This window comes from Neofelis nebulosa, chromosome 13, assembly GCF_028018385.1.
Source record: "Neofelis nebulosa isolate mNeoNeb1 chromosome 13, mNeoNeb1.pri, whole genome shotgun sequence".
Classification (NCBI taxonomy): Eukaryota; Metazoa; Chordata; class Mammalia; order Carnivora; family Felidae; genus Neofelis; species Neofelis nebulosa.
Window position 1 is genome coordinate 82,209,439 of NC_080794.1, and position 143,545 is coordinate 82,352,983.

The window sequence follows — 143,545 nt, forward strand, 5'->3', positions numbered from 1 at the left end:
ACCCTTGGCTCCACCAAATGTCAAAGCACCTGCCTCATGGGAGCTAAGTTAAACACTCCACCAGAGCCTCCCTTTGCACAAACTCTGATAGCGTTTCACCTTCCAGGACACACACTGCTCCGCGTTCATCGCGTGGAGCTGGACCCAGCAGCCATGGCTCCGGGTCATACTCTGCGTCCCTTCCTGCCTGCGAGGGTGGGGGAGGCGGGGTGGTCAGGAGAGGTCAGAACGCGGTTCTGGTGGACTGCTGGGGAGAAGGGCTTGCAAAGGAAACCGCTCGGGCTAGCGAGAACTCTCGGTAGTGGGGGGCAGGGTGGGGTGGCTTGGGGAGCTTGTGACCCTCCCGATCTCCAACCCCTCAAAGGCAGCAAAAACAACAGAGCCACTGGATTTGCATAAAAGCAGCACGCTTGCTACGCACAAGTGGCTCCGAATCACTTCCCCGAGTCCCCAGACCCCCTCCCGTGCCAACTCTAGACCCTCAACTCATCCAATGAAGAAATTCTGGAGCCACCCCGGCCAGCCCCTTCTTTTTTAATAGCTCGTGTTCTCTCCTGTAGGTGCGGAGCTGCCCCAAAGTCTTGAAGATGCCCTTGAGTCATGTTGGAGATCTTAAATAACCAGGGGGAATTCTGAGTGTTTTTATTGTCCTGAAAAGCCCTGAAAGCCTGGTCTACCACGGTGCATGTGCGCACATTCAACCACACATACCCGCCCGGCCGCTGCCCGGGGGCCCCTTCTCGGGTTTTCCTTGGGTCTACGGGTGCCATGTAAATCAGGCCAGGCCAACAAGGTGTACCTTTCAAGGGACCACACTTACACCCTTGCATTCTCCCTCACACTCGCCCCAGTCTTTGAAAAGGGTCTAGGCTTTCATCCTGGGGATCTGCCAGAGGCTCAGCTTGCCCAAAGCAGCGAGGTACGCCTGCACTTGACTAAGCTCACCCGCTTTGGGGTCAGAAAAATAAGGGCTTAGTGTTTGAGTCGCTTTCACCTTCATTCGGAAGACAAGGGGAAAGCTGAAACCAGATCTATGCATTGTTACTACCAGTGTCCGTTACCTGTACGCATTTATTGCATAGGTAGATTTTTTCGCCCAGATTTTTCACGTGGGGGAGTTGTGTGCTGATGTTCGGGGCAAGTGACCCTGTCACGTCAAGTCTTCAGCCATCTGACCTTCCGGTTCTTGGGAAGCAGAAGTCATAATTATGTGTGCAGGTGAGCCAAGGCAGACCCAACAGGGTCTGTCCTGGGATTGCCTTTGTGTGCAGAGAGGAGTTTGGACGAGGATGTGTGCCCACCAGCTCTCCCATGAAAATCTGAATGCACACAAGAACCCCAGAGTGATGGCTAATAAGGCCTTCTCACAGGATTGTAAAGAGGGCCATCCTGCCCCCTCAAACCGGTCCTGCCGAGGCACAGAGGTGCTCCTTGGCTGGAAGAGATCAGATTTACTTCCCGCCAAACAAGCCTCATTCAAATCCGAATGTCAACCTCTCACCTTCCCTCCTTCTGGAAGAGCCACGCTATTTAGCCTTCGGTCTGCGGATCTCTGTGGCAACACTGGGCATGTTGCTACATGGAGCTCCTGGGAAGAAGGGCGCCAGGAAGGCTCGTTTAGACACATCACGTTGGCCACTCACTGTCTCCAAAGGATCTTAAAACACCCTGCTTCGCCAAAGGGTGTTTTTCATGACTTTCATTCCCACCCCTGGGCCTCTTTCAAGTGGACCCTATTCTCACATGCATCACCCAATTTCAGGACCTTGTTACCTGCTACTGTCCTTGCCCACAAGCCTTGCTGGGCCGTGGGGTTTTTGTCGAAACGATCCAACTGCTGTTACAGAGCTACAGAGTGGCGGCTGTCCACGATGCCTAAATGAACGTGCGTGTCTGTGTTCCAATAAAACTTTATTTATGGCCTGAAATTTGAGTTTTATATAATTTTCACACGTCACGAGATACGTCTTTTTTATTTTCTCTCAACCATTTAAAAACATAAAACTCTCCCTTACAGCTCACAAGTGATACAAAAGCAGGTGGTAGGCCCGATTTGGTCTGTGGGCCACAGTTTGTCCCCCCCGCCCCCCACCGGATCCACTCAAGAGCAGGAAAGCTCTCCCACTAACCACACCTGCAGCCCCAGTGACACCGCTGCCCTTTTGCGATTTAGTGTTTTGCCTTTGCCTTCTTCCTTCACAGCTCTGGCAGCTACTGGGTGATGGCCAGCAATAAACCAGGAGCGTCTGCATTTTGGTCAGATCTAAATCCAATACAAAGCAACCAAAGGGCTAGTCTCATGGGGAGTAAGGATGATGCCAGGAAGGAAACTAGGTTCTTTCTTCCTCTCCCGCTGGGTTAGTGTATGCAAAGATACACTCAGCCTTTTTCCAGAAGAGGCGGCCGATCAAGTCACAGCATAACTAAAGGGCGGCTCTCGGTCTGCAGAGCAAACTATCCGGCCGTCCTCTCTCATTTCCATTCTCCCAGTACGCGCTGTAGGAAGGAGATATGTTGGAGTCAACCAGAACTCTTAATGAAGTTCCCCCATGGAACAGTGCGTATTTCAATCTCTCCAAACCTGTTGGGTAACAATGTTAATTTCATAATTCCCGTAGATTTAGGGGGACAGCCCCTAAATGATACAATCCCAACCCCGGTAGAACACGCATCAGGCCTTCTCTGTTTTGTCCACAGGATATTTCCTTTTGTCACAGGACCCATTTTGATTTGCTTGTAACAACATCACATACAAGGCTAGGAAGGAGCTTCCCTTGCAAAAACCCTCCCAAACTTTTACTTCTGGTCTTTCAGACCGTGGTACTTAAACCATTCACCAGCTTGGTCCCTACAGTTCTTAACACGTTGACTCGTCCCTTAAAGCTCATACAGGGCATTGCCTGGCAAGGTTTAGAGAGCAAATTCTTGTTTAAAAAGGGGAGCATAGGGGCACCTGGGTGGCTCAGTCGGTTAAGCGTCCAACTTCGGCTCAGGTCATGATCTCACAGTTAGTGAGTTCGAGCCCTGCATCGGGCTCTGTGCTGAAGGCTCAGAGCCTGGAGCCTGCTTGGGATTCTGTGTCTCCCTCTCTCTCTGCCCCTCCCCCGCCCTCTCTGTCTGAAAAATAAATAAAACTTAAAAAAAAAAAAATCAAACTAAAAAGGGGACCATAACAGGTTGAGTGTTGTAAGCATAATTTCATTTTTAGAATTTTTGGTCATTTTTACAAACGGAAAAGTTAAATGATGTTTGTTCAGGGAAGTGGGGGGAGACCTCATGAAATTCACAACTGTCTAGCAGTTTCATGAATCAGTTTCTTCAGTAGTAATTGTAAATACATATACATATTTATACTTTTCTGACCTTGTATCTACATCTATGTGTATGTTTACATCTGTATCTGTAGAAAGATGATAAATATAAGCATAAACTGCTGCTAATATTTGAAGGCCACACAGCAGGCACTGTGTTCAGTGCTTCCCAGGTAAAGTCATTTAATTCAACAATCATTTGAGAGAGATCACTTATCATCCCTTTCCGGAAGAAGAATACGTTTCCTCCTCTATTCTTAATTTATAAATCCATCGAGGTTCTCTGTCCCTTTCCAAATACATCGTGCTACAGACTTTGACTTGAAAGGGATACAGGCAGGATTCGGTTAAATGACCCCAACTAAGGAATTAAAAAGAGAGAAAGAAACTAAAAAGACACAGCCCGGAAGGAGGCAGTGTTCTGAGCCATAGGAGGAAAGATCACTCACCTGCATACGTATTTTAAACCCAATTCTGCCACTCAACTGCTACATACTCTAGGATTCAGATTTGCAAATTAGAAGAAACCCACTGCCTTTTATTTCAAAGGTCCTGAGCTAATGGGAGATAGTGGCAAGGTGGTCAACGCGGATCGTTGTCCTATCCACTGTCTTCTTTCCACAGCACCTCGTGTGACCTCTGAGCCAGGACTGAGAGGCGATTTGGAGCAGCCCATCAAAACCCCCTGAACCCTGAGGCAAAAAGGACACAAGAAGGGCCCCATTCCAGAACGTCACTTAAGACGTGGAAGGGCTCCTGCAGTTCGTGCCCGGCCAAGTCATTTCAAGGCTTCCTGGGGATGAAATGTGAGAGAAGATAAACTTTGCTTTCATCTTTAAAAACATCAAAAAATAAATAACATCAAAACGCTGGCTGGATAAGGAGGGCTCCCATGCGCATACATAAGTAATGGTGCATGAATCAGTCCCAATGGATCGCTCAAGTCCCCCAGACTTCGTTTGGTGTAAAACTGGGGACGTGAGACGCGCTCAAGGATTCCGGCCAGGAAGCGGGTCTCTCCTTCTGCAGCCCGTGGCCGAGCTTCCTTCCTTTCTCGGCCAAGAGGAAAAAGAGAAGGATCGATTTCTCAGCACCCTCTGCTCCATGAGCCTCCGCTGAAGCCCTCTCACCGATCTTGGCCATTTTAGAAGTGCAAAAGCCAGGCCAATTATTTTGTTCTAGAGAACCCAGTAAGATCATGAGTATCTTTCACTCATGATCTGAGGGGGATCTCCTCGGCTATTACATTCTTAGGAAGACACTTGGCACCCACTAGGATGGCTATAATAAAAAATACGGACAATAAAAATGTTGGCAAGGATATACAGAAACGAGAACCTTCATACATTGCTGGCGAGCATGTAAAATAGTGCAACCACTGTGGAAACACTCTGACAGTTCCTCGAAAGGTTAAACACAGAGTTACCGTGTGACCCAGGGATCCCACTGCTAGGTATACACCCAAGAGAAATGCAAACTCATGTCCACACAAACACTTGTACGTTAATGTTCATAGCGGCACTTTCCCTGATAGGCAAACAGTGGAAACGAAAGGTCCATCAACCAACGGACGGATAAACGAAATGTGTATATATCCACACAGTGGAATAGGATTTGGTAATAAAAAGGAATTACTGATAGATGCTACAAAAAGGGTGAATCTTGAAAATACCACGCTAAGTGAAGGAAGGCAAACACAAAAGACCACGTATTGGACTACGATCCCGTTTCTGTGAAATGGTTAGGATAGGCAAATCCATAGACAGGAAGCAGATCGAGGGTTGCAGGGCTCAGGGGAAAAGGGAAATGGGAAATGGCTGCTCATTGGGGCAGGGCTTCCTTTTGAAGTGATGAAAACGTTCTGGAATTAGGGGGTGATGGTTGCACAACCTTGTGAATACACTAGGAAAAAAAAAAATCACAAAGGTACAAAAACAAATTCTTAGAAGGACACTATTTATTGAGGTTGGCATGCCGGAGCTGAGCTAAGTTCCTCTAGGTAGCCCTCACTGCGGGACCGCGAGGCTGGTGGTTAACTAGTCCTACGGTCGAGGAAATCAAAGTCCCCGTAGAATCCAAGACCTGCCCAACATCACCCGGCTTTAAGAAATAAATGAATCCATTCTGTCTCAGTCTATCACCGTCTCTCTCCAGTACCGTGCAAGGCTGCAGCCTTATTTAGACCATTCCCAGCCATGCCACACTCAGGAACCTCCAGTTCCTAATCTGTAATTGTGGGGACCTCTGTATGCCACCCTTCCGGAGGCTTAACTGTACGGTTCAAGCTAGTGGACCAACTTCCTGTTTCCAGAATGGTGGCTGGGTCCTCAATGCATGGCTGTGCAAGTTTGCCAGAGGTTTGTAACTGCGTGTTTTAGGTTCCTGTGTGGAGGGAAGCTCCCTGAGGTAAAGGATTGAGAGGCTTAACAGGGCAGAAGGGTACCCAGTCCCAAGGGAATCCACAGAACCCTCCGGAAGGCCCCATCTCTCCGCCCCACTCTATCCTCCCCACCCTGCCTGACCCCACCACCAGCTACTTTCCGAGGCAGCCTCTTGACCACACCCTTCCCAGTTGGAGATGGCAGGCAGGCCCAGGGACGACCCACCTCTCACGGAGGTGTCCGAGACTTTTGTTTCTTTGTAAATGAACTGATCTCACATCATGATGGCAATCACACTGTGGTTCAACTAATTTCCATTGCTTTCCTTGGGTCTGGTGGGGGGCGGCGGTGGGGGGGGGCGGGGAGGACCAGAAGCTCCAGGATTGCTGTCATACCCTGCTTCCATCTGTTTATTTGGGGCAGGGCTCAAAAAAAGAAGTATTTCTCATCCTTCTCATGGACCATTCTGCCATCTTTCCCTCGATGACAAATCTCTCGAAATAATTCAAAAATCAAAATGGCCAATAGCCAGTATGGGATTCGAATCTCCACTGTCGACTAAAAAGCCATAAACTGCCCCTTTAGTCCCAAAGGCATAAAATGCACACCATCGATCTTCACAGAGAAGGACTCTTACGGATGCAGCACCCAGCTTCAAACACGCGTGCCGCACCAGTAAGTCAGCCCTCAGCCCGGGCCAAGGGGGTCCCCCCACTCCCGTGACAATGCCCAGTGGGCTGCAGAATAATCCTCCTGTACACACGTAATTAAAAGCTGCTTCCAATTAGTTTCTGAAGTCCCGTTCTCTTGGGTGGGATTACAACTCTGCTCTGCTGATGACCGATGGTGGGGAGCACGGGAGATTGGCAAACGCAGAACCAGGCCGGTAGGCCACCCTCCAGATAGCCGGTAAGACCCTCGGTCCACTAATGGCCTCAAACACAATGAAGGCCCCAAACATGGCACTTTTCAACCATAAGGCTCCGAGAGCATGGCTGAAGTTTGGGAGAAGTCAGGCTAGTTTTGTCTCCCTTTCCTGCTACGGAGCCTGGCAGGCAGGTATAATGAGAGCTTGAGTCATAGAATTTGCACGTTATTAGCAGGAAGAACACCATTTCCCTCTTCAGATTCTTGGTGGCATGGAAATAGGTCAAATCATTTTAAAATTTGTTCAGGCTATCTTTTTGAAATGCTGAAGCAAACTCTCCTCTCCGTACATCATGGGGAAGCCAGCCTAAGAGGTTTCAAGGTCCCTCCCCAGTGTCCCTACCTTCTGAATACGTTTTTCAGCACCTGGCATCCTTACAACACCACGTCCCTGTTTGCAAAGCTCTCACCTGTGCCATCCCCCGTTTGCTCTTCTGGGAGAAACGAGGGCCCACAAAGCTACAAGGACATCTTTGGGGCCCTAAGAAGCAACAGAGCCAGAACATAAACCAACTTCCCCTGACTTTCCACTGGATCCACCGGTCTCAGGGTCCCAGGTTCTGCTGGTTTCAGCCAACCCCTCTGACAATTCATCACCGGTTTGTAGCCAACAACGAGCCTTCCCGGCTCTGGCTTTCGTGCAATCCCACCGAACAGCACCGAGTCGACACCCCTCCAAGCACAGGAAACCATTTGGTGAGACAAGAGTATTAAAAAAATAAGCTGCGTGACATTTATTTTGTCTTGTTAACATTAATATCTGTAGAAACATTTTTATTGTCAGTATAAAAATTAACAGGCTTTATTAAATACTTTCTCCAATTCCATAACAAATAGAATCAGTGTAATCTGCATTCATGTTGCATGGTTATAGCAAAGTGAGTAGGTGTTTCCAAAGCAAAACACGATACTTGAATACGGAACCAACAACACGGCGACATCGTGTCTGACACGGGTATCAGGCTGGATCTTTCCGCGAGGTCCTGCCAGAACTAGACGGAAGCAATCCCTTAAAAAGATGGAAGTATCCCCCAAACTATCAGCAGAACAACTCAACGTTCAATTTCTACGATGAGATGTTAAGACTCTAAGAGGCTGCTCTAACGCCAATGAATCTGGAAGCCATTATCAAAATTCACCGAAGAGAATACAGGCTAATCTGATTAACGTGCGACTCAGGCAGAAGTCCAGCTGCCGGAGAGAAGTACATTCTGCTATCAGCTCAACTAAGGTCCATCCTTGAGGAATGGATTAAGGCATCTTTTTAAGAGAGCGCTGGTACCATTTGTCTTGGGAAGTCCAGTTACATGATCCATGGGCCCAGTGACAGGGCTGCACAGCAAAACAAAATACTTTCTTATTAATGGGGTTCGCTTACTATCGGCATTTTGGTGGTTTCAAGAACAATCATCTGACAGCAGAGTTTAAACAAATAAATCAAAACTTCATTTTCCCCAAATTAGTCATATTCGGTAAATATTTCTCTTGTCAGAGAATCTGATAACTAGTTAAGTCCAAGCAAGAGATTAACTAGTCCGATGCACTGCCTGCATAGAAATGCCACTTAAATTACGAAAAAACAAAAACACAAGACTATAAATGATTAATTGTTTTGTATATTACCAATTCATTAATAAATTAATGTTATACCATTTTCCCTGAAAGCAAAAGTATCCTTCCACCTCTGCTCGGTGAAAATTAAGAAATTCTGTGTAAGAACAGCATTTATTTAGCAAATAGCTATTAAAAAGAGACCAATTTTTCTAGGTGCATTGGGACATCCATTTAAAATCAATACAAAAAATAATTCCTTGTAAATATATAATATATATTTATACATAATTTGAATATATTTACATACACCCAGCACCTATATACTGCAATTGTGCTCTGTAAGTGTGTGCTGACATATATTTTCTCCAATTATTACAAAATTCACAAGGAAGGCAGAACATACGTTTGCCTTGAGTCCAACTGGTCCACAGCCAGTACCCACAGTGGGTCATGGGTGCGTGGTGGCCCATGGACAAGTCGATTGCCCCAGAAACATTCTTCTTCTCCTGGTGAAGGTTACAAGTTTCCAACTGTATACACTCTTTACACGTGTGCGGATTACTTTTCTAATTATTTACTCCTCTGATCCATATATACAAGCGGAGACAGCAAGCTCCCGGGGGCGTGGCCTCCCTGCTCAGTGTGGCTAGGTTCTCGGTGCCGTCCTGTCTGGGGACAGAAGGACAAGCCCGTTCATGTTTTAACACTGCCGTTTACATGTGGATACTGAGGAAGGCATGGTTCGTAAGGCATGGGGTCCGGAGAGAAAACAGAATCGTCTCCTGAAGAACAAGAACTCCTTGTGTCAGGGTAACTAGGTGAATACTGTTCGAGAGGCTGACTGAGGTCCAAGTATTCCTGAAAGAAGGGAAGAGAGACGTTTTATTTCATCTTGGGTCAGGATAACAAGGTGAATACGGTTCGAGAGGTTGACTGAGGTCCAAGTATTCCTGAAAGAAGGGAAGAGAAGACTTTTATTTCACACGCAGGCTCTCGAGACGCGATAGCGGGGACAGGACAGGGGCGCCCCTTGAAGATTCCAGAGGTCCAGCCCCCACCCGGGTCCCACCAAGACCTCCTCGAGACCCCAACTAGGTTTACTCCAGGCTGCCCTCGACTTTTCTCTTGCAACCCATCATGACTGAACTATGGGCATGCAGGGAACGTCCAAACCCAGCTGGTAAGAAGGAGGTGCCGACCGGTCAATTCCACTCGCACAGACCCCGGGCGAGCGGCTGGCTACTATGTGCCTCCTCGAGAGAGAGCACCCGGGTCAAATTCGAGCCCCGGCAAAATGACAAAAACATAATGTGCTGTGGACTCCTGGGACCCCTTTAAATAGCTGAGACCATGAATATTTATTTTACGAATTACATTTCACTCCTGCAGTTTCTAGGATCATTTAAGGGGAATATGTCTCCCTTCAGCGGGTAATTTCACAGATGTAATCATCACTCTCAGAAGCCCTCTGAGTTGAAAATGTAAACAGGTTCAGAAAAGGCTCGGATAGACTCGTGCATGTTCAATCCATAATGGACTGTTAAAGAAAAGTTTGAAATTCAAAAAGGGCTCTTCTGAGCTCCCCGGGGTGACCCAGGATAACATTTCCTCTGACTTATGGTAGGCTCTGAGTCCACCGCCTGGTCTTATATGGCTCATGAGCGAAAAATGGTTTTTTAACATTTTTCAATGGTTGGGGGGGGGGGGGCGGTGGAAATCAAAAGACGAATAGTATCTCATAGCATTAAAATGATATAAAATGACATAAAATTCACCTAAAATTTCAATGTTAGGGTCCATCAAGTTTTATCCGGAAGACAGACACTCATTTACGCATCGTCCCTAAGTGCTTTCTCACCCTGATGGCAGGACTGAATATTGCCAACAGAGACCGTCTGGCTCACAATGATGACAATATTTACTATCTGGCCCTTTACTGACGAGGTTTGCAGACCCCCGCTCTGCGAACTATGGGAAGATTTCTAAACGGGGAAACAGCCGGGCCTCGCTGTCCCCGCTGGGCTCACACACTGGGGCCGTTCTGCTCACACCCCCCCAAGCCAGTGACATGCCAGGACAGGCGGTTTTGCTGAGGGGAGACAAAAAGTGCAGACCACAGCACAACCAGCCCCCGTGTTATCAGAAAAGAGCCCACAGAATGTTGGCGACTATACATTTTAAAAGACCAAAAAAAAAAAAAAAAAATTTTTTAAATTAAAAAAAAAATAAACCGCTATAATTCATCACCAGGGTTGGCAAGAAAAGAACCCCCATCCGAGAGTGGGGGATGTGTAAGTTCCAACAACATCAGCATTAACCGCACAACTGGAAACAAACACGCCCACCACATCAAAAGAGAACTTTTTGCTTACAATGATAAAAATGAAATTTTGTCCTAAGTGGAACCATTTTTCTCCAGCATATGGTAATGATTTTCAGAAGGAAAGAAACTTCGATTTTTATATCCGTCAGACAATATGGCATTCTGCTTTATTTTAGGATGCTAGATGTAAATTTCAGCATGAATGGGCCCGCTTTAAATATAAATATATAAATAAAGTAGCACAGAGCATAGACGCAGGACCATTAAAATGGAACATTAGTGCTGTCCCAGTTGCTACATGCAGCCATAAATGTTCAGATCTGATAGGGAAAAAAAATAGGAATATCAGTGGAGTCCAAGTCTAGGGTTAAAGGAACTTACACTAGAAACAACAATTTTGGCAGGAGAAGAAAGTTGCTTGTTTTCCCCCCCCTTGAACTATTCCTTTCCTTTCAACTTCTGAAGGTCAGCTGTATTCATTTAAATGCAACCTCTCCTTTTATCAGCTACAGTTAGACGCACAAGATAATGTTGCTGGCTTAAGGCTTCGGATTATTTCTTTTTTGAAAAAAATCATTCCCATACTAGTAAATGTATTATTTAAAAATACGTTAAATGTATTATTTTTATTTAAGCAATTTTAAGCTTTCGTTGCTGTTGGTAAGACAACTGTGGGTTTGGGGGAGGTTTTTTTTTTCTCGTTCGGAGGGAAGACTGCTCTCTGTACCCTCGCTGAATGTCTCCAATTCGTTCATGAACAGTTTTTTCGTGGGGGGTTTTCTGGCCTTGCTGGGTTTTATGCTCTCTCCTGCTCAGATCATACATTTTCCACAACCATACAGACCACTCTCTGTCTGCATGCTGAAGCAGGCACTGCCCGGACTGCATTCGGACAGTGAGGGGTGTTTCTTTTACTGGTACAGACTAGAAATATTTTATAGAAAAAATATCTTGACAAAAAATACAAGTTTTCACTTAAAAAATCGCAAGCCGAAGGGGCGCCTGGGTGGCTCGGTTGGTTGAGCGACTGACGTCAGCTCAGGTCATGATCTTGTGGTTTGTGAGTTCGAGCCCCGCGTCCGGCTCTGTGCTGACAGCTCAGAGCCCGGAGCCTGCTTCGGGTTCTGTGTCTCTCCATCTCTCGGCCCCTCCCCTGCCCATGCTCTGTGTCTCTCTGTCTTTCAATAATAAATAAAAAAATTTTTAAAAAATCACAAGTCGCCTGTTATAGGAAAACTGTGTGTGCATTCACACACCCGGGGATAGAGGTCACACGCCATTAGTGGACAGGGTCACGGCGGGCAGGGACAGGGGCGTGTGTTGTGCGGGAACTCAGATGGCAGTCCACTGCTTCCAAGGGAGCCCATCGGCGGCTCCTCCACTAACGACTAGGGTGTGGAGTCCAACTGGCCCACGCACCCTCCCATGCAAGCCCAAAGGCTGCCGCCGGACGTTTCTCTCCCCTCCCCCCTTCTCCTACCCACCACCCCAGAGCCAGAGAGGCGCAGCCTCGCGGAGGGTCCGGTTGCGTGAGTCCGCTCTGAGAAAAATCAGGACTCAGGAGGCGCAGAGATTTTGACTCTGTCTGAGCCCCGTGGGAAAACGATCGACCACAGTGCAGCCTCCTGCGGGCGAGGTTGCGTTGAAAGCGCCGCACCGGCCTCCCAAGAAAGGGCCGCGGGCTCCTGGAAGGGGGGTTCTTACCTCGTTGGTGGTGAGAGTGAGAATTCGGTCCAAGTCTTCCACCAACTGTTTGAACGTCGGCCTCTGTGAGGGCACGGCGTGCCAACAATCCCTCATCATCATATACCTGGGGAAACAGATTTCCTGGTGAATGCATTCTGTACGTACTAGGCGCCCGGCTAGAAGCCAGCTTTAAGAGGCACTATGGAGACACGTCCGAAGTGATGACAATGGATCAGAACTTTCCAGATGAGAAGGCAGTTCTCTGCACTCCCCCCGCCCCCGCCCCCACCAAATTCACCTCTTGGTTTCCTCTGAAAGGCGCTCTGAGCTACAAAAACATCACTTTACCCAAAGTGTCTCAGGACAGTATCTATGCCATGAAGACAGACATTTGTCGAGATGCCTTCACTGCCGGGTTCTGCGCTCCTGTGACAGTGACACCCCATGGGCGTATCACACCTTCAAGGGCACTTTGGGACGTGGCAGGAAAAGCCTTATTATGGGACCGGGTCTCCAGTCTGTCCCTGGCAACCTCCTCCTGCCCCCACCCCCTGCCTGGACCAGAGCAACTACATGGAGAATCTTCTCTCTCACGCTTCGGGTTTTACTTTAATGACTGTCAAGGACAAAGCTTCCTCAGATTTTGTTTGTTTGTTTGTTTGTTTGTTTGTTTGTTTTAAATGAAGTCTGAAAACCACAACTTTAAGGTAAGGTCTTTATGAATTAATCTGCCATCACTGGGCTGCACGTTAACTTCCTGATTAACTCTTGGACAGGCCCAGGGTCCCAGGCCTTATCTTGATTATGGGTTTCGACAGACCCTCTATAGTAGAAAAAGCAATAGGAATGACAGGCAGCACAATAAATACCTTTATATAATATACTATAAAATGTGGCCATTCATCAGATGTCCACTGTGCAGTGAAAAGTACTCATGGGATTACGGATATAAAATCCCCATGAAACGATACACAATAGACCACAGTCTCTGGGACAATCACTCTTCTCAGTTAACCCTGGGGGGTTGGGAAGAGAGAGCCTCCTTTTCAAAGCACTGATTCTACTGCACAGGACACATGTCACAAACACAACATAATTCCACTTGAAGTGTGGGCTAGGTTTTTCTAGAAACCAGCTCATGGTTTTCCAGTCAGACCTGGGGCTCCAAGGATAGCACCTGGACAAATTTTTAATTCTCTGTGCTAAACCGTGGGTATGACACAGGTCACCAGACACGAGCCTGCTCCAAGGAAATGGGGGCCCATGTCAATCGTAAGGGCAATCTCCAGCGGTCACAAAGCTGTGGAAACACCCATTCCCCCTGGCTGTGCTGGAGGCCGGTGCACGAAGTGAAGAAAAGCTATCCTGGCCTTTAATCCCCCACTCTGTGTGGGCAGCCCCACGGCTTTCCAGCTTGTGTATGAGAAAAGGCCAGGCGTATCTCTCCCTGTCTCTCTCAGGAGAGACAACGGTAGGACATAGCACAGTGGTCCAGGAAGATCACTCTACAAAGGTAGGAGCCCTCGGCCCGCAAGCCTGATGCCCTCTGTGATTTAAAGCTCACTCCATACACGTCAATGTGTTTTCTTTGGGACAGTCATGGCTATCAGTGTGGCTATCTACTGCAGTTCTGGGATTGAGCCCAGAAAGTTCCAGCAGTAACTCTTCTTAGAGCATGTACAGAAAACCAGGGGCCTTAGAAAACCCGAAGTAAGTCAGGAGAAGGGTTCCTGGCATGGAGGGGGGTGGGTCCACACAGCGTCAAGAGAGACAATGGCCCTTACAGTTCATTGGTGCAGTTTGCCGGCTTGTCCATCCTGTGTCCTTCCTTCAGCAGCTTAAAAAGTTCCTCCACCGGAATCCCTGGGTAGGGTGAACCTCCCAAAGTGAAGATCTCCCACATTAACACCCCGAAGGACCAACTGCAAAGGAGAGAGAAAACACGGTTATTACTAACCCACCTGAATCGCAAAAACCCTCAACGCGCCTGGTTAAGAAAATAAACACCCACCCACTTCTCATGTTCAAAGACAAATGACCTGAGCCCTCCTGAAGTTCATCCTACATGTTCCTTCCTGCCCCGAAGGAGCATCCCCAAGTGATGATGATGTGAGGGATGTTCTCAAGGAATTTTCCATCAACAGACAACACGCGAGTGATGGTAAACCGTCTTTTTTTTTTTTTTTTTTTTTTGGTGGAGCTTTGGGGTGGTTGGGTTTTGATTCCATCCCTCTCAAGTGAAGTTGTTCATGTTAAATGCGGTGTTCGCATGTGAGGATCTCGACTCGGAAGCGGCAAAGCTCTTCATGCTGCCGTCCGGCTCTTCCGTCAGCCCACGTGCCTGACCCCCCAGCAGGAGCAGTTGACAGAATAAGGCCAGCAAGCCAATGCTGGAGGTAACAGCTGCCCAGCGAAGCCAGTGGGGCATCTGAGGGCACAAACGGTTCCTGATTTACTAAGGTCATGAAAGGAAGTTAGCATCAGGCTGGGGTTAGGATGCAGGAATCCTGGGGCGTCTGGGTGGCTCAGGTGGTGAAGCGCCTGGTTCTCGATTTCGGCTCAGGTCATGATCTCGCAGTTCATGAGATCTAGCCCCCCATCAGGCTCCAGGCTGCCGGCTCAGAGACTGCTTGGGATTTTCGCTTTCTCTCTCTCTCTCTCTTTCTGCTCCTCCCCCTCTCTCTTGCTCGCTCTCAAAATAAATAAACATTTAAAGAAAATTAAGGGGGGGGCACCTGGGTGGCTCAGTCGGTTAAGCCTCTGACTTCAGCTCAGGTCACGATCTCACCGTTCCTGAGTTCGAGCCCCACATGGGGCTCTGTGCTGACAGCTTAGAGCCTGGAGCCTGCTTCAGATTCTGTGTCTCCCTCTCTCTCTGCCCCTCCCCTGCTTGTGCTCTGTCTCTCTCTCGCTCTCAAAACTAAAGAAACATTAAAAAAAAAACGTGAAAAAAAAAAAAAAAAAAAAAAAAGGTTGGAGGAATCCTAGGCCCGAGATGAGTTTCCCACAAAAGAATCTGAAAACAACTCACAAGGTACCATGTGCACCTGACCTTGCGGAGACCCACGGCTAGACTTTCTGGGCCCCCTTCAGGATGTTGACAATTCCTGGCATAATCGAGCTGAGATTCCTGCATTTACCTTTGTCACTGTGGCTCTGGAAACACACCCCTACTGACTCTATCCGGAGGAGTTTCAGGTTTGGGGTGAGAAACAAAAACTCTCCCCGGTTCTGTGCAGAGCAAGAGTGGCACCCCCACGCAGGCAGCTGGCTCCCTGCAAACACGGGCCCCCGGCACCTTCTTTCTGGGACTGTGCTGGCAGGGAATCAACACCCACCCCGGGGGTCCTCTTGCTCCCACGAATAAAAACAACTCCACTGATTTCAGCTTTTTATTTTGGACGAATTCTAGACTCACGGGACCTTGGGGGAAATAGTACCGAGAGATGCTCTGTAACCTTCCACCCAGCGTCCCACCATGGGAACATCGTTCGACCTCATTTCCAAACCTAAAACTCGACAACATCAGTTGGGAGCCTGACCCTGACAATACTTTTAGGTGTTACCATCACGGACATAGTATAGAATGTTCACTCTGTTTCTCTAACGTTCTCAAGGGTGCCAAGACAAGGTCTGATATTTTTTTCAAAGGGTACACAGAGCCATCAGGCCCCGTGGAAATCACCAGAGCAGACCGTGCCCCACTCAGCATTTCTCTGTCAGGGCAAAGCTAGGATGGAGGGGGGAAGTATGGTAGATGACCATCGAGTAGGAGAAGTTTCAAAATTCCTTCTTTCAGGGAGCAAAGAACATGCCACCAGTTTAGCAAATTCGATAGTGGCTTTGAGGCCGCACATCCGTGAATAAGTTGGGGGGTGGGGGGCACTTCCGCTCTGGCCAGAGGTGGCTTTGCGGTGCGCCTCCCGCGTGCGCTTTGAAGCTGGGCAGATTAGTAACACGGCATTGGTCACCAGCCTACCATAAAATCCGTCCTTTCTAAGGCCGGCTCCTGCACCTTCCAGAAACGTGTGAGATACGGCAGGCACCGAAGACTCAAGAGCGGTGAACACGGTGTTTTTTGCAACGCAACCCGATGGCGAGAAGCCAGAGAAAAGGAGCTACTTACACGTCACTCTGGTGGGTATACACCCGATCGAAAAGGGCTTCTGGAGCCATCCACTTGACTGGAAGTCGCCCCTGCAAGTGTGGGAAAAAAAAATGTAACAGCCACTCTCTTAAACCCAATTTACTTTTTAGCAAGCTCAGCAGGCTGTGCCTCACTGAAGAGCGGATGCTAATGATTTTCACTGGTCAGTCAGGAGAACAGAAGGAATCAGCTCCAGCAGGGCCTGGATAGAACGTGCAAGGTGCAGATCTGGGCGCATGAATAAAATGCCATTTCTCTGGATTCTCACGACCATCTCTCTCCCTAGCACACAGACACATCCTGACCACCTTCTAGGCAAAAATTAACCTAGAAACTCCCAAGCTCTAGTCTTTGCTAGGGAAGTTCTTGACCCAAGAGGCTGCTGGTTATTCACCTTTACTAAAGGCATCTTAAATATAGCTTAAATTTACTTCTTGAGAAATTGGTCAAGAGTAAAGCAAAACATGGGGTGCCTGAGTGGCTCGGTCGGTTAAGTGTCTGAGTTCAGCTCAGGTCATGATCCTGAGGTCCGTGAGTTCGAGCCCCACGTTGGGCTCTGGGCTGACAGCTCAGAGTCTGGAGACTGCTTCAGAATCTGTGTCTCCCTCTCTCTCTCTGCCATACCCCTGCTTGCTCGCTCGCTCGCTCTCTCTCTCTCAAAAATAAATAAACATTAAAAAAAAAAAAAGAGTAAAGCAAAAGAACAGGGATAAAGGGCAGAGGAATGAGCATCTATCATCTTTTCATCTAGAACATTCCGTGCCACCCCCACGCCCCCCTTCCTTCCACCACATCATTGCCACTGACTTACGTTTGTGGTCTTTTTGTAATAGTCTATATTGTTGATATCTCTGGCCAGTCCAAAGTCTGCTATTTTCATCACATTGTTTTCTGTTACCAAAACATTTCTGGCGGCTAAATCTCGATGAATGCACTGAAAACAAGAAAGAACTCATTTCAAAATGTTTCAAGAATAAAGAGAAAACATACTTCTTAGGATGCAGAGAGGAAATACAACATAAATCAAAAATTGGTTATTTCTTTTCTAATTAAAATAACTAGGGGCACCTGGGTGGCTCAGTCGGTTAAGCATCTGACTTGGGCTCAGGTCACGATCTCGTGGTTCGTGGGTTCGAGCCCTGCGTCAGGCTCTGTGCGGACAGCCTGTTTCAGATTCTGTGTCTCCCTGTCTCTCCCCTGCGCGAGCTCTATCTCTCAAAAATAAACAAACATTAAAAAAAAAATTAAAAACAAAACTAAAAAACTAAGGCCCCAGTCATTTTGAAGAGTAAAGATACACCAAGGACCAACACTGGTGTCCTTCATACGAGATCTGTAACTAGATTATTCTAAAATCTTTTATCTCAACACTTGCTCTCCCTCCCTTTACAGACAAACTCAGAAGAGCTAGTTAACCTCCAAAACCACATCATCTTTACCTCCTGGTCAGTCCGCAAACATAGTTTCCATCCCCACGCCTCTGAAAGTCGATGGAGGAACCTTTTGTCAGACCAAAGTGAGTTCTTCTAACGCCTCAATTCTTCCCTCTGCAGCTCTGGACACTGTTGATTTCATGCTCCTTTCAGAAACGCACCCCCACCCCCCTTGAGTGCGACCCCTAGCTTCCTCTCTTCCCCAGGTCCCTGAAAACTGGGGAAATGTCCCATCAATTTTGTGTATTTCCACATACCCCAGGGCTTCTATTGTTAGATACATACAAAAGATTTGCCAATTCCTACCTCTTTCCTGACCTCTCTCTCCTGGGACTCTCCTTGTTATCTTCCACAGGCTATGCAACATTTCCGCACTAACATCTCTCTGGTACCTCCAATTCAAGGCTCGGCTCTCTCTCAGAGATACACCCCAGAATTCTTTGCACCCTCCTCCCAAGTTCTATTGACATCGACCCCCAAATGCCTCTGCCCTTTGTCCATCCTGCTCTATCCCCACTACTAACCACTTAGCCCAGGACGTCACCACTGCCCACTCCATCCCCGTAGATGCCACACTGCCCCTAACGGGTCTCCAAGCTTCCAAACTCAGCCTTACACACCTGCTAAGCTTCCCACAAGTTGCGTTTCTCAAAGTACTAACCACATCCTTTCCCGGCGTAGATCATGACTAACGCCTGTCTGTCCATGTCCCAGAAGGCACCAGCCCACACAAAGGGTTCAACCTATGCCTGTCACCTGCCTGGCAGCAGGGCGGAATGTTGAAATGCTCGCTATACAGGGCGGCTAATTTCTAGTTCTGAAACAAACTCACTCTTCGGTCTTGGGTCTAGAGATAATTAATTCCCATTTTTCCTTTCTACAAATGATATACTTTTGCAAGTTGTTCTAAACGTTTCAGTTACACTTCAGCATAGTAAGATTTCATCATGATACATGGTAATTAGAATCCCAAATCATCACCCCCTATATTTTGGAAAAGGCAAGGTATAAAGAGGTGAACAAATATCCCTTTCAAACGCTTTTACACGGGCTCCTGGCAAAGTTAATGACCAGAAGAAGGAGAGTCCTATCAGGCCACTTGACAAAGGCGAAACGGGGCTCTTTGCAGACAGGCGCTCTGCGAAATGGCCAGTATAGAGAAGCCAGCCAAGCTCTCTCTGAAGAATAAATCGGGAATTCTCTTTCCCTGCCCACCGCCCAACAATTCCTGGTTTTTAGATGCTTCTGTGGCCCCCCTAGATGCGCAAACGCCAGAAAAGGGAAAGCAGGAAAGCCCCACAAGTTAGTATGCCTGTGCCTGGCCAGAATGGAAGCAGGAAACGTGAGAGCTCGCAGAAGCCGTCTGGGGACCAGGCCGGGGTGGGAGCCATGTTCCTAGTTTGGAGGCCTCTTCAGATTGAACTTCCAAGCCCTTGGCCAAACTCTCCCGGCGGCGTGCTCCCCGCCGACGCGAGCTCTGTGCATTTGGCAAGCCGTGCGGCCAGAAGAATCTGGATTCCCACACGCTGGGCTCCCACCACACATTAGGGCTCAACTCAGAGACGCCACGACAGTGGCCTCCATCATCATCTGGGCGAGAGCCAGAATCTAGCACCTATCTCCCACATCCCACGATGCTATCAAACACTCCCGGCCACCCTCTGGGCTGTAACGCCCACCCTCTGGGCTGAACAGTAAGAGACTTGGAACCAACGCGCCAGGAAAAGAAAATAATTAACATCAAGCCAAATTCCCATCATCTGCAGAAATCAGGAGTTGTTTTCCAGTGCAGCGCTGATCATTTACATAACTAGGGCCCTCAGACCATTTGGTATTCCGTTTCTTAAGTAAGCAGAGATCAACGGGTCACTAAGGGAAGAAAGACTAACATCCTTATGACCCAGACTGTGTAATGGGTGCCTCTGCATGGCTGACCTAATTAAATGCCCATGGCAACCTAGGAGATGGGTGTGATTACACCCATTTTACAGATGGGAAAGCTGGTGCTTGCTTTAAAAAAAACAAAACCGGGGCATCTGGGTGGCTCAGTTGGTTCAGCGTCTGACTTTGGCTCACGTCACGATCTTGTGGTTCGTGGGTTCGAGCCCCACATCGGGCTCTGTGCTGACAGCTCAGAGCCTGAAGCCTGCTCCGGATTCTGTGTCTCCCCCTCTCTCTGCCCCTCCCCTGCTCATGCTCTGTCTCTCTCTGTCTCTCAAAAATAAATAAATGTTAAGAAAGAAAAAAAATTTTTAAAAATTAAAAAACCAAAACCAAACAAACACCCACTCAGACTTAACACCTGGGAGTAAGTTTAACTGGTTTGGGGATTTGGTAAGAAGAAAAGTTAGTGGCCTCTGAACTAGAAACAGCACAACTTTCATAATTTGTACGAGGCTCAAATACCCCATATTACCTAGTTGTATTCCGTGTACATCACGGTGCTTCTTTACCTGCCCACTGCCTAGTTCCCCACCAACACACACACACACACACACACACACACACACACACACACACACACTTACATTGGAAAGCCGCTCAAGGACAGGCCCTACAAGTTCATCTCTATATCCCCAGCACTGAGCACAGGGCCTGACCCAGTAAATGTTTACTGAGGCGAATTCATAATTGCATTCCATCAGTAATGAGCCAGAGAGCTCACTCAACAGTTCCTTAAGCTGGCCTCCAGTAAGCTCATTGCTAGCGGCCATGAGGCATGCGTATGGGCAGGCCATGATCTGGCCCTTTCCCTGCTTCTTCCCCTCCACTGTCAGGAAAAAGCCCTCCATTTCTGGAAGCAGGCTCTGCTCAAGGGGACCATTCTTTTTTTTTTTTTTTTTTTTTTTTTTTTTAATTTTTTTTAACGTTTATTTATTTTTGAGACAGAGAGAGACAGAGCATGAACAGGGGAGGGTCAGAGAGAGAGGGAGACACAGAATCTGAAACAGGCTCCAGGCTCTGAGCAGTCAGCACAGAGCCCGACATGGGGCTTGAACTCACAGACCGCGAGATCGTGACCTGAGCCGAAGTTGGACGCTTAACCGACTGAGCCACCCAGGCGCCCCTCAAGGGGACCATTCTTAAGATCTTCATCAACCACCAGTTTCATATCGGTTCTAGGGCTTTAACTGCAGAGGATCCTCAGCTAAGGGAACCCCGCAAGGCCCTATCAGAACACAGCTCTGTCCCTTCTAGCCCACCCTGTGTGAGTGGTCCTCCCCTCCATCCAGAGTGAAGCAGGGATTCCCTGAGAGAGCAGGGGAGTCTGGGGAGCGGGGTGGGTGAGGAACGAACCACAGGGCCAGGTCTGGGACCAGCCACTTTTCTCTGTGGACCTAGGCGTCCCCATGTTGGAAATACAGACAATGACTTAGACGTACCTACCTGCCCAAAGGTTTCCTGGTACCTCCTAACAGTCCTCCCTTATCCTAAAATCACACCTATCTCAGAGCTGTTCTGAGGTTATGGATGATACTGTATGTAAAAGGCTTGTCCTGTGCCTGGCAGATGTTAAGTTCTCAAAAATAGGTAGTAATTAATCACGGCGAGAATCGCTACTATCACAACCCCATTGACAAGGGCATTTTCGGTCTTCATCCTAAAATGTGTTCGCTTGCCCCCTTTCACAAAGTTCACCTGACCCTTGGTTCCTTCTCTAGTACACTGAACAGAGGAGGAAGGATGTCCGAGTTCTCAGCTGGGAGCAGGGGCGGATCCCCACGGGCTCCATGAGCCTGGCTCAAGGCGCATTCTCCTCTCCTGTTCCGAGCAGAAGAACACCCCACCTTTCTGAAACCCCTCCTGTGACCTCTGTACACCACACCCTGCCTTTCCTCCCGACCTCTGAGTCCCCTCAGCCTCTACTGCCATCGGGTACTTTGAGCCAAGCTCCAGATTTGAGAGTTTTTTCTACTGCCCCTCTGCTCCGCCTCTCCCCGCCTAGATGCCCCCCCGTGCCTTGAAACTACACTTCCTTTGCTGGCTGCCGAGGTCCCAGCCCAGCCCTCGGAGCTAAGCTCTGGCCTGCAGCTTCCTGCTCGACAGCGGCCCTTGAAGGGCGCCTGCGCATGTTCAAGGTGCATCCTGGATGGCCCACCAGAATCTATTCCCACTCCCTAGTCCTCCTCGTCCCGATCAGCGGCACCGCCATCCAGTCTCTCCGACCGGAAATCTACTCAGTACCCCGACAGCAAAAACAGATCCCACATCCGTGGTCTCCTCCAGTGCCTCCGGGAGCCAAGAAACCCTAACACAAACCACCATCACCCTTCCGCAGGACCCCGAGCTTCTAACCCAGCAGTCACGAGCAGCAGGAGAAGGAGCAAGCTTCGCAGCACAAACCCAACCCGGTCAGGCCCCTCCGTGGCTCGCCATGTGCCGGGAGCGCCCGGCCGGGGTCTGGGAGGCCCTGAATCAGCAGGGCCCGCCCGTCTCCAGCCGCATCTCACACCCTGCTCTCGACGTCCCTCCCCAGAAGCCGCACAGCTCTCCTTCCGCGCGAGCGCCCACCGGTCACCTGCGCCCACACCCGGCCCCGGGCCCCCCACTGACCTCACACACTGCCTGTTTCCTGCACAGCATGATTCTCAGCCTTTTACATACTTACTTTTAGTCCCACATTTCTTGTTAATCTCTCCTGCTGCCGCCCAAGGTTCCTGCTCCAAGAGGTCCAGGACTGGATCCACTCCACCACCCCCTATGGGAATGCTTCCCCCTCTCCCACGCAGGGAGGGTCCAGAGTGACCAAGACCTGAGGGTCACAACTGGCAGCCTGCGGGCAGGTCATACTCCCCAGGGTTTTAGTTAGGACTATCTGGAAGCTACAGCAAAGGTGAACTAGAACAACGGATACCGACGTTTGCCAGGTTCACCTGTCGCGCTGGTCTTCCTCTCCACGCACAATCCCCCCTGCGCGAACACACTATTTATGCCTGAACCATTCAAAAGTGAGTTGCAGGGGCACCTGGGTGGCTCAGTTGGTTAAGCGGCTGACTTTGGCTCAGGTCACGATCTCGCGGTTTGTGGGCTCGAGCCCCGTGTCGGGCTCTAGGCCGGCAGCTCGGAGCCTGGAGCCTGGAGCCTGCTTCGGATTCTGGGTCTCCCTCTCTCTCTGCCCCTCCCCTGCTTGCGCAGTCTCTCTCTCTCAAAAATAAACAAACATTAAAAAACAAGAAATGAAAAGTGAGTTACAGACCCCACTGATACTTCACACCTTAATACCTGAGCAAAGATCTACCTTTAACACGAGGCCACTATCACCACCTCCAGATTTAACACGGATCCATCTGGTCATACTACCGAATACGGTCCACATTCAAATTTCAGTTCATAAATGTTCTTGATAAAAGCTGCTCCTCCCCCCTCCCATCCTGAACAAGACCCAGTCCAGGGTCACCCGAGTACATGGAGCTGTCCTGTCTCTTAAGTTGCCTTTAATCTGGAACCATCTCCCCAGTACTTTTTGTCTTTCGTGATGCTGACATTGTGAAGCGATGTCTTGTGAAATGTCCCACATTCCGGATCTGACCGTTTCCTCACGTCAAAGGCTTTTCAGGTGACAAACTCCCCTGGGTTCGTGCACGTGCACACAGAGGCAGGCACCAAACTGTTTCCTAAAACCTACACGGTGAGCGCTTTTTTAGGGGGGAAGAAAAAGATCTGAAAAAGTCTTCAAGTCTGGACTCTCTTGAAACAACAACAGAACACGTAGTAGGTCTGGCCGGGTTCCGATGTGGCCACAGGAGCAGGGGCGGAGATGTGGCCACCCCTCCCCCGGATCCCTAACGCCATGGGGTCAGGCGCGGGCTGCCTCGCTCACTCATAGGACTTGGCACGGCCGTGACCCAGCCCAGGTCCCCACGGTGACAGTGGGCCCACGCCCACGAGAGAAGCTCGCTTCTTTGGGGACCCGAAGATGGGCTTCAAGCTCCAGCACAGGTAGGCAGTGACCCCACCTCTGCCCAAGGACAAAGTCCTACAACCCTCCCTGCAAAGCGTGAGCTAAGGAAGGGTGTCTTGGGTTATCCAAAATGCCCCAGAGGACATCAGGGCACCTGTCTAACTGCTTTCAGAATAACTCAGATGTTTAAAGTTCCACTGCCAGGGGCATGCTTGGAATGCAGACGGTTCACCTCAGGGGACCTGGCCAACTTCTAACCAGAGGGTCACCCCGCGAGAGGAGACAAAATAAACCCAGATGACATCCAGGACTCAATGTTACTAAAATATCCCTTCGCCTGATCTCTGTTCTTAGAATATTTAACGCCCTTTCAAACTTAAAACCATAAACCCAACACCCAAAGTCTAGGTCCACCAACTCGGCACAGAACGAATACAGCCAAAAACAATCACCCACGCCCCCTCAACGCCCGCGGCTCTCTACCGAGAGCTGAATCTCAGGAGAGGAGACACCTTTTCTGCTCATCTATGCAGTCCCTTGACGTTTCTGAGGCTGCTCTGGCTTTGAAAAGAGTTCACTAAGCCCCTGAGTGAATAATGCAGTAAGTATTTTCCAGGTTGTACGAGACATGCAAGGGCCTGACTCAGCAAACGAGCACGTCCAAAGAGCCTGTTTTCTTCACAGGCTTTTTCTTTCTTTCTTTCTTTCTTTCTTTCTTTCTTTCTTTCTTTCTTTCTTTCTTTCTTTCTTTCTTTCTTTCTCTCTCTCTCTCTCTCTCTCTCTCTCTCTCTCTCTCTTCTTCCTTCCTTCCTTCCTTCCTTCCTTTCTCTCTCTCTCTCTCTCTCTCTCTCTCTCTTTCTTTCTCTTTTTTTTTTTTTAAACTGGAATCTACCCAACTGAGGAGAATATAAAGGACTCACTTTCTGGGAAGCCAGGTATTCCATGCCTCTCGCCAGCTGGTAGGTGCAGGACACCAAGTCCTTGAAGGTCATCTGCTCCTCGGGGACGCGGTTAATGTCATAGGAGTACTCCATCCCGGGGGGCCTGCGGGCTCGGAGGTATTCCCGGAGGTTGCCCTTCGAGGCGTACTCAACTATGACATAGAGCGGCCCTGCAGACGGAGTAGAGAAAGCAGCTCAGGAAGGCGACTACCCTTCCCAGATCTGCCCCCCCCGGGAACCTCAGCACAGTGTGAGCTCTCACAAGCCGGTGCTTTTTTTGTTGAATTTGAACATACGGAAAAGCACACACAAAAACAGGACAGCGGCACCTCTCCTCTTCCCCAAAATGCCAATCGACACTTGGTCAAGAGAGCCCCCAAAGTCTTCCAGAAATAAACAGAGGTACGGCGAGTGCCCCCCTCCTGGTGCTCCAGTGCCCTCCTGGAGAGCAATGGCTATCAGAGATCTCTCTCTGCCCGTTCATTTTAAATCATTTTACCCACATATATGTATCGATAAGCAATGCACTGGTTTCCAGCACATAAATGCGTCGTGAAGATACGGCTTTGCCACATTTTCCCCCTACGTATTATCCTTGAGGAAGGAACCCAGTCGGGCTGATAAAAAAAAAATCTAGATCATTCCTTTCAACAGCTATATATACATTCTACCATATAAATAGGCCACACTTTATTTATTTCTCTATACTTATGGGCATTTACATTGCTTCCAGGTTGGTAATAAACAAACGCTTCTGGGTACGCCTCCTTACACACACGTGCGATCCTTTCTCCGAGGCACAGATCGGAGGTTGGCAAATGACAGCCCGCAGGCCAAATCCTGCCCACTGCCTGTTTTTGCAATTAAATCGTATTGGCACGCAGCCAGGCCCATTCACATCTGCATCACCTGTGGCTGCTTTCTCACTACCGGGCAAACACGAGTCGTGGCCACCGAGACCCGCGCTAAAGGCCACCAAACCAAAGATATCTACCATCACCCTCCACGGAAAGTCTCCCGACTCCCGGTATCGACCTGAAAGAGAAGCTGCTGAGGCAAAGATAGGATTTTCAAGTCTATTAATTATCCTCAACCGGAGTCCCAAAGTGCTAGTCAGCTCCCCAGTGGGAGAAGCCAGGGCTCTGTCTCCCCCGAGGCAGATAACGTGTCCCTTCCTTCTACTCTCTCCTCTTCTAAGCTAGTCTTGGGAGCTCAGTCATCCGCTGCCCATAGCAAGACATGGCTTCCTCAATCCCCATTTTAAGGCATTTGTCAACCCAAACATAGGGTCTTATTTTGAGAAATCCCTCTCAGCACCATCAGACAAAACCACAAGGAGCCTGTCCTTTCCGAACACCCTCCAGGTTATGGCCTCAAAACAGCAGGACTCTATAAGGCCCTCCCATCCAAAGCCACCCAACGCCTACCATTCCCCAGTCCCCCAGTACAGTCACAAAGTCCCCTTTGTGTTCATGGCCAGGAACATCTTCCTAAGGGGATTTTTAAAGAGAACTTTAAACATGCACTTGAGGTGCCCTAGGAGCAAGATCCAAAAGTCCAACCGTTTCTAAAATGATGCTAACACTGAAGCGTAAATTATTTGGATGAAAGCATTTTTTCCTCCTACTCACCATCCTGAGTGCAGGCTCCAAGGAGATTTATGATATTTTTGTGTTTTCCAATCATCTTCATCATCTCCATCTCTGACACAAGATCAGAAAGATCCTTCTCTGTGGCATCATCTACAAACATTCGGTAAATTAAAAACCAGTTACTTTTAACCCGTCAGCTGCTGCTGTAAGTCATTGCCAAAAACGTAGTTGAAACAGCATGAAATTGAATTTTAGAACCAGAAAAGACTTTCCAAATCATCTCCTTCATTTTACTGGGAAGGGGGCAAAGGCCCGGACGGGGAACTGCCCCGATCCGTGTCAAATAGCTAATTTGGGGTCAATGAGGTCAAAAGTCAGGACTAGAAATATAGACCTTCTTCTGCTAAAGGCCAATTCTTTTCCAGCAAACCTCACAAATTGCAGGGGCGGGGGGGAGGGAGGTGTTTAAATTCATCATGAAATAATTCCATCCTCTGGCAGATCTAAGGGGCCTCAGAAAAAACCTTATCAAACTTCAAGATGTCTGAAAACAACTGTGAGCGCATCAGGGGTGGGGAGAAGGACCCGGATGGGGTATGTCAAATCACTACAGACTTTCTCTAGACCAAGTGCTGCTAATCCAAGCCCTTGTAGCCCTTAGAAAATTCACAGACAGGTTCAGGGGGCACCTCATAACTGTGTGTGTGTGTGTGTGTGTGTGTGTGTGTGTGTGTGTGTGTGTGTATGCGTGTGCATTCTGAGTGGGCAAAGGCCCATGCCTTCTATAATGGGTTTCTCAAAGGGGGCTGTGATTCTCAACATAAAAGAATTAAAGTTTTCTAAACTTCTGCTCTATAATTTCAAGAAAAGCGGCTTAGGTCCTACAGTCACAGGCTCACAGCTTCTAGAAAGTGGCAAGCCTCTTCCACGCGAACCTCTCTGAGCTAATTCAATATGGAACAATCTGCATTTACTAAAACAATGAGATAAGGAAATACGTAGCAGCCTCATTGAAAAAAGCTTTTCAGCTTCACAAAAGGAGGAGCAATGCAATTAACTGACTGGAGGGTAAGACAGACACACGGAGCACAGACAGGGCTGGGATGTTGCTGTGAGCCACCCACTGGCTGTAAAAAAAGGACGCCTGACAGGGCTCTGGGGCTAACGTCTTCCTCCATCCTGAAAGGGAGGACCAACCTGGGTACATCCAAAGAAATAACCCCCCCAGACCTCCACTTCTGAACTCCAGACGCCAAACAGAAGTTCTGCCAAAGGAGGCGGGAAGCCTGGGCCCTCCCCACACGTGCCCTGGCACGTGGCCAGGGGGTGCCAAGGTTGGCTGTTGTGGGGCATGCAGCCCACCACACCCGCCACGCAAGAGGGCCAGGGCGCACGAGGCAGGCCCCGGCCACACAAGACGAAAGCCAGAGGGCCACCTCTCTTGGTGGAGCTGAGACACGTGGGGTGGGGGAGCACAGTCCTCCCAGGCATCAAACCCCAACGTGAGGACCTCAAAACGCCCCAGTTTTCTTGGGAGCCATGCAGATCAACAACTTAAAAAAAAATCATCTTTCTTACTCCTTCCACCTGCTACCTCCCCACACAGGGAGGGACAGGATCATCCCACGACAGCCCATGGAAGAAAGAAAGAGCCTAATTCAGGAAGCATCCACAAATGGGTCAGGCACCCATATTCAAGAACAGGTGTCTTTGCCCAGACACGTGGGAAAAACCGTCCTTTCTAAGATCCCTACGACAGGATTTATAATGTAACCGTTCCCTATAACTCGTCTCATAAAAGAATACTGTGGAGGAAGAAGTTAATGTTTGAAACACCGTAAGTGCCTTGGACATAGGCATGAAGCAGGGCTAGAAGGTCAGTGCACAACGACATGTGACGTTCACGTCCCGGGGTAACTGCTCACATGGCCCAGAAGGTTCTGCCCAGCCACCGATCCTGCTGGTGTCCGTTTAGCTTTCTAAGGGATTCTCCCAGACCAGTGTCAATTCTGTTTTGTTTCTCTTACAAAACAGAAGGTGTGACCTCCTCTCCCTGCACCCCCTCACTCCCTCCGAAAGGGTCAACCTTCCTTTATTTGTAAGGGAAGGTTTGGGACCCAAATCCAAGAGGCCGATGCTCCTCTAAATTAATCAATCATACGTGAGTTGCTACTTTCTAAGCATCTACAAAAATAGAGGGAATAGGAAATCACGGTCATCACCTAGGAGCTGACAAAGAACAATCTGGGAGGCTACCACTTTCTAACAAAACTGGCTTTTCTTTCTTGTAAGTGCACACAGCTCAAGATAAATCGTCTGTCCGGGATGCTGATTTATATGGAAAACTTCTCAACCCCTAGGTCAACTATGTGCTCTCTGACCCCTGCCATGATAGAGTTCACATGCCACAAAAGGAACATTCTTGATAAGACTTTCCACCCCTTTCCCACCCCCACCCATCCCCCTCACCCCACTCACCTTTCAACATCTTCACTGCCACGGTGACTGCTTCCTTGGGCTTCTCTTTGTCAATCCCCACTGCTTCAGCCATGACCACTTGCCCAAAGCAACCTTCCCCCAGAGGTTTGCCCAGCGTCAGCCTAAATGTGTAAATAGGGGATTAGCACACAGCATCTGGTGAAGGGGTGTAGCGAGGGAAATTCCAGACCTAAATATAAAAATCTTTCAGCGGCTTGCAAAAGCATGGAGCATTTATCATATGGAACTAATGAGACCTGGGGTACACACGCGCTTGAGTATTTTCTTAGTGACGTTTTAGAGAATGTCAATTACGGGTGGAACAGCTATTAAATTTCACATTTGTGTTCACGATTTGTTTTCTTTGTGGAAGGTATCCTCGCTAGTGAGGTGGTCAGCTTTCCTAAGTGCTAACAATGCGGAGCTTTTGATCTTGAGCCAATTGAATATTTGTAATTTAGAATGTCTCAAAGAAAAAATGTTAAAGCTGTTCTTCTTTTTTTTTTTTTTTTTTTTTTTTTTTTTGGTCTCTGTGAAGTGAGGTCTTTAAAATCACTATTATTCAAATACCAATGGATTTTACGGTCACATTCCTGGCCAAGTTACATGATATGAATCTTAAACGCATTTCAAGGAATCTCTAATTTTTCCCTAAAGGGAAAAGAAAATTCTAGAAATTGAGGGGAATCTCTTTTGACCTCACAGTTTAGAAAATCCTTAACTACCCAAAATTAATAATGAAGAAAATCCAGAGTGAACACAATGAACTGTATTTCTAAGCTCAGAAGCTCAGTGCACACCATACTAATAGCCATATATTTGTCTCTGGGCATTCTCGAAGCCAAGAGAACAGAGAAATCTTTGGGATACTTATGAATGTGGTTTTTTCACTTAAGCACAACACAGTGAAGTATTAAGCTGCCCTTAGTAAATAAACACTATTTATGATAAGCACACAAAGGTTTGCAAAAGGTAAGCAAAGACTGAGGGCGGCGTATGCTATGCTGAGGTCATTCTGTTTCTATCCTGAACTAAAATTAAATTTAATATCTTGGCAGAAAATAAACATTTGCATTGGAAAAATGGCTAATTTATGTCCTATTGCCCCGCTACGACAAGCGTAACAATCCTTTCTTTGTATAACTTCTGCCTCCAATCTAATAAACTGCTTCTAAATAGCCTTCATTCACTGGAAGTCTGCTCCACCTACGTTTGTGCTAAACTCCGTTTTGAAATGCCTAGCGCTCAGATTTTCCGCACCGAGGGTCCTCCCCCAAGGTGGGAGCTAACGGTTAGGCACACACAGACTTCCACTGTTGGCTGCAGCGTCACAGGCGACAAAAACCGTGCACTGAACCTGAGAGCTGGGATTTCTTACGATACGATCGCAGCCCCCCCCACGAATAGTTCAGTCCTATTCGTGCAGGAAGTGCGCACCCTCCGACTGGTACACTCAAACGAGGGAGCCAAGTGGCTTGGTGAGAAACAACCCCGTTCTCTTTCCACCTTCTCCAGGGAAGGAAACCACACCTTGTGTTTTCTCTGATGCCTCCCCGGTTATTGTTCAAGAAGCAAGTCCCGAATGAAGAATGGTCTTTTCGCTACAGGACACAAACACACTGGAAATTACCTCCATTAGCTCTCTTGACAGAGTGACACCTGTATAATTATTTGGTCCTAGCTTATGGCACATATTAGTATCTCGAAATTGGCTGCCGGGAAACGAAACCGGTGTGGAGTTGGGTGAATCGAAATCACAGGTGCCACGTAAGCTACTACCTCTCTTCCCAAAGAGAGCTCGTCATACCCAGTCTCTAGAAAAGCTTATCTTGGTACCTCCAACTTTGTGTAGGAGTTTCTTCGATTGTAATTAAACACTTCTCTGACTTAACTTTAGGGAGACAACTGCAAATGCCAAGACAGACAGGGAGTGAAAGCTGTATCCAAGCCAGGCAAGAGGTTATGGCAGGCGAGGGAATGCAGACGTATAGTCTGGGATGTCCACCTTCTGCTATTCCCAATGTTCAGATTCGAACGACTACAACAAGTGAGCTGACGGTCTTCAAGGACCGTCATACTTTGTCTTCTGGGCAGGACCAGAAAGAGAGGGCTGGGAGCACAAGATCTGCCTCACAGACTCTCTGCCTGGCCCCACCACCTTCTTGATGTTTGTGGTTCAGAGCTCTCAGGTTACCCGTACAGGAAGGGAAACACAAGGCAGGGAAACTCAGAAGCCAAGAACTGTGCTCAGTCCTGGGAGGTCAATACTATGATCTTTAGTTTATAAAAATGGAAGTGCAGAAGATCAAGGTTGCCTAGCCACTGGCTAGCGGAACCAGGATTCAGATCCAGTCCAAGAGAGCCCAAATACGTGGACATCAAGCCAGATCAAGAGATAAACAGCTCCCGGTAATGCCTTCCACAGAGCCCAGGTGGGCATGCTGATTAGAACAAACATCTGATCAGAACACCTCCACACCATCCACTAAGGAAAATACTATGGACCACGGGAAATTTGATGTCAGATACCATATTTGAACCATTTCAGCCCCATATTACATGAATAACCATTAAAAACAGCCAACATTGGGGCGCCTGGGTGGCGCAGTCGGTTAAGCGTCCGACTTCAGCCAGGTCACGATCTCGCGGTCCGTGAGTTCGAGCCCCGCGTCGGGCTCTGGGCCGATGGCTCGGAGCCTGGAGCCTGTTTCCGATTCTGTGTCTCCCTCTCTCTCTGCCCCTCCCCCGTTCATGCTCTGTCTCTCTCTGTCCCAAAAATAAATAAAAAACGTTGAAAAAAAAAACAAAAAAAAAAACAGCCAACACTGAGTGAAGACTCCTAGGGCAATTTGTATTTTACATCTAATTTCTCCAAAGAAATGGACTACAGAACAGTCATGTTCTAATAACCGGCGGCTGGAAGGTCACATCTGTTATTATAAGTGGGATATTTAGTCCATGTGACTGGGTATGAATGATCTAAACAGTAAAAAAAAAAAAAAAAAAAAATGCTAACAAGGTACCATCTTGTTTGGAGACCAGCCATGCCTAGTAGCTGTTTTTAAAGAACGCTTAAAAGTGAGAGAATCAATTCTTTTCTTTTTCAGGAGGTGGTTAGAAATACAACCTCACTCACTCCTGTTGAGATCGTCAGACATGACCTTTGCAGTTAAGGACCATAAAAAGAAAATGTCAATCCAACATCCCCATTTAGACCTAAGTCTCCATCTGGGGATGTGTCCAATGGAAACACTCACTTATCTCTTGGAAACTCCCACTTTGGATCTTCTGGCAGCTCATACTCGGAGACCCCTGCCAGCATGGGGGTGTCTGCCGTTGAGGAGAGGCGTGTGGTTATCCTCACCAGCGGGGTGTTGGAGTTCATGGAGGAGCTGGACTCGGCAGAAACCTGGATACAAGATGCAAAGACCCAGATGTAATCCTGGCTCCACCTGAGAAGGCTGGCAGCCGGCCAGAGCCCGGCCAGATGGTCGATTCTTAGGAAGAAAGGTGGGAGGGCCGGCCAAAGTCAAGAATCCGATTCCAGCTCCTCTGTCTTCCTATCTCGGCAGCACCACATCTCACCCACCTCCTATGCTCCCAAGACCGGGTTTGCAAACATCTTTAGACAGCACCCGGTCAAAACAGAAGTCATCTTTCTGTCCGAATTCCTCCCAACAGCCACCTGAGGACACAACAACAACCCCATGAGCTTCATTACTGCCTTGTTACCTGTCCCGGAGCCCCACATGACCAATCTCCCCATACACCAGCTCATATCAGGAATCAATTCTGTGCCCGTGAAATTCCGTAAAAACTTTTTGTTAGACGATCAGCTCTCCGGTATGGCGTCTGTCTTTTGGAACGAAAAGCCAAGTGTCTCAAGGAACTAGCTCTAGGATTTGAATGTGAAGGGCATCCCATAGCTCCAAGGGTCTTAATTCAAGGTAACCGGAGACCCAGGCACTGAGGGCCATTCTCTGCTTCCCCCCTAGTCCTTCTGGGAACCGGTGATGCCCAGGACATCTGATGGCAATCAACTGCCTCTTTGTAGAGACTAATGGATTGAAAGCGTGGGGCGAAGAGTCAAGGAGAAAAAAAAAAAAATGCCTCCTTGTATTCATCATCATGTGGGAAATCTCCTCTTCCATCTGAAGATTGCAAGGGCTACACCGAGTTTTCTCATTCACCCCCCAACCATTTCAGTCTGTGTCTGACAAAACGGTTACTTCTTAAACATGGTGTCTTTCCTGGGCTAGTTTCTATAAGGAAAACACATGTGGAGCCCACTTGAAGGCCGATCCCGAGGATGACTACACCATCCTGGTACAACTGTGGGCTGCTTGACCACCACCTCACTCTAAACCATGAACAAGACTTTGGCTCAAGAAAGTTGGAACATGAGGCTTAACGTGGTCCATCAAAGCAGCCCGCAGCCTGCAGTTCCTCTCTGGTTCTGTCCCCTGCAAGACTGCCCAGGTCAACAGGACTCTCCAGCTATGCTTACAAACACACCTTTTTTTTTTTTTTCTTAAGCTGTATTTATTTATTTTTTTTTTTGAGAGAGAGAATGAGCGGGGGAGGGGCAGAGAGAGGGGGACAGAAGATCCAAAGCAGGCTTTGTGCTGACAGCAGAGAGCCTGATGTGGGGCTCAAACTCACAAACTATGAGGCCATGACTAGAGCTGAGGCCAGACACATAACCAACTGAACCACCCCGGCGCCCCCAAACATACCTTTGAAGTTAAGGTGGCAAAGACCGAGGGCAGATAAACATACTTAGTTGCGATGACCTTTCGCGAGGTAGAGTTTGAACCATTCCCGCCGGGAACAGGAAGACCCATACTTTCCTGAGACAAAAAAATCTTCATTCTCTCCTCTGTAAGCCCAAAGTGCCCTGAAGGCAGGGAGAAATCCAAGAAGAGCCCAAGAATGGACTGGGGTGGGGGTTTGAGGTGGAGTCATTTTAGGAATAGGAAGTTGGTTTCAGTATTAAAATCAAGATGTATGGAGTGCCTGTTTGGCTCAGTCAGTTAAGCATCCGACTCTAGACTTCAGGTCATGATCTCACGGTTCTGGGGATCGATCCCCACATCGGGCTTTGGGCTAACAGCTCAGAGCTTCCTTGGGATTCTTTCACCCTCTCTCTCTGCCCCTCCCCTGCTCATGCTCACCCTCTCTCAAAAATAAATAAAATAAAAAAAAAATAAAATCAAGACGTATGGGATTTTTAACCCAGAATTTCTATCATCTTTTAAAACGTACAAGAGAACATTTCTGAGCCCTTCTGAGCGGTCTTTTGACAGGGGCATTTACTCTTAAGCTTTACATGCAGAGTATGAGCAAAGTTATTTGCTGGAAGCAATTTAAAAATAACTTTTTAAAAAGGAGCTGAAGAATCGTAACTTTTGGAGCTGAGAAAGACCTCACGGATAGACTCGGCTCCAAGAGGCTGAGGCCTCACACCTAAGTGTCTAAGCACTCAAGTGGCAGGAGGAGGAAAGGACAAAAGGTAACTGTGTGAACTCCCATGGAATCCAGTTCTGCTCCCCACTAATGCCAGGGACTAGGCAGGGACAGCACCCTGGCCAAACAGACAACCGGGAACACCCCCTCCAGACTCCACATGGGCCCCAACTCACTGCGTTACACGGCCTCAGCTACAGCGCTCTCAGAAACCAGGGTGTCTCAAAAAACATCAAGATGTACACAGTTTTCAGCGACCACACAAACATCCTGAGCTCCATCCGCAGAGAAGGAATCAGAAAGATTCAGGACTGGGTTTGGCCAAACATGCTTCCCCAAACCCTAGCACCCTGCACCAAGGCCATGTGCTATGGATACAGAAGGAGGCTGGTGTTGTCAAAGACAAAACGGTCTTCCAGAAAGTTCTCCCACACAAAGAGGCAAAGGTCACCATTCACGGCAATGGGAACTTGTCCCTGAGGGTCACAGGCAACAAGAACCAACCAGACTTGGAAAAGTCAGTCTTGGGACGAGACGATACAGGCCCCCAACGGCCGCGGTCTGGCAAATCCTGCAGCCAGGACTCTCTCCGCGAGGCCAGCCGTGTAGTCTGTCGTCATCAGACCGGCAGGAATTCCAGAATTCCACTATCGCTGTATCTGGTGTGCTGCCATCGATGACGATGAGGGGAAACCCCACGGAGAAGTAAGAGGGGGCACAGTTCTGGGTAAAAGAGGCATGTCCTCAAAACTCTGCTCTTAGCAGCAGCAAGGAGTACAGGGTACGGCATAGGAGAGCGGCCTCCCCATGTGGGGCGTGAGAACACAACCTTTTTTTTTTTTTTAACTTTCAGGAATGATATAGAAGAGATTGAATAGTGGCTAACCTTCGGGGGGGGAGAGAGAGAGAGAAGACTCACAGTTGAGGGAAGGGGCAGAACTCATCTTACCTCAGAACTTTTCAAGTCGATTGAGTTTTATCACCAGGCATACGTATTTCTTTTTATGTTTTAGAAAAAGCACTTTTTTTTTTTTTTTTTTTTTAACGTTTATTCATTTTTGAGAGACAGAGAGAGACAGAGCATGAGCGGGGAAGGGGCAGAGAGAGAGGGAGACACGGGATCTGAAGCAGGTTCCAGGCTCTGAGCTGTCAGAGCACAGAGCCCGACGCGGGGCTCGAACCCACGAACTGTGAGATCATGACCTGAGCCGAAGTCGGGACGCTCAACCAACTGAGCCACCCAGGCGCCCCTAGAAGAAGCACTTTCTTTAACAATAAAAATATTTTTTAGAATGGCAGGGATCTGAATTGAGGAAGGTAGAACTGTCCCAGGAGGGGGAAAAACAGCAGAGCACACGTGCTTGACATACAGTGACTTCTAAAGGAGTTAGAAATGACCAGATCACATGGGCCGCCTGGGTGGCTCAGTCAGTTGAGCAACTGACTCCTGATCTCGGCTCAGGTCATGATCTCATGGTCATGGGATCGAGTCCGTGTCAGGCTCTGTGCTGAGATTCTCTCCGCCCCTCCCCTGCTCGTGTTCTCTCTTTTTCCTTCTCTCAAAATAAATAAACTAAACAAAAACAAAAACAAAAACAAAAACAACGAGAGCATTGCTTTTGCAACCTTTCCCAGCACTACCGGGCTGGGTTTTGTGGCATCTTTGCATCCTCCCATGCGGGCACCCCGGTGACCGGGCTTGGCCTAGCAGCCAACCCTGGTTGGTACCCTTCCTCTGCTAACTGCTTACAACATGGGGCTCCACTCAGGTGGTGGCTTTCTGACCAACGGCACCACCCGGGGGGCTATGTGCCAGTTCCAACGTTGGCCAACTGTGAGCGCTTTGGAAGTCGTGTAACCTTCCTAGACTAGAGTTTCCTACCCGTTGAAAGGAAACCAGGAAAGTTCCCACCCCACAGACTTACCATGAGGGGAAAATGAGGTCACACCCATAAAGCATTTAGTGCTGAGCCTGGCACTGGCAAAGAGTTCGGTTGATATTTGCTACCAACGTCGCGACTGTTTCTCCTAGCGCCTTTTCAGAATCCTTGGCTGCCCAGATCCAAGGGAGCTCGGGACCGGCAGCCCCCCCAGGGAACCTGGAAGATCTGCAGCTTGCGGGCGTTTTGTGTGGGAGATGCTGTCACACTGTGCGCTCTGGGAAGACCGAAACCCCACCGGCAGGGAAGGCTGACTGCAGGACAGGACGTGCCTTCCTAGTTTGGAAGATGAGACCCTCTGCTCACAGCCAGGATGGGCCGGGGCTCCAGCAAGTCAAAGAGCAAACCCAAGAAATTAAGGATCCAGGAGTCAGGGGTCGGTCCCGGGGCAGGGGAAAAGCGTAAGAACGTCCTAATGACAAATAATGGCTTAGGGGCTGCTGAAGAAAAGAAAAACTTACCAGTCAGAAGTTAACTGCTCTGCGGCTAACCTATGACCCGTAAGGAATCTCTGCCCACAAACCCATGGCAAAAGTTCACGTACATGTGCAGCTTCCTCCGAACGATCTCCACAAGGTTTTCGTGTCCAAGCTTTTAAAACCGAAGCCCTCTACGAACTTTGTTGCTATCACTACCGTTCAAACTTTAAAACCGTGTTTACAGAAAGGGTTACTTATGAAGGTTTTGTCCCGATTAAGGGTAGAGGTTTACATTCAATGTGCAAATCTGGAAAATACTCTTGTAAAAAGCACAAAGGGGAAGAAAGGTAAGAAAATGCCAGAAGTATATAAGAAACTATAGAATCTGATCACTGTCTGTGAAGGTGTATCTTAATTTGACCTCCACGCATTTTTTACTGAGCTTTTAAAATCCCCTCTGGGACTGTAACCTCTGGCTGGCTTTCTCTTCACTCTGCTTCTGCTGAGAGCGAATGTGTTTCTGGGGCTGGGTACAATCTTCTGCAGGCGACTGATTCCTCTACGAAATACTGTGTTTTGCTAGAGTGTCTTTCCTTCGGGACCCTCAAGTAATCCCCACTGTCCACCTGTGAATCCCTGGACTAATTCAGGACTAGGAGACTATCGCTTTTTTTTTTTTTTTTTTTTGCACAAAATCATCTACCCCATTGGATATTCTATCTAATTTAAAAGTAGTCCACCAATGGCGATAATTAAGTTACTGGCGAACAATACACACTAACACACTCATATAAACCGCCTTCCCACTCCTCAATCCTGGCAGGCACGATTCTAGCATGTATGTTGTCTTCTGTCTCCATTCAGCTCCCCCCTTTCCGGACTCTCTTTAACACGTGCCATAAATCAAACTTCTAACGAAAGGTGCGTTTCGCGTATTTCCACGGTATATATGGGAAACTAAGCAAGGAAGTGGCTTTCTTCTTTTCCTTTTAAAGGGCCACCAAGAAAGAGAGTCATCTCTGTATACCAGAGTAGACTGAACAAAGGGAGGGTAGGGGGACTCACAGAAAACAGGGCAGATAGAAGCAAGGAGGAGAGGGGTGACACACGGGTGTCACTAATTCCTGACTCTGAAGCTGGGGATCCCCTAAACCAGAACATTAAGGCCCCGAGTTAACATACTTGTGCTCTAAGCCCTGTCCACCCCTCCTCAATGGCCAAACAAAATGTTTTCACCACCTCAAACCAGGCGGCTGGGATAAAGGTTTGAGGCGTTTCTGGGGTTGGATTCTGTTTCCCTCCATAACAATATTTAAGTCATCAGGCAAGGCGGTTTATCAGTTTTCTCCCTCACCAGGTCTCTGCCTCCCCCGGGCTGCAGCCCGGATTCCATGAGTAAACCCATCAAAGCAATGACTCACCGGTCCTGGATGGGCTGGTGCTTCTTAGAAGATCCCATCAGCCAAAATCCAAATCAGATCTCAAACTGTCCTATCTTTCAGAGGCTGAGAGGAGCTAACAGCCCAGTGGGAACCAGGGAGGGCGAGGCACCCACATGGAAGGGAAGGTTCCAGTTAGCCATCCATGACTACCCTAATAACCCAAGCGTTTTCTGGAACCAGGGAGATTTCATTAGACCATCTGACTAACCAAAAGGTGGAGAATCTCCCAATATCATGACATTTAGCTGCTAGACAATGAAAGAGCTTCTAGAAGTGGAACCCTCCTTCACAGAGTTCAGCGTGTTTAATACCCACGAAGGCACAGCCCCCAAGAACTGGCTCCTGAATCACACGCACCCAGCCAGTCCCCCCACAGCTTCTGTCCCGTTCGTGAGGTCCCTGGGAACATGCCACTTATCTCAAAGATATTGTTAAAAAAAAAAAAAAAAAAAAAGATGACCTTGGGGCACGTGGGTGGCGCAGTTGGTTAATCCGTCTGACTTCAGCTCAGGTCATGATCTCATGGCTCCTAAGCTCGAGCCCTGCATCAGGCTCTGTGCTGACAGCTCGGAGCCTGGAGACTACTTTTTTTTTTTAATGTTTATTTATTTTTGAGATGGAGAGAGACAGAATGTGAGCAGGGGAGGGACAGGACAGAGAGGGAGACACGGGATCCGAAGCAGGCTCCAGGCTCCGAGCTGTCAACACAGAGCCCGGGGCGGGGCTCCAACCCACGAACTGCAAGATCATGACCTGAGACCTGAGCCGAAGTCGGATGCTCAACCGACTGAGCCACCCAGGCCCCCTGGAGACTACTTTAGATTCTCTGTCTCCCTCTCTCTCTGCCTCTCCCCTGCTTGTACTCTGTTTCTCTCTCAAAAATAAATAAAACATTAAAAACAAGAGGACCCTGATCTACCCATATCAGCAACCAAGAGGGTGAAAGCAAAGCCTCAGAAAAAGACCCTGGGGGCCCTTCTCAGAGGTGAGTAGTGGCGGGAGTGTGCCTTGCATGCACATGTGTGCCCCTACCCAGGAGACGGTTTTATCTGTTTACGGCAAAAGCTAAATGTCCATCCTGCCCTATGGAAACTTCTGGCTCCAGAGAAGGAAACTTACGTACTCACCGAAAAACTGATTCACCAAACCCAGCAATACCACATGCCTCCTGAACAAACACCCTCAGTTTCCTCTGCACCCCTCCCCACGAACGCCCCGCTGATGTGTGCAGCTCACAGAAAGGGAAGCCCTCTCTTGAAGTCGTGGGTGTATAAAGGCTGCTTCACAATGACTGTGGCTGTCCCCTGGCAGCCTGGGCACCTGCTCGAGAGCTGACACGCTCATGAGGACACCCCCTCTGGGCTGGCCCCCTTGATCACGCTGATGCCAAAGGAACAGGAGCAGGTGAGCAAGTGGCCGGCCTGGTGTCCGAGCCCCGGCACTGAAAACAGCATGAGCCCCTGTCAAGGGACACGGGGAGACGCCGGCTGCCACCTGCCTCCTCCGACTAAAAAGTTCTCTCTTTCCTCAAGCATCAAAATGCGTAAAGAGCCTCAAAAAACTCACAATTACTGGGAAATGAACACAAGGAACTTCTTCTGAGCCTACTGGAGCAAAGTATTTTTGACTCAAAAAAAAAATAACAAACGGAGACATCCTGTAACCGTTAAGTCCGGTCCAAATCAGTAAATGTCAAGAAGGAAACACTCACAGTAGGATTAAAAGAAGAAGAAGAAAAAGAAAGAGAAAAAAAGGAAAAGAAAAAACATGACTCCTCTCGTTCTAAAAGGAGGACAGTGATTGATGGGGTTGAGTGAGATGCGGGGTGTGTGTGTGTGTGTGTGTGTGTGTGTGTGTGTGCGTGTGCACGTGCGTGCTGGTGGAGGGGGGAGGGTCAGGGTCAAGAAGCAAATACTTGGTCTCCATCATGAAGACTCTCGGTGTTACCTGCGTCATAGAGGAGGCTGGGCTAATACAGCATGAAAAGTGGCCTCGCAAGTAACTAGGAACAGCCCATCCTTAAGACATCTGGTCACAGGCTCACCTGTCGCCAGGGGAAAGTATGCTTGGCATCTCCGTGGTATTTTCTCTGTCATCAACATCTCTGCCGGCCTTTATGGGGCTTTTCACTCCAGCTACACTCCAATAACCCTCTTGTCCCCAGATACCTGACAGGCACCTCCTCCTCTACCAAAGGGGCCGTGCTTCCTGACGGCGCATTCTTCGTAAAGAATCGCACAACCCATTTCGACATATATGAGGAGCTAAGGTGTGTCAGCATCCCCCCAAATAAATGAATCTCCCAGAGATTTGTGCGCTTTCCTCTGCTTCTTTATTCTACTTGACCTTACTAAAACCCAAGACCACTACATATGATGGCCCCCAAATCACCTTGGAACCATTGGTGAAGGTGACAGGCCGTATCTTGCGCAGAACCTGGGTCGGACCAAGCCCTCAGGAAATTATGATAAAGAAAGGAAGCAGGCGAGGGCGGGGGGAGAAAAAAGGAGACGACCTAATGTTCCCTTTGATCACACAGGGACACGAAGGAAGCATGATCAACCGAGGTGGAGACAGACAAAGACGAAAGGCCAGTCAGCCGAAGAGAAACGAAAATACGATGACTAGGGTTGGTTGAGTCAAGGAGATTTTAAGGGCAGCTGCATCTTTTATATGGAAGTAAAAAGAGCACTGTAACAGCTGCAGAGAAAAAAGATGATGAAATCATTATGGGACAATCGTCTAGCTACACCAAATTGCAGGTTTCCTCCAGAAGGTAGCATTTTCCCCTGGTAGGAAAAAACAACAAATCATAGAGATGGGAACACCACTCCCTTCTTCAACTCCCTGAGGTCAGGTTCTCAAGGCTGTGGCTGTAAGAATGGCCCGGAGGTAACTGGAAAGGAGGAGGGAGGGGAACGGGTGGTCACAGCACCTGAATGTCACTGAAGGCGCCACCTGGCCATGTGAGAGTCACCTTCCAACTGGCCTCTCCCAAAGTCGGACAAGCAGCCCCATCATTATTTCCCTAGCCCCAAGAATGACAGTGGTGTCGTTTCAGTAACAATAGCATTCTTGGTGGCAGGAGGGACCCAATGGGCACCTTTATTTCCCTTGCTCTTCACACAATTTGGGCAATCACCTGCACTTGACACACCCTCCAAATGCTATCCTCGGCCTCTAGGAAGAATAAAGAACTGCTTGATACGTGGCTTCCAACGAGTCAACAAGGACCCATTCAGCCCGGAGCCCGGAGCTGGGTTGAGAACAGCCGGTGCCATGCCAAAACCGCGGCTGGCCAACTGGTTCCTAATCCGTCCTAATGCCTGATCCAGAAAATGTCATCGCCACCTGAAGTCCCGGGAGGGGCAGAGCTGGGATTAACCCAGAGTTTCTCGGAGTGCAGTTCAAAATCACCGAAGGACCTGCTTACACACAATACAGATCCCTGGTCCCATTCAAGACCTACCGAACTCGAATCTCTGGGGCTGGGACGGAGGAATCTGCAATTTTAACAAATGCCCTGTAAATTCTACTAAAGCGTGCACTGAAACAGAGCCAGTGAGTTGGCCATTTTACTTGCTGTTTCAAAAGAAACAACACCGCTCCAAATACTTTGCTTGTAGACACTTTCCGTTCACATCTGCCTTCCCCTTCTGTCTCCATGAACACACAGAGGGAAGGGTCAAAGCGTATCCTGTCCCACTCGGCTTTGGAGCCTTGGTTTAAAGCAGAGGTGCAGGGGCTCTCTTGCCCTGTCTCCCCAGAGCAAAATTAAACCAATCAGGACGCACACAAGAGCAAAAGGTGACCGCCAAAGACCAGACACGAGGCTGAAGACAATCTGTTGCTCGTTCAATACAACAATCATTTTACCCCCAAATCCACAGCCACACTTGTGAACGATTAACAATAACATAATATATGCATACATTTCTATTTTAAGAATCAGAGAGGTCGAGCCAAAACCCAGTCAAGACAGACATCGCAGTCTGGTTTAAATCAAGCGGTAGTTCAGATCCATCTTTAGGGCATAAGTTTCTGACCTTGATTTAAAAAAAAAAATAAGTCAAAGAGAACTAGCTCCCCTGTCTTTCTAAGTCGTGGCATAAGCCGGTCTCAAAAAAAGGCATTAGATCGCAGGGGACAAAAGTGGCCTATGATTCAAAAAGACCGCTACACCTGAGCCTCAAAGACACAAGGGCGTTGCCTCCCTGTGTTATTTCCAGTTCTGCTGATTAGCTCCGAGAGTCTCCCACCATCATGCTCTCCTGCCCCTGGAACTTGACTCGACTGACCGCCCCCACCCCGCCCCGCCCCGGGGCACCAGGACTTGACTCTCCAAGCCCCAAATACTAACTGGACGGCCACTAAGAGGCATGCTGGGGCCACTCACACAGTGAAAGCTCACAGGAGCAGATGGCACCAAAGCAGAGAAAAAGACCCAAGGGCTGGCTGGGATACGGGGGAGGAGTAAAGTTCTTCAAACTCTTTATCTACTTTCTGTTACCTGTCTCCGCAAGGGGATGCGCTTGGTCAGCTTGTGCACAGCGGGCTGGCTGCTGAAGTCCGGCTTCTTGGTCGTGGTCTTCATTCGGCACAGGATGACCGTCACCACCATACAGGCAATCAGGAAGACCCCTATGCAGTAAATGGCTATCTCCAGGTAGTCTGGGGAAGCCGTAATCTCCTTTTCTCTTACAGGAGCTGGAGTGCAGACCACAGGGGAGGAACAGATAAGCAGGCCACAGAGTTAGGACACGGGCTTGACGCGCCCTGGCACAGTTAAACGAAACACAAGGTGACGACCATTCCCGAGGACAGGTTTCCCTAATGACTCGGGGCTGCAGAAAGGCCCGGGCTACGGGCCTGCCGTGCACCTCTCCCCGTGAAGGTGAGCAACCAAGGGCTCCTTGTTTTACCACCAGGGCCCACACGGCCACTCTCTCTAGCCTCAAGGGGCCTCTGCAATGCAGAGATCACGGTGGACTAGCTCCCACCAAGGCACAAAGAGCAGGCTACAAGGCTACATTCTGTTAGGCATTCGGGCACGATGCGACAGTCAACCACACCTACAAAAAAACGGACTGTCTTCCACGGTGGTCTCTGAGGCCAATCAAATTTAAAATTCTTAAATATAAACAGTGCCCACTTTTGCATCTGAAGGGATCACTCTTATTTGGATAAAGCTCTTCCAAAGGAAGCTGTGACAGGGTAATTTACCCCAGACGAACACACTTTCACATGAAATGAAATAAATATTCATCTAGTAGGGCTGGCCCGGAAAAGTTTCAAATTTCTTAATACAGTCCAGCCTGGTATTCAACTCCACAAATAAATGCATTTCATTTAAAGACCAAATTGCTGTTAGTATAGAATCGCTATGCCCATGCCATGAAAAGCTGGTAATGTTCCCTCATCGATTACCATCTGAAATTTGTGTTTCTGGTTATACTGATGTCACTACAGTGTTTCTTTTGAACACAGAAATGGTGTTCCACGTGGGTAGCACGTTCGTCTACCAACTTCCAATAAATGATACCCGCTCCCTCCTTCGTCCTCAAGGCTCATCAAGCTACAGGCAGGGTATTTCCGAACAGTACTTTCCTCAAGCTGTGTTCTTACAGTTAATGTGCTAGTACCGTCGGGCCAATTGGTTAAGGGGGGCCAACTACGCACCTGCGGAATGCAGTACTACAGGTAAAAAAGCAAGCTCAACGTAAGAGGCATCTCACTGTTTCAAAGCAAATATTCACAGAGCAGACTCACGACAAAAGGCAAACTGGATGCAAATGGTATTATTTAAAGCTTATGAGTTGTAACCAGAAAAAGACTTGCATGACAGTCAAAACCTCCAGCAACACAGCACAAAATGAAACGATCGATTTATTTTGACGGGATACACAATAAGCATGCAGGTAGGCACGGCCCTCGAAACATAAGCAATTAATAACGGCCGTGGGACATCCCGAGCTGGCAAACCAGTCAGTCTATGCAGTTTCACGAAGGCAATGACAAAGGCACAGAGGCAGTAGGTAGGGATTATCAGGAAAAGTTCGACTAGGACAGAGATGTCGGTTAAAGATCCAGGCAGCAGCAATATTTAGGCAACGGGGCTTCACCGATGTTGATTTCTCCACGGGGCAGAAATAACATCAAGCCCGAGATGGCAAGAGCATGCTTTGCAGGAAAAGCAAGCCGAGGGTCCACTTTATTGTAACACACGGCAAGCCACCGATTCCCGAGGTAGGTAACACACTGCTTCTGTACAGCCTCTGTGCAGAGGTGGGGCTCCCCCGGCACCTCGGCAGACATCCATCTATTTTCATATCATTAAAAAAGAGAGAGTGGAGCAAAGTAATAAAAGTACACATGGGATTTCAGCGAAATGGAATCTGAGATGAGAAAAAACTATTTTGTACGTTACGAAGTAATGTCAACGTCTTCCTTAAGAGAAACAGGGACGGGTGAGAATTTGTACGTTGACTCCGTGACTCACGATAAATGTTAAGATCCCTTTGGGTTTTTTAAGGATGAAATTTTACCTGATCATTCACGTGAGGGTGGGATCTCATTGTGAGTGAAATTTCCAAAGGCAACTGTCTTATCCCTGGGGGGTCATTTTAGACATTTTTAAAAAAATCTCTATGCCGGGATAAAAGGGGCCATTTTCCGCGAACAGAAGCGGTGTTAATTTTGTAGCAATCAACCAAGAAAAGGGCAACAACCGTGGAGAGAAAGAGCAGAATGTACCTGGCAGGACTGTCAACCATGCTGAGTGAAAGGATATCCCAATAGAATTACCCGCCAAGCACGTATACTCCCCAGCATCCTCAAAAGTTACATTCCGAATATAGAGAACCTCAATCTCTTTGTCCGTGGTATTAACACCGGCGGCCTAGAAAACAAGGGAAGCAAGAGAAAAGGCTAGACGACCCAGGAATGATTGTGGAGGGGGCCGTGGAACCATGAGGCATCACACCGGGGGCTCCGGCAGGTGCTGGCCACCAGAAGATTCCGACTGCAGCCCGTCCACAGAGCCCACAACCGAGAGACACGGAACGACACTGAGCAGCTCACCTCCACAGGCCCCGTCACCACACCGGCTTCACCACCTAGACATGCATGCAATCAAACGCATGGAAAAATCAACCCACAGAGATCCATTCTCTTAGCCTTTGTTTTGCTTTGGATTTAGGGATGGTTTTCCAGAAGTATGGCGCCCAAAAGTCCAAGCTGGGTTCTGGTCCTGTTGGCTGCAGACTCCCACCTTGACAAAGGGATGGTTCTGTCTCAGTGACCGTGTTATAAAACAAAACACTGGACTCGAGCCCAGGTGGACACCTGGCCTACCCTTCCGGCCCGGTGGGAACCAACCAGGGTGGAACTGCGTGTCAGCTACCAGACTCCAATTTTCACTCCTGCGTAACCATTTTGACTTATGTTGCATGGAAAGCAACAGAAGGAGGATCTTGGTAGCAGAGAAACGGGGTGGTTTTTTTTTTTTCATTAATATCAACATTCAAGTGTGGGTCGTGACAAACTAAGGCAGGCAACCTGTTGTTGCCTTTGACAGGGTCCAGCAGGGCACTGATTAAAATGGACTATGCTTGACGATGGGACGGCGAGATCAAGCACAGTATCTCACGAGCACCAGTCACGCCACCAAGAAGTAACATTCTGCTGGAAAAATCACACGGTGCCGATATTTCTCCACAAATCTGCGGCAGGAGGAGGTTCGAATTCGGCTGATATGCAAACGTCACAAATTCAACCAGGCATGCCGGTGTGTATTTAAAATGCAGAAGATGTACAACGATGGGGAATGTGCAGCCCGAACAAGGTTAACCAGAAGGAACGACTTAAAAACTGGGTGGGGGGGTGGGGGGTGGAAGGCAATCTTTGGAAGAAATTAGAGCAACATTTTGAACATCGTGGGCATTTTTCCATGGCTACTGGCATCATACCAGCTGCATCACCAGAGAAAGATTATTATGAATATACCAAGGCCACAGAGTATCCTATAAGCTGCCTGCAGTCTCTCAAAGCACCAAGTCTTTTCAGCTTCTATATCCAGCCTTCTTTAAAAAACAAAACAAAAAAAACAAAAAACAAAAAAACACAGAACGTTGTTACCTTGCTGTTTGGGCAGGACAGTGAGCCAGGCAGACTGGTTGGCCTGCCCTATATAATTGGAGACCTTACATATATACTCCCCAGCATCCGCCTCCGTCACATTGAACAGAGCAAGCACTTCTGCATTGGAACTATTTATCCCCGAGTGCTGGAACAGACACAGGAGAACAATATAACGGCCAACCAGGAGGAACTTTGTACCGTCTAGGGTCCCACCACCAATGCACCACAAGAAAACAGCCTCCGTTAGGTCTAAACAGCTGCCTCAACGGGTTGTGGGTTCAGAAAGGTCAAAGTAAGCCAACGGGTGGACAAATGGAAGTGACCCCGTGGAGAGGGATGGAAGGGTGTGATGGATACCCAGCAGAATGGACCGGTAGTTCCGGGTTGGTCGTTTTCTAGTTCTTTTGAGCACGGGTATTCTCACTGGTTGGGAGGTCTTAGTGGAGCTACCTATGGTTCTACTGGAAGACTGTTCTTTTTAAGGACGTTCTCTTATGGGCACCCAAATGCGGGAGACACGGTAGGCAGTGGCTGAGAAGAGGGTGTACAGACTTAGCTGCCGCTGGCTATCACCATCCTGCAGAGTAAGACAGATCTAAAAAATAAAGAGGCTGATGCCATTAACACGGGGACTTGCAAGGAACCAAATTAACAAACACAAGGAGAAAGTTTCCTTGTTCAGCAGCTCACTAATGCAAAAACACTTTCTGAAGGTTAGTGTCTAAACCACATTTGGATGGATTTCAAAGGGGAAGGAATTTTCTTTTGAAAGCAAAATGTAAATGGTTTCTAAAAGATGGCTACTACCACCGGACCCTAACGTCGTGTTAAGAGGGAACGACATCGGTGTTAACGATGCACACTGGTACAATGCCTAGAGGTTACAAAGCTCGTTCCGTGCACGCCATGGCGTGGACCCTGCACAACCACCCTGTCGGGGACCTAGCAGCACAATCCCCGCTTTTATGGATGTGCGGCCGAGCCTAAACGTCTCGTCTGAGATCTCAGGGCTGATAAATAGATGAATTATTCTGACTCCAACTAGAATAGCCCTGCCAGCACCCCGTGGGGTCCCTTCTGCAATTTTACTAGCAAGTCTAATAATCTGCTCATTCCCGAAACACACTCTCTCCTGACCGGTCCAATAAGAGCATCGTTTTCTCACACCAACAGGAAATCAAAGAACCTGTCCCCGAGTCCACGACGGAGACCCCCGGAGTGGAGTCCCTTCAGATTCAGAAAGTCCTCACCTTCAGAACCTTGAGGTAGGGTAGCCCATCGGGTCCGTATTTGCTGCCGTTCTTTTCCACGTGTTTGATCCACTGAATGTGGGGCTGGGCATCGCTGTAAACTTTGCAGACAAACTCCACGTCGCCTCCGACCACGGTGGAGGCATTGGCAGGCAGTCCAGCCTGGAGGATGGGCCGGTGTGGTGATCGCTCTGAGGGAGAGAGGGAGGGAAGGGGGAGCGGGGACGGGGCAGGGGGAGGTGGGGGAAGACGGATAAATGAGTTGTGTTGTCCAGAAGGCTGTTCGTGAACGCAAGCCAAAAAGGCCTCAAGTCTGCTGGCTGACTCCTTTGAAATAACACCGCGGCCCAATGCATAACAAAAACGACTTCAAAGGAGCCTGCTGGAGCACGACCCTTGTAAAAAGAATACTTATTTAGAAAACAGAGAGAAGAACTGCTTGTATCTCAAGTTATTGGTTGTCCGTGGCCACCTACCCAACAAGGGAGAAGGTTCTGACAATCGAAAGACAACGGCAGGGGAACGGGGGCCCCTTCGTGGGTCCCACTTGGGATCGTATCGGAGACTCACGTTGACCATAAGCTTCACGTCGCAGGCAAGGGACAAGACAGAGGCGCCCTGAACACCCAAATGGCTCCCAGACACGGTAGCTCCTGAAACGTCTCTAAGATGCTCTGAGAAGACTTCATTTCTTGTTTTGCAAAGAAAAACTGAACGCTCAAGCTCCAAGTCATGAACTCCTGAATGAACAACCGATTCATCTCTTTTCAACGGATTTACTCCATTTTACTCTTTATTCACCCATACGTGGGGGAGGGGCAGAGAGAGAGAGAGAGAGAAAGAGACAGAATCCGAAGCGGGCTCCAGGCTCTGAGCTGTCAGCACAGAGCCCAACGCGGGGCTCGAAACTCACGGACGGAACGCGAGATCACGACGTGAGCCGAAGTCGGACGCGTAACCGACTGAGCCGCTGAGACACCTCACAAGTAGACATCCTTTATTCAGACGCGGCACCCAAAGAAACAGACAGACATCAGTTCCCCAATCCTTGTGATGTGCTAGGCCACGTTCGAGACAGCCCCATCGAGGGTATGCTTGCCACCCTCACGTGCCTTGCCTCTCTCTCTAGGAAAAGAGTTCTCAACAAAAGACATCCCTCGTCTTACACCTGGCAAAGTTCCTCTCCGGCTTAGAGGTGGTCTGTGCAGAAGTCCCGCAGAGGCAACCGTGTCAAGGTTCATGAGACTTCGTACACAAGAGTCCCCAAGAATCTGGTAATAACAGACCAGCCTGCTGTGTGATCCTGTCCACAAAGGCCCTAGGATCACAAAGCGGCTGGAATCCTCCTACGTGGCAGTTTGGGCAAGAGCCACACGTATCAACATTCCCCCCCATCCGTCGACCCACAAACGTATTACCCCGTCCCCGTGTACATGCACGTGTGAGTCAGCCTCCTTATCTCTGTCCACACCGCAGATACCACCGCGTTGAACCCCAGCTTAAAAAATGGCCAAGGGAAATAAGGAGATCCCAGCCGACCCGCCACACCAAGGATGCCTCCACCCTGCACCTGGGTATCCCTGTGCACTGGGCTGGAAATAGCAAGTTAGAATGATAGATAATCTAAGTGCTTCTATATTTGGGCCTTTCAGATGAAAATATCATTTAGTGGAATTTGTTGGACACGAGCCAGACCATGTGCAAATTGATTTTACTGCACAAGCCTGTTGGTCTTTAAAAACGTAAGAAAAAAAAAAAGAATAGAGAAAGAAAAAATGCTAGTGGGTTACTCTTAGCACATTTCATTCCAGAGTCTCCCATCACTTCACAGACACCTACGTTTTCACATTAAAAAGATAAGGATTGCAGAGCCTCCAAAGAAGTCATTCATTTGCCTGACATTACCCTGTAGGCTACGCAAAGAACCCAGAAGTCCTAGTTTTGTGGGCAGAAAATCTCAAAGCTGGGATCCCTTCAATCACCAGAAACCCTCCCTCTTCGGCTGATATATCATCCCAGGAATGGGCCACAGCAAGCCTCCCGGTCAGGTCTGGCGGCCAGCTGGATGCCACGGGGACCCGGCTTGCAGCTGGCAGGGACAGGTCTGGTTTAAATCCCGGCTAGCCCCATCCACGTGAGAAGAACAGAGTGAAGTCCACACATGCACTGTCCTGGCCAGGCCTCCTCCCAAGAGACGAAGCGGGAGGGGATCTGTCCTCCGGGCCGGATGCTGCCAGCCCAGCTCACGAAATACGCTCCTTTTCTACATACCGAATGTTGAGGAGGTTTCCTCGTTCCCAGAGAGAAGTGACTTTTAGGTATCAATTCATGCTCTGGCTCGGCGTTCCAGTTTTGTGTACATGTGCTTGTGTGTTTTCAAGATAAATATTTACAGTGGACCGAAATATTTATTCTCGGAAACAAAGGTACTGTAAAATCTTAAATGTCATGAGCCAGATCAGCTGAATTTCAAACCAAGTTCTCCGTCTTAAACATACTTGTTTCTAATAAATCGTTTCACAAGCAAACATTGTGCACGTAATACCAAATAATGATGTCCTGTGAACAATGGTTGCTTTCAGACCGCCCGGCATCTCTGGCCCGCGCCAGCCTTCAGCAGGGAATGTAGTCACTGGGGCAACACTGGCAGGGCCCACTACAGACCTGCAGCCTTGTTTTACTTGCGGTCGACGTGCCGCTGCGTTCCAGTTATTAAGTTATTCCATTGCTATCTTGACTATTTTCACCAAAAAAAAAAAAAAAAAGCCTCTGCAATGGCTTAATGTTATTGCATTTGCAAATTACAACACTCCAAAGTTGCCGGCTTGCAGTCTCGAATTTATCCTCTCGAATTTTCTCACCTTATACAAAATAACCCCTTAACCACTCCACCCCCCACCCCCCACCCCACCCCGCCGGCTCCCTCCGCCCCTTTCTCACTTTGGGTACAAAAACCGGCAAGCGGGATCGCTCTGTAATCGAAACCTTACACCGTCTTCCAAAACTTATTACAGCTGCCTTCGGTATAAAATGAAACCTTAGAGAATGTTATTTAAAATGTTTTTAAAAAGTCAGTAGGCCTCATGTTTCGTTTCTCCACATCAGGCTTTGATTTCCTTTGCAACCTTATTCTCTGCCCTTAAACAAGTCAGAGAGCAGGCCCCAAACATCTTGGAAAAGGTCCCGGGATGCCAGCATCTGCAAAGCATGGTAAGCCTCATCTCGGATCCTGCAGCCATCACTCTTCCCTGGTGTCTGTCAGACCCGTCCGAGCGGTGGTCGGCAGCAGGGGGGAGGACAGAAATCAGAACAGGAGTTCTCACCCTGGGGTGAGAGCGGGACACAGGCAGTGGCTCTGGCAGAGGTGAGACCTCCGTGGCCAGGCCCCAGTGGGCACCTGGGAAATACCACAGGAACAGGACAGTGATGGTGGCTTAAGGACCCTCCACAGCCAGTGCTCTCTCCCCCAACCTCACCAGGCCCTGGGCAGAGCAAACTCCTCAGGTTCCCAGCGCTTTGCACAACAAGCCAATGTAAAAAAAAAAAATAATAAATAAGTCAATGAATTATCTCTGGATTAGAGAATAAAACTCAGAGCTGGCCCATCTGTTTGATTATATTTTTTAATGTTTACTTATTTTTGAGAAATACAGACAGTGCACGAGCAGGGGAGGGGAAAAGAGAGAGGGAGACACAGAATCCGAAGCGGGCTCCAGGCTCCGAGCTGTCAGCACAGAGCCCGACACGGGGCTCGAACCCACGAACCGTGAGATCACGACCTGAGCCGAAGTCGGACGCTCAACCCCCTGAGCCACCCAGGCGCCCCTGGCCCATCTCTTGTTCTTCTACATGATAACAAAAATCACAGCTTCTCCACCAGGAAGGATTTACAGTTTTGGGCAAGGTTCTCTTACAGCATGTTTAACTCTCTGATCTTATATAAAACAGATTCTTTTTTTTTCTCTCTTTGCAGGGGCAGTGAAATAAATATATCGAAAACAGAGAAGCTGATGAGCAGCTCACCCCTGTGCCCTTATGGAGGTTTTTTAAAAAATATCCATTCTGAGTTGAGCAGGTTGCAGAAAGACAGTGCCCGGACCTGGAACGGGGTTGAGAACCTTCCAAAGAGCAACTCTAAGGCCCCTGCGTGAATTCCGACTTGAGACAGGATGGAAAGCACCCCACAGGGTGCCGAGAAGGCAGCTGGCTGCACTATTGGAACGAGGTCCCATCAAATCAGTGCGTAGTAAACACAAGCTGATGCGCTTTAAAAAACACATTCTCTCCCCCGCGTTTTCGCTCACCACCCCCCCCCCCCCCCATGTCAAGAGCTCCGAGTGAGTCCACTTTCCCAAAGCAGAAGGTCCAGAGGCTAGGAGTCTCCACTTCGAGACTGACCTTCTCAAGTCCTGCTCCAAAGCTCGGAGCCACAACCAGAAAGAGCAGGCGGAAAAACAGCCTGCTTCGCTCCACGAGGTAATTACGGCGAAAGAGAGAAAAATACCTGAGTGACAAAGAATAAATCTTTGTTAATTGACCACTGAAACTTTATAACATGCCAGTCCCTCCTCTGGACATAATAATATGTTGGCTCGTAAGAGATCTACAACTTTTGCTCTGACATAGCAAAGGCCATAAAAAACGTCCAGCGAGCATGTCTACAGGCTCAGTAAATACGCATCCCGGGGATCAGAAGGAGACCAGGTTCTTAAATTACACCTATAAATTAATCAAGCCCAGAGCTGCTGGTTTCCCAGCACACATTGGTCTCCTGAGCATTTCTCCCCAAAAGTGCAGCCGCGCTTGCCACAAAGAACCGTTTCGAAGCTGCTCTCTCGGCAGCAAAATGCCAAGAGGCTCAAATCACACGGAGTGCCCCGTATTGAGCTGGAAATAGCACGTCTCCTGCTCTGGGGCACCCACTCACTCGCAGAGTGTGGAGAACCTTGCCTGCTCCGTCTTAAAATTGAAATCAAAACGTAGCTACCCTTCGTCTAAAATGGCAGTTTCTTAGCCACTCCAAGGGGTCTGGATGGGGAAAGAACGTTCTACAACTTGGAGGACAAGTGAAAACACCAGAGAATGCTTTTCCTAAAGCCCAGCCTCGCTTATTCTCTGAAGGGTAGGCAGTGGTCGCTTTTGTTGCATAAAAGCACACTAAACCAGTTGGCATGAGGTGATCAAAGCCCTCTGAAGTCTGAGGCGCCCATTAGCCTGCTAAAGACCTCGTGCTAATTACAATTAGCAGAAGGAGCGCGTTGCCTTGTCAAGACTCTACCTGATGTACTCATCCCAGACGGGACAGATCTAGTAGGGTTCCGAGTTTTGTGTCCCCGAACTTTTCTCCAGCCTCTCAAAATCAGCACAGAGGGAGGTCAGGACTAAAACCGATCAGGAGGAAAAGGCCAGGTTTGGAGGGAAGGCAACAGGAAGGAAGGAGCACACTTTTAGAAACAGTCCAAGTACCTGTAGCTATTCCGTCACCTTCCAGAACACAGGAGTGGCCTGGGAGACGGAGCACCCAGAATAACTTTTTAAAAAAGAAAAAAAAAAAAAAAAAGTGCACGTTTGTAGGAGGTCACCAGTTTGTCGCTCTTTCTCTGTCCTCAGCTTAGCTTAGCCTCATTTGCCTCTTGCCTGATTCTGGAAGTCTCGCAGAACTGGGCTGGGTGGGGATCTGGCTTCCTCCAAAACATACGCATTTCTCCTACAGAGACACCAAAGTCTGCAGACCAAGCTCGTCCGGGGAAAGCCCGAGTGTCTCCCCTCCAGCGCCGAAGTCCCTCGGTGACTTCTGGGGGCCGCACCACGTGAAATGCTAGAAGCAAAACACCACTAATTCCTTTGTGCTTGCTCGATGAGGTGGACAGCGGAGTGAAGTTCTGGCCGAGGCTGGGCGGCCTGGGAAGACCAAAGCAGGTGGAGGCAAAGCGCCTTCCCTAATTAATGTCACAGACGGTATTATGTGGCTGGGGGCTGAGTGGCTTCTACCAGCTGGGTGTCAATTTAGGTCTTCTTGGGCAAATTACAGGAGGAGGGCTGTGTGTCATTTACACCCCAAATGTTACCCTGAGCTCTGTGCCTTCCAGAGTGAAACCGGAACGGTAGACGCTCAGGTGACCATAAAGTTATGTCAAAGTTAGATTCAAAAGCGGCCTTCCTGGGCGACTCAAGTCGGTTAAGCGTCCGACTCTCGATTTCGACTCAGGTCCTTACCTCGCGGTTCGTGAGTTTGAGTCCCGCATCAGGCTCTGCACCGCCTGCTAGGGATTCTCTCTCTCTCCCTCTCTCTCTGCCCCTCCCCTGCTCTCTCTCCCTCAAAATAAATAAACTAAAAAAAATTCAAAAATGCCTTTTCTTTAGTTAAAAGGAGACGTGGCTCTGGGATGATGAAGAATTCTGGGGATTAGACGGTGGTGAAGATTGTGTAACCACGTGACTGTATTTAATGCCACTCGACTGTACCTTCAAAAGTGGCTAAAATGGTCCATTTCGTTGTTATGCATGCCTTGCCACAATTTTTTTTTAAAAAAGAGAGAAGCGGCAAAGGTGACGTGATCACAGAGTGAACAAGATCGGTTTCTAGGGTCGCGGAAAACCTATCTTCTCAATTAGTTAAGTGTATTTATCTTGTCCCGTTTACTGACAGCTTTTCTCTGCCCTGACACAAAGGACTCCGCACAAGGTCCCTCCCCATCTCGCGCTTGGTTTTCACGCTGATGCAAAACTCAGACGTCAGTCTCCCCAGGCTCGCTCCAGTGGCGCTGGGGTAAACACAGCTGAGCGCGGTCACGCTGGGAGCCACATCACAGAGCCTCAGCACCACGCCACGAGCCATGGGGGGCAGGGGGCTGCGACATCTTTCAGGAATGCCAAGATTATCAGCCGGAGTCTGCATAGCTGGGTTTCCTCCCTGGGAAGAGTATGACGGAGATGTTTTTTCAAAGTCCCGGAATTAAACCTACCTTTTGCTGAACTCCCAAAATCAGAGTATCTTCTCTCAAACGGTTTGCAAAGAAGCTAAAAATCAAATCACCGGGGAGTCCCCCAAATACAGCAGCGCTCACAGTGAAGCTTTTTATGTTGAAGATACTTTTGTCGACACCAAAGAGGGCCCGGTTAGTCTACCTCTGGAAATCTGTCCCAGAAAAATGGTCACCCGGGTGGCCAACAAATGGATGTGTGCAAAGCTTGTCACGGTGGCCTCTTCTGTAACGGGAACACAGCCTAAGTCTCCACCCAGGGGGGAAATGATTAAGTAAATTACACTCTATCCAAGACAGAAGAGCATACGGGTCACTAACGATAATGAAATAATCGATATGTACAGACACGAGAAGATGTCTACAAAACTAACGTTCGCAGGCTTCATCAACTTTCCTCATTCAAAAGGCCTTAATTCTAGAAGAAGTCAAGAAAACTCTACCACGCTTACGTCTTACATGTTTTATTTTGCTCCTGGGGTGGTTCAAACAGAAGTAAAAGCTTTCAGCCCATCTGAGCAAACAAGAAATGCCTCCCTTTGGTACAAAGTACACGAAATGAAGAAACCTCATTGGTCTTCTCAGAGGCAAACTCAGACACCGAAAATAGAAGGGATTCTGGATACTCCTTGCCGGAAGCATCACCAAAAGAGACGCTTCCAAATGGTCACCGAGCTCATGGAAGGCTCCACTTCTCACTTTCTGAGCCAGATGAGATGCCCCAAGGCAGCCTGCAACCCTCCCTACCAAACGTTCGGGGACAGTGTCATACATCCTGTTGGCCAGAAGGTATAATGTAAAGGACTAAATCCTTGACTTTTCTGCCCCGGTCCAGAGTGTAGACTGAACCCAATAAAATGAGGAAGGCCTTCCTTTTTCAAAGAAAGCACAACTGCCCAATGAACCTTCCAGAATAACATCCGATGCCCGTCTAGCGAAATACCACTTTTTCTTTTTGAGGGGAAATATGTCCGGGGCACAATGTGGCTCATTGATTTGCATACTTCTTTGGGACAGAAGTATGGGTGAGAGAACCCTAGAAGGAGGAGGCTCTGCGAGAAAGAAAGAAAAAGTGTTTCTATCAAGATCCAGGCATCTCCATGGATACCAACCATCTCACTGTGGCACTCTGGGGTCTTCTGTGCTGTGACAGTCAACTGACTGTCACCCCGAAGGCCAGCCACAGGCTGCTTTCCCAGACAGGATTAACCAATCTAGAGGGCTCTGCTCAAACCAGTGAGGTTCTCGCCTCCTCAACCTCTCTCTTCTCAGAAGGAGAAGCAGGAAATCTTCCCCCTCACAACACCAATACCCCCCCCCCCCCCACCCAGCCATCTCTTCCCCACCTCCCACCTGCGTTTGAGGTCACTAATGGTGGAAAGATGCGACAGGAGCTCTGGAAGCCGCCTGTCCCAATGGAGCCTGCCCTCTAGGTTGGGAGCCCCTTCTTCTTACGACACGGGGTCATTTCTGCCCTGCCCGCCCCTGACTGTGAAAACACACCAAACACAAACTCAGCACACACAGCAGTGGGCTCTCCTCAAGGAGGAGGAGTCCAGAGAGGCACTCTGGTGGAGGCAGCATTTAAAACAGGAAGGAATCTGATGGCATTGCCAGATTTACATTTTAATGAGAGTTGACTGTAATACTTCCCAACGGGGGTCTCCCGGTTTAAAAAGGTGACTGGAAATGGAGGCCGTACGGAGTTTGGAGAGAAACCCTGAAGAGGTCTTGCTTCAGAACTTGCTGCGTTGGGGCGCCTGGGTGGCTCCGTCGGTCAAGCGTCCAACTCTCGATTTCGGCTCAGGTCACGATCTGGCGGTTCGGGAGATCGCGCCCTGCGTCCGGATCTGCGCCGACAGCACGGAGCCTGCTTGGGATTCTCTCTCTCCGCCCCTCCCTCTCTTTCTCTTTCAAAATAAATTTTCAAAATTAAAATTAAAAAAGAAAAGAACCTGCCGTGTCAAGAACCACAAACTCCAGGGGCGCCTGGGTGGCGCAGTCGGTTAAACGTCCGACTTCAGCCAGGTCACGATCTCGCGGTCCGTGAGTTCGAGCCCCGCGTCAGGCTCTGGGCTGATGGCTCGGAGCCTGGAGCCTGGAGCCTGTTTCCGATTCTGTGTCTCCCTCTCTCTCTGCCCCTCCCCCGTTCATGCTCTGTCTCTCTCTGTCCCAAAAATAAATAAAAAAACGTTGAACAAAAAAAATTAAAAAAAAAAAGAACCGGGGCGCCTGGATGGCGCAGTCGGTTAAGCGTCCGACTTCAGCCAGGTCACGATCTCACGGTCCATGAGTTCGAGCCCCGCGTCAGGCTCTGGGGCTCTGATGGCTCGGAGCCTGGAGCCTGTTTCCGATTCTGTGTCTCCCTCTCTCTCTGCCCCTCCCCCGTTCATGCTCTGTCTCTCTCTGTCCCAAAAAAATAAATAAAAAAAAAAAAAAAAAAAAAAAAAAAAACGTTGAAAAAAAAAAAAAAAAGAACCACAAACTCCAAATGTTAAGTAACTCGAGAAGCCGTTTTTCTGTCATTCTAATTCGGCACACACTGGTGGCACAGTTCGAGCTCATACTGGGCACCGTGACTGGCATCCGTGGACTTACGTCTTCGGGCCGGGACTCCTCGCTGACGCTGGGACAGCAGCAGCTTTCTCCCCACGCCCTGCCCTGCCCTACACTTCCCTCCGGGTACGGTCGAGAGATCCCTCTTCTTACAAAACTCTGTAAGACAGTAACTTGTCTGTAACGCTTTCACATCCTCTTTGCCCACACCATAGACCCAACGCCAAAGATGAGGCAGGAGATCAAATATTAACCTTCTCCCCCAGCCACCTCAGCCGGGACCCCTGCCAGAACCGAAAGCAATCCACAAGGCCTCCTTCCTCAACTACGGGGCAGAGGGCAACTGATGGCTTGCGAAGAGCATGGCGAAAACACTGGCATCACCGCCCACGGTGCCTAGGACGAGCAACTTCTTCCCGGTAGTGGTGCGGCAGGAACGCACTTATTTGCTGGCCGGTACGTTGGGAGTGAGGCAGCTGCCCGCCGACCAGCTTTTGCCCCCTGAAATCCCGGTTGTGAAGCGGGTATAAACAGCTGCTCCGAAGTAACCAAAAGCTCATCGAACAGTAGCTCAAAAGAAGTTTTGAAATCTCCGCCCTGGAGGAAAGGAGAGGGGAGGAGGGACCACTCCTTCAACCAGGGCTGCACTGAATACACCTGTCTCGGCCCAGAGATCCAAGAGGAGGTGTGGACCACCTCATGATAGTGACTAAGAGTCAAATCCTATGGTCCTGTTATTTAAAAGCACTGCCCCGGGGCGCCTGGGTGGTTCGTTAGGTGAAGCTTCTGACTCTTGAGCTCAGCTCAGGTCATGATCTCACAGTTTCTGGAGTTGAGCCCCACTCAACTCTGCGCTGACAGTGGGGAGCCTGCCTGGGATTCTCTCTCCTTTCTCTCTGCACCACCCCACTCGCGCTGTGCTCTCCCCCCCGCCACAAAGTAAATAGACATAAAAAAAATTAAAAAAATAAAGCACTGCCCCCTACTAGCTCATCCCCCTCCAGGGGGGCTAGGTTTCCACCCCCACTTTACAGACAATGGAACTGAGGCTCAGAGGCTCCTGGACTTCTGACGCCATAGAGCTACCGAAGCTGGAAACGAATGTGAACGTCTCCACCGTGTCATTCCCCGCCGAGGTGCGTCCGGCAAGGGCTGGAGCGTCATGAGGGCTGAGTGGCAACGGGCAGGAAGAAGAGAAGGAAATGCGGCAAAAGGACTATGCTTCCTACTCAACCTGCTGGGCTCCATGACTCTACATTAACGAAACAAGCCTACTTATAAGTACAGCGCTCGCTGTGATGTATTACCTAGCATGGCACCCCAGCCCCCTGTCAACAGGGGGCTTTCTATCCCCCTCCGGCGAGATTTCACAACTCTAGGGCTGGCACGCAGGACCAAAGTCAGGGTAGACACCGCGTCTTAAACCCAGAGCAAGAAAAGGAAAGAACCGGTTGGCGGCAAGATGAATACGGAAAATCAAATGAGGCCTGGCCAGGAAGCGTCTAGGTCAAGATGCTTCAAGTTCAGAACCCCCAGGGGCTCTGTGGGACTGAGGCCGGTGGACGCCAGGGAAATGCACACACGTGGCAACTCAGAAAGTGACAGCCCGGCGTTCAAGGCGCTCAAATCTCTGGGTGCGTTGTTTTGTGTGGTTAATGCCACCTAGGGTCACCCCTCATCAAACAGAGAAACAAAAGCTTTCGTCTAGGAGCCACGGTGTGGCAGAAAATACGGACAGAGTGTGGTCTTCTGTCAGGAGCAAGTGAGCAGGAACGATCCTAATTTTGACAGTTTCGGTAAGAACACCAACCAGTTAATCCACGAGGCCACCATTTCATTTACGTACACGCTACTTTGTTCCCAACCCGAGAAAGATTCCACAGTTCATCCCGGACAAGTGTAAGGGTCCCCTGAGGGACTCGAACCTGCCTCGGTCGCCCTTCTTCTGCTCAGGGATCACACTGGAGGCTTTGTCTTCCCAGGACAGAGGCTGCCCCAAGCAGTAAACAATTTACGCAATTTCTCCTTCTCCCACTGGGGATGGGCCGCCAAAGGCTCAGAGTGCCAGGTGTCAGCCTCAGAGCCAGGCTTATCAGTCAGTGCCTGGAATAACAGACTCTTCATTCCTCCCGAATACACACCGGAGGGGGGAGGTTAGCACCGGGACAGATTCCTTCGGCTTTCAGGTCCCGTCCCATCATGCCCAGAGCCCAGTTACAGCAGATTTATGTCACGGACTAGTCGACAGCAGCCTTCTGGTCTCCCGCTGAGCAAGTCAGGGCTGGTGAGGTGGCCTCAGTGACCCTCCACCCAGCCAGAGCGGTGCTTGGCCGCTGACTGGCTCCCAACTGTCTACTGAGACACTGTCTAGTGCTTATAATGCTCTTGTCCTAGAGGAGGAGAAATCTCTGGAAAGTCAGATAGAGGGTAATCAGCACATCCAGAGGCACTCACTGTTTCCAACCTCTGCCCGCCAAATGCCCAACGCCAGGTGAAAAGCTCAAAACTTACGGTCTCTGGGATTGCAGAACTGGGACACCCAAAGGGAGAAAAAGTTCGTAACTCAAAGCCAAAGGGTGTCTGAGGAAGGACGAGCAACTCGTCCGTTCAATACCTTCATCTCTCTCTCTCTCTCTCTCTCTCTCTCTCTGTTATTTTGCAACAGAGCTGAACGTGGGGTGGGGATAACAGCAGTACCTTTTCAGAGTCTTGCAGTGGTCCCTGCTGGTCCACACCACAGGACACCAAAAACAGAGACCTCCATGTGCAGTGCTTGGAGCATTAACCTAGGCTTTGAGGACACCGGATGGAGACCCCAGATCTAGGGTTCAGTTCTCGGCAAATAAATGCCTCACCACCCCCCCACACTCCCCAACTTGATGTTCCTCAACTGTAAGAGGGCTGACAGGTGAAGGCAGAGGCCAGCTTGAAGAACCCGGGGCTCTCAAACACCACGATCTTCCTCTGCATCCTGATCAGTCCTGGGACAGCCTGACGACCACGTTGACCAAAGGCGTAACCCAGCAGGGGCCCCACCTGTTGGTCCCAGCACGGCATTCAGTTTATTTACCAGAAGGTCTGATGGGGTCTAATTAAACCTATTAAAAATGCCCTTTTTTTAAAGTTAATTTTGAAAGACAGAGAGGGAAGTGCAGAGAGAGGGGGAACAGAGAATCCCAAGCAGGCTCTGCCCTGACAGCAGAGAGCCGGATGCGGGGCTCGAACTCATGAGCTGTGAGATCACAGCCTGAGCTGAAGTCAGACGCTCAACCGACTGAGTCACCAGATGCCCCCAAAATGCCCTCTAACCCTCCAAAGAGTCCCGGTTTGAGGGGAGAAAACCAGCATTTGTTATTTGTTGTTGGCCCCAGGATGCCAATTTGGTGTTTTCATCTGTTAACCCAACTGATGCCTCATAACCACTGTCGTGGGTTGAACTATGCCCCACCCCCACCCCTCCAAAAAGAGGAGTCCGTGTCCTAACCCCTGGAGCCTGTGACTGTGACCCTACTTGGAAACAAGGTCCTTGTAATTAACTGAGGGATCCTGAGATGACACTACCCTGTTCCAAGGGCAAGGCCTGAAATCCAGTGACAGGTGACACCTGTGAGCCACAGAGAGGAAGGCCACGGAAGGCAGAGGCAGACGCCGGAATGACAAGTCACAAGCGGAGAGCTGCTGACGGCCACCAGAAACCGGGGAGAGGCGTGAAACAGATCCCCCCCCCCCCCGCCCCCGCACAGTCTCCAGTAGGACCCAACCCCGCTGAAACCAAAGGTTCAGGATGAGTCCAAGGCCACAGCTTCCTGGGGACAGAGGGCCCGCAAGAATCCAGGACTGCAGCATCCTCCGAGGAGCGATGGCCAAGACCGCCGGCTCTCTGAGGAGGGCCTGTTTTACTATCGGCACAATTATCCAGAAGCGGTGCTTCACGCTAATTTTCCCCTGCAAGTAAATGGCTGAAAAATAATGGTGTCAATTTTAGCGAGGATCAAGCAAGGCTCCCGAAAGAGCGCCCGTAAACGAGAACCCTTCCCTCACACACGACAATGGCTGGCCGCTTCGTGCCCGAAAACACAAGAATGTCACTGAAATTACACGGCTTTTACGTGGAAGTCCTTATGGGGAATGCCGTTCCAAGGAAGGATTTCAGTAAAAAGATCTCACCCATTTTGATGCTTCGTAACATCTGAACCGCAACCCTATGTAGCATAGCAACAAAAGTAAACCCTCGGAGAATGTGAACGAGAACAGGACTTGACTTTCGCTGGGAAAGAGGCTCCGGTTTTTCCGGGAGACGCGGACGTGGCCGAGAAGCAGTGATCACGGGGTGGAATCCTGCACTTGGGCCGCGGGGCCACCAGAAACTCCTTGTTCGGGCCTGAATTCCCATTTGTCGCCACTCGAGGAGACGTTCAGAACGACCGCCTGCCAACCTTGTAAGTCTACATGAGACTCTCGAGCTGACTCACTTCTTATTTTATGAGTGCTTCTCAAAGCAATTACTGGGGTTTTGAGCAAAGATGAGAGTATTTCACACCTCCGTCTTTCCTGAAAATGTCTTATACTCCACTGACTTTTGGCTTCTATTTATAAAGAAGGTTCAAGGCTTGGAAAATTATTAGGGGTTGAGCTTTAATGGATATTCCCAACCAGCATTGTGTCATTATTGGCCCACGTTTGGCTGGGCAATCTCCCAAATTTGTGACATAATCGGGCCTTTCTCTGCATTCATTACTCCATACGCTCTATGCTCCTCTCTACATCACACCACTGAATCATACGCTCTTTTCAACAAGACTGACTGCCAGGGGATTAACATTAGACAGCACAATTCCATTATTCAGCAGCCCAGTTCAAATCCAACCCTAAAACTGCAAGAGAGATTTCAGGGCTTCACAGAGATGAGCTGCCAGAAAGCTCAAAGGAGAGGTGGGGGGGGGGGGCTTTTGAATGTTTTACATAACAACTCAACCTAAAACCTGCTAGGAGCCAGAGCCCGTGGCTGGGGTGGCCAAGCTGACTGGGGATTCCTGGAATGGTCCCCGACCGATCCCAACGAACAATCTGTAGGCCTACACAGCCATGAGCCCCGCGGATTGCTACAGCACAATTATTTTATTCGCACAATAAACTGCTTGTTTCAAAATTACACATTGAGAACTTTTAGCCCCCGAACCTTCTTTCCTTAAATAGAAACACTTTCGTGTCAAATTCAGGAGATGTGAGGCCCAATGTGAATTCCACGTTGTGTGCTTAACCAACAGATTTATGGCACATCGATGCCAAAATAAATGTTCACCATTTTCGTCCCATATTTGAGCGTTACTTCTTTGTGTTTGATTTGTAAAATATCTGTACGTAGTAACTCCCACTAAGAAACCTTCCACGAGTATCTCTGTGAGAAAAGAGGGTTCTGGAAACTCAGTCTTTTATGAATGCCCACAGGAGCAACATTATGTGAAAGCAACCTAATTTCACAGTAAGGCTTCTGAAGGACAAGAACTTTTTTCACTGAATCCTTACGTACACGTGGAAATAAAGACGATCTCATGCTTTCCTAGGGGGAGTTCCTTCTGGATTTAATTTAATCTAAAAATGGCTTCTGTTTAATTTTCAGTTAACCTAAAACTTCCATTAGCCAAAATCTATGAAATTTGGTTAGTCAAGCTTTTGGAAGGTTTCTTAATGGTTCTTTGGGCAATTCAGGTATCTGTGGGGCCTCTCTTCAAAGAGTTTATAGTTTACTGAAGGAGAAGAAATGCCCACATATGAAATAATACTAGGGACACATGCATAGAAAATGATGGAGGAAAGCCTTTGTTCATAGGCACGGTGGCGGGGCAGGTGTCTGGAGAAACAAAGGGTCACGTTAAGGCAAAAATCAATCGAGGCGAGCTTGGACTGGAGGCCTTGGGAGCTGGCAATCTGCAAGTGGAGAAGGGCAAACCGGTTAGCTAACCCCCAGCCAGGTCAGGTGGTGATGCCGTGAGTCAGGGTGGAGGACAAGGCAGAGCAAAGATGGATCGTGCCAAAGAAGAGATCTTAGCCCACCATCCCTGCAATGAGGAGACACATCCTAGGTACCTCCAGTCCTCCAACAAGACAGAGAAACACCCTTCCTTTATCAGTTACAACAAAACCCATCATAAAGGGCAAGATAGGAAGACATCTGAATTCCAGGACAACAGCCTATTGATCTTAAGATATCTAATTAAAGTAGCCTACCTATCTGAGCACTTAGATAAAAAGGAATTTACAAGCCCATATACACAGTTCCCTTTCCAGGGGAGCTGAACCCACAGTAGAGCACTGAATGACTTTCTTCTGATGGAAGCAAAGGGCCCCTGGACACTATCCTTCCTCCAGCCAGCTAGAAGTTCAGTCATCACAATACCTTTTCCTTTACTCTTTAGCCAGCATTGCCCAATTGCCCTTCTTTGGATAATGCTGCCTCCCTTTTAAAAACCAAGTTCTCCTAGCGCGTATCTGAACCCTTTCCCTGAACACACGAACGTTCTTAAGAGTAATGCCGGCTTTCAGAGTGTCAACACATTTCACACCACATCCATTTCACCCAGAACGGTGCTAGGGAACCAAGAGGATCACACAAAATACGTAAAACATGGCTAATCGGGAAACAGGAACATCGTCAAATGATGGAAGGATCCTTCTCAAACAACAGCTTACGTTCAGAAAGAAGGAAAACGAACCAAAGGTTTCTCTCCTTAAACCATGGGAGAAACCAGACTCACTTTCGCGGGGTTAAACGGGTCAAGCTGTAGCAGGCGGGCGTACGGCTGCCCCTCGGGGAGAAGCAAACTCACCAACAACATCAAGGTGGTACGTGTGATTGATAGAGCCATACTCGTTCTCCACCACACAGGTATAATTGCCTTTGTCAGAGGGGACCACGCTCTCCATAATAAGACTCCAGTGCTGGTTCCGTACCTGAAAAGATCAAAGGAAAGGTGGTTATTTAACAATCTTAGCATAAATTACCAGGTACTCTGCCATCTTGATTTAAAGAGAAGTTGGAGGGGCGCCTGGGTGGCTCAGTCGGTTAAGCGGCCGACTTCGGCTCAGGTCATGATCTCGCGGTCCGTGAGTTCGAGCCCCGCATCGGGCTCTGTGCTCACAGCTCAGAGCCTGGAGCCTGTTTCGGATTCTGTGTCTCCCTCTCTCTGACCCTCCCCCGTTCATGCTCTGTCTCTCTCTGTCTCAAAAATAAATAAACGTTAAAAAAATAAATAAATAAATAAAAAATAAATAAATAAATAAAGAGAAGTTGGAGGAGAGAAGAATCACCTGAATTGTCCATTTCCCTCGTACTAAGCACACAGAATGGAGCCAAACGAAAACAATCATTATCGTCATGTGAATGTCGAGCAAGGGGGATACTGACATGCTCAGATATGCACGTGTATGGAGTGAGTCTGTCGATGAAGGATGGGTTCCTCCAGGAGCTGCCAAATGGCCAGACCATTGGCCTGCAACGGTATCAGTGCCCCAGAGCAGGGGAGCCGAAAGGTCGCTCATCCACTAGGAAGCCTCAGGCCCCACAGCGCCAAGGAACCACTTAGAGCCAGCACCAATGAGCACCTGCTGTATGCCAGGATTACTGTGCATATTCTGTTTGGCCTCAGCTAATGTGATTCTCCCAAGGAGCCCACAAGCTAGGTACTGTACTGCTCCTGGAGCCTTCCAGTCTGAAAACCTGCCATTTCTTCCCCCATCACCCCCAGATGCTGTCTGGAAGTCTCAAGAAGTTTCAACTGGGAACACAGGCCTGCCCCTCCCATCTCTGGCAATGCCTAAACAGATGCTACATGTTCCCGAGAGATATACTCAGAATGCCAAATATGGGAGCAATGAATCCTTAGGAAACCTAAGTTGTATATCCGTCTGCTTACAAACTCCTTGAGACTTTTCAGAGAGATAAGCGGCACGTGTGAAAATAAGTTATTGTGATTCCCACCCACCGTTCTGTCAACATGCAAACAGACTAGACTCCAACATTCGCACCTGGCTTTTAAAATATTTTAATAGACTCAAACTTTCAAGCGAGCGTGACTCTTCCTTGCAAAGAGCCAAAATGCAGATTTCACCTTGCAGGTTTAAGGCTTTAAGGTTTTCCCCCAAATCCAAATCATGTTTTAAAGGCATTTTGGACGAGGTACTCTAGAGAAATGGAGAAGGGGGAAAGAAAGAAAAAAAAAAAAAAAAAAAAAAAAAGCCAGGGCCCTCGTGGTCTTAACTATGATTTCAGGAATTCCAACTGACCTTCTGCATGATTCCCTGAGCGCTGCAAGTGTTTTCTGCCTTAATCACATAAAAACTGCTAATACCAGCCGAGCCTCTGCAAGCACATGAGTGAGTCAAGGAACCAGAGAATAAAGATCATCTCATGAATGCTCCATTACAAAAGCGGGAGGGCAGAGCAGCTGTCTGCTTTGAAAAGCGGCGCCAACAGGGGTAAGGGGTTATCAGAGCCTGTTACGACTCGAGGCGCGTCATGTCAGAGGTTCAGCTCTGTGCAGGCCAGCACCGCAAGAGCAGCCACCGATGCAGAGGTCACAAACGAGACCACTGCCCATCACGGGCGGTCTTATGCAGGATCACGGGGGTGAGGGCTGGACTCCTCCTCACCAAGCACAAGCGCTGAAGAGTGACCTCTGGGCAGACGGTCCCTTTGCTCCAGCTGCGGCAGCCCACCAGCTCCCCCCTGTATCACCATCAAGACTGTCCCGGTCTTAATGTCGTGGAGCTGGCGGGGGGACCGTCCTTCTCGCTGTCACAGGTGAAATGTCCGGCGGTAAGAGGACGCTGCGGGCATCAGACCCCACAATGGAGAGAAATCTGTACTCTGCTTGGGAGAAGCCCCGCTTCCTGCTCCTGGCTGGGCCACACACTTGTCGGAGAGCCAAACAAGAGGCCAGGGTCCTGCTAAGGAGGGGTAAGCACCTTAGGTGCACAGCCGATAGAAGGAATGTTGTGAAGGAGCGGGGGCGGTTGCTAAATGTCCCAGGGCAGTGAGACTTCTCTACCCAAATCTCCCCGCCCCCTCCGGGTGCTACCCTGGAGCTGGGTGCTAACAAACTCCTTGATTCAACTTGAGGCAGGTGGGCCCATACAGAGACCCGCCCTCCCCCCAAGCGTGCAGGGGCTATCAGAAGCGGGACTTTCCTGGACTCTGAAAGAGCTAATCACACAGAGGGTAACTTAGGGATGAAGCCAGAGGCCCTAACGTCACCAAGCCACGTAATCCAGCATTTAGCCCTGCTGTAAATATTCAGTTCTTTGAGCCCCCGCTCAAATGTCATGCCCATAAGCCCTTAATCACGACTAGTGCCTGTCTCTGGACCCCATCCAAACTGTCAATGTCTTTCTCGCGCCTGGATCCAGATTTGGCACGGGGCGCAGTCCAAATGGGGCTGAACGTGAACTGCACGGGGAGGGCATCATCTGCTTCTGCCCAAGACATTAAATCTTGGCATACGCAGCTCAGCATACCGCTGCCGTTGGTAACCCTAGGGCAGCTCCAGTCTCTCGTTGGGGCCACGGCATTCCACGGGAGAGCCTCCTTCAAGAGCGTGTGCTCCCTGAATATTTACTTCCTGGAGATGCACTACAATTATTAATAAGTTACCATTTATCGAATGCTTTCTCGATGGGAAACACAGTTACCAAACAAGGGGTTTCTGCCCCTTTGGAGACCTTGGTACTCAATCAATATCGCCCCATGCAGTGCTGTTAATATTTGTTTTCTTACACCATTGCCCTAGTATTTGATTCCTGGACATAACGACCAATCCCAAATGTTATGAGCTGTGGCATTTTCCAAAGGGACGCCCTTAGAAGCTGCCAACGGTGGGAAGGCTTGACGCTTTTGCAGGGGATATCCTACCATTAATTAGTGGTCGCTTAATGACAAGCCAGGAGAGTACAGACAGCAACTCTATCAAGATGAGGAAACAAAGGCACAAAGACTTCTTGTGTCTCTTTTCTGAACACTCCGTTTCCAAACCACGATTCAGTGTAAACCTACAGACACTACCCTTCCAACAAAAATGTAAGATGTCCTTTTCAGTGTGGTTTTGTTGTTGTTGTTGTTGTTGTTGTTGTTGTTGTTGTTGTTGTTGTGTGTGTGTGTGTTTTTTTAATTCCTCATCTTTTTAAGTGCTACAATTCCTCCGCCAGTTAGGTCAGAGTCACATCTTTGCACTGGCAGAAGAGAGAATGTAAATACCCAATAAACATATGAAAAGATGCTTAACCTCATTAACAATCAGGGAAATGCAAATTAAAACAATAATGAGATGCTGTTATTCACCGGCTGATTAACAAAAATTAGGAAGATCCATGCCATTGAGTACTTAAGAGTGTAAGGAAACAGAGACTCCAATTGAGAATAGGAACATAAGGTAGGAAAAAACCTTTCTGTAAAATAATTTCGCAGGGCCTGTTAAAATTAGCAACACATTTTTTTTTAACCCAGTTAATTCCACTTCTAGAAATCTAGGCTACACAGAGAACCAGGAGGATTACTTCAAGGCACATGAACAAGATGACTGCTTCGAGCACTGCTTGTGACAGCAAAACCGAATCCATCAGGAAGAGGGCCATTAACAACACATAGCTCATCCTACAGGACTTAATTCATTCCAACAAAATAGCACACAGTCATTAAAAAGGAGGAGGTATTCGTAAGTTCAGACCTGGTAAGCTGTTATTTATAGTTACCGATAAATGAGGGGCGCCTGGGTGGCTCAGTTGGTTAAGCGTCCGACTTGGGCTCAGGTCATGTTCTCACGTGGCTTGTGAAGTTCAAGCCCCGCGTCAGGCTCTATGCTGACCGCTCAGAGCCTGAAACCTGCTTCGGATTCTGTGTCTCCATTTCTCTCTGCCCCTCCCCCACATGTGCTCTGTCCCTCTCTCTCTCCTCTCTCTCTCAAAAACACATCAGCATTAAAAACAATCTTTTTAAATAGTTATTGATAAATGAAAAAAAAAGAGGTTGGATAAAAATGTGTATTCAGGATGCCACTGTATAAACACACACACACACACACACACACACACACACACACACACACCACAGATGCCTATAGCCCTGAATCTATAAGCCTGACTGTATAGTCAGAAGGAAAGCTAAAGTCGGCAAGGAAATGTACTAAATTATCAGCAGTACATTTTATATAATTTCGTGGTGTGATTGTGCATGTTGTTTGCTTGTTTCCTATTTTCACCCTTTCAAATTCAAACAGGAATCGCACACATTTGACCAAAAAGTCAAATAAAACCTCTCCGCCGGCGTCCCCTGCTGCAGAACCACCGCATCTGGAATTTGCTGGCAGCCTGAGGGCGAGAGCTGGGGGCGCAGAGACGTCCTGCACCCAATGACACCCGTGCCATCCTTCCTTCTCACCCTGCCCGTGGCCAAACCCCTGTAGAAAATTCATCATTAGTTTTCATCTGCCAATGAACAAAATTAGACAGCGTGAGGCTTCAAGACGATGTTCGCTGAAGGCTTTTAAAAAACAACATTGCAATACTGAAACAAAGCAGACTGAAGGTCATGGCCTCAACTCTTTCCCTCCTAACACAAAAAGTGGATTCCACGAACATTCCACACCGTCGTCACAAAGACGACGAAGAGGGGGGCCAGACGGGTTTTTTTTCAGAATTCCTCTGCGACCTAAATCTCGCGAGGTGCATGTTAAACACCCAGCTACCTTCAGGAGACAACTGGGAATGTAGATTTAGTTTGTATGATACCAAAACACCTAAGTGAAAGGTGAAAGGTCAAAGACCCAGGCTGTCACCTGGATGTTTGGTTTCCACAGTGAAACCAAAAAAAAAAAAAAAAAATCTGGACATTTCCAAATACCTAGGTGTTCAATAACAAGCAGAATAAACATCCAGAAGCTAGATAGAAAGTTTTGCTCCGTGCCAAGTCAAAGAATACTGTGTCCGTGTGACGGCAAATACTCCCGACACTTCCTTCCACCGGTATCAGGGTGCAATTTATGGAAAAAGGCAGCAATCCCTTGGACCGCTGGCCTTCATAAACACAGCCCATGATCTACAGCTCAACATCAACCAGGTGGCATTATGATGCATGAAGTCTTGCTGTCCCAGGCCAGACCCCCATCTTCGACAGGCTCCTGGGATCTCGAAACCATGTCTCTGGAGGTGTGCACAAACTGAGTACATGTGTCAAGGGCTGTGGCACTCCCTGGTGCTTATCACCAGGCAGATGTGGAGGCAAAAGCCCGATTAATGCTTAAGTTGCCCAAGTCTGCTTCTCAGGAGGTGTCCAGAGAGCAGGGCGAGGCGAGCTCTGATCCTCTAGGACACAACTGCAGAAACTCTTCCTCTCAGCTCACTACACAAAGCATGGATCTCCCGGAGAAGTGGGAAGAGAATTATACAAGGCAAGAAAAGCGAGTGGAAGTGGGAGGGCGGGCCAAGACTGCCAGCAGGGCACTTGCTGCCTTTTGAAATAAACTCTTTAAAAATCTCACGACCTTCCTCAAAAAAGCTCAATGAAGAATCACCAGATGACCCAGCATAGCATTGCTACGTAGATACCAAAGGAACTGAAAGCAAGGACTCGAACAGGTACGTGCACACCCACGTTCACACAGCTACACCAACCGCAAGAGTCAAGAGGTGGAAACGTCCCCAGTGCCTGTCAACAGATGAACAGATAAACAAACTGGGGTCTCATCCATATAATGGAGTATTATCCAGCCGTGAAAAAGGAATCAAGGTCTGATTGTTGCTACCACACACAGAAGGACAGTTACACACAACAGATAGAAGGACAAATAGCCTATGATTCCACTTACCTGCATTACCTGTAACAGGCAAATTCAGACAGAAAGATTAGAGAAATGGAGAACTGCCTCTTAACGGATACAGAGTTTCTGTTTAGGGTGATGAAAAATAAATAACAAGTTTTACCTTACGTGTATTTCAGCACAATTTGTAAAAATCCCATACAGGTCAGGGAAGTGGGAACAGCAGCATCAGATGCCCAGCTTTGCTCTCAACAGAACACCTTTGGGCCAACGGATCCTCACATGTTCCTGGGATGCCAGCACTATTTCCAGATTTCTAATTTACCACCAGTGTTTCTTACAAAAACATGGAACCACATCTGAAGAAAGTTAAGTCAGAGCATCAACCGTGGAAGAAAACCACTTGGGTCCAAATGTCAGCCCTGCCACCGAGGAGTCACATGACCAGCCTCATCTGGAAAAGGGGTAAAACAACAGCGCTCCCCTGTTTGGGCTGCGCAGGGGACCCAGCGCCATGGCAGACAGTGGGGGGCACCTTGCACGGTCAGGACACATGGGAGCGGTCAGCGCATGTTGGCTGATGGCAACATACACCTGGCTTCCTCATCACAGACTGCCTGCTCTGGGATTAAAGCTGAACTGTCTTGGCTGAGAAAGAGCTCAACAAAGTATAAATATATTACTAAGGACAAGGGTAGTGATTTTTCCAAATAAACAGATTTTGGGATTAAGCATACCATTTAAGCAAAGGTCTCTAACGTGACTTCTAAGTAACCCAGAAAATGTAAATCTAATTAACCCACCCATCAAAACCATCAGGTTTTCATTGTGATTGTAAGAAAAGAGGTTTTACCCTGTCTTTTCTTGGATCTGAAATAGACTAGGAAATGGGACGCCTGGGTGGCGCCGTCGGTTAAGCGTCCGACTTCAGCCAGGTCACGATCTCGCGGTCCGTGAGTTCGAGCCCCGCGTCAGGCTCTGGGCTGATGGCTCGGAGCCTGGAGCCTGTTTCCGATTCTGTGTGTCTCCCTCTCTCTCTGCCCCTTCCCCGTTCATGCTCTGTCTCTCTCTGTCCCAAAAATAAAAAAATAAAAAAACGTTGAAATAGACTAGGAAATGGACAGTCCAAACTGTGTCATGCTTCACTCTGTTCAGGGGCTCCATGGGAGTTCCAACCTCCAGATGCCTGAAGCCAATGCTCTTGTGCCAGTTTCACGGCCAGGTTGAGGGAGGGCTTTGTCCTGTGATCTCTCTTGGTTCTTACAGTTACTAGGTGGCATGAAATGCAATTTTTAAGAATACTCTTCCCCTCTATGTTTCAGTCATTACCTGGGCACGACTTGGGAACTGAGGTGGTCTCTTAATTACCCCGGTGCTGTGGCTTTTCTGCATTAAATTGTAATTATTGTTCAGAGCCCTATGAAACATCTAGCCTTAAAGGTAACCTCTTTCTTAAAAAAAAAAAAAAAAAAAAATCTGTGCTATTGTTGATGATAAAAAATGGTTGATGGTTATGCTACTAAATCACAGTTGGGAGAGGGTTAGACGTTCAAGATCATCTGTCCAAACTTGTCATTTTAAGGACAGGTGGCCTTAAACACGAAGAGCTTAAACAACTTGCCCACCGTCAAGACTGATGAAAAAGCCCGGGCATAAGCACAATTAGGGAGATACAGTTATGCTTCAAATCGACCTCTACCACCATAAATAATAACATCCAACCAGCCTTTGCCCACATACTAAGAAAAACAATATGACTCTTAATCACCTAAGGAAGGCTCAGCATGAGTTCTTTGGTAAACAAGACTGAGCCATACCAAAGAGCTCTACTGGTCATTTTAATTAAAATGAGCTTCCTGTCCCATTTCATAATTCTCTTTGATTTTGTTTTGGCTTTTTGTGTTCCCTTCTCCCTTCCCTGGCCACATAGGCAGACCACTTCAGAACAAGCTGGAACGCCATGGGTGAGGGCCAAGGTGCCGGATCCATAAACAGGTAGAAAGAACTAGACAGACAGTTGAGCTAGACAGAGTCACCATGGTTTATAGAAGGAGATTTATGAAGAAAAAAAAAAAAAATCACAGAAATAACACACATTTGTTTGCGGAAACTTTCAGGTCTTGCTTTCTGGAAAAATACATCTTGGAAAACTTGACGCTTTGCTTCTTCGTTAACTAAAGTGGCAAAGGGATAGGAGTCAGAGGAGAGGGGCGTTTGGACATGGGGCTGTCCATGTGTCAGTAAGGTCTCTGCTTTAGGGGGAGTGCATTGTATACACGGGTTCCCTCGGGGTGAACGCTGGAGAAGCAGAATTCTTTCAAAGTGTCTGTAGACAGTGTTTGCAAACCTGGGGGTAACCCCATGCTCCTGCCTCTACCCTGTTCGAGCCCTGAAGGAAGACGCCTGCACCAGCCGGAGAGCTTGGACCAATGGGAGGTTGGGGCATGCCGGCCTCTGTGACCACCAAGGACTTCGTGACCTGGGGACCTGGGTTGAGTCCATGGAATTTCTGAGAGAACCAGTATCCCCCAAATCAACGTCCAGTGCCACAACTGTTGTGAAAACTCCTTACTAAATCCAGATTGACCATCTTTGCGTTTGATGGGGTGATCCCCCCACCAACCCCCCCCCCCAACCCCCCACAGCCCAGGGGGCTCAGGCATTGCCATGGACTCTTCTCCAGAGAAAGTCCAGCGAGGCCAGAAATGTGCCCGCATCACCTCCGGCCAGCACACCATGTTCCAAAGGTACAGTTCTCTCCCCTCCTTGCCTTTTTTTTTTTTAATAGCAAAATATAAGTTTTTTAAGATTTTATTTTTTAAGTCATCTCTACATTCAATGTGGGGCTCGAACCCACAACACCAAGACTGAGAGTTGCACACTCTGCCGACTGAGCCAGCCAGGCGTCCCTAGAGCAAAATATACTTTAGATTTTTGTTCCCATGCACTCAAATTCCCACTCTTTCGCTCCAGAAACGGCTCAAACATGAAACAACAAAAAAACTTTTGGTCATCTGTGCCTCCACGGGAACAGGTTAAAGGTATTCTGCTAAAGGTTCCCCACGTTGTTTTTAGGGTGCAGGTGCTCTCCAGTTAGTAGAATGTTGTCCTCAATAATTAAAACTGAACTACACCTGTTAAAAATCAAGCAGCATTTCCTCATCAGGCACCCTTAGCCTTCTGGCACATTTATAATCACTAATTCAGATTCGCAAAAACCTCCTTACCCAGAATAATGATGTTGGTACTATTTATTTTGAGACCAGGAGTTTCTGGAGGCTCATTAATTCTTTTAACTTCTTTCCACGGCTGTCGTAAGTGAGGAAATTAGTTAACCACCAGGATTTTGACCACCAGCCTTATACTTTAGTCGTATTGAAATGTATCACTGGAACTGCATCAATTATGTTTTTGGAGAGCATTTGGTGGTTAGAATGATCCCCAGGGGCCACGACTGTGGCGGTTTTAACTCTTTCTTTCCAAGCAGCACCACCTAATGAAATCTTTGTCAATTCGTCCCTTACAAAGAAAGCAAGCCGACCTTCCAATCTCGTTGTGCCTGGTGTGAGGACTGACCTAAGGGTGGAGAGAAAAACCACCCTCCTGCCTACTAGTCCCACCAACAAGCAGGAATCACGGAAGCTCAGCGAGGTGCGTCTGCTTCCAGAACTTCAGAGGCACCCACCTCCCAGCAGGTGTATCTCACATCTGTTTCACACACAAACTGCCCCACACATGCTAGGAATCTATTCATAGGCTTTTCCCTATTATCCTCTGGGATTGAGCATCTAGTTACTTTTTTTTTTTTAAATGTTTGTTTATATTTGAGAGGGAGAGAGTGTGTGTGCGTGAGCAGGGGAGGAGCAGAGACAGACGGGGCGCCATAGGATCCAAAGCAGGCTCTGCACCGAGAGCAGAGTACCCGATGCGGGGCTCCCACTCATGACCCATGAGATCATGACCCGAGCCACAGTTGGGCACTCAACCAACTGAGCCGCCCAGGCTTCCAGCTGTGTCTAAATGTTAAAAGTCACAAATTTTTGAAGAAGACAATCCTTTCAAGGTGAGAATTGTGTACGGTATTTCAGAAGAGGCCCCCGGAGCACTTTGTGGGGAGAGGAGGTCCACTTAACCACAGCAGTGACGGGTCAGGACTCAAGTACCCTCTCAAGGGACACTGGTGTGTTAGACACAGGTATACAGCAGAAAGTCCTGACTTTTCCCGGTATCTCACTCCTGCCACCAGGAAGTCCTATTCTACCTGGTTCCTAACAAGCTGGGATGCAGGCTAGAGCATCCTCTACTTTATCCCCCTTGCAGGTTTCCAAGATGGCTCCCAGTGATTCCCCAGGTCTCCTGATATTCATGCCCTTGGGGATTTAATCTCCTCCCCTAATGATTTACTTAATAACACAAAACAGCCAAAGTGGTAGGATGTCACTTCCATGATTAGGTTACAAAAGGCTGTGACTTCCATCTTCTTCACACGCTACCTCTCCTTGTCTGCTCTCCCTGAGGCAGAGCTGCCGTACTAAGAGGCCCATGGGGCGAGTGAGGAACTGAGGGCAGCCTCCAGCCCGCAGCCAGGAAGGAAATGAGGCTTTCGGCCCAACAACCTGCAAAGAAGTGAATCCAAGAACCACGGGAAGGAGTCTGGAAGCAGGTCCTTCCCCAGCTGACCCTACAAATCAGACTTCCAGACTCAAACCTTAGTCGCAATCCTGCGAGAGGCCTTGAGGTGAAAGGCCCGGCTAAGCCACACCTGGATTCCTGACCCACAGAAACTGTGAAATAATACATGCTGTTTAGAGGTGCCTGGGTGGCTCAGTCGGTTAAGCGTCCGACTTTGGCTCAGGTCATGACTCGTGGTTCATGAGTCCAAGCCCTGCATTGGGCTCTGTACTGGTGGCTCGGAGCCTGGAGCCTGCTTTGGATTCTGTGTCTCTCCCCACCTCCCCTTAAAAATAAATATAACGTTAAAAAAATTTTTTTTAAATAAAAATGTTGTTTAAAGTCACTGGTCTTGGGATAATTTGTTACACGGTAATAGGTAACTAATGCACCCGTTCAGGCTTTCCAAACACACCAAAGAATGTCACAGTAAGGTTCCCCAAGTCTTCCTCATATACTAAATTAAATTCCTCCAGGCCTCCCCTTCCAGACTAAATAACTTAGACATCCCATGTCTCTCTTCCTGAGACACCCTTCCTTCAAACTCAGCCCAGAATCTTTTCCTGACCTCCATTATCCGTAGCCCTCCCAAAGAGCCCACATCATCTCCCCCTGCACATCCACACGACAACATGCTCTTCTGACTTCAGCCCATCCAGGCTGTGGCTTTCTCATCCACCTTCCCTACCAGACGAGGAACCCCTGCGAGCTAGGGCCGTGCTCTGTCCAGCGCCTAGGACGGTGCCTGCCAAACACTGTGCTCATCGGCGTCTGCTGAATGGACGAACAAAAGCCCGAATAGGCATCTACAGGCCTTTTCAGGGAGACGGTGGTCAATTTCCACCTCCCCCTCCACCCCTCACCCCTGCCTGAGTGAGGAGATTACTCATCACCACATTCTGTGATGGGCTCTCCAGGGCCGTGAAGACAGAGGATGGAGAGATTGCCTCTCTCACCACGGAAGCATTCTCTCTTAATAAGTACTATTTCATACTCCAGCGTCTAAGCCAAGTCCACCCCCATCCTACAATCCTGTCCAAACAGGGCAAGTACAAGTTTGCTTCTCCAATGCTGCTCCAGTTTTAGTGTTCTAGACAATACAGCATATAGGAAACAGACTCTCAACTTCCCACCCTTCTGTTATTAAACTCTTCTCACATAAAGAACAACGTAAGGGTGCCTGGGTGGCTCAATCGGTTGAGTGTCCGACTCTTGATTTTGGCTCAGGTCGTGATCTCACAGTTCATGAGATCGAGCCCTGCGTTGGGCTTTGTGCTGACAGCTCAGAGCCTGCTTGGGATGGTCTCTCTCCCTCTCTGCCCCTCTTCCCCACTCATGCTCTCTCTCAAGATAAACATTAAAAAAAAAAAATGGGGCGCCTGGGTGGCTCAGTCGGTTGAGCGTCCGACTTCAGCCAGGTCACGATCTCGCGGTCCGTGAGTTCGAGCCCCGCGTCGGGCTCTGTGCTGACACCTCTGAGCCTGGAGCCTGCTTCCGATTCTGTGTCCCCCTCTCTCTCTGAACCTCCCCTGTTCATGCTCTGTCTCTCTCTGTCTCAAAAATAAATAAACATTAAAAAAAAAAAAAAAAGAACAATAGAAATGGGAATTATGCTTTGAAAGCACACGTGAGCCCAGGGACGCCTGGATGGCTCAGTCTTAAGGTTAAGTGTCCCACTTCAGTTCAGGTCATGATCTTGAGGTTCGTGGGTTCGAGCCCCGCGTCGGGCTCTGTGCGGACAGCTCAGAGCCTGGAGCCTGTTTCAGATTCTGTGTCTCCCTCTCTTTCTGCTCCTCCCCTGCTTGTGCTCTCTCTCTCTCAAAAATAAATAAACATTAAAAGATAGATAAATAAAGTAACATGTAAGCCCAGGAAAACTTTTCAAATGTCAAGTGTGGAAATGACCAATTATGATAATTACTGATTTTTCATTTTTTTTTTAAATATCCCTTCTGAAGGTTCCTACCTTTCAACTACTTAAAAATGGATTAACAAAAATGTAAGAAATAGAGCATTTTGGAAACCTGATTTTACCTTATAGCCTCCAATGCGATGTTCCTGCTTAAATTCCTTTCCGTTTTTCAGCCACCTCATAGTTGGTGTTGGATTCCCCCCAGCTGGACAGCGAAACTTGACTGTGTTGGCTGCAGGGACAGCGTGCAGTCGCTTTTCCATCTTTTCTGTGTTAGTCCAGTATGGCGCTCCTGTTGTGGAAAACAACGTTATAACGTATGGAAAGGGAGAGCTTCATTTCCATGACACGGAAGAGAATTTGACTTTGCATGTGAACGATCTGACATTTTCAAAATCTCTGGGTAATATTTACATGAGGAGAAAACTGTTCTGAAGTCTAGCAGATGGCCTAGCAGAAGGTCCCTGGAGATGAACTTCTTGCTAGTTTCTCTTTCTTAAGGGGGGGGGGGGGGGGGGGAACGTGTTTGAGGTACCTTCTCTCCCTTGTTCTTAGCGCCAGAATATAAATTCATGTTGAATCATGCTTTTAAATGCTACTTTACCTAGATAGCGACAACACACACAACCGCAGCAGCGGAGTCCTCCAGAATGGATCCTTTTAGATCACCACACCTAGCAAACGATCGCATACACACACAAGCAAGGTGTGCTCGAAGCCACGTCAACTTAGCCACCGAAGCTTTAAAGGCTCACCAAGGAGATAACTTACCATCCTAATAGGGTAAATTTTTCAGGGACACAGCATTAACTTCGCAGCACTTGATGTGACAAATCAAAAAGCCCTCGCACTATGTTTTAATTTTTGTTTTTATTTTTTTATTAAAAATTTTTATTTATTTTTATATTTGAGAGAGAGAGAGAGAGAGAGAGGGAGAGAGAGGGAGAGGGGGCGCACAGGGGAGGGGCAGAGAGAGAAGGAGACACAGATTCGAAGGAGGCTCCAGGCCCTGAGCTGTCCGCACAGAGCCCGATGCGGGGCTCGAACTCACGAGTGGTGACATCGTGACCTGAGTTGAAGCCGGACGCTCAACCGACTGAGCCACCCAGGCGCCCCTATTGTTTTAATTTTTTAAATGGAGGAAAGAGTTTCCGGCGGTTGTGAATGCCATAATTCTACTACCGTGTCTGAGCAGAAAAAAACTTACTAGGAGGCTACAGATTATACGTTGTGTAAAATGAAGCCCTCTGAATGGCCCTCAAAGTCATGGATACAAACAGGTGACCCTTTAAACTCAAAAGAAGACACAACTTTTTAAGCTGCCAGATGAAGGGCATTTGATCTAAATCAGAACCACGGCATCAATCCAGGATGCCGCCATAATTCTTCATGCCGGCCAACAACGACGGCTACCGAGCACTGACTGAGTGCTTTGTGTTTACCAAACACAGCTCTAAAAGCTCTTACGTGTTTAACCTATTAATCCTGACACCAATCCAATGAGAGAGGCATTATCACAATCCCTGTTTAGAGATGAAGAAACTGAGGCACAGAAAAGCTACAAAGCTAGAGAGAGATACAGGTACATTTGAGCCAAGGCAGTCTGATTCCAGAATCTTTGCCCCTGCTGTCCACGGCTAGTTAAGAACCAGCTTCTCCAAGGGGTTGGAATCCATCCTTTTCAACCACTCTGATGTCGAAGACCAGAGTCCAGGATAGCCAGGCTGGCCCGAAGGCACACTGCCTTCTACATCACTGCCCGAAAGTTCCACTGAAACCTTGCACAGCTATTTCACGTTTCACACGTATGTTTCTGTCTTCGCAAACTGGTAGCCAAAATTCTCCCGAAGCATCCATCCACGGGGCCTTGGGCATCCTAGAACATCCTAGAACACTGAAATTCTACGAGACTGATTCCTAACTGTGTTTACTGCTGCTGAGGGTTAGGCTGAGAAGGAGCACACCCACTCCACAAACCAGAGGCAAAAGGGCCCAGGCAGGGGGTTGGTCTCTGATACAGATTTACAAGCCCCCTCCCTCTATTCTGTGGATGACACAGCTCGCTCCTAAGGGGTGACAACAAACCCCTTCACTTAGCCAGAGTTTCGTGGCACAATTAGGAATTTGGATAAACTACCTACCCCTGTTTGCCTCACCCTTGCTCTCGAAACCTGGCTATAAAAGGTGGAGCGGAGATTTCTTAACAAGGGCATGCTGTACCTTCTTTCTCCTTGTTTATCTAAATGTCAAGGTGGTGGGATACAGACAGGAGTCTACACGATGTGCCAAGAAGATAGTGCAAGCAAGGCAAAACTGAGGTGGTCAGTCCTGCATGCCAGGGAAAGAAAGGCCTGAGGGTTGGGGTGGGGGTGGGGGCGGGGAGGGAGAGCCAAGGGTGAAAGAACGGGGCTCCACTCTTTCCTCTGAAATCAGCTGTATCTGCGATGAGTAGACAACTTGCTAGCCATGTGGCTTTGGGTGTCAAATGCCCCTAAACACACCCAGTCTCCTGAGGGTTCACCAGGGAGTATCTGATTACCATTCATCACAAGACTCCCAGGGCCTGGCATACACTGGAACAATTTCAATAATCTTTCATTCTAAAAGCTTCTACTTAGAAAAATCCAGCCACAGCCACAGCCACTGAAAAGAAACCATTAAGAGCACAAAATAAATAATGAGCTTTGTTGCTACACAAAGACTTTTATAAATCTGACCTAAATGAAAAGCATACCTCATGCTGTCAGGTGTCCGTACTCATGTCATTTGTGTAAGTAAACACAATAGCCTATTCATACGAATTAGCTAAATATTAATGTAGTGACTCTTTCAGATAGCATCGATTACGGCTGAGCTGATCCTCTGGAATGTCTTTTCTTTTTTACAGAAAAGAAATCACCAGATACGTGCTTACATTCCATTAGGCATGATTTTTACGTTCCCTAAAATGTTAAAAAAAAAAAAAAAGTGGGGGGGAGGATTTAGTTTAAGGAACTAGGAATGTTGCTCTGTTCCTCTCTCACTGGGCTAAGCTGTCAGGGAGACCGTAACCCACGCAGGGATCACCCCAAACCACATGAGTCTGTACGGTCATGGCCTGTGGCAACAGCACACTGGCAACCAGCACCTTCGTCTTGGCACCTAAGGGATGATTTAAGGACAAGGGTGAAAGAATTTTGCTGGAATTTCTGGCAGGAAGCCACTTCCCTGGGGCAAAATTTCAATCGTCAAAACTGCACCTATGAAACCTGCTCGTGCGAAATAGACACACAGCCATGAGGCAGGGTTATGGGCACCATACTTGTCACCTGAAGTCACTGGGATCCCAGGTGGGCAGGGCACCGTAAAATCGTATCAACAAAGCAGAAACAGATCGCCTCTGTGGCTATCACTGGAAACCCACATTTGCAACTTTCCCTTTTCCTGAATACCTGTAAATAGTGACTCCACAGAAAGGCCATCGAGCCAAGTTTTCAAGGTCCTCTGTGTGGCAGCGATGGGCCACCCCAGTGCTCTGCCCAGTCCCACTCTGAGTGAGTGCTAACATCATACAGGACAACACCCTTCTGTGACTAGGCTTTTCTTTAAGATTTTGAGCTCATGAATTGTTTTTAATGAGCATGACGCTAGAGGGGAGGGATTATTTTCGTATTTTATAATGGCTCCTCCTGAAAGAAACTAGTTTTACGTGAAGACGGGAGAACCTGGAAGGTCTAGAAAAATAATGGTACTGTAGGACTAGCCCCGTTGCGCCTCCTTCATCGGTGGCCTCATGTCTTCTGCAAACTCTATTTGTTATCTCCTGCCATTTTTGCAGTCTGGACACATGGAAGTGCCAGCCACCATCCCCGCCCCACACCCCAAGAACGACAATGCAGCTGGTGAGAGACCAGGACCAGGCTCCGAAGCAAGCTTTTCTACCTAAGGAGGCCTCTTTTCATACCATGGCTGGTGAACACGCAGAGGAGGAACTCACTTAACAAATTAACGATCTACAAAAGAGAACACATAGTAGGTGCTCGGTACAAATGTTTCCTCAACAACTTGATAAAAGAGGAAAACTATAAGCCAAGTCTCCATCACGTTGTTTCGAAGAAGGGTCTGAGTATCCACTTAATGTATCTTCCCTAGCATAATCTTAGGGAGGCAGGAGGAGTGAGTTTCAAGTCAATTAATAGAAAAGGAACTGTGGAAATCTTGGATGGCATAAAAAAATGAAATATACTAAATTGGAAGTAAACAAGGTGACCTTCGTGACAGGTTCGTCCCATCTGCTCGGACATTCTCAGACCTTCTGATGTAACACGTAGCTAAAGAATGATGCTGAGTCACTAAACAGTAAGAACAGTAAAACCCAGCCAAATTTAAAAAATAAGAAAAATCCATCGTAACGGGGTACCTACTCATTATCATTTTCTATGCTGAAACAGTTATTATATACCAGTGATGAGTCTAAGTAAATAGAATTATACTTTTAATACAGCAGTAGTCTCTTTAGATGTACTGGTTAAAAAGACATGTATAACCCCACAAAAACTTCCCTCAAAGTTCCTTCAACATACTACCTCCATCCCACAGCACAGACTGATCAAATTCCTTCACTGGGCTTGTCATTTACATATGGTTCCATCACCAAGGTGTCCCCATACTGAAATTTATTCCATTCGATGTCTGCTGACCAGTAAGAGTAGAGCATCTGAAGGGAACAGTGTAAGTCATCTTTAGCCTATGGAGTAGGCACTCAAGTGTTTATTACATGGACGGATGGATAGATGGATGGATGGAAGAATGTACCAGAGGAACAAGTGTTAAAAGCTTGAGCTATAAAATGAGGGAGGTGAACTGAGTGTTCTGATAAGGGCCCTCCCTATTCTAACATTCTGTCCAGGTATTCCAGGCAGATATTGATTGTGTCAACAAATGGTAGGATTAGAGGGTTTTTATGATAACGTAATGAAAAAACATGGGCTGCCCCCACAGAAGCCCTTTCCATGCCCCAGTATGTATCTCAATACAGATGGCTAAGGTCTATAGTCTCCTCTCTTTCTGAAATCAAAAAGAGAACACAGCCCAACAGTTTAAAGGAAAAACACGGAATCCTATTACCACTGTACCAAAAGGCCTCGGTGACCATCTGGTCCAACGGCTGACGTGATCAATGTCATCCAGAAAGGTTAAGTGATCTGATCAAGGCTGCATGGCCAAGGCCAGGCTGAGGCTAGACCCAGGACTCCAGCTCCCTGGGCTGTGCTCTTTCAACCACTCCAGGCTGCCCTTTGAACTCTCCCATGGTAATTAAGTCAAAAGTTCAAGATTTATGTGAGCTGCGGACGCTAATGACTGCCAACTGTATTTTTATTGATGCAAAAATAAAAAAACAGAGCCTGTTTCAGCTCCTAGATTAAGTCTCACAAACTCCCTAAAGCCCCACTAAGGCCTCTGTCTTAAGTCTATAATTAGGGCCTTTAAAAATATCACTAATCAGGACATTTGAATGCTTTGACCCTGACTGGGTGGGGGTGGGAAGAGGTCTCTGAGCTCAACCATACAGTAGACTGAGGTTCGTGTTTTCAGTTCTGCATAAACTAAGAGAAAACAAATCCAACAAAATATGGAGATGTGAGTGAATGTGTGATTATGGGGGCGGCGGGTTTTATTTGAGAATCTCATTAAAAACAACACCTTGCCGATCGGTTGAAGCATCGATAAGAAACCCATTAAAGCAAACAGACAAATGACCCACCTTTGAAATGCCTGAGTCCACTGGGCAACCAGCTGCCCCGTGGGAGCTCCTAGGATCTGCCTTCAAAAGAAAACTCTCCAGTTGTTGGTTATGCTGGTTGCCCACACGGGAGGCCAAGAAAGAGATAATTCAATCCAACCTTCCAGATAGAACGCCATCCCTGGCTTTTGCGAAAAAAAACACCCAAACCAATTTAGGATGAGGTTTCCATTACAAAGAAATGTCCCAAAAAAAAAAAAAAAAAAAAAAAAAAAAAAAAAGTTCAGGAAGACTGTGTGCTTTGGGGGTTTTTTTTTGTTTTGTTTTTTGTTTTTTGTTTTTTTTTATTATTGTTACTATAACTTTCAATTCCTGGAAACTGCGTAACCCAACTAAGAAACCAACACATTTACGAACTTAGCTACAACCCCTACCAAGTAAAAGGCCCAATTAGACCAAAGGTGACTATAAACTGTTATTATCAGCAGGTTAAGCAACGAAAGGAGCGTGGAATCCCAGGCCAAGTCCCTTCATTTTCCCTAGCCAGTTCCAAAGACAATTGCCAACTGCCTTTCTCCCTGACACAGGAGTACAGGCACCTGCAGGTCTCAACAGGAATGAAAACCAAAGGACCACTCCTGGAGCACAGATCTTGATGAAGCTGCCCTGCTATCAATTCCTTCTAGTTCAGCAGTCAACCTGAACTTTGTCAATCGTGGTTTCCCAAGAAACTCTTCAGAAACATGAATCGCTGAAACACAAGCTTGAGGTAATAAAAATCACCTGGGAAAGAAAGGGACACCTGGGAAAAAAAGGTCTACTCATCTGCTGCCAGATAACCCGTAAAGGTACCTCGTACCGAGGGGAGGCAAGGGCTAATTAAGTTATGCTTTCCAATGCTAAAGTATAAACTCTGGAGCCTTCAAAACCTTCAACCTGGATGCATTTCAAAAATTAGCATTTGAAATTGCAACTTTCTGTCCGGAGAAAGTCTGTTTCACTAAAGGGCATATGCAAGAAGCATTATTTCCTGGCAGCTAGGCTTGTAATGACATCACAGAATTGTTCCGCGCAGGGCAACAGTCAAGCGCGGGTAAGGTGTGAGGTCATCAGTTAGTCAGCTGCTAAAATATGACCCGAGAATGCCCTTGACATCTGTGATGGAAGGGCTTGACTTAAAAGGCAAAAGCAAAGTCAGGTCAATCAAATCAGCCCATTGCAGGGATTTTCAAAACATGTGCAACAGGATGTTAGTAAAGTGCTGTATTTTAAAAAGGGTCTTAACGGTCAATGCGTTTGGAAAACCCTGGGAAAAGCCGAAATTAAACAGATGTTTTACTATAGAACGTTGGAGAGAACGTATTCTGCTGGTGCACCGGGGTAAGTCGCTAAGAAAGGGTCAGAGAGTAAGAGGTATCTTTCAAACTCATTTCAAAATACAACTCATTCTTGGCACACAGCCCTTGGACTAGGGTTCCACGGGATATACTTTGAGAAGCACCAGCTTCTTCTCTTAAGGTACAGACCAGACCTGAGCATTACTCTGTTTGTAAAGCGCCAGTAAAAGATGGAGAGGACTATTAATTCCAAAAAACATTCGCTCAGCATCGAGGCCAGTCCTTGCCTCCAACAGTGGTCTACCAGGAAAGGCAGGTCTGAGATGCATCGTGATGCTGAGATGCGAGGGAATAGAACACGTGAAGCGATAAGGAAACCCCCTATGGGGGAGCCCACCTTTGAGCTGGGTCGTGTACCAATGGTGTAAGCGTTAAGGCCAACCCGAATACGGCAAAACAGCCCTCTAAAAATCAGACCAGACCTACTTTCATGGCCCATAGCCAACAATCCTGCCTTAATTTTGGACTTATTTTTGTCCCTGTATTGGACTGCCATGCTTTCTGTAGTCTGTACATACTTTCGGAACTCTACCACGCAGATAAAAGCTTGCCTTCTCACAGCTAACCACCAAAAAAAAAAAAAACAAAAACAAAAACAAAACAAAAAACTTAGAAAAGTCCAGAAATGTCACTGTCAGCACAGGGTCACCGGAGCATCGTCTGTGAACTTCACCGAAGAGGAGCTTTCAAACACACCCCAGTGACGTCTCCAGACAATCAGAAGGCACCGAAGGAATCAATCTGGACCCACGGGTGTTTTCCAGGTGCCTGAAAACGCATGGAATTCGGCGCTTCTATAATTTTTCCTATTAATCAGGTCAGGCATTTGACACTGGAGGTGGCAAAAAATTGTTTTAATGGCAACATCCCCTTCCCCGCCTTGCCAATTACCCCGGCCGTGGCATTCCTCTGTCCACACAGGCCACAGCTGCTTAATCTCCACTGCCCCAGGCTGCACCTGTGAATCAGACCAGCCTAATCACACTAACAGATGGCAGAGGCCAAGTAGCCAGCTAAGAGCTGCTATCACTTTAAATCGTGTCTAATGTTTCACAGGCACCAAACAGAGGCAGCTCCCGACAGCAGTGTCTCCCTGGTACAGCTAACACCAGCCCTTAATCACCGCAGAGCACCCACTGCAGGGCAGACGTGGTGTCATTCGAGAGCTAATTACAAAGAACGCTGGCCACAGGGTGAAGGCATGGCATTCGTTAAGTGCGCTCCGCTCCCTGGCCCGTCTGCGCAGGCACCGGGCGGTTGGGACCAGCGTTCGGGGGACGAAACCCTGGAGGTCCATGGCAGGTAATCCCTCGCAATCACCAGAAAGTTCACTCAGTTCACTCAGTCTACTTGTTACGTAACCCATACCTTGCTGTTACATTTTACGGCTTCCCAATATTCCTGGGAACAGGCTCTCAGACGTGGTTCTGTTCACCAGGACGAGGCAGGTTCCAGGCCGGCCAGCACAACCCGGGTGCTGCCAGATTTGGACATCCCACACGTGGGCCCCACCTGAGAGCCGTCCACAACAGTGCCGGCATCCTCCCTGCACCCCCACCCCCCCATCGTCACCCTGGGGACTGGCAGGGGGGTGCCGTGATTCAACACACCACAGGCCTGCAAGCGAATGGCGGCTTTGCCTTTTGCTCACCGAATCGTGAGTTTCCAATCAAGAAAACAGGAATAATAGCTCCCTCCAGCTTATGGGGTCGTTGGGGGCACTGCCCGAGCCAGCAACCGGCACCGAACCTGCCCAAAGCCACACCTCCAAAGCAGGGTCATCCACTGCCTTCCCGGCCAGAGCCAAAGAACTAACAAGGAGTGATGTCTTCCGATGTCCCAGTGATGCGTTATTAAAAAAATAACCATAATAACTTCCCAAGAAGGTTGGTACAAATCACAGCAGAAGACAGTTTCACTCACCCACAGTTTTATAAACAAGAGCGCACACGGCTCAAGGCAGATCTCAAGGTGTGAATCCCGAAGTCGGTGCTTTTCATTCTTCAGCGCACATGAGAATCATCCCCGGAGTTTCCAGTTCCGGGGTCTGGGGTGGGGCTTTGGCCTTTTCATTTCTAGTACGTTCTTAGACGATGCTGATGCTCGTGGTCCAGAACCCAAGCCTTCTCTTGCCAAAACAATGAAAACTATAAATGTTTCCCTTTTTGCCTACGCTGCTAGGAGACTGGAACAAATGCAATTCCCCATTTGACACATTATCCCAGGTCCCTAACAGTATCCATTTTCTCTTCTTGTCTTCAAAAGCCCTGCCTATTTTCATAACTAACTTATTATTTAAGCCTTGTAAGAATTTATTAAACTAAGGTCCTTTTGAAAACATGCAGAATAGAACACCTAAGCAAAGAACGCCAGCAACTAATGTACAAGCACTTGGGGAACATTCAAGCCATGTTACTGGAAATATAACTAATGCTACATTTTATCTTTTGTATTGAACATCGCGACCCACACTTTTCTGAGCGCCCTACAAACGCAAACTTGTCTGATCCTCGTAACAACCCCACGAGATGTGATTATTCCCATTTTACAGTTGAAGAAGCCGAGGCAGAGAAGTTAAATTACTTGCCCAGGGTCACCTCCACTTAGAGGTGTCAGAGTAAGAGAGGCCGAGTTCTTCTTCACCCAGGTTCTCCCACGTGTCACTGTTCTGTGTTAACAGCCTTTGAAAAGCAAACAGCACTTGCTGGCTCCCTGCTCTGTCACTGTCTACAAAGCAAGGCCCCCTTCCCTTATTTCCTCTCAGCATGCGGCAATGTCTGAAAAGGTCACGGTTTCTCGAGGCGCCTGGGGGGGGCTCAGTGGGTTAAGCGTCCGACTTCGGCTTAGGTCGTGATCTCGCAGTCCGTGAGTTCGAGCCCCGCCTCAGGCTCTGTGCCGACAGCTTGGAGCCTGGAGCCTGCTTCGGATCCTGTGTCTCCCCCTCTCTCTGCCCCTCCTCCACTCACGCTCTGTCTCTCTATCTCTCAAAAATAAATAAATGTTAAAAAAAAAAAAAAAAAGGCCCCAGTTTCTCAACCTCAGCCCTACTGATATTTTAGACCAGATCCTTCTTTGTTAAGGGCTGTCCTGTACATTGCAGGATGTTTCCTAGCAGTACCCCTCGCTTCTGCCCACTGGATGTCACTGGCATTCTTCCTCCCCCTACTGAGACCACCAAGTGTTGTCCAATGTCCCCCAGGGGAGTCAGAAGCAGGAGAATCCCCCCCCCACCCCCACCCCGGCTGAGAACCACTGAGTTAAGCCAAGCACCATCAGAGGTTACAAAGAAGACCAGGGTGGTATGTGTTTTCTACTCGTATCACGCCTCCGAACAGTGAGAAACCGAAGAGGAAACGAAATTCGAGGACAGAAAACTGGGAACTGCTTTCGAGAAAGAGTGACTTGTGACACAATAAGAAAGGACAAACGGTAGAGAAGGGTATACAGGAACACTGGTTTATTCTCAGATTAGAAAGCCAGGAGAGGAGACACAGCAGAGAAAGGTCAAGGGCCGCAGGGCACAGCGTTCTGAAGAGTGGACAAGACGGCAGGTTAGAGTCCGGACTTCCCACCAGGCTCTGCTCTCTCGGGGACCTTCCGAGACGGCCATTACTTACTCTTGTTATTGTTCTCACTGACAAAATCCTCGGAGCCTTCCGTGTCGTCCTCATCATCTCCGGATGAGATGGCATCTGTATTCAAAAGAATATATCCATGGTTGTGTTTTTGCAAAGCAAAAGGCTGTAATCGCGTACAACTTAGTCCTTCTGGACAGGGAATGCCACAACCCAGGAGCCCCCGCAAAAAGTCTGAGATCTTGTTTAGTGAAGATGGTTTTCAGGGCTTCAATTTTCTCTCCATGAGGACAGTTGGTCTGTATTAGGATTCCCAGTGCTTTCTGCTTTCACGTTTTTTAAACATACTGTCAAGTTGGATATATTAAAACTGGATTTTAAGCTTCCAACAGTATTCAAGGCCCCGGCAAATTGACCGATTGCGTTATTATCCAAAGATTCTTTCCAACACCACCTTTCAGTTGTCAGGATCCCCTTCAAGAAGGGAATTAGTCCCCGGCAGAATTTACTAACTTCTGAAAGCAAATCTTTAGACTTGGCCAGAAAGGGGGCCTCCATCTAGTTCCCCCTCGCTGCACGGGAGAAAAATCAAGGAGAGAAACTCGAGTTTTAATAAAAGGAACCCGAAATCTTCCATATCAAATTGCAACCCTGTATTCTAACGGCCAAAGATACAAACAGTATGGGGGGGGGGGGCGGTGAGATGTGTTTTCTACTTCTATAAAAGCATGCTGTCTTAAAAGAAAAATGCTACCTTGCACATGAGAATCCTGTCATTTTTAACGACCAGCCCCTCTGGCAGAGCCGGTCCCCGTGGAAGAACTTCAAAAACAGATCAATAACAAATTAGGGAGCTCTGTGCGTGGCATCCAATTAGCAGATCCCACTAGGAGTTCCCTTGTCCAGTACAATTTCACCCAGAAAACGGCTACAGAGAAGAGAGAGCGGAGGGCTCGCAGGCCGACTCACCTGTGACATTGACCATGAAGTAGACAGCCTCGCTGTCTACCGGCCTAGCCGCCGTGCAAGCATAGAGGCCGGAGTCTCTAGGCGTGGCACCTTTTATCTGCAAGTACTCCCCAATAAGCACTGTCCTATTGTTGGGCCCCAAGTGTACCCCATCCTTAGTCCAACTGATCATGGTGGCATCTCTCAACGGACAGCGCAATTCTAGCGACTCCCCGGGCGCGGCCACGTAAACTTCAGGTTGGGAGATTTGGTATTTGGTTGGCGGCTCTGCAGAAAGGTGGGAGAGAGAAGATGGAGACAGATGGGAAGGAGGAAAAGGAGAGAACGTCCAACAAAGGTCAGTGGCGGCCCGTTTATTCCTAGGAGAGGCGGTTCTTGGTCTGCAAAGGGCCCCAGCAGGCGTCAGCTTCCGCCCGCACCCAGGAAGCCGTGCACAGAGCAGACGGAGTGTCTGAGACATCGACCAGAGCAAGTGCCCAATAGAAGCGGCCCCACTTTGTCTCCACAAGCTGTAGGGCCGTAAACACACACCCGAAACCCAGCGTGGAAGGATAATGTGAGAAAACTTTGCAGTCTGTTACCAATCCAAAGCCTGCTTACAAGGGTCACATGTGGGGAATTCTATTCTTGTGGCATTTTTGACTTGTAAGGACGTGTGTTTTACAATTTTTTTATTCAATGCGACTGCATGGCTGTGTCTACACCTTTACACACACACATACACACACACACACACACACACACACACACACACACACACCCCATTTGCGCTAGACTTTGCCTGTTGTCACAATGCCGAGCTTCTTAAAATGAAATGCCCAAACTCAAGGGACGCTAATGGGTCCTTGTACAAAACTCTCAGGCTCAGATCACTTTGCTGGCCTGGAGACTTAATACTGTGCTGGGTAAGCTGGAACACGCTGTTTTTCTTAACACCAAAAAGAACAAAATGCCCCAGAAAACCAAGAGGAGGTCTCTGTATCGTACCTAGACAGATCTGGAAATGAGGCAGCTGAGCACCTGACCCTCTGACATGTTCACAGCTGGGTCCCTCCCTGCCCACCAGCACCCACCGCACACCCTGCGCTCCAGCCTCCTCGGGGCCTTGGCCTTTAACTCCTTTAGAGGTACTCCTCCCTCCCTCGCCTCCCCGTTAACCCAACTCATCCTTCAAGGCCCAAATCATCCAGCTGGATATGAGCTTGCCATCGGTCCCCCGGGGGTAGAGCGGATCTCCCCTCCTCGTTCACCTGTCCGCTGAGCCAGCTTCTGGGGAAGCAGCACGTAGCTCATGGATGTGTCCTGTCGCCCAGGGGGACAGCAAAGATGTAGATGGAGGGTTCAGGTCTCCTTGGGTGTCCCTCTTGCCCCAAGCAACACACACATGGCAGGGGCCCGTGCTGAACATGACTGTGGTCCCCAAATCCTCAGGGCAAGAGGGGACTCGGGCAACCTGTACAAGCACAGCGAGAGGGAGCCACAGGCCTACAAGGGGAGCACCCGGAGCCACTGGCCGGGACCCACGAGGACCCATGAATGGGCTTTCATCCATCACAATGGGAACTGTGAATGGTACCCAGAGTCCCAGGCCCAGGAAACATCAAGCTTCCCAGTGCTGGGATAGCTCCAAATCTGGGCAGCATCACAAGGCAACTGTTTTGTCCTTCTGAGTGCAGTCTGGACAAATCTCCCACATGACAATGGAATAAAGTCACTCCATGCCTTAGTCCCACTGCTGAAGGCACAGTGAGGGCCGTGTGCATCTGGTTCTAGAAATCCTCACCACCACCACCAACAGCCAACATGGGAGGGCCAGGGCTCCCCAAAGGGGCACCTTCAAAGGCATACATGCCAAGAAGAGCCCAGACGTTGAACGGGACATAGAGAACCACCACCACAACAGCAACAACAACAACAACAAGATAGAAGAAGAAAGTAAGAGTCTGATTTAACATGGACACACACACCCTGAAACGAGGGCAGAAAACCCCAATTCGCAGGCTACGCTTCCCGAGTAAGTTTTGTCTTTCTCATTCTACATCTATGAGACCCCTCCTACGGGCCACGCTTTGTTCTAGATGCTCAGGGAGCAACAGGGAACAGTAAAATCCCTGCCTCACTGGTGGAACTTTAATTACAGTGGAGATGACCGACAATAAACAAAAAGCCTACAAAAAATGTATAAAGTACGGGAGGCGGTCTTGTCAGGAAGCCAAATACAGCAAGACAGCGGTACAAACAAGACAGAGGGGGAGGGCTCTCTCTAGAGCAGGAGCTGGCAAACCACGGCCCCCGGGCCAAACCCAGCCATTGCCCGTTTTTGTAAACACCGTTTTCCTGGCACGCAGCCCCGTTTGCTCCTTAAGTGTTGTCTGGGGCTGCTGTTGTGTCACAATGGCAGGGCTGAGCGGCTGGAACGGACACCCTACGTCCTCTGCAAAGCCTCGCCCTTTACGAAAAGTTTGCCAACCCCCGTTGTACGGGATGTTCAGAGAAGGCTGCTCTGAGGAGTTGAAGGGCAAAGTGATGTCTGAAAGATGTCGCCGGGACCTCAGCTGGAAGGTTCCTCAGGCCACACGCCTCCTGAGCTTGCTGAGGTCCAAATGCACCTGAATTGAGGGACTCCTAGAAATATCCGGAACTCTGAAGCCAGCGCAGGACAGAGAAAAGGAAGAAAAATGTGGGAAAGAGGGGAAGGAAGAGAAAAAAGGAATTCAGCGTGACCCCGGATCACGGACCTTGCCCCATTTCCAGCGGCTTGGAGTCCCATCGGAAGTGATGGTGCCCCACAGGACACCTGGCCGAGTCCCTTTCACAGCTGGTTAAAGCAAGGATCAGATGGCATTTGGGTCCCATATAACCAACCAGTAATTACCGAAACAGCACCCACAATGTTAAGAGTGAATTTATCGTGGATTAGCCTGGGTCACAAAATAATATTTATCGGGACCACACGGCATCGTCAGCAAGGTACCGAGAATACTACAGAATCTGCTTTCCTCTGAGCCAGGACCAGACATCAAGAGAGGTCTACGCAGGAGTGGCTGGACCCCGAACTGCGGATCTTCACCCTCTCAGGGAGACGCGTAGCCAGCCTGCCTCTGCCCTGGCCCCTCCCATCAGGAGAGCCATGTCCCTATTTCATGCAGGCAAGAGAATGTATGGAGACTGCTTTAAAAAAAAAAAAAAAAAAAAAAAAAAGATAAGCAAGATACTTGCAATTAGGACGCAAAAACCTCTCTCTCCTGACAAAGGTAGAGTTACGATTTCCCTGTTCTTAAAGGAACGCATTTTCGCTGAGAATATCTGGCTTCACCTCAAATAGGTAAACCACTGGGTCTCGCGGAAGCCAGGGGTGCCCGGACCAACGTCACAAAGACACCACCACCTGCTGGTTGGAGGTAAAAGAGGAACGTGGCCCACTGAGGCCTCAAGGGCAGGGACCGCGTCTTGTGTGGGGCCGGACACACAGGAGCTGACGATAAATGTGCCGTCGTGCGCAAGAAAAGGATGGTCCCCTGAGCCCCGCTCCACTCCGTTCCTGCTTCACCTCTCCACCCTGGTCCCTCCCCCACTGAGGAGCAAGAATGCCGAAATGACACGGCATTGCTTGTGAGGATCCGATGAGCCAACCAACAGGAACCTCGGCGTCCAATCTATAACCTGTCGGGCCCGTGACCGTCACTACCGCCGTCCTTCGAGGCTGACGACGCTCACCACGCCTCTGGCATCACTATCTTCAGAGGATACTCAGAGAGCGTCTGGATCAGTATCTCCACAGATGCAGGTCAATGTTACGGACAGGCTCCCATCTCACCGGGCCCATAAGAGGACTTCTGCTCAACGTGGTCCTTCTCTCCGGTAAAACCAGGTCAAAACTGTCACCCGTTTTCCAGTTAGAGGATAAGCTTCAAGGACAGTAAAAGAACTCTCCAGAATACATCACTAATGGTGTTCATCCATTACAATTAGGCCACCTGACTTCAAGCCTGAACGAACCCGCACCTAACGGATCGGTTCACAAAAGGCTCACCGGGTCACTGGGGGTTTGTGGCAACTTCAGCAAAGCCCAGCAATGCGGTGTTCACACTCAGACTGTAGGCGTGGCTCGGGGAGAAGGGCAAATGGGTGAACGAAAAGGAGAGGGGGTGCCTCGGTGGCCCAGGGACTTAAGCACCTGACTCTTGATTTCGGCTCCAGTCATGATCATGCAGTTGGAGAGTTCGAGCCCCGTGTCGAGCTCTACACTGACAGCATGGAGCCTGACTGGGATATTCTCTCTCTCTCTCTCTCTCTCTCTCTCTCTCTCTCTCTCTCTGTCTCTGTCTCTTTGTCTCTGTCTCTCTGTCTCTGCCCCTCCCTCGCTCCCACGCTCATGCGCTCTCTCCCTCTTTCTCAAAAATAAATAAACAGGGGGGCGCCTGGGTGGCGCAGTCGGTTAAGCGTCCGACTTCAGCCAGGTCACGATCTCGCGGTCCGTGAGTTCGAGCCCCGCGTCGGGCTCTGGGCTGATGGCTCGGAGCCTGGAGCCTGTTTCCGATTCTGTGTCTCCCTCTCTCTCTGCCCCTCCCCCGTTCATGCTCTGTCTCTCTCTGTCCCAAAAATAAATAAAAAACGTTAAAAATAAATAAATAAATAAACAAACAAACAAACAAACAAACAGGGGCACCTGGGTGGCTCAGTGAGTTGAGCATCCGACTTCAGTTCAGGTCGTGGGTTCGTGGTTCATGGGTTCGAGCCCCACGTCCAGCTCGCTGCTGTCAGCCTGTCAGCACAGAGCCCTCTCTCTGCCCCTCCCCTGCTTGCACCCTCCAAGTAAACAAGGCTATGTTAAAATTTTTTTGAAAACAAGGAGAGGACTGAGGAAGCGTTTGGGGAAAAACAGAGAAGGAAGACAGTTGGGGGCAGGGGGAAGGGATGCCACACGGTCCACTGCCACACCGCCCAGGCGCACCCCCGCCCAGCCTGTGGGTTCCTGCATCAAACATACCTGGGCACAAGGTGCCAAGGACATGGGCGCTTTGCCTGGAACCCAAACAGCTGGCTCAGTGGAGGCCACCCTGTCCCCGCCCGTCCCCAGGAGGCCACTCCCGGCTTGGGTTTCTCTTCTGCGTCTGAATGCTACAGGTGACAGGTGACTGTCTTGCCCGCGCCCTGCAAACATGCCCCGTGAGTGCCGCGCACACACCTGCACAGGTATCTCCCTCACACCGTTCGGTGGGGAGCCAAGAAGATCTGCTAAGTCCTCTGACACCAGCGATGACGCACCGGCGCTGCTCCCCGGTGGATCTGCTTCCACTGACAGGGCCCGGTGCCTCCACCCCCTCCCTACCCTCACCCCTGCTCCAGCAGGCTGCACGGCCTGCTCTGTAAAGCAGGACCGTTGACACAGGGCAAAGTATTCCCCAGGAGATTTAAACAATACCTTTTATAGTCATATTAATGTTTCCTGGATTTGTTTTGTTTTGTTTTCTGGTGCTACAGCTTACTTTTAACCTTTCTTACGCAGAGCGGGGGAGAAATCCACAGGGAGCGCCCAGTCCAACCTTCACAACGGAGGAAGGTTCCAGAAGCCACTCTGCTCCACACCAGACATTCTTTCAGAGACGTCCACAGACAGACACAAAATTCCGTCCATCTTTCATAACAGTAATTCAAAGTGGGAAAACACACACACACACACACACACACACACACACACGCCAGCGTCCGACATTGTCACGGAGACCTAAAACGGCCAAGGGGAGAAGCGGGCGAGGTGACCCCGGTCCCTTGGAGGGCTCACCATGCTGGTTTCTACGCGTCACATGCACACGGTGGGTGCATCAACTTCGACTTGCTCCCCGGGGGTTTCGAAGGCCGAGAAGTACCAGCAGAGAGTGATCACACAGCTTTTTTTCTTACTATCCAAGTGACTACGTGGATATTAAAAGAATGAGACAACGGGCACTCCTGTAGCCCGTCCCCGGCATGCAGCCTGTGCGGTCCCCGCCGTGGGCAGCAGAGGGGCCTCATCTGGGAAGAGAAGGACACTGAGGCGGGGGGATAGCCCTCAGCAGGTGAGGGCGGGGATCATGACCTCTCAGAGTGACATCATGCCAACGTCACTGGCTGCAAGCCGCAGGTGTTCACCTCCGGGTAAACAAGCACAGGGAAGCAAACCCTGGCCTGTATGCGCCCAGAGCCGGGGAGGGGACAGCCTGTCAAAGTCCAGAAGGGCCGTGACTTATGCGACTTCAACGCACATGTCCCTGGGTCCCTGCCCCGTGTCACCAGCAGGGCCGTCTCGGGACAGCTGAAGCAGGGAGGGAGTTTGGAACAGTAAGCTATTTCAGGTAACGCTTTATGTTGCCAGACCAGCCATAGCAGCACTCCAGACTGTCACTTTTTATAATGTTTGCCGATAAACTTTCCCGTGTGGTTTTTGAAATGGCGCCCAAATGCAAACAGGGAACAGATGGGAAGCCCGCGGCTCGCCCCGTCCGATCGCCTGCTGGAGGGTGGACGGCAGGTTGACACGGTCCGGGGCCAACAAAGCGGCGAAGGCCGGCGGGACGATGACGTCGCACTTCACAAGGTAAAGCCTTTTCTGGGGTTTCCTCGGGACGGCGCCTTTCTAAATGTCAAGATGCTCGCAGCTAAGAGGCAGGAACCCCGGCTTCGAGGATGCAGTGTGGCGGGGCCCCTGCGACACGGCCCCCGAAGATGCTCCCGGTCAGAAAGTCAGGGGCATCTGAGCCCCAAACGCATTCCTCCAGAAAGGATCAGAAAGGGAGAAAGAGAGAGAGAACTCGGGAAACAGACCGTCCCCCCACCCGGGGCCTGGAGCTGGAGCAGAGGCCGGGCGGGTGGCAGGACGCGGGCTGCGGGGACACAAACGTGTGCCTCTTGTCGCAGCTCGGCGCTCCCACGGGAACCGTCACACCAGCACTGGGAGCAGAGCAGTCCACCAGCCTCGGGCTTCCTGGTGCTGCCCTCCCTCCACCACCCTGTACCAGAGGAACAGATATCACTGCTGTGGGCCTGCCAAGGTCCTGAGACAGCAGCGCACAAAGTAAAACTGCAAATGTCACTGCAATGTCACAGTGCGCAACACACACGGCGGTAAGTGGCGGCTGAGCCTGTCTGTTCCGGTTAGCCTCGACTCACCCTCCCGCTCTTTAAGATGGCCTGAAGCGGCCACGCCACGGTCCCAGTACGAAGTTTTAACTGGCCGATACCCAATTTTCTGTCCATGGGAATTGGAATACCAACCCCCCTCATACACACCGCTGTCCTGAAGCATTTTTACAAGCTGGACTTGAGGGAGGCTGGGCAGTCGAGACGTCGGGCATTGCAGCACAGCTTTTCAGTAACCCGGAGGGGCCGAAGGCCCAGATCATTCTGCCTGGCACCAGATCTCACCAACAGAAAGACACAAAGGTACCGGGGTCCCCACAAGGAAGTCAGAAATGACCGCCCCCGCCCCGTGGGCCCTACCCACGGAGGGGGGCGGGGGGGGGGGGGTCCCGCAGACGCACAGACAGTGAAGGCAGGGGCGGCAGAGAGCGGGCTGTTCCGTCTCAGACATCCTGAGAGCTTCCCCTTTGCAAGAAGGGACTTGCACAAGACAAAAATCCTGTCATGAAACGGAGACCTTATAAGGCGTAGGTACTACTTGTACTTTAAGAGGCAGGAGGGAGAGACAAACACTCTGCGCGATATAAAGATGAAAGTTCTCTGCCTCGAGAAATACGGCCAACATAAAAACGGGGGACACAAAGAAGTCGGAGCGATGAGCCACAGATACGTAAACAGGCCGAGAGGCCGCGGTTCCCTTCCCGGCCGATTGTTGGGGTGTCTTACACACACACACGTCAGCACTTAAAACCTCCCCGTCGGTTCCACGGGGGCTATAACAACCACTAATAGCACCTCTGCCACAGTAGCCTGCCTGTTCCAGAAATTCTGGACTGGCTCACATTCCTCATGATCAGATGGGCTAATGGCGTATGTTTCCAATATGGTAACCATTAAAAATTATATATTTAGGCACACCCCTCATATAATTTAGGTCTATCTTTGAGATGCGTGGGGAACAGCTTTCCAAGTCTGAAAAGAAATGATGCAGCTGCCCATGAGAAAATACTAACGTAGAAATCGTGACCTGCCTGGGGCGCCTGGGTGGCGCAGTCGGTTAAGCGTCCGACTTCAGCCAGGTCACGATCTCGCGGTCCGTGAGTTCGAGCCCCGCGTCAGGTTCTGGGCTGATGGCTCGGAGCCTGGAGCCTGCTTCCGATTCTGTGTCTCCCTCTCTCTCTGCCCCTCCCCCGTTCATGCTCTGTCTCTCTCTGTCCCAAAAATAAATAAAAAACGTTGAAAAAAAAAAAAAAATTTAAAAAAGAAATCGTGACCTGCCTAAGAATGCCCTCAGGGAAGCAGGAGTCACCGTGATCACCCAAGATTTGGACCCCAAGTGGCAATATCCACCCCCTATTCTGCCAGCAACCCCTCTCTCCTTTTGATCCTGATGTTTCAGGCTGTCAGTGAATCATGTTCTCCAAAAGGGAGGGGGGGGGGGGCACATAAAAAGGAAGGTTTTCTCCCTGGGCCCAACACCTGCACCAAACTCTTATGTTCACGACAGCAAAATTTCCACTGGACACTGGGATGCAGGTACGGGATCAGGGCCATCTGCATAAAGTCCCTGGACATCAGCAGCTCTGCTTGAGCAAAAACTTCCACACCGGGCCCTCTGTTCAAAAGCATTTCCCACACACGCCATCAGATTATCTAGTGTCCACGAAGCAGGAACCGGCGCCACAGGTTACATCAAAGCAGCCCGCACGCACCCCCCCTGTCGCACGTACAACGAGGAGTCCATGTGCTCGATGACTGGTCATCCAGGCCGTGGGCCTCCTGCCTTCTGGAAACACGGGAGGAGGTTGGCATCTCTGAAGATCTTCAGGGCTTCCTTGCACACGCTGCTCTAAGGAAAACCACGTCATCAAGCTGGCCCTGCCGACGGACCCAGACTCCTGGGAAAATTCTCCCAGAGGGAAGGTTTCGTACTCCCTGTATCGGGAAGGGAACTGGGAGGTGGGGAGGGCCTCCCAAGGAGGTCATGGAATGAAGGAATGAATGCGATTTGCCGGACCTGTATCACCATCGTTGAGATCAGGAGTGACCCTGCTGAGGTGTCGCCTGTAAAACGAACGCGTCATCTCCGGTTCCGAACACCTCATCTGCCCCCAAAATGTTTCCGTCTGAGACCTGACAACAGCAGAGCCCTCTTCCTCCTATAAAGTGGTAAGAAGCCACCTTGCTCATCAGAGGCTGCTTCAATTCCCACAGCTGGTCCCTGAGCTCTTCCTGGTACCCTAGCATTAAAGCTCTGGTCCCATCTCTGTCCCCTCCCTGGGCGCTCTTCAGAAAAAGGCAAGAACAGGGGCGCCTGGGTGGCTCAGACGGTTACGCGTCCACCTCTCCTGGTTTCAGCTCAGGTCATGATCTCACGGTTGGTGAGTTCGAGCCTGGCCATCGGGCTCCTCGCTGTAGGCGCAGAGCCTGCTTGGGATTCTCACGCTCTCTGCCCCTCCCCCGCTCTCGTTCTCTCTCTCTCTCTCTCTCTCTCTCTCTCTCTCTCTCTCTCAAAATAAACAAACGTTAAAAATAAAGAAAAGAAAAGGCAAGAACAGGCTGAGAACCGACCTAAGTTCCAACTCTGCCACTGACAAATTGTGTGATCGCTTCCTGTGTCTCCGCCTGCAAACCAGGACTGATGATAACGAGCACGCGCACAGAAAGCACCTAGCTCCGGGCCGCTGCCACTCGGCAGGACCTCGAATGTACCAGCGGGAAGACCTTCTAGCTGAAATCATTACTCCTCAGCTGCAGCAGACTACGCGTGAGAGACAGAAAAGCCACCTAACCAGGTGTTCTCAACACGGAAGCCTGGGGATGTAAGAAAACAAAGGGGAACCTTCTGTTTCTAGAGCCCCTAACACATAGCTTAGTGTCAATCATCCCTTGTGTCGTTCTGTCTTCTGCTTGTGCATGTGTGTGAGTGTTCCTAAGAACAGAGCGGTGTGGCGGAGGCCTTGCCTCTCTGGGACCTCCTCCTTCCGCACTCCCCCGTATCTGCGAATATGCTCAGAAGCCCGCCCCTGGCTCTTGTGGTCCCTTCCCTATACTCTGCTTGGCCCACCTCTGCAGCTTTCCCTGCCCCCTCCACATCAATGCCGCTCAAGTCCCTGCTGGAAGGTTCATCCTTCCACCTGCCTGAGGGAGCACATCACCTGACCTTGTCTTCCGAGGTGCCGCCCAAAACAAGCAAGTGCCCGTCCCCCTCTTCCCCTCCAGCAGCCCCTGGCTGACATCAACTCAGCTCCAACTCGGCCCCGAAGCCCCCCACTTCTCCCTCCTGCCTCCCATCCCACCAGGCCCCACATCTGCTACTCCTGTTAGTTCTCTCTGAAACAGCTCTGAAAAGAGAACAAGGGCAAGACCTCACCCCTGCAGGTCCCCACCTTCTCTCCAAAAGACCTCTGCCTTGCCCCCCCAGTCCACCCCATGTATCCACCGCGGACCCCCAGAGCAACCTGGGGAACAAAACTGACCTTTAATTGAATGAATGAATGAATGAATGAATGAACGAATGAAATGAAATGAAATGAAATAAATAAATAAAAGAGACCACTCCACACTCTGACAGGGTAAAACCCAAAGAATATTCCTCACATTAAGGCCACGGTTGCGCGAGGCCCCACGTCCCCCCTCCATCTTCTTCTCCCTCATGCCCTAGACTTGTCTGTTCTCGCGGGCACTGTTTCCTCTGCCCGTTACCCTGCCCCACTACTCTGCCCGGCAAGCTCCTATTCAGCCTTCAGAGCCCAGCTCAAATATCATCTCCTCTGCGAAAATCCCTGCTTCCCGTCAACACAGCCCACGCTGTTCTCATCTCCAAGGCACTACAGCCTTTGTTTATTCACCTCGAACCTACAGAGCCAAATACAGCCGCCTCCCCCACCGACCGGCCCGCCCTCTCCGAATGACCTTCTTGGGTGGGGGGGATCAGCAGTGCTTCTCAGACTTTCTTCTGCATAAAGACCACCTAGACAGCCTATTAAAACACAGCTCCAACGTTTCTAGGTCAGTAGTTGTGGAGTAGGGTCTGAGCTTCTGAGCTTCCCACCAGCTCCCAGATAATGCTAATGCTGCTGGTCCAAAGACCACACTGTGAGAAGTTCAGCACCAGTGTCCAAGGATGAGAGAGTCAGAGACCTGGTTGTGCAGGGATGAACCCACATCAACTTGGACAGCCCCTTCCCATCACCTGAGTCTGAGCCCCAGTTTACAGAACAGGGAAACACCTCCGGGCTAGACTGCTGCTGGTCAAGGTCATCACAAGGACAAACCAAGAGGCTGCCTGGGAAGGTCTTTGTAACCCCTAAGGTGGGTGGTGGGGACACATCTGAGAAAAAGCACCCCTCACCCCAGTTCCGGCCAGGGCAGGCCTGGGCGCTTGTGTGTGGGTTATAGCTTGACCCCTAAGTGATCAGCAGAGTCTTTCCCCCCACCTCATGGTAAGGCTGATTTGCCTTACTCTGACTTTAAAACAAGGTTTTCTTTCAAATGCATAAATCTGTCAGGTCGTATCTCTGTAAGTTACCTAAGTGTAGATTTCTGGCAAATGGAACTAAACATCCAAGGATCTTGGGAGAGAGTTGTTATCAATGCCAATGACACCTGTTTGATGACTTTAGTGAGGGAAGAGGCCTTGGCTTATCAAAATAGCATCTACTGTTCACCTATCCAACAAATCGGGGATACCAGATATTTACATGCGGACCACAAAAACCCCTGCAGAGTTCCCCGGACCAGATGCCTTATCACAACCCCAGAGCATGCCGGGAGGAGCCCTGAACACCAAACCCCCCCCCCCCCCCCCGCCCCGGCAAGGCGCCCACCTGTGCCCTGCATGGCACCCAAGCATCAGGAGCCTGTAACAGCATGGGGCTGATGGGCCTGCTTTCCAGAGAGCATGCCCTAAGCCAGCACTGTGACTACATTCCAGAAGCAAGTTTTCAGGGACGGTCACCATTCCGCACTTAGGGTTACTCCTGGCTCCTAGAACCTGCTTCCGGGACCTGCTCACCCCCCTGACACGGACATAAACAGTCCACAGTGCATACTAAGTGGGTGCATGTGGCCTGCAAGTCCCCCAAAGGTCAGATCGTGTCTAAATCCTAGGTGACATTTTCCCCCAGCCCTTCCCTCAATACATATTTTCAGAATAAGTGAATATTTTTAAAGCGCCCCAGGGACCAAAGAAAAGGATAAGGGGGCGGGGTAAGAGTTACTCCAGGAAGGCAAGGGCACGCCTCTTGGCCTCCTGATCTTCAACTCCGGGCCTTTTGCAGTACCTTTGAGCAAGTTTACTTAAAGGGCTGGACCTTTCTCCTCTCAGCAGGACCCCAGTTCCAACACTTGTTCAGAGCCTGCAGCTGTGTCCCCAGACCGGTTTCCCCCCCCCCCACCCCCCCCCAGCAGCATCCCGGCCATTTACAAATGAAGGGCTAGCAGCTGGAAACTGGGAAACAGATGGCCCTCCTCCTTTGAATGGCTTGATCTGGCAACTCAGGCCTCAGCAAGTTCGGGCCAGCCTGGTGCAGAAATCTTGTTGAGGCTGAAGGCACAGATTCATAGCCCGAGGGGTCTTTAGCAAGCAGCTGGGTCGGAATGACCTCTTGGAGGGGTTTCCCCTAAAGTCAGCAGGGGCAGGGAGCCTCTGCGGCGGGTGGGGCACGTCCCCAGCTGGCTTTGCCCCTTGCCCGCTTTTCTCCAGTGACTTACAAAAAAAAAGGAAAATTCCCCCATGGGGAATCCTGTGCCCCAGGACTGAAAGCACGTTCGCTCATTCAGGAAATTCCAAATCTAGAAGGGTGCCACCAGGGTTAGCCTTTCTCCTAGGCCCTAAGCCGTGTATCTGCAAAGAGGTCAAACCTTCTGGAAAGCAAACTTTGAAGAGTTTCCACTTCTCCATGCAGAGCCCAGCCCCTTTCAAAACCCATCAGAGCAAGTTCACCTAGGGAGGGGCTATGCTGGGCCCCCAAGCATCTTGGCACACCTGCCCCTTTTAAGCAAGACTGTGCCCCACCCTGCTCCGGGGAAAGGAGGGAGCCTTATGTAAATGCCCAGGTCCTCGGCTGAGGCCCCGCTATGGGAGTTCACTACCCAGGCTCCCCTGCCTTCCACCACCTCCGGCCTCCATGTTAACCTGGTAAGAAACTGCAGCGGCAGAAAACAGACTTGTCAAGGAGGTGGCTGAGAGCTACCCTTGACCACCTGTTCACAGGCCCTACCTGCAAAGACGGGCACCTCTCGGCAACAAGTGGAACCTGACGGGGGACAGCGGAGGAGCCAGGCCCTGGATGGTTCCCAAACTGGGCAGGGAAAGAGCTGGCAGGCACATGTGGCTGGGAATGACTGGGGCCAATGCAGGGGGGTCTGCTGAAGACTCAAGGTGGGTGCTCACCTCCCTGAGAAGCTCAGCCTCGGGAAGCCACATAGTTCGAGTACCCAGAAAAATCCTCACCGTGGCCCACAGGTCCCCCACCTGACCTGGCCTACTACTCTAGTCTCCTTCAAGCGGCACCCCGGCTTCCTCAGGGTTCCTGCAACCCTTTGAGACCCACCGTGCTTCTTCTTCAGAGCACCTGCACCCAGGATTGGAACTAGGGCCTCGTTTTGGCAGTTATTTGACAAAGATCTATGGCCCCCCCGCCCCCCATTCATAGGACTTGAGACTGTTTTTGGCTTGCCATTCTATCCCCACAGAGCTCAACACACGGTAGGGTTTCAAAAAATGTATCTGGGGGGCACCTGGGTGGCTCAGCCAGTTAAGCATCTGACTTCCACTCAGGTCATGATCTCACGGTTCGTGAGTTCGGGCCCCGCATCAGGCTCTGTGCTGACAGCTCAGAGCCTGGAGCCTGCTTCGGATTCTGTGTCTCCCTCGTTCTCTGTCTCTCTCTCTCTCTCTCTCTCTCTCTCTCTCAATCTCTCTCTCTCTCTCTCTCAAAAATAAACATTTAAAAAATTACACCACAGTCTGTAAAGGGTTGATGACCTGTGTCTGCCAAGCTCTGGCAGTTGTCCCGCCACCAGGGCTGCAAGGCTAAGAGAGGAAGCTGCAGGTTTCCAACCGCCAAGCATTCAACACCTTCTCTCCAACGCTGAGCCCCCCTTCTGAACACCTGCGACCCCAGACGGACGTTCCGCATTCACCGTGCAAGTTCAGTGCAAGGTCCAGCGGACTAAACCAGGCCCAATTCACCTCCAGGTCTAGCAAGCTCCCCTCAGAAGCCACCTTTTTTTAACCACTCAAAATGAAACTTTTGTTTGCTTTAAAAATGGCTCTACTGCTCAGCCTCTTCCTCCCCTTGGGACGCCCCTCCTGGCCAAGAGGAGGCGTGGGGGATTGCTGCTTCTGCCTTTCCATTCTTAGATGTTCTCTTTGTTCCCCACTTTTGCCCCGGCGTTGTCAAGGGCCAGGGAGGCCCTGCCATTTGTCGTTTCCGTGACCGTAGGTGGTAGGAGCCCCAAGAACAACCGTCTGCGCAGGTGGGCCTTGACCCAACTGAGAATCGGACACGCTGGAGAGAAGTGTGACGTACTATTAAAGTGACAAGCAAAAAGGCAAACATTTAGCAGTGCCAGGGCAAACGGCCAGAAGCATCTGGGACAAGGAAAAACGGGATGGTCTGCTCCCACTCCGCTGAGTTGGCTTCTGAGCAAATGGGCAAATACCAGACCAGTCAGCCCTACCTGCCTGAGCTGCTGGGTGACTGAGCCGGGGGTCACTAACTGGGCCTCAAGGCGTCTCCCTCCAGTCTCCCGGGCAGGAAAAGGGTTGGCTTCTTACTAGTCAGCTGCATATCACCAGAGGCCATTCTCGGAGAATCACAAAGTGGTAATTATTGCACTGGTTTTATTGCCCAGGACTTTTCTTCAAACAGCTTTAGGAAAATAGGTGTGGGTATGTGGGGAAGAGACAGAATCACCCAGCAGCGTCCTTACATGTTTAACAGTCAAATGACATATTTCGGAAAGAATGACAAGGCCGTCCTACCATATGCCACAGAGGACCCTCCTGCTCGGGGAAAGGAAAGGAATCAATCGATAAACCTTCCTTATGCCAAGAAATTCACCCCAAGGCCGGGGCCCAGGCCCGCTGTGGAGTGTTGGAGGAAACATTTCATCTCCAAGGGTCTCAGTCAAGAGTCTCGTCCATAAAATGGGAACATGAATGACCCGGGGGTCAGCTGGATGATTAAGATTAGAGATGGGGGCAGAGGAACTGCAGGAAGGTGGTCAAAAAGTACAAACTTTTTTTTGTTGTGACATAAACAAGGACTAGGCCGGGGCACCCGGGGGGCTCAGTCAGTTAAGCATCCGACTCTTGAATTCAGCTCAGGTCCCAGTCTCGTGGTGGTGAAATCAAGCCCCACATCGGGCTCTGCGATGAACACCTGCATGGGACTCCCTCTCTTCCCCTCTCTCTCTGCCCCTCCCCTGCTCACGCTCTCTGTGTCTCAAAATAAATAAATAAATAAACTTAAAAAAAAAAAAAAAAACAGTTCTAGGGATGTAATGCACAACACAGTGACTATCATCACCATGGCCGTGTGGCGTATGGGAAAGTTTTCCAGGGAATAGATCCTGAGAGTTCTCATCACAAGGAAAAATCTTCTTTTTTCTTTTTCTTTTTTCATCTGTAGGAGATCTTAAACTACTTACGATAATCATGAAATGATTTACGTAAGTCCAATCATCCTGCCGTACACCTTATACTTACGCCGTGCTGTGAGTCTATCATATCTCAATAAAACGGGGAGAAAAGATTAGAGAGGCTAGATGTCAAGGGACCTAGCACTGCGTCTGACACACAGCAGGCACTCAATAAATGGTCATGAGAGCTACTGTTATCATCACCCTCCTCACCCTCTCAAGGAATGGGCTAAAAAAAATGACCCCATGCATGCATCCACACTGACCACTGCCCCTCACACCCCTGCTTGTCCAATCAAACGACCCCACAGGGGTATAACATGCAAATGATTGCTCAGCTCCTCCCCCTCAGTAGTGTAAGTCCCCTGACAATTTCCTTCCCTTCCATAAAGTCCAGAAGCCCAGCTACCTGCCCAGGTAGGAACACCCAGCAGGCTGCCCAGGGGAGTCGCTGCAGTTAAACTTGGCAGGAACGACAGTAACTTGCTCCGGCGCTCCCCTCAGTGGCCTGGACAAAAGCAGAGCACGCTACACCCCACCCCCACCCCCCACCCCCCAATCCTGTCTCCATCCTTCTTCACAGGGCCTAACGGCAATCCTTTGGAAGCCTCAAACAGAAAACTCGTTCCTTGCCAAAATATATTGCTCTCCATGAAGAGCGTGTCCTACAATTATTACAAAGCGGCAAACACGTTTTTTTTCTACGGGGAAAATAGGTCAACCCTGAACCATTTGGACTGCAAGCAGCAAGATGATCACATTGCTGAAGTCCAAACTTACAAAGGCCCAAGACGATATGGAGGGATGGATAAATGGCCTACAGCACGCTTTCGATTTTGATTAATGCAAACGCTTCCCATCAGAAGATCTAGTAAATATGCCTGAAATACTGGCTTTTTCTTTTTTAAAAAGGAGCCTTCATGCCCACACAGAGCCCAATGCAGGGCTTGAACTCACACCCCTGAGACCAAGAGCGGGGCTGAGATCAAGAGTCGGATACTTAACCAACTGAGTCGCCACCCAGGTGCCCCTGAAATCTTGGTTTTAAATCCTGTATCAGGGGGCGCCTGGGTGGCGCAGTCGGTTAAGCGTCCGACTTCAGCCAGGTCACGATCTTGCGGTCCGGTCCGTGAGTTCGAGCCCCGCGTCAGGCTCTGGGCTGATGGCTCGGAGCCTGGAGCCTGTTTCCGATTCTGTGTCTCCCTCTCTCTCTGCCCCTCCCCCGTTCATGCTCTGTCTCTCTCTGTCCCAAAAATAAATAAAAAACGTTGAAAAAAAAAAATTTAAAAAAAAAAAAAAATCCTGTATCAGGTTTTTACATTGACAAGAAAGTGAGGATGGGGATGGAGAGAGAGAGTTCTACACCCATTTGCCTCATATTCACATCCCCGCCCCCTCACATAGATCTCATTGGCCAGTTTCAGATAAAGAAAGGCAGGCTCAAAGTGATTATCTACCTTATAGAAGTCACAGCAGCAGTAGATAGGGGAGTGATTCAAGTCTGTCTTGCCCTAAGCCCAAGGCCAAGTTCCTTCTGTGCTTTTGTCCCCAGACAGCACATCGCATGCCACTCAAACTTATTTTATTCAGGGCGCCTGGGTGGCTCAGTGGGCTAAGCGTCCAACTCTGGCTCAGGTCATGATCTCCCAGTTTGTGGGTTTGAGCCCCACATCAGGCTCTCTGCTCTCAGCCCAGAGCCTGCTTCAAAGCCTGTCTCCCATTCTCTCTCTGCCCCTTGCCCACTCATGCTTTCTCTCTCAAAAATAAATAAACATTAAAAAAAGTATTTTATTCATCTTTATGGATTCAGATGAAGAATTTAAGTTAATTTTATAGGGGATATTTGGTCTTTTCAAGATGTGTTTTAAGTTTGAAACATTTATAATGTTTAGGATACAGATTCAATTGGGTACCCCCCCCCCCCTTTTATCAGCTAAGAATGCAACACATTTGGTGGAAACCCAGGAAGCGTGGTGGACAAGGAGGGAGACCCTTAAAGGCAGCCACATGCCTTCCTATAGAGCAATCTCACTGTCAACTAAGAATCTGAAGTTTGAGGGCTTCCAAAAAAGTTTAAACCCTAAATTTGTCACCACAAAGATCTTTATTTTCATTTTATAGTCCCTCCCACCCTGTTCCCCACCCAACACACAAAACTGGCCTTTATGATGTCGATGTATTTTTAAAACATTACAACCGGTCAGGTATGGAAAACCTTAACAGTAAACAGTCATTTGTAAAAAGAGACCACATAGAATGACAAAGAAGGAGTTCTACAGTTAGGAAAGGACCGTGACAATTTATGTAGAGTTGATCAGTGTCAGAGCCCAGAATGGAGTTCTTTCTCTTCCAGGAAAGGTGATATATAAATCATACAAATAAATATGTCCCATGTCCTCATTCCCGAACATATCAGAACTTTCCTTATAAGCTGGGTTTTGACCTCCTCATAAAACATGTTCACCATAACCTGAAATTCCATATAGTGCATTCCATCCATCCGGGACATGGAATTTACCATTCTCTAGTTGGACGAGGGGTTAAAGGAAAGAATATTCCCCAGCTTAGCTCCCTGACTCAGTACAAGAAGAATCTGAAATTCTCAATATTCACATGAAGTGGCAAAAGTCCAGAACGGGGCGTAATTACTTACGTATTCCAAAGTGGAATAAATGACAACAGTTCACACCCATCATGGTGCGAGTTTCCCAAAACCAAAATTACTGAAAACCTAAAGCATCACTTAAACCTAAAGCCTTTACAGGACGTACACTCTTCAAGGTCAACCACAGTCTGTCCTAACCATGAAATATCCTTCTGTATGAATACAGAAGCAGTAAAAACTTGAAATTCTATAAATGAAGCCCATAAGCACCGCATCTGCAGCTACCATTTTGGATTTTCTATCATGCCCTTTTAAAAAGACATTTTTAAGAAAATGTTTATTATTTACTTTGAGGAGGGGAACACAAGCAGGAGAGGGGCAGAGAGAGAAGGAGAGAGAGAGAGAATCCCAAGCAGGTTCCAGGCTGTCAACACAGAGACCGATGTGGGGCTTGATCCCACCCACTGTGAGATCTTGACCTGAGCCGAAATCGAGAATCAGAGGCTTAACCAACCGAGCCACCAGGCACCCCTCTATCATGCCCTTTTAAAAAGGGATAGTCATTGATCAGAGCAAGGAGGTGGCGGTGGGGGGGGGGGGGGGCAGAGATTGCAAGTGTAATCTTTGTTAATTACAGAAGGCGACCTCTCCAACACACACAGAATCATTATAGTAACATGGCCAGCAGCTTGTTCAAGCAGACTTATTTAAAGAGCCTGGCCTCAGGCTCCTTTTCCTACCTCCTCTTTACACACTCCCTAATTCGAGAAGGCCAGAGCTCAATCAGCTGGGTCACTGTAGGTCTACCTGGGTAAGCAGGAGGAAGTGGCCAGTTTGTGGAGACTCAAGGGCTGCCAGAAAGCCTTAAGGCTTTGTGTGAAGATAAACATTTTCCCCAAAATGGAACACGAGTTATGCATGGCTTTAAAATCTCAAGTCCAAGGCCCTTAGCTGGCTCAGTCTGTAGAGCAGGTGACTTTTGATCTCAGGGTCATGAGTTCAAGCCTCATGCTGGACGCAGAGCTTACTTTAGAAAAAATAATGTGGGGCGCCTGAGTGGCTCAGTCGGTTGGGCGTCTGACTTGGGCTCAGGTCATGATCCCAGGGTTTATGGGTTCAAGCTCCACATTGGGCTCTGTGCTGACAGCTCAGAGCCTGGAGCCTGCTTTGGATTCTGTGCCTCCCTCTCTCTGCCCCTCCCCCACTAGCACTCTATGTCTCTCAAAAATGAATAAATGTTAAAAAAAAATTTTGCGGGGGGCACCTGGGTGGCTCAGTTGGTTGAGCATCCGACTTCGGCTCAGGTCATGATCTCACACTCCGTGAGTTCGAGCCCCGCGTCTGGCTCTGTGCTGAAGGCTCGGAGCCTGGAGCCTGCTTCAGATTCTGTGCCTCCCTCTCTCTGACCCTCCCCCGTTCACACTGTCTTTCTCTGTCTCAAAAGTAAATAAACATTAAAAAAAAATTCTTTTTAATTTTTTTTAAATAATGAAATCAATAAAAATTAAAAAAATAAAATCTTGGGGTTCCTGGGTAGCTCAGTCAGTTAAGTATCCAACTCTTAATCTCAGCTCAGGTCATGATCTCACGGTTCATGAATTCGAGCCCCGCATCAGGCTCCACAGTGATGGCATGAGGCCTGATTGGGATTCTGTCTCTACCTCTCTCCGCCCCTCCCCTGCTCGTGCGCTCGCGCTCTCTCTCTCTCTCTCTCTCCCTCAAAATAAACTTTAAAAAAAGAGGAAAAAAATTTTTTTAAATAATAAAATCTCAAGCCCAAGAGCCTCTAACAAGTCAAAGCTGTGTTCTTAGGGGTTTGTTCGTCTTGGATACAATGATGCTGAAACATCACTGCTCAGTAAACCCGCCCCCCTTCAGCTAAGGCTGAAGGTTCAGCCCCTACATCAGGTTCCCTCTTCAGCCCATACAGCCTTGAACACAGTCACCATCAGTTAAAAGAAACCATGCTAAACAGGCAAGTCAGAAGCACATGGGGCACAGGTGTGGCACAGTGACCGACATCAGGCGCAACCACGAAGGGAGAGCTGGAAACGCAGAGCCATCGCTCAGTCTCCCCAAGCGGATACAGCAAACAGATGAAAAGAACTCAAAACCTAAGGCTAGAGTCATTCCTCGAGGCGCCCGAATGATAACGATCACAGGCATTTCTGCACAGTGGCAGTAAACCCACTGGTTCGGAATCATTGGTGGGACAGCCTGGAAAACTTTCAGAAAGTAATCTCTGAATTGCCTGCCCACAGACAAGTCACCGTGCTAAGAATCCAATCGGGACAGTGAGTAGAGAGGGGCACACTAGCCGCGTTGCCTACCTGGCGCCCCAAAACCAATGTCCCCCCTTCCCCTCGAAAGAGTAAAATCAGACGGCTTCCATGGAAATGGGAAATTAAGCCAGACCCTCCCTGATGAAGAAGGGTGGGAGGTAGCCTTTTTAACAATTACCCTGGAAAAAGCAAACAGGGGAACAACAGACTGCAGGCTGAAGGGCCACTAGATACATTTTCTGGAGAATGTGAACATTGAACAAGGCTCTTCCTGTTTAAACACTACCCTAGGTATTTCATAACCACGTAATTATTCATTAAGTCTGATACTGGAAACCTCTCATATTGGATTGCTCTGGTTATCTGAATTCTCACCCTCAAATGGGTCAGAAGGACTTGAAAAGAACCACTTATGGTTCCTAGTGAGGGGCTCGTCCCTGAGAAAGTCCTCAGTGTTTTGACTGGTTAAAATAAACAGGCAAAACACACACCCACTGAATTCGGATCAGAGGGAGTGAGCATGGAGAGTTATACAAACACCAAGTCTTTCGGCTTGCCCGATTTTTGCTCTCGGAGGTAATGTTTAGCCCAGTTCTTTGTCTATGAATTGTGAAATACTTTATATGCTAATAAAGAATGTGTACTTCATTGTGTATTTAACTGCATAAGCCTGCATTTCGTTTAACTGACCGGGAATAAGTCCTTGTTCCTAAGCTAACTCTCAAGTTCCAGTCAACTCTTAAATATTAACACTCGTACTGAGGAGCAAGGATGCAGATAATACAAAACAGAAGATTATTTGAAATCATTCACTCTTGGTATGCGGATATATTCTTTTTTCTCTTAACTTGCAATTAAATGCGTATGGCTGACATTACGGCATTTACAATACTCGGAACAAAGGACCTAAAACCATGCTGGAAAAATCTGACTTCCTTGTGCATTCTTCATTCACTGACTCTGCTTTTGAGTTTGGGACCAACTCACACATTGGTCCAGGACAGCACGACCTCTTAGAAGGTTGCCAAAAAAATTGGTTTGGAAAAAAATATGCAAACTACTTTCTTCTCAGGTTGTCGCTTTTCAGAATCACACTTTGTAGAGGGTGGGAAAGTAATTAGGGGTTTGGGGTTGGAAAAGCCCTTTTATTTTAGCTCCTACTGGGCTGGTGTAAACAAAGATATCATTAATGTCAACAATGACTTAATGAACCAGAGTAGGTGACAAAACGTCAGAAAAAACCTGAAAGAGTCACCTCCTCCCCAGGATAATCAAGCTTGATTATACTTTAAATAATTAGAATATTAATCAACAGAACAATACGTGGCATTGAGGACTAACCCCCTTTGAGTCAATAACTGAGCTTATAGCCTTCAGCCATTCCCCTACAACAATGAATGACCAACGGAAAATATTCTTTGTTAAACTGGGATATTAACTAAAATCTCCTGGAGATTATTTTCTTCGTAAATCAGTTGGGTAGATCCAACCCTACTGTTACCATTTCATAGTGTCCAGAACACAAATGATATACGATAGATGATACGATACGATGATATATGATAATATTGTACAGAGCCAAGAAGATTGGAAAGGATTCTCTAGTCTTAGGGCACAGGCCCCTTCCTGGAACTTAGTCACATTTTGCCCCAGACACATTCTCCTCTGGTCCAGCCCCATACACAGCGTCTACTCTGAGCCTCCAAATTAACAAACCAAGAAGTCTTCCAAGATGAGGCCTTGTGCAACAGAAGGTTAAGGTTGAACCTATGCTAATCAAAGCTATAGTCAGACGAACCACAGAAGACGCACTGGAACCAACAGACACCCACTCACCCACCAATCCTCCCTCTCTCCCCCCAGGTCGGCAGGACCATGCCCTAAACTGGAGCTGTCCCCACACGGTCAGTCTGCTTCCAGTCGTTAACCCCTTCTTCATCTACAATCAGACTACCTTGCTAATAACCTCCGACGCTAAAGCAAAACTCTGGCAGTGGAAGAACGCAAATCGACGGCCAATACGGTACTTACCAGGACACCACAGACCCTGCAGAAAGCAAACACAACCGCCTGGAGCCACAAAGGGCCTTCTCCGTCGGAGAGCGATTTTCTTCTCCACTCTCTCCAAAAGCCTCCACATTTCCTGACACTGTGGCAATGGGCACAGAACAGAGCAGACACATGCGCCCATCTCATCAGGAACGAGGATCAGAACAGGTCCTGGGTGCTTATGAGATGCCAGGCCGTGTGCTCTCCTGGCGACCTTTTGAGGCGAGTTGCCAGAAGGCTCCTGAGGACATCACCATTCATTTAGCATTAACGAAGAAGACCTTAAAGGTCATCTTATCAAACCGTCAGATGACAGGAAGGGAAACTGAGGTTGAGGGGGTTGAGTGCTTTTCCAAAGCCACTTCTTTGCAGCTCTGCACTTCCCATTTAAACCTGTCACGATCCTGGACGCAAACCTCATGGAAGCTGTGAACCCCGAAAAATGTGGACAATGACATTTGCAAAGTATTGCCTACAACTTGGGGGGGAATTCGCAAACACCTCCCCAGCCCCCAAGTGCATCCACAGATCCCAGGTTAGAAAGACCTGCTCTCATTGTTGGATACAAATTGTTACACAAAGAACCACTGGGGGGAACTTCATCCCTGCCCACTGTGTCTTCCCCTCTCCGCCCCCACCTCTTCCCGCATATTTTAAACTTTCTTTGATAATTAAATATGATAAAAAGAGGTCCTCCAGGACCGTTTACACTTTATATGTTGCGATAAACTCCCAATAAGGCTGCCCTGAAAGTCGAAATGAAAAATGCCAGTTTTTTTCCTAACCGAGGCCGTTCCCGGTAGGAAACCCCCGGCTCAGCTGCGTGGGCAAGCGCTGAGCCACGCACTCCAGGGAAAAATCAGCAATTAGGAAACACATCTATTGTAATTATCAGCACAATCAGAGAACAGGCATGGCTTTCAGAAACCAGGAACCTTTTCTCTCACATTAAGCCCTTTAAAAAGGCATCACCTCTGCAAATCACACGTGTGCTTCTGTCACAGCACGTAGCACAAGGAGGCAGTGCCATCATCACCGGGGCTGGAGCCCATAAGTGTCGCAGACACAAACTCTCACCAGACTCCCCCCTCCCGGAGACGTGGAAACCCCTGTGACGTCACTGCACCTGTTTGCACAAAGCCCCCATGCCTCTGCGTGAGACGGGGCACCGACCGGCCTCACTGTTGCCAATGCCCGACTGCCTCCCAGTAAGGCCCGTTTTAGAAAAACAGTTGCCCTTACTTATCCTCTTATGACCCATGCGTGGGCCTCAGTGGGAGCCCCCTCCCTCGGTGCTCTCATCTCTGGCAGGAACACAGCCCTCCTTCCCGTGTCATCCTGACCGGCTCTCCGTCCCTCTCCAGCCTGCGGTGCGGGGTGCCCTCCCAGAACAGCTGAGCTGACCCCAGACCACTCGGGACCACGACCGCCCCCAAAGCTTAGCAAGCACCAGGTGGGCTCTCAGCAAACAGGTTCATTAAGTGGCGATGAGTGCTGGGATCTGCCGTTTTATTCTCGGATTACCACTGGAAAACTAACTCAGCTCCCAATATTCCCTGCTGATGACAGATTTCAACGCCGCACCAAGTGGAGGCTTGGCTACTGTCGTCTCAGAAGGACCCGGGAAAGAGGTTCCAACCCTGTCCCGCTAAGTAATTCAGCCCCACTGAAGTGTTCACCAACTGGCTTCGTGCCTTTAAAATTAAATTTCCAAGGCTGAAACACAGTGCATGGCCTGTTCGATCTGTAAGTTCTCAGAGATGTGGGAGACGGCCAGGTACCTTCACTTCCAAATCTACCTAAAGCACAATCTGCAGTTTCTGTGACGTACTGCTTAGGTATTATGAACGACAAGGGCCAAAAAAAAGAAAAAACAAAAAAACACTAATATGTCTAGCGTCTCTGGGCTGAACTTCAGAAGCTTCTTTTTCTCCTTAGACAATGAAAATAAAATGTCAGCATTTCAGATGTTGGCAATTTCCCTTCGTGGCTCCTTTTGTCAGAAAACAGCAATTCTTTACATCAGAAGCAAGACTCTCCCTCCGGTGAGAAAGCGCCTGCAGGAAGCTATAGATGGCCTTCACCTCCACGCACCCCCTTCCCGCAGCACCGCCGGGCACCGGAGAAAGGTGAAGTGCAGGCTGGCTCCCTCACCCAGAGCAGGGAAGCGCGCACACCCAGAAACCACCAAACTACCATCCGGCCTGCGGTGTTACACCAAGGAACCTTCTCTGGCAGCCTCCGGCCTGGGGGCAGCAGGGAGCCCACTCCTGGCTCTCAGAGCCTCACTGACAACGCAAGGGCAGCGGATTCTAAAAGAGGCCTTGACCTCAGTGCCACTTCCCCCGGACGAACGCCCCAAACAAACTTGGGTACCCTGAGAGTGAAACGAAGGAACTTACCTTCCGGCTCTAACGTGGCGTCCTCTGCTAAATTGAAGGAGGGCCGGGCCAGGGCCAGGGTTGCCATGGTGACCACGACCAGGCAGAGGAAGCGACCCCAGCTGACCATGGGTGAGGTGGTGCCAGTCCCCCGAGCTCTTGCATATCTGCATGTGGACGTCACTCCCATCTGCACACCTCCTCTGCGCGCATGGACCGCCTGCGACGCTCAGGAGCCAAGGTGCTGCCGCAGCCGCTGCTCGTCCTGCTGCTGCTTCTGCAGAGGAGAGAGATTCGGCGAAGTCAGTGAAATCCTCCCCGATGCCAACTCGCTGAAACCCCAAGCGGGCTAAAACAGCTTCTCAGCTTCCCAAATATATGTGCCAACAGTTCCTTTTCACGATCTGCAAATGCCTTGCGTCCGCACCTCAGAGCCCCAGGTGTTTCCACCAGCCCGGTCCGCGAAGCAGGGTGGGCTGATCTTTAAAAAGCACGCTTTTGAGGAACAGAGGTAGAGGCGGAGCGACGGGACACAGATCAGGGCAGGGTGCGCTCTCTTCTGCTCTCCACCGTCACCCCTGCGGCCCTCAAAAAGCAGAAGCAACGTGACCTTTGTTTGAAGGGCAACTACAAAAGCAAGTTCCCAATGCTCGGGTTGGCATCACCGGCCTTGTTAACTTCTCTTAGGCCAACTGGGCTTCAGACAGCTGGATCGTGGAGGCGTCTGTTTGCAGACTTATTTCTGGGGCTGCAGCTGAGAGGCTGGCTCCACCCTCACTGTTAGTTCTTAGGAAGAAAGGAGACCAGCAAAATAAAAGGGACCCCAGGAAGGCGACCAAAAATCCTCACCAGTTTACACTTGTCAGGATTCATTTCCCAATACAGAAATGTGTTTCAATCTTTCGCCAGGCAGCCACTTACGAAGAATGAACGGAACTGCAACACGTTCAAAGCAGCCGATCCAAGAAAAAGATTCAAAGCCTGAAGAACCCCCTTCCGCTGTGACTACTGGCAGCCCCCAGCCTCGTAAATGTCTTCAACCCATACAGAGCGGGTGAAGGAACAGAGCAGACGCAAACTCGGAGGAATAACGCAGGTGTGTTATGAACGATGATGGTGACGTGTAAATTACTGTCATGGTATGCGATTGGGACAATGACTTTCAATAGGCTAATCTATTGGCTGAAACTTCACAGAAGTTACGGGGCGGGGGGGGGGGGGGGGGGGGTGGTGCTCAACTGCCTGGTCTATTCACCCATTTGACCCAAAGGCAAAGAGAGCTTCCCAAACTTAAATATTCCGAATGACTTTAAATGCGTTCATTATCCTCAATCACTACGTGTAGAACCGAAATGCACAAACTTGAGAAAATCTGAAACAATCACAGATTCCATAAACTCTATAAATGAACCAACCACATGTTAAGGATTGGCGGGGGGGAGACCTTTAACACAAAAATCTCTAAGCCCTGGGCTTTCTGTATGCCAACTTGAGGTTTCAAATTATACCATCAGATTTCAACACGGCGTGAGCCTCTCTCCAAAGCTACATCAGAAAAACTGTTCCTTTTAGCCTTGACTAAGGATTAAAATGGGAAAAGAGACTGCTGCACCATTTCCTGAGAAGGAAAAAAGAAATTCTCTGCTGCAGAGAAAGCACATGTGAAACGGTGTGATTCACACCAAAAGCAAGAAAAGCGTGTGCATGTGCATGCAAGCACACCCTCTATTTTCAGATTGCTTGAAGGATGTTTTTTTCCCCGACTTTTCTTTCCTCTTGAAGTTAAGAGCCTCAAAAGATAACTCCGTATCTATTTCTACACACGTGGGAGGAAAGTACACAAGCATGCCCACTGATTTACCAAGCATTTCCAGAATGCATGGGAATTTTCTGCCTCTGACACAACTCCACAAACAACCTTAAATCCTAGTAGGCTTCCCCCCAGGCTGCTTCCCTGGCCTCCTCACCCACCTGTCCCAGCCCAGGGGGCTTCCTTTGCTCCAGGCAGAGAAAGCCAGTCAGTGACCTCAGCTACATCTCAGACCATTCATTCATACCGGTCAGCTTGCACCAGAAACTTGAATTTTAGCCATTACCGGGTCCAGGCCCCAGGCTGCCCCCTGCTCACATCTCTGGAAGGCGGAGGCCTAAGGCAGCAGGTCTGCACAACTCCTCACCAAAGTGGACAAAAGTGTGAAGGGACCTCCTAGGCAGGATAATTAGGTCCCGAGGCTCGGTGTTGGGAACACAGGCCCAGCATGCCGCTGGCGGCCACAATCCCGGCTTCCTGCCTTCAATACCATAATCCTTCCTGGAGTCTGAGCCTCAGTGAAAGCCCCGGCGTGTTTATTTTTCCCCTTGAAAGGGAACTCTCTTCTCAGCCCGGGCAGGGGAGGCGTTGTCACCCTCCCTGTGATGGACGGCTCTTCGTGGCCACCCGCTCCCCTGGTCCATTTTCACCTCAGCACAAACCTGCCCCCAAACACACGCAAAGTGGCAAGCAAGAGAGCCTGGCTGGCAAGCGGTCCCTACGCCAGGTTTGTTCTGGACTCCTCAACTTACCAGAATATTCCCAACCCCCGCCCCCACGCTCCAAGAGGCAAACCAACACAGTGCCCGCCTTAATTGAGCTCCTAGGTTATCTGTCCTCTGCCGGCTCACCCAAGCCAAGCATTTGGGCGCTTTGTTCCCGGGAGATCTTACATCAGGAAAGTCAACAAGGCCACGTAAGGTTGGGATGCCCAGGTCCCCCCAGGGGGCCGACCTATTTCCCAGCTCAAAGCCTCCCTGCTGCTCCCCTCGTCTTCCCAGCTGAGTAAGGGAGGGAGCTATCAAGGGGTCAGATCTGGGCGGGGGCTGCTCAACATTCTGAAATCTCAAAAAAATACAGGCTGACTCAGGACCGCAATCCACCCCTTGGTGAACGCCTGCAAGCCAGTGAGAACTTGCAGCAGCTTTGGGGAACTCCTAACCACCAGCAGCCCGGCTCATTGTGGCCACTTCTTTCATTTATCCAGAGTTTCTCCCCCTTCTTGGGGCGCTAAAGAGCTCAGAAAAATCTGCATTTTAATTGACATTCCAGGGAGAGGGAGAGGGAGAGGGGCGCCTGATTGCTTTTCTATTCAAACTAAACAGGCTTTTCAGATGAAAATGAGTCGTGGCCAGTGGAAGATTTACAGGGATTTGGGACCCGGGGGACAATGGGGTTTTAAATGTTGATAGCGTTTCACACCAAACACATAATGGGTGCCCCGAGTGTGAAAGCAGGTTTGCTTTTAAGGGTAGGTTTTATTGAATTGGGCCAGAGGAAGGCAGGCCCGGAGGAGGGTTTGGAGGGAGCGGGCTCGGAGGGGAGCGGCGGAGACTCGGCGCCCCCGGCCGGGACCCCCCCGAGGCTGGCCCTGTGGCCGCGAGAGTGGGAGCCAGCGTCTCGCAGGGCCCTCGGCTGACTCCCCGGCGCGGCCCCGGCGCTGAAAGAACGAGCGCGCAAGTTAGAACTCGCTTGCGCTTTCGACATGCCCTAGCTGCTGCCGGCTGAACAGGCGGCGAGCGAGAAAAAAGTCGGTCCAGTTCGCCCCCTAGCCCCAGGCGCGCTGCGCTTCCTCCAGCACCGAGGGCGGCAGCGGGCTACGGGCGCCCGTGCCTGAATCGGGGAACCGGAGCGGCCTCCTCCCCAAAGGTGCCACCCCCCTCCCCCGAGCACAGCCAGCCCGACGGAAAGGTCGCGGGCCCCATTCAACGGCTCCGTCCCGGGAAAGGACGGAGCCCCCCACCCCCGCCCGGCCTGAATGGGACAAGGGCGGGCGCTCCCCGGACCCCGGGATGAGCCACCCCGAAGATGCCCCTCCGAAGCCGGGACCTGCGGGGCCGAGCCACCAGCGAGGCAGCCCCGCCACTCGCCTGCCGGCTCTGGGGTCGGAGGATCGCGCCGGCCGGTGGGACGGCGCCGGCCGCAGTTTGACAGGGGGGGGGGGGGGGGTGTCAGTGCCAGAGGCAGATGTCAGCATCTGGATGGGGGGTAAGGAGTAAACGCAGACCTTCCCGAACGGCCGCCGTCAGCACGCATCCCGCTCCCCCATCACCTATGCAGCCAAAGACAGGGAGCCAAGGACAGGGAGCAGGCTCCACCGTGCCAGTGCCCCCGCGCCCTCCGCTCGGGGGACAGCGCGCCCGGCGTCCCGGGCTCCCGCGGCCCCAGCTTCGCCGGCGGGCGAGGCTCCCCGAGGCACCCGACACGGCGATTACCTTGAATGGCAACGCTGCCCGGCGGCCGGTCTGTCCCCGCGCCCGGCGTGGGTTGGGATGGAGCAAGCGACGAGCTCGGGGGGAAACTCCAAACAAGAGTGGTCCTCGGGTCCTCGCCGGCGCCAAGACTCCGAGGCTTCAGGCGCACCCCAGGCTGCGGAGGAGCGCGGGCATGACGCCCGCCGGCTGCCCTCGGGTTTGGGGAGCGAGAGGAAGAAAGGACTCCGGCTCGGCGTCTCCTCCACCAAACTTTGCTCGCGACTCGCGAACGCTCGGAGCGCCCAGGAAAGCGGCGGCCTCGGGGCGCCCGGGCCCCGGCAGCCCGGGAAGGAGTCGCGGCGCCGGGCCGACTACGCCGCGCGCAGACCCCGCGGCGCCCTGAGCTTTGTGGCGGCCGCGCTCGCTCGCTCGCTCGCTCGCTCGCCCGCTCCGCACCCGCCGCCCGCCCGCTCGCTCGGCTCTCCGCGGCGCTCTCCGCCGCCGCCCGCGCCGCCGCCGCCCCCTCCCGGCGGGTCACGCCCCCGCTGAAACCCGAGCCGTTTCCTGGACGGCGGCGCCCGCTCTGCCAATCAGCGCCGCGCGCCCGGCCGCCCGGACTCCGCGCGGCTCCCGACGCCCGCGAGCCGCCCGAGACCCCGGCCACCGCCGGGACCCGGAGGTGCGGCGACAGCCTCGACCCGCGCCACCGCCCCCTTCCTTCCCAGGGGACGCAGACCGACGGTTCGCCGGGTGATCGCGTTGCGTTTTTGGTTCAAGTCTGAAAACAAATGACGGCCTGCCTGCCCTGCCCCTAGAGGGACCGCACGTTGTTAACAGGGGGGAGAAATGTAATGCAGCTGAAACTTTTGGAGGAGAGAGAGAGAGCAGCTTGGAAATGTCTGCGGGACATTGCACTTTTCTGTCCTGCCAAACTACAGCAGTGAGAGAAGAAACCGATGCTTATGGAGCCCCCACCACGGGCGGGGCACACTGAACCGGTTGTCATCGGTGCAACCACCTTGCCGAGTAATAATCCCAGTTTCTGATAAGGAGACAGGATGAGAGAGGTTAAGTAATTTGTCCAGGGCCACACAGCTGGTTATTGGCAGATCTGACTTTGGATCTGGCCTCTCATAGAAAAAGTGAAAAACTGTAACGGGGGCGCCTGGGTGGCTCAGTCGGTTAAGCATCCGACTTTAGCTCAGGTCATGATCTCCTCGCGCGCGAGTTCAAGCCCCGCATCCGGCTCTATGCTGACCACCCTGAGCCTGGATCCTGCCTTGGATTCTGTGGCGCTCTCTTTCTCGCCTGTTCTCCCGCTCGCGCTCTCTTTCTCTCAAAAATAAATAAACATTAAAAAATTTAAAAAAAAAATTGCAACAACAAAAAAAGGGTTGTTTAATAATATGTATTTGGAGTGATAAAAAGAAATTGGAAAGATTCTAAAGGCACAACTCTGCTGTAAATAGCTGTATGACCTAGAGCAAAGCAATTCTTTTTTCTGAATCTTAGATTCTTATACTGCAAAATCAGATTGGCCAACTGAATGCCAGGCTGTAACTGGTTAAAGTTCATATTTTCCATTACTTTTCTCACTAGGCTGTGTCTACGGGGTAATTTATTTTTTTAATATACTTTCTCTCCTCCTCACTCATCCAGCTCCTAAGCTTTCCTGCTTAAGTACAAGACAATATAGATAAAAACCTTAATTATTTTTCCTTGGAAAAGGTCATTAAACCCAGAAGTGCTTTAGAATGCTTTTGAGGCCTGAAGATAGATGGAGCAGTGAGTACAAAACTGACCTGGAAAATCGACTTTTCCAGCATTTAGAAACGCAGTTAGTTCTTCATGGGTCACCGACATAGCACACTTCAATAACACGAAAAAATTTTTTGAAGGTGCCAGCCACATCATGAGAAAATCATTTTGCTTCACAATACACAATAGACAACTTTTCATGTAAATTACTTAAAACCCAGGACGAGCAACTCCACTGCAATGCTTCAGCAAATGGCTGTGAAATTATATTTTGGAAATTTGACAGCGAAGGTAATGGTCTGATTCTCAAGCAAAATGATCGGTCCGATGGCTTGGGTATGTTTTCGGTCAAGTCTTTTTAACCCAGATCAGTCCTAAAGCCTTTTAATTAACTGACAGCTCAGCCAGGTGAGCCTCAGCCATCCACTCACACCTGGGTTGTTCTGAACATACCTTTTCAAGTTCTCAGACCTGTGGGCACAAAAAGGCGGCAGAAGGTCCACCAGCGCGGCGACGGGCACTTACGTCTTTATACTCCCCATCGATGGGAAACTCAAGTGTCTCAGGACAGAGTCCCTTCCCATCCTGCAACATATCCATTAGCCATTGAAAATGCTGTTAACACATTCTCACATAAATTACTGGTGCAGGAAGCCGTCATCCCTAACCCCATTCATCAATAGCTTTATGTACACTGAATAAAAAGGCAGGCTTCCGCTGAAAATGACAAATCAGAACACCTTCTTTCGTGTCCAGATGCAGTTTGCAGAATTTATTCTTCCTAGGGATGAAAAGACACCAATCCATCACAAGACCCTTATTCCCTTAAGAGTGTTCATTTTTAAGGGAGCGAGGCCACAGCCCACAACAGCAAGCTCTTCAGTTTTGAGAAAAGCAAACGCATGTTTGGAATTAAAACACACACACACACACACACACACACACACAATTCTGTCATCATATTTAGGCTTCAAGTGACCTCAGAGGGTCTAGGAAAGCTTTCACACCAGTGAGGCTTCTGAATGAGAAAAATAATCTCTGTACGTTTTTTTTTTTTTATTTTTCTCTTCCCCCTTCAAGTGGCTGGAACCCCTTTTGTCACTGGCCTCCCGTGAATGGTGTTGCTAATAAGCCTATTAATGAGCTTTCCCGGCCGAGTGTGAATAGGTAAATAAGCCCCAATCTGTTGAGGTTCAGGGCCGAGGGCAGAAAAGCCAGCAAGAACTAAAGGTGACAGTTTGAACTGAAATACTAACGCCAGCACCAGGTTTCTGCTGAAAGAATTACCAGACAAGGCCACATTCACAACCCTCCGCCCCCCACTGGGGTTCCTTTTCTTCACAATTTTCCCCCTTTACAAAATGTCTTGAGTAGCCACCCTTTTTTTTTCAAAAGCCCTCGAGACGCCCTTCTTTTTTTTTTTTTTTTTTCACTCTAGTAATGATACATCAATGGAAGGAAGAAAAAATGAGGACACCAGAACTCCGATGCCCCATGACTTTCAAGAAACAAAGTGTACTGCTAACCATTGGCTGCGGGAAGGGACCAGGAAAGGGGTGGGAACCCTGGCTGCCACGGGCCATTCTCCTCTAAAGATGCAGAATTTTTTTTTTAATAATTTGTTTTTTACTAGGTGGCTGTTCCTTCACCCTGTAGAAAAGTTAGATGAATGCAGGCTGCTGACGTTTCAGCGCTAATGAGCCCGTCTGATGCCGTTCTGTCCTCCCTGCAAAACTATGAATTTCATTCTTTAGGCTCCATCTCAGTAATGTCCGTGGCATAAAAGAAGCATTCGAGAGGAGAAATACAGAAGAGTCCAAGGACTGCGGTTTGGGTAGTTAACTCCTGGGATGAGGGGAGAGGCCTGATCCCCTGACAGCTCGGTCCCACCTTCAGGGAACTTCACCGCATTTCACTGAAGCGAAAGCATAAATCCCAGCGCTGAACGTCAGCGATGATTCTAAACTTAGGACAGAATCTCAAAGCCAAGACTTCCCTGGGCACAAAGTCCTTCCGGAATTCCTGTCTCGCTTTAAGGGTGAGGGGGCTTTGGTTCCAACAGGCAAGGTGCGGCTGGCTCTCTTCACTCCATCGCTGTGTGACCTTGGGCAAGTTACTTAAGTTCTCTGAGCCTTCCATTGTTTTCAGGTAAAATGAAGACAATAGTGGTACCTGTCTTGTAGTTATTTAGCAGGGTCACTAAGAAGATTAAGTGAATGAAAGTGTGAAGAAACCTTTTTTTAAATTCAGATACTCCTCATGGTTCTGGAAATGCAATGTGTCTGTGATTATTATTAGCCGTTCTGAATATTCCTACCTCCTGGGTCTATGGGAAGGATTCAAGTGTTTCAGTGAAGAGCCCAGAACCCACTGGCACCACCTGGATATTATTAGGGACCTGGTTTCAACAGAGTCTGGAGCCATAACTTCTGAATTCCCCATCCCTACCCTCTGCCCCAGCTGAAGGACCTGTTGGTGCCTACCCAAACCCACCTGGGATAGAATGTGGCCTGGGCGGGCAGCCTGAGTCATACAAATTATTATCCAAATGGAATAATAATTCCATTACAGTAATGCAATGCTTACTGGTACCCAGTGCTTCCCAGGAGCAGTCCCTGGAGGTTTCAAGAAAGGCGGGGGTCAGGTCGCATAGAAGGCGTTTTAACACTGGTGAACAACGCAGCCCCAAAGAAAGAGCTTTTTTATAGACATGAGGAGCACCTGAATTAAAATTGCCACTATGTTCTGCTCTTATGGTTTATTGGATTTCTAAGTGGCTTAAGTAACACGTGTAGGTTTTCCTAAGGAGACTAGAACCAAAGGTGAGAAAGTGTGTGTTAAAGCATCATGTTGACAGAGGAGAAGAGCAGGGCAAAGAGAGGGAGTGATGGGCTCAAGGTCACCCCACTGGTCAACCAGAAGTCCAGTCTCCCGATCAGGCTGGGGTTCACTCCAGTAGCTACCAGAGCAAGTCAACCGTTTTCACCTACCCGTGCCCAGTGACGGCTCCTTCCAGGTAGTCCAACTCAGTGCAGAGTTGGAATGTTTTGAGTAGAATTCATTGCCTCCAAAGTGTTAACATTTCGAGAGAACAGTTACCCATTTGCCATGGCTTCATCCTACTTCTTCAAGTGCTCCAGGAATTTGGTTGGGGTCAGTATTGCTGTTAATGTTTCCAAGGAACTTCATGTTCAGGTACGTAAGATTGTTAGACCTCTTTCACACACCTACAGCTCATCAGCTGAATTTGCAGTCTTCAAAATAGGGGAAGAGGTGGGGCGCCTGGGTGGCGCAGTCGGTTAAGCGTCCGACTTCAGCCAGGTCACGATCTCGCGGTCCGTGAGTTCGAGCCCCGCGTCGGGCTCTGGGCTGATGGCTCGGAGCCTGGAGCCTGTTTCCGATGCTGTGTCTCCCTCTCTCTCTGCCCCTCCCCCGTTCATGCTCTGTCTCTCTCTGTCCCAAAAATAAATTAAAAACGTTTAAAAAAAAAAATAGGGGAAGAGGTAAGGGCCAACATTTGTGGTCCATAAAATGAGTCCAATTGGCGATATTATGAAAACAAATAGAAATGAAAAATAAATAGAAGTGGAAAATTCTGAAGAAATGTGTTGGAGAAATTAAGGCTTAATAATCTGCCACACATCTGCTATTTACAACTGGGTAACTAGGTCTGTTACTCAAAAGAGAATGAAGAAGCAATTTGGGGACCCTGACTGCATTCTAGTTCAAGAAAAGCAAAAACTATAAAGATAGTGTGTGTGTGGGGGGGGGGGGAGGGGTGGTGGTAATAATTGGGGAAATTTTACCCTGGCGTCAACACTGCCCCCAGGGACACATCACCACCGCCACCCCTGCCCCCAGTGTTGCAAGTTCCTACCAGGCACCTGCCCATCTATAAAGACAAAATGGGCAGTTTGCTGGCTGGCCAAACCAGCCAGATGTAAAGTCTACAATGCCCAAAGTCACAGGGTATTTGACTGGGAATGCTGTGCAGTAGAAACAGCACCAGACCAGGGCAGGGCGCCCGAGATTGGGTCTCTGTCCCAACATTGCCCCAAACTGTATGATTCTGAGAAAGTCATTGAACGCGGCCCCCACCCCTTGGCCTCACCCTCTTTTGGCATCAGTGAGGTCTTCCAGCTTTGAACTTCAAAAATAAATGTGTCTAAGACCTCCAGCCTCTCCAATCGTTGAACGTTCACTGCCTCCAGAGAAATTGAAAAGTGCTCATTTACCCATCACTGAAGAGGAACCCGTTTGCAGGAAGTCAACATCCTCTCTAAAGTATTTTGAAACCATAGTCCAGGAACCCTGCTGTTGACCCCTGTCTACTGGTAACGGTATCTACCGGAAAAGTCCTCTAATCCCCGGCCCGTTGCTGCTTAAGGGCAATTTATGACATGTCACTGCATGGCTGCAAGGCTGCCTTCCCGCCACCCTCAGCCTGCACTCAACCGCCACCTCCACCGTAACAATGGCTCCCAGCAGACTGGAGAGGAAACATGCAGGTGCATTTAGCCGGTGTGGGGCGATTCGGAAGAGATTAACAATGATGCCCACTTTCACTCCCTCCCCACCGCCGCCCACCATCACTGCCTAGAGCTGCACTGCCCCGTCCAATACGGCAGCCACTAGCCAGTATGATTATTTCATGTTAAATTAAGTAAAACTGAGTCAGACGTACACTTCAGCCCTTCAGGAGCGCCAACCACATTTCACATGCTTAATAGCCACACGTGGCTGGGGCCATCAAACTGGGTGGTGTTGCAGGTATTATAGGAAATTGTCACCGGAGAGTACCCCTGCCTCCTTTTCCTCCTCCAAGATCTCCTTAACCAGGGGAGTCCCCAGGAACTGCTTCTGCCTCCCCCCCCCAACTCCCATGTACTCTCAGTGGTCTCATGCCACCAGGGGGGTTTAAGGGCAGGAACTCCCCTCCTCAGCCTGAGAAGAGCGCTGGAGTTTCCCAGGAAACGTCTTCGTCGGACAACGGCAATATTACTGTTGACTGAATTTCAGTGGCATATCTGTAGCATGACCTCCCGATTCTGGGGCCCGCTTGGAACCGTTCCTGGTATCAGTGGGAGTTTCTGTCAACCCTCAGCTCCTCTCTGGCAGGCCTCCTGTTCCCTCAAATCCTCAGGAACCCACAGCTGTGCACGCAGAGCCGTGAACCCACCAGAGGGGTGCATCTTGGCTGCACCAAGATGGCAATGCCCTTGGACAAAGCCCCGTTGAAATTGACCTTGGAAAAAGCTCAGTGGAAAGTGACCTTGGACATCAGTTTGGGGGGAGAGGGGTTAATTGGGGACCACTAAATTATAACACCCAGAAAGCTCAGCCTGCCTCTCCCCTCTCGAGGTTCCAGGGCTGGGCATGCTGCCTGGCTAGCCTCTGGCAGCTTATTAAGCTGCCTTTGTGCCTACAAGCCCTCAATAGATACTTGATTGATGGTGATTGTAACTTAGCCTCTTTTGGGGGTTCCCAATTAAGGCGTCCGGGCACACTAACACGGGGTTTTGCACCTCATCGATGAGGTATATTTCAAAGTTGGAGAATAAAAGCCATTTTAGGGCAAGGCTGACCTAGCCGTGCAGTGGAAGTTTCCCTTCCTTGCAATGACCCGATTTCCAGGGTACTTTCCTCCTTCTTTTCCCTTTATTTCTGCCTTTAGTTTGTTGCCATTTTCCGAGAGTGTGTCTATTTGGTCCAAACGTGAAAAGAAGTTCACTTTAATATACCAAAGGGGAGAAAAATGATGCTGCCAGGATCCTGGTAAACTCCGGGAAGGAGACGGAGAATACAGAGCAGGACGCATCGTAAAACCACAAACCCAGTAACCCTTTTAGAGTCCCAAAGCTCTTATATTTTGTCCCCAAGCTGGGGAGAAAGGCCATCGAGGGAGGAGCGATTTCTTTAACAGATTTCTGAGAGCAGCGTCGAGCAAAAATTAACTCCTTCGCGGGGGCCAGATGCCGGCGGTGGCGCTTGGCCCCGCAGCCCGTGGAGCAGGTGGTTCCAGGTGAAGGAGGCCAAGGTCCCCGGGGCTCCTTTTGTTCTCCGGATTCTGCGCATGTACGCGCGCAGCGGGCGCTAGCGCCCCCGTGTGGCCGCGGGCGTCCGGTGCGCGCACAGGGTGGATGCAGGGTCACAAGGCGCCCGGGAATGGGGGCGGGACGGGGGGCTGCGCCCCGGGGGCTGGAGGAGCGATGGGGACGACGCGGCCGGGAGGAGGGGCGCGCGATCCGTCTGCACCCGGCCTCACCCGGAACTCAGTGTTCGGACTGGGCAGGTGATGAGCGAGCGATGTCAAGGCGTGTCTGCAGCAGATATCGTGGCGCTTGCTGAAGCACATGGGAGACAGGATCCTGCCGGGACCCTGGGGCGGCAGCGGTCTCCACCTTCCCCCACCCCGGGCCTGGCCTGGCCTGGAGATGTCCCCTCCCTGGCTTCCTCTTTGTCCACAGCATGGCGCGGCATCTCTGCACCTGGATCCTCAACAAGCCAGAGAGCCACCTTTACCGTCTTCGACTTCCGGTGCCCTGTTGGAGCTTCTGGCCCCAGTGCCCACCTGGCCGCCACCCTCCAGCCTGAGGATTGCCAGCTCCCCTCCCACCAAGGCCAGCCCATGCTTAGATCTGGGCTGTCTTTTGAAAGCAATGCGCCCCCATCCTTTTTGGTATGTTTATTTCCTAGTACGGTTGCAGCTGTCTTGCTTGGCTGCCCTATGGACGGGCTGCCCTGTGGACATCTAGAATTCTGGGGCAGCTTCTGGCTCTGATCCCTCTTCCTTGTCAGCCCCGGGTGGGGACCCTGCGCTGCTCCTCCATCAGGTCACTCAGAGCCTTGGTGGGTCTCCATTTGCAAGAGCCATGGCAACTGATCCGTCAGCACGGAGAGGGTGCGTGGTAGCTGACGTTTATTAGGTACTTATTATGTTCTGACAGCTGTGATTATGGCCTGTAAGTGAATTATCACGTATTGATTACAAGGACCCTGTGAGGTAGATACCACGATGACCCCAATCTTACTAATTGGGCAGTGGACACACTGAGAGCCCGCCCACGGTCGTTGGGTGATGAGGGAGGGAGCCCGGCGTGGGAGTGCATGCTTTTCACTTATGCTGTGATGTGGGCCAGGGTGAGGCTCAGGGTGGCCCAGCGGCTTTAGCTGATGACTGGGAATATAGGCCAAGTGGGGGGGGGGGGGGGGGGGGGGTGCATTTTTCTGATCCTTCCAGAGAAGTTGGCCATCCCATTCAGATTATGGTCATTGTCTCGATTATTAGACATTAGCTCCTGTTTTTAGCTGGCCAGAGCGTCTGCAGGCTACATCCTCTACTATCCTGTAGCGGCTAAGAACACGGGATCTGCAGCCCAGCTCTGCCTGCGGAGGGCCTCATGTCCGCCCCCTCCTCTGTAGATTGGAGGAATACTAACACCTGCTTAACACGCTTACCAGAGTTTTTATGGATTGAATGGGAGGCTTAGAGTCAAGTGCTTGGTTCAGTGCACGTTAGCTGATGTTACTATTTCTAGACTAGAGGCACTCAGACCTCCCTCTTTGTAGCCCTGTCCTAACCCTGGCCTTATTTCCTGCTACTTACCTTGGCTGTGTGACCATGGGCAAGTTACTCAGCGTTTCTGAGCCTCTGTGACCTTCCTCGTAGGTTGTGAATATCGGACGTAACCATATTCCAGACTCACCTCTCAGTCTTGGTTCTGGCAGAAGCTGGAGCTGTCTAGGACAGAGCATTTGCTCACTCTCTTCCAAAGGCCTTCTCAGTATCATACAAATTCATTCCAGTGTTAGCTCATCATGACCATGAGCAGATTCTGCATTTATCCAACTGGTACCAGTACATTGTTTTGTCTTGCCCTCTGGGGACGAGGAAGGGATACATTCATTTTCTTTGTAAAAAAAAAAAAAAATCCTCTGTGTGCTTCAAAACAGGAATCAAGACAGTTGTTAGCCTCGACTCCTCCATATAAGAGAAGACACCACTTGAGAACATTGCTGGGTTGGGGTAGCAAATCCAGCTAATAAAAACGCAGGCACCCAGTTGAATTAGAATTTCAGAGAAGCAACAGATATGTTTTTAATGTTTATTTGTTTTTGAGAGAGGGACGGCGCAAGCAGGGAAGGGGCAGAGAGAGAGGGAGAGAGAGAGAATCCCCAAGCAGTCTCCACGCTCAGTGCCAAGCCTGATGCAGGGCTCGATCCCATGCCCCCGGGATCGTGACCTGAGCTGAAACCCAGAGCCAGGCACTTAACTGACTGAGCCACCCAGGGGCCCCAAGTATAAGTATCCCCCAATATTGTACGAACACATATTCCATGGGAAGTATTTATAGTAAAAAGTATTGTTTTTCTGAAATCCAGATTGAACTTTGTGTTCTTTGTTCTATATGCAAGCCTACGCCATGTAGAAGCCACTCCCACAGGTTGACTGGATGGGACAAGTCCAAGAGAGGTGGGCATTCTCCCCAGAGACCACTGGGAATTACCTACCTTCTCCTTCTATCCTGGGCTTACCCTGGAAAAGCCCCCATTAAATATCGGGGGGTCAGTCAGGCCTGATCAGAAACTCTGCGATGCTTGCCTTCGGCTTGGTTTCTGGGGCCACTCTATGGCAGACTTGGGCGTATTTTGAAGTGATTAAGTTATATATTGACAGAGCTATGTGAATATCTGGTGTTAATGATAATAACCTTATAGAGAGCCATGTTTCCATTTATTTGTTTAATTAAAGAGATTTTTTTTTAAGATTTTATTTTTAAGGGGCACCTGGGTGGCTCAGTTGGTTAAGCGTCCGACGCTTGGTTTCAGCTGAGGTCATGATCTTGCAGTTTGTGAGTTCAAGCCCCGTATCAGGCTCTGCACGAATAGCATAGAGCCTGCTTGGGATTCTCTCTCCCTCTCTATCTGCCTCTCCCCCCTTCATTCTCTCTCTCTCTCTCTCTCTCTCTGTCTCTCTCTCTCTTTCAAAAATAAATAAACTTTAAAAAAAGGAGCCTCTTAAATTTTTTTTTTTTTTTTTTTGCTTTTAAGTACTCTCTACACCCAACGTAGGGCTCAAACTCACAACCCTGAGATCAAGAGGGCTTTCCTGCCTGGGCCAGCCAGGCACCCGCCATGTTTCCTTCTGAAAGAGTAACCAGGGTATTGACTGTGGTATGAGGGTGCTATTGTTTGGTCATCAGGCGTGTGTATGAAATTGGTTACTTGCCTGATCTCAGTTCTCCTATGGGGAGCTAGTTTATGGGGAAAACAGAACTTCAGTCCAAGATGGAGGCAGATAAACCTCCTGCTACAAATGTGCCCTCGCACACTCGGTCCTTTTTTCTAGCTGCTTTCTAGCACACTCTACCTGGTTCCACCTGGCAGGGCCGGCTTTCTGCTCGAACCTGCTGGGCTCCCAGCAATTTCTCCCGACCCCTTCAGTGTCAGCCACCTGCTGTGGGTACCACCCCCCTACTAGCGTGACCTGAGCTGAAAGGCCCCCTGCCTCCCCACCGCCCCCCTCCACCAGCCCCTGTCATGTCACATCAGGTGACACTCTTTCTGTGCCTGGACTCACTCTACCTATCCTCCACCTTTGCCACAGATTTCTTCGGCTTCCAACAACGTAAGTCATGGGCATTGATTTCAGTCACACCCGGGTCCCCATGTCCGCTTCTCCACTGAGCCTCAGTCTGAACTTGGGCAAAGTCGCTAACCTCCCTGGGCTATAGTTGCCACATCTGTGCTATAGATCGTGCGTGAGTTTCCCGAGCTGTTGGAACAAATGACCCCAAGCCTTGTGGCTTGAAACACACATTTCTTAGGTCACAGTTCTGTAAATCAGAGGTCAAGGCGGGGCTCAGTCCAAATCCAGGCACTGGCAGAGATGCGTTCCTTTCTGGAGACTCTGCAGGGCAGAATCTGCTCCGGGCACATTTGGGTCATTGGCAGAAGGCGGTTCCTTGTGGCCGCAGAGCTCTGGTGCTGTTTGCTGGCCTGGCCGGCAGCCGGGAGCCTCCCTCAGTCCCGGTGCTCCATTTTCAGAGCCAGCAGCCGCACCTGAAGCCCCCGTCACACCCCGGGTCTCGGTGACTTCACCCTCTGCTCCAGCTGGAGAGCGCTCTCTGCTTTCCAGGGCTTCTGTGATGGGGTTGGGGCCACCCAGGTCGTGGCCCTGTTTAAACCTCGGTAACTTTAATGTCATCTCCAAGCCCTTTCACCAGATTCTGGGAATTAGAGATTGGACACCTCAGGGCAGGGGGCCATTATTTGCTAACCACAGAGAAGGTAATGACGTTGTCAGGTAAAACCAGGTGACTTAAAACAGGAGCGATCTATTGTCTCGCGGCTCTGGTGTCTCCAAGTCCCAAGTCAAGGCGTCAGCAGGGCCATGCCCCCTCTGAAGCCTTGGAGGAGAATCCTTTCTCTTTTCTCCCAGCTCCTGGTGGTGGCTGGTAGTCACTGGAGTCCTGGGCGTGTGGCCGAAGCTCTCCGCTCTCTGCCTCTGTCACGAGCCGTAACTCGTGCATGTCTGGGTCCAAACTTGCCTCTTCTTCTGAGGACGCCAGTCGCACTGAATGAGTGTCGACCCTAATCACCTCATCTTAACTTGATCCCATCTGCAAAGATCCTACTTCCAAATAAAGTCACCTTCGTAGGTATCGGGGTCAGGACCTCAGCACAACATAATTCCACCCAAAACACAAGGTAAGGCCTGAAAGGCACCTAGTGTGGGGCCCGACCTCTGGCCAGGGTTTAACCAGCAGGGGCAGCTGGCTTCGGGAACTCTACTCTCACCCACTCTGGGTCCCAGCAGACGTGGACTGGCCTGGCTGGTACACATGTGGCAAGAGCGTGAGGAATCGTGCCCCTTCCGTCCTGCCTCCCGGACTGTCACTTTTCTAGCATGTGTCCAGCTTTCCCTATGGCCCTTTATTCAGGCTGCCCCCTTGCCTGTGATGGCCCCTCCCATCCCCCGGGCTGTCCAAATGCACATTAGGGCCACTCTTTCCACCCCACCTGTTCTGGAAGGCCACCAGTCGTGTGCTGTGCCCATTGGCAGGTCGAGCTGATTAAAGACGGAGAATGAAGAGGCTGTACCGCCCTGGAAAGCCCACTGCTCAGCTGGCTGGAAACAGAGCCTTCCCATTAGGAAATGCAGATAGAAAAAAAAACAACAACAACCCTCTAGCCTGGCAGGCAGAGACGAAGATAAAGCAAGGTGCTGACTCAGTGGCTGAAAGGTTCAAAAGACGAGCAATTTTCAGGCAAGAAATTACACCCTCTGCCTCTCCCGGCCCGATGATAATCCATCTTGTAAACGTGAACTGCTCTTCCTAGAAAGAAAAACAATAGCGTCCAAACACTCTCGCCAAGTTAGCCTTCCAGGAGCCATAATTCTTTGGGGATCTGTGCTACATAGGAGACTCTGGGTATTGGCTGATCACCACCCTTGCGCGTTTATGGTGCGGGGCTGCCTTCGAACGCAAGGGGGGAAGGATTTGACGGATCTCATTAGCAGCCCAGGAATGTCACTCCACTGTCGAGCACCTCCGCATTTAATAAATCGGAACACGTGCAAACACGGAGCAGTCCCACAAGCAGAGTTTAGTGGCAAGCGAGGGCCTCAGCGGGCGTTCCCCGGGATGACTTCCAAACACTCCAGCATCCTGACCTCTCCTCATTTCCGGAAACGTCCTTAAGCTCACTTCCCCCGGCCCAGATGGGAACAGGGCTGGGAGGACGAGGGACAGCTGTCACCGCTGGGGAAATACAAGAGGCGGGTGGGCTCGCTCGGGGTTGAAAGATGCTCGTGAGGGAAGTCACCTTCCCCCCCACCACCAAGACCCTGCCCCTCGAGGCTCTCACCTTCAGGGTAAGGGTCTCCCAGGGGCCACCCTGACCGTCTTCACGTCCCCGGGGGCCGGCACGGGGCCTGGGAAAGATCGATATCAGTTTGTTGAACGAACAAGTAAGTACACGAAGACCTAGGAATGATTTGAGGCAACCAGAGAAGATTCTGGAAGCTGCCCCCACTTGCAGCTGAGACTTGGCCTCAGCCCCACCTGGGTCCCAGAACGCAGGCTCTCCAGCTCCCCCAGGCACCGCCCCAAGGCCTGGCCGAGGGCAGAGCGTGCAAGAAAACGCAACCACCTTTCGGCTGCACAGCAAGCAGCCCCGCAGGTCAGAGCTGAGAGCTGCGGCCGCAGGGGGTGGAGGGAAGCCGTTTGCAGCTGTTTATATGATGTGTATCTGGTAGATAAATAAACTTCATTTTCCAGGACTGCCAATCTCTAAACACGAAGAAATAGGCATTCGCTCAGAAAGTTAAAAAAAATAAACAAATGCGGTGATGTTGGAATCTTGCGACAAAGGCCTGGGTCCGAGCTACTCGCCTTTCAGCTGGTTAATAAACCTAGTTTATGGATCCCCCTCCTATGGGCCTGTGTGTGAAAGTTCCGCGCAGCGGAAATGTTCCCTGTTCGGTCGTGGCGGAGGGAGAGTCCAAGCAGAAGATCCTTCCAGCACATCTCGGGCGCCATCCAGGCAGGCCCACGGCACCAGCCAGGGGACTCTTCAAATGGTTCACGAGGTGGCCACCAGCATCCACTGCTGACAGCCTCAGCCCAGCCTAAAGCAGGTGAGAGGCCACCTGGGGCTTTTGAGCTGGGACCTCCTCTTTGTCGTGCCTCTGAGGCGCCTTCGCCGGCTCTCGCCTGCCTCCCGGGCCTCTGTCCCCTCGTGGGACCCGCACACAGACAGAGGAGGAGGAGCGGGGAGATTCAGTCTTGGGTTTTACTCCTTCTCAATCTCAGGATGGAAGAAGGTACCTGGAGACGTCATCACCTTGACCTGAGCCGTCATGAAGACAGTGCTTTTATCCTTGCAGTTCACAAAGTACATTCCCACAGCGACCCCTGGGAGCCCTTTAAGGCAACCGTTTGTCCATTCATGATTCATTCATGGGTCCATCAGGCTATTGAGGACCCGTAAGAGCCCTGCTCTTGGCTGCTCTTGGCTGCTGGCAGTGGCTGCCTTCAAGGGGCTTACAGTCCAGGGGATAGAGACTGCAGGTTTCAGGAAACAGAAACCCAGAGAAGTCCTGGGGGGTTTGGCCAAGGTCTCGCCTGGTAGGTGGTAGAAAGAGCCCAGATAGGTCTGTGTTTGACACCTGGACGGAGGGTCTTCCGACCATTTTGTGGGGTTGTATCCTACCCTCATACTAACTTAGAGTTCAGGATTTTGTCTTAGGAAAGGCGGTTGGGGGAAAGAAAGGAGAGAGAAGAGAAAGGGGAGGGTGGGGAGCGGTGCGGAGAGGGCTTAAATGACACAGGCCCCATCCTCCGCCCTACTAGGTGATGGGCCCGAAGGTGGGAAACAGGGAGTGCCGTTCCCTCCATCATCTCCTGAGCCCCATCACAGCACCTCACGGCCCTGAGAAGAACCTCACTCACATTTTTTGGGTTTTTAGACAGTGTGGGTCCAAAATGCCACGTGACCGCTACAGGACTGGATGGAGATCGGCTCCAGCCAGAGGCAAGCCTGGCAGTGGAAGGCTGAGACACCCTTCTCCAGAGATCCCCGACGGTCATTTTGACAAAGAGATTCTTGCCTCTGTGCTAGCCGGGACCCTGACCCGCTCCCCTCCACACACGGCCACGGAAGGGGGCCACCAGCCCAGCCGCCACCGGCTCCTTGCACAGTCAGGAGCACCTCGAGGCAGCAAACGGCCACGGCGGGCACTGCAGGGGCGCCCAGGTTCTCCCTCGGGAGGTGTGAGTGCTGACAGCCATGACCCTCAGCCGGGCCCCTCGTGGCGCTGAAGACAGAAAGCCCTCCTCCTCCCAAAGCCATGCTACCTCCAGGCACCCACAGCCAACGGCTGGTCTTTGGCAAGGAGAGCAACTCCTTTTGGGACTGAAAGGCCCACAGGTTGGGAGCCCCTCAGTCCCACGTCAGTTGGCTGCCCTCGTCGTTGGGGTGGGGCCCCGGGAAGGTCTGGCCCCTCGCCCGGTGGGAGACACCTCTGAGGACCCACCCTCACTCCAGGGTCACCCGCACCGTCGGCTGAAGGCTTCGCTGCGACCACATCACAACTTGCTCTCCTGGGTCCTGTTTCCTGTACTTCTCCATACACGTGGGGCCCAAGGGCGCCCCGACGACGTAAGCGTCCTGTGCACCTCTGCGGCTATGTCACCAGGAACCCAACCTAGGACGATGGGCCAAGTTGCATTTTGGTTTGGCAGTCTAGGAAGGTTCCTAGCCTGCTGTTCCCCTTCCAAGGTGTCCTGCCCCTGTGCCTCCCATGCAGGCTTCCTCCGTACAAAAGCGGGTTAATGTCCCTTTAGCGCTGAGGACCCTATGGCGTCCCTCAATTGGCAGGGCCATCTGGGCTGCTGCTGAAAGTTGACCACAAGACGTGAGACAGTGAGGAGACAGCACGGAGGTCCTGGGGACCCCAGCCCTCCCCCGACTCTCCCTTATGTCAAAGATGAACAAGACGACCTTGGGCATCTTGTGGCCACTGGCAGGCACCAAGTTTCCCCTGAGAAGGAGCATCCAGATGTTGCTGGACGGTTGGAGGTAGGGGCGAGGAAGATGGGAAAACACCATACAATTCAATCACAAAAATAGCTTGAGAAGATCACTGAGTAAAAGACAGGCTTCCTGATGCCGAAGTGAGGGCAGAGGTTGCCAAGTGACTCTGCGACCAGGAATGTCACTGCCTGTGAAATGAAAGATGGACGATGAGGTCTGCAAGGGCCCCCCCCACTGGCTCTCAGTTTGAAGAATTCACCAACCCGGTGTGGTTTTCATTGGAAGTCGATATCCTGGCCACCCGCTCCACTTTGTAAGAAATGGGGCAATCCTTTCCCAGGCTTCAGAAACCCTCCTAGCAAGCCCATCTTCGGGTCTCTCAGTGATCCGTTGTTGTGTGTGACAGACGTTCTCGGCACGTAGTGGCTGAAACAACTGCCGGCTGTGGTCCTCAGGGCCGTGTGGGTTGGCTGGGCGCCGCTGGGGTCCTTCCGGTCTACGTTGGCGTCACCTGGGGTGCGCTCGTCCGGAAGCTTCGCTGGGTGGGAACGCCCCCTCTCTCGTCCGCTCACACAGCCAGCGATGTGTATCCGCTGTCATCCGGGAGCTCAGGTGGGCTGCCAACAAAGAGCCTCAGTTTCCCTCCCTACGGTCACTCCACAGGGCGTAGCGCTGGGCTCCGAGCGGGAGCTGCTGGCCTATGAAGGCCCAGCCCCGGAAGTTCCATCCCATCCCTTCTGTCCAAGCGACTCAGGCCAGCCCAATTCCAAGGGGGGGTGGAAAGGGACTTCGCCCCTTGATTGGAGGACGAAAGATGGCAGAGAATTTGCACCCCAGGAGGCCACTGTCGGGGGATGGGGAATGACACTCCACGTTGGCCATGTTGCTATGGAACTAAAGACACCATCTGTGGCTAAGGACTCACAGCAGCCTGGGCAGAAGGACCAGTCACACTGCTGTCCTGGGCCAACTTTGAAATGGCAGGGGGACCAGCAGCTGGAGGTCCAAAGACCAGCAACTGGAGGCACGAAAACAAGGATACTTTCCACCTTTCCCTCCACGGGTGAGAGACGGCAGGGGGAGCATAGCTTGGCTCTGAAGCCACAGTGTGTCGGCCCTGTCACTTTTTCTCTTCTTCTTTGGCGTTGGGCGATCCTGACGCAAACAGGGAGCCCTCACTGATTGGAAATGCCTACTTGGGTCTCCTGGGGACCACAAAGCCCACTCCTTCTCCACACCTCTCGATCCCAAGCTCCAAACACATTTCCCGGCGACCGTCCTCACGTGACGGTGACTGTGGTCTAAATAAAGTGGCGCTTAAGCCGAGGGCTGACTTCACGGGTAGTAAATTTAAGACACACGCTTGCTTTTTTTTAAACCCCGGGTCCCCCATCCCTGGCTGATTTCACACACACAGACTACAGATGCTACGTTAGCTCAGGGGGGATCTCTGAGCTGGGCCCCTGAGGACGGTCTGCATACCCAGAAGGCCAATCCAATCAATTCCTGCGAAAAGCAGGCGGGGTGGGGGAATGGGTGTGGGTGTCCGAAACGGCTTCAAATGACTCCTAAACCGTAATGGGAAAACAGCACTGGATTTCTCGTCCGCGAGGCAATTCCAGGGCACGTAAAGACAAAGCTTCAGACTGCGGCCCAGAGGTACGGGGAGAGCCACGTTCATGCATCTATCTCCTCGCTCCGCAGTGACTAATGGTGTGGCCGGTCAGCTGTCTCGATATTTCCTTCTCCTTTCCTGTTCGAGGTGTTCCCCAAGCCAATCGAAAGGCAAACAAAATGAAACAAACAAAAAAAGACGGTCGGTCCCCGTGTCAAGGCATATCTGGGAGGTAATTGGAGCATTTGATAAAAGGCACGGGCAATGGAGCACCCGGGGGGCTCAGTCAGTTAAGCGTCCGGCTTCGGTTCGGGTCGTGATCTCGCGGTTCGCGGGTTCGAGCCCCGCGTCGGGCGCTGCGCTGACAGCTCAGAGCCTGGAGCCTGCTTCGGGTTCTGTGTCTCTCTCTCTGCCCCTCCCCCGCTCGCACTCTGTCTCTCAAAAATAAATACACGTTTAAAAAAATTTTTTTTCAAATAAAAAATAAATTAAAAAATGCACGGACAAAACCCCACAGTTGCATACCCCGGAAACTCCAGACAACTCCCACTGACTGCAGATTTGTTGAGTCAGTCATTCGACCACCATTTATTGAGCAGCCGGGACGCTAGAGCCAGAAGCAACTGGGAGTGAGACGCCCCCTTCGTCCCGGAGCTCGTGGTCAGGTGGGAACACAGGTAAGGAATTCCGAGTCGGAAGAGGGCCACACGGCAGCTTCTTGCTGCAGACACGAATCACGCCGTTAGTCCTGTGCATCCATAAAAAGTCGCCACATGTTCGGTTCTGCAGCCATAGACCAAAGTCCTGCCTGAAAAAGTAATCCATTACGAGCAAATGATTTGAGACGTAATGCTGTCTGCTGCTGCGTTTCAATCGACGCAGTCCTACAACGTGATAAAATGACCCAACCCGCCAAACATCACACAAAGATTTGTCTAGATTTCTCACCCTTCAATGGACACTGGACGGTGGAGGAAAACAAGCCGCCCCTCTGCCACTCCCCCCTACAGGCTCTCATTCTAGTGACCCCCTGTCTTAGTCCATTCAGGCTGCTGTAACCGAATACCTAGATGGGGACTTAGACAACAAATAGTAACTGCTCACAGTTCTGGAGGCTGGAAAGTCCAAGGTCGAGGTGCTGGCAGATTCGGGGTCCAGAGAGAGCCCACCATCTGGTCCATAAATGACCATCTTCTCACTGTGTCCTCACGTGATGGGAGAAGGAGGGAGCTCTCAGGCTTCCTTAGTCAGGGCGCTAATCCCACTCACGAGGGCTCCACCCGAGTGACCTAATCCCCTCCCCAAAGCCCCACCTCCAGATATCATCACGTTGGGGATTCAGTTTCAACAAATGAAGTTGGGGGCAGAGGAGATGCAAACCTTCAGTGCACGGCATCCATTAATGCTTTGCCTTTTCTTTCTCTCTTTCCTTCCTTCCTTTCTTTCCTCCTTTCCCCTCCCTCACCCTTCCTTCCTTTTCTTTTTTCCTTCTTTCTTTCTTCCTTCCTCCCTTCCTTTTCTTTCTTCCTTCCTTTCTTCTTTCTTTCTTTCTTTCTTTCTTTCTTTCTTTCTTTCTTTCTTTCTTTCTTTCTTCTCTTTCTCTCTTTTCCTTCCTTCCTTTCCTTTCCTTCTTTCTTCCTTCCCTTCTTCTTTCTTTCTTTCTCTCTTTCTCTCTTTTTCTTTATTTTCCTTCCTTCCTTTCTCTTCCTTTCTTCTTTCTTTCTTTCTTCCTCTCTTTCATTTTCTTTCTTTTTCTTCCTTCCCTCCTTTCTTTCTTCTCATTCCTTCCTTCCTTTCTTCTTTATTTCTCTTTCTTTCTTTCTTTCTTTCTCTCCCTTTCTTCCTCCTTTCCTTCCTTCTTTCCTTCCTTCCTTCCTTTCTTTCTTCTCATTCCTTCTTCCTTCTTTCTTCTTTCTTTCTCTCCCTCTTTCTCTCTTTCTCCCTCTCCCTTCCTTCTTTCCTTCCTTTCTTCTTTCTTTCTCTCTCTCTTTCTTTCTCTCTTTCCCTTCCTTCCTTCCTTCCTTCCTTCCTTCCTTCCTTCCTTCCTTTCTTTCCTGCCAAAAGACAGGCTCAGGCTGGGGAGGTGGAAGAACTGGACCTATCCCAGGGGGTGGCAGTTCTCATCCCAGCCACTGGGGGGTCAAGGGCAGACCACTGCCCTTCTCTGGCTTGTTTTCTTATCTGCAAAAGTGGGTGGAAAGGACTGGGTGGCCATGCTCTTTCACTGAGCAGCATGGAGGCAAGAGGGGGGAGGGACTGGTCCCCAACTACACTGTTGTCCGGGGACCTTTCTGCTGTTCCCCGTCTAGCAGGATAAACGCCCACCCTGTGCCAGCCAGGGAGGATGGATGGCTCCAGGGAGATGCTGGCTGCTGTCCCGACGGCTCTGTGCTGAGGAGCACAGTCAGCTTTGCCACGACTCTGCCAATCACTGAGCCCCGCTGTGAGGGGGGCAAACGGGGAGCTCTGTGCTGCATTCTGAACACGCTGAGGGACGGAAGTGAGGACATGCCCAGGCCACCCACCCAGAATGGCCCAAGAGGAAGACCTGGCCCCCATGCAGGGCACGCCAGTGTCCCTGATCTGGACCCCATAAGCCCTGGTCATGTGTGTCATCTAAGCAGGGTTTCTGCAGCAGATTTCATCTGCGAAGGAGCTTCCCTGCTAAAATGAATGGGACAACCCCAGTGCTCGGTGACTGAAGAATCCCCCCGACAACTCTGTATCCTTTACAATCAATCTGTAAATGTCACACGTCTCTACTAATGGCAGCTTTGTGACAAATCGTGACAAATAGTTCACAAGCAACAAGAGCTGCCTTTAGGGGATTCAAGAAAAAGATGGCCACTTGTCTGCCAATCCAGCTCCCTCCTTCCTTCCTTCCTCCTCTCGCCCTATTCGTTTGTTCATTCATTCATTCCTTCTCACCCAACCAACCAGCCAACCTACCAATATTTTTTGCACATCTGCCTTGTGCAGAGCTCTGGGCGAGCCACCAGGGATTCGGCATTGAATAAGACAATGTATTTGCTGGCCCCATAAAATTTATGCTCTGGAGGGGACAGACCATAAGTGAGCAAATAAGTAAACAAGACAATTACAGATCACAAGAGTGAAAAAGGAAATAAAATGATGGACATCGAGAGTACCTGAGGGACTTCATCATCGTGGTTTGGAGCCCACCCATCCGCAGGTGGGCAGCCATTTCTAAAGAGGGTCTCAAACTTGAGTGTGCACATCAAGTGCCTATGGACCCTATAAAAAAATATGCAGTCTGATACCCTAATTCTGGCCGGGGCTTGAGATGCTGCCTGTCTTACTGGCTTTCGGATGATGCCAATGCTGCTGGTCCGGGGACACATTGCCGACCCTGAGCAAGTGACTTGCCCTTAGCAGAAACCCCAAATGCATCTCAGCACCCAGCCATTTTACTCTGCATGGACCTGCCTCTCTGCATTCCCGAGTCTCTGAAAGCTGTGCTCGGTCCCCAGGTGCCCAGGGTGCTGTGGGAAGAGCCCTAGGTTGGGCTCGATGGCAGTCAAGCCCCAGCGACATTTTCTAACAAGCATGTAACCTCCTGGCCCTGGCGGCCCATCCGTGCACGAGGCCAACAACGCAGCCCTGCTTTCCTTGCAGTTTCATGGTGCGATCAGAGGAAACAGATGCCATTAATATAAGGAGAAGTCAGATCTAGAAGCCTGGCATTTACCCAGCCTTGAAACAGACAAACGGACAGGGATCCTCAGTTAGGGATTTGAAGGAAGAAGTCGAGAGTCAGCCTCAGCGCGCAGTTGTAGGGATTCAGTGCGGGACAAATGAGTCCGCAGTAGTTAAGAGAAAAAGACAGCGGTCGGGAGTCACAGAGAAGCCTTCTCTAAACATCACACGAAACCAGTCTTACCTGAAAAGGCTATGCTGTCTCTTTAAGCCCCCGTTAGGTCTCCCTGATTGTCTTTGACATCAGGGTTGGGCATCTCTGGGAATCTGACCCACATCTGTGGACGATAAAGAACAATTATCAAGCAGACACATGCCCTGCACCAAACACACCTACATAATTGGTGCTTTACTTAAGCTAATGTTTCACATTATTCCGGCCTCCCCCAAGCATCAAGTTGAAAAGGCAAAGCTTGTTTACTCCAAGATTCCTTGAAGCCCAGCTGTGCTGTGTGTGTGCGCCACACATACGCGAAAGCCTCCAGCATGTGCTGTGGGCACGGGCCTGATTAATGATGCTTTTCCTTATTAGCAATAACCAGCTTCGCATGCACAGCCTTGGGAACTTGTTTCTGGAAACCTCTTCCGAACCACAGGACTAGAATAGAATAACAGGCACTCTATAAATATTTGTTGAGTGACTGAATGACATTGAGGCAGTGAAGCACGGTGGCTAAAAAGGATAGAGACGTCGGCTTCAGAGAGAAGACTCTGGGTCTATGTCTCAATTACGTCTGTCATTATATGCATGACCTTACATTCTCTAAGCTTAAATGATTAAATGAACGTAAAATCATTAAGTGAAATCAAGTTTATAAAGCATATTATCGGGCAAGTAGTAAATGCTTGAAACATGTTAGCCGTTGAAGGTGACCATATACACTGTCACCCAAAAAGGGACACATTTGGTAGCAAATAAATCACACCCGAACAGCAGGTGTCAGCCAGGATAGTCCCAGGTAAGTGAGGGCATGTGGTCACCCCAGCTCTTATGGTTTAATACAAGCGATCCTTAGAGATGATCAAATCCAACCTATTTATTTAGCACATAAAGTTAGTGATTCCTGGGGAGGTTAAGAGTGACCTGAAGTCACAATGCCAATTAGCAGAACATGGGTTCAGGGTCATGCTACATGTGCTAGGATCCTTGCCCTCAACAACCTGAGCACTGTTGAGCGCCCCAGGGAGGAGGTGGCCTTTGTCACTGCTGATCGGCAAGGTCCCATTGTGCAAAGGATGACAGTAAACTCAGAGAAGTTAAGAAGCTTGCCTAAGGCCACGCAGCAGTAAGTTCAAGGTGGTCTCCGGGACTCTCTTCCACTGAAGTATGGGATGTCACTGTGTGGCTTCTAACAGCTCCAGTGGCTTCTAATAGTTCCAGAATGCTGATGTCAGTTGTGATTCCAACTTCCTTTTTTTAAAAAAAATTTTAAATGTTTTTTAAATTTATTTTTGAAAGGGAGAGAGAGAGAGAGAGAACAAGGGAGGGGCAGAGAGAGAGGGAGACACAGAATCCGAAGCAGGCTCCAGGCTCCGAGCTGTCCACGCAGAGCCCGACGCGGGGCTCGAACTCACAAGCTGTGAGATCGTGACCTGAGCCGGAGTCGGATGCTCAACCGACTGAGCCACCCAGGCGCCCCTCCAACTTACCTCTCGCATCTTCTTTCGGTGTGCTTGTGTTCGGGCTCACCGATTCGTCAAGATCATCGGTGCAGGATGCAGACATCAGGTCAGAAGTCACTGCCCCTTCACCTTGCTGCCATACCCCTCCGTATCATAGCACAATTATTATGCTAACATACTAGTACATAAGAGTATGTCTTACACAACAATATACCGATACATCATAGTACGTCTCTTTCTGGAATCTGCAGGAGAGGCTGGGGCCTGGCACAAAGGGAGTATCACGGCCTCTCCGCTGAAGTTTGCTGCAGGTAACGGTTCTCAGGATCGGCCTCACGGCTGACAGTCCAACACAAACTGACAGCGATCCGACTGTCCCCTGTTAAGACAGGAGCATTCTCGGAAGGGGCCTCAAGCCTCCCTGCTGACGCGTCCTACCTCCAGTAAAAAGTGAGGGGTGATAGCCCTCCCCTTGAACAACGGAGCCTAGTTCACAGCCGGTGGGTTTTCCTTGGGGCCCATGTCTATCCCTCCCTTAAAATCCTGGAAAATCACTGTTTATCTTTTATGTGGGACAGCGCTGGCTCCTCGCTCGCAGGAGCCCACTGAGGGCGCCTCCTGTTGGGGGCGTGTCAGGAGAGTCCATGTGGATAGCTCGAACGCGGCCGTGGTGGGAGTATGTATACCATGGAAATTGGCAAATGCTATAAATCAGGGCTTCCCCCCCTTGGAGAACCAGTTGTTAAACATTTACCAACCCGTCGCTGCTGCATTCGTGGCACCGAACCCCACCTGGCTGTTCTGGATCCTAGTCCTCCCACTGTCTACCCATTCTCTCAGTTCTGCTGCCTTTCCCGGCAACCGTGGGCAATCAACACACCCCCCGGTGCAAAGGATCGAAACATCCTCCAGAGGAGAATCCTTTACAACCAAGTTCCCCCCCCCCCCCCCACCACCGCAAATGAGACCTTTTAGTACGCTGCTTGTGAGAACGTGCTCACAGGGGCACCTGGGTGGCTCAGTGGGTTAAGCAGGCAACTCTTAATCTCGGCTCAGATCATGATCTCATGGTTCACAGGGCTCTGCACTGACGGAGGGGAGCCTGCTCGGAATTCTCTCGCTCGCTCTCTCTCTCTCTGTCCCTCCCCTACTTGCGCTTTCCCCTTCTCTCCAAAATAAATAAGTATTTAAAAAAATTTTATAAGGATGTGTTTACAGAATTCCTTTCAGATCTCTTACCCACACTTTTAGTTTTTTAAAAAAATTATCCAGTTCCCCTGCACTCCCCCTCCCACAGCCCCAAGTGTGATGACCCTATTTTTTTGTATTCCCAGCATGCCCTGGATCCTGTCGGGTCCACATATGGACTGAGTTTCTTTTAAAAGGGCTAAAGTTTCTCAGCTCTCAATTCTGTCTTTAAGGATCTGAGGAGAGGGAGAGGCACACACCATTTCCAAGTGAGGCGGCCAAGAAAAGGCTGGGCAGAGCCCCCCAGCTAGAAACGTCTCCTTTCGAGGAACGCCGATCTACAGCATGAAGTTACGACCTGACCGTTTAAACGGACGGTCACAGACTGTGGCAAACCTCTAAGACAGAAACCCGAGCTGCCGTTTCGCGAGCACAGACTGTGGTTTCTAGCAAGCCTGCTCGAACTGGGAAACGCTGGTCTCAGCCCTCCCTTTCTCGTTGTCTGTTTCCATGCACGAGGGCGCTCTGGGTAACGACGCGGCGAGGCTGGGCTTCACCTTGGCTCTCACCGCGAACGTGTCTTTCTGATGGTTTTAAAAACCAGAGGTAAAGTTTTACCTGGAAGAGAAGCCTTGTTTAACTCGACAGCCCTCCCCACCTGTTCCGCGACTCTTGTTAGAAACGACTGTTCCAGGAGACGGTGCCGGCCTCTGGTTTGAACCCTTCGTTGCATAGAGGGTTTGCATTTATCGAGTGCTTGCTGTATGCCAGGCACAATGCTAAACACTGCATGCAATCCCCTCTTTTTTTATTATTGTGGTAAAATGTCCGTCACGGAAAATTTATTGTGTGGGACATTTTAAGCGTGCAGCTCAGCGGCATTAAGTTCGTTCATATTGTTGTGGGACCATCAGCATCACCTGTCTCCAGAACTTCTTCCTCATCCCAGACTACATGCGTCTACTCTTTCATCCTACGAGGCAGGTTATTATTATCCCCATTTACAGATGGGGAAACTGAGGCACGGAGTGGTACAATAACTAGTCCAACATCCCACAGCTCGGGAATGGCTCTGACTGGATATAAATACACACACTGTTCATCTGGGGTGCACACGCACCCCCACACCTCTCAGTAGACCGTGGCCCCGAGAGGGAAAGGACCTGCCCAAAGTCACCCAGATGGTTTGGGGCAGAATCCCCCACTCACCATCTCTTTCTGTCTCACCCCCCTGCCTCCGTGTGGGGGTACAGTTTCTGAATCAGGGCTCTGACATCCAGTTGTGCCCCCCTTGCAAAGAACAGTATTCTTTTTTGAGAGAGAGAGAGAGAGAGAGAGAGAGAGAGAGAGAGAGAGAGAGCACATCAGCACATGAGCAGGGGAAGGGGAGAGAGAGAGGGACAGAGAGAGAATCTCAAGCAGGCTCCATGCTGTCCTTGCAGAGCCTGACGCGGGGCTCAGACTCACCAACCGTGAGCTCATGACCTGAGCTGAGATCAAGAGTCGGATGCTTCGCCGACTGAGCCACCCAGGCGTCCCAACACACCCAGGCGTGTGTTATGACTCAAGGGCTCAGCACACCTTTTCTTAGGTCAGACGGACATAATTTTGGCTTTGTGGGCCATCCGGTCTCTGTCACAACTCTTGAAGGGTGCCATTGTAGCAAAAGGAGCCCTAGATGATGTGTAAGTGGCTGGCCACTTTGTGTGCCCATAAAACGTGATGCACAGACACTGAAATTTGAATTTCACATAATGGTTTTATTGTGATAAAGCACACGTACCAGAAATGGACCATTTTGACCATTTTGAGTGTCCAGTCCAGCAGCATTAAGCACATTCCCATTGTTTTGCAACCACCACCATCCAT

The 143,545-nt window shown here is 49.8% G+C and overlaps 1 protein-coding gene across 10 annotated transcripts; it reads right to left on the bottom strand.

Moving 5' to 3' along the window:
* Window positions 1-7,329: 7,329 nt before the first annotated feature.
* FGFR2 (fibroblast growth factor receptor 2) lies at window positions 7,330-113,287 on the bottom strand. Of its 10 annotated transcripts, none has more exons than XM_058697961.1 (17): window positions 113,032-113,287; window positions 87,923-88,189; window positions 86,996-87,070; window positions 76,382-76,551; window positions 63,698-63,821; window positions 47,332-47,522; window positions 44,696-44,840; window positions 42,453-42,649; window positions 31,933-32,084; window positions 28,676-28,797; window positions 26,237-26,347; window positions 24,585-24,775; window positions 17,141-17,263; window positions 16,309-16,379; window positions 13,967-14,104; window positions 12,201-12,306; window positions 7,330-9,031 (listed from the first exon to the last, which is right to left on the bottom strand). In XM_058697961.1, exons 1-17 carry the CDS (start codon window positions 113,198-113,200, stop codon window positions 8,867-8,869), a joined length of 2,517 nt encoding a protein of 838 aa, XP_058553944.1. In that variant the 5' UTR covers window positions 113,201-113,287; the 3' UTR covers window positions 7,330-8,866. The 10 variants fall into 10 exon arrangements, with proteins under 10 accessions (XP_058553944.1, XP_058553942.1, XP_058553943.1 ...); XM_058697959.1 differs by having other exon boundaries at window positions 31,933-32,083; window positions 42,446-42,649; XM_058697960.1 differs by lacking the exon at window positions 44,696-44,840 and adding an exon at window positions 46,079-46,226.
* Between the last annotated feature and the right edge of the window lie 30,258 nt (window positions 113,288-143,545).

Bases quoted from the DNA above. Each gene is read 5' to 3' on its own strand.
- FGFR2 (XM_058697958.1), bottom strand. From the start codon at position 113,200: ATGGGAGTGACGTCCACATGCAGATATGCAAGAGCTCGGGGGACTGGC. The intron at 32,084-42,445 runs AAAGTAGATAAA...CTTGTATCCAGG, and splicing joins CTTGCGGAGACAGGTAACAG to TTTCTGCCGAGTCCAGCTCC. The intron at 17,264-24,584 runs GTGAGTCCTTTA...TCTTGTTTTCAG, and splicing joins AATACCTGGCTTCCCAGAAA to TGCATTCATCGAGATTTAGC.